Source organism: Bidens hawaiensis, unplaced genomic scaffold (assembly GCF_021521415.1).
Source record: "Bidens hawaiensis isolate Kalapana, Puna unplaced genomic scaffold, B.hawaiensis_p1.1 tig00002343_1, whole genome shotgun sequence".
In the NCBI taxonomy this organism is placed as follows: domain Eukaryota; kingdom Viridiplantae; phylum Streptophyta; class Magnoliopsida; order Asterales; family Asteraceae; genus Bidens; species Bidens hawaiensis.
This window is the reverse complement of record NW_027491127.1, coordinates 1,586,996-1,731,174: the sequence shown is the minus strand read 5'-3', so window position 1 is coordinate 1,731,174 and position 144,179 is coordinate 1,586,996. Positions and strand designations below refer to the sequence as shown.

Below are 144,179 nucleotides of genomic sequence, written 5' to 3'. Positions count from 1 at the left end.
TTCTCCCGACTATCAAAATCATACGGATAAAACTCACATAGTCTCATTACCTTCGACCCATCAAACTTAGAAAATGAGTCATATGGGATGAAAGCCGTCATGTTTTGAAGTAATTCCGTGTTGATCTCATTAAAACGATCACCAGCCTCTTCAATTAGCATATCAACAACGGTGTTAAAACAATTAAAGTTATAGTAATGTTGATTAGTGAAATCATACCTTTGCCTTTTAGATATGTGACCTTTTTCATTAATATACTCTTCTTCCATGTTCAATATTTGAATATTGTTTTTTCCACAAAATGAATGAATTTTCCTTAACAATGGATTAAAACCATTTTCTCTAAAGTCTTGCATCTTTCTTTTAGTTGTTTCAACCAATAAAACAGCTTCCATAATGTCTTGATCATTTCTTTGAAGAGCTCGTGATAATATATCTGAGAGCCCTAGAATGTGTAACATCAAGTGCAAATAACCATAACATAAAAGAAAAAAACAAAGGAATTTTTCTGTTCTTTTTAATTAAATAGCGAAGATCCAAAAGAAATAAAAAAAATCAAATTTAAAACGGCCCGGAATTTAAATCCAAAATTGACGAATGTTACAATATTCACAACTTTTTGGAAATTTCGTCCCGAAATTAAGGAAAAATCATAACATAAAAGAAGAAAACAAAGGAATTTTTTTAAATAAAAATAACACAGATCTTTGAATGACCCGAATTACGCTACAACAGAAAACTATGATAAGGACACTTATATATAGGATGTACCAATGGCGTATCCACCATGCCCTTATCACATTGATATTTGTAGCGTTACCCAAAATCACCCTATGTTCCGAGTTATGTCACACAACCGTATTCACTATGAGTTCCATGTGAGGACTTTGATAATTATGCGTGCACTCATAATTATTTAGATCGTCGCATGATGCACATAACTCATCCCGTTGTGCGACCGTGAAAATAAGGTAAAAGAAAGTTTTTTTTAATCAATATTTAAATGAGATTGTTTGAAAAAAGAGCAATGAAAATATATAAATACGAGAAATTTAATGACCATAAATAACTAGTAAATAATCTTTGAATGAAAATAAAAATAAATAATAACAAAATAGTTGAAGTTAACCATCAAAATTAATAACAAAAAAATGAAATAAATAGATAGGGGAAAATTTTAAAATTATATAAGTAACTTACACATACAATGTAGAGGAAATACTTGAAATGACGACCAAATTCACGCAATAATAATTAGGTTCACACAATAAACAATCTTATGACAAAAATATAATTGTAGGTGAGGCGTTAAATCAAGCTTGTATATCGGATAAGATGAGGAAGAAGTACTATCAGCTAGAGGTGAGCTTTGGAGAACTTGGGTAGTCATGTATTAAAATATCGAAATAAAATTTGTACACGTGAATCATATTAGATAACTATATACAACACATGTTCATAGTCCCAATTTCGACTTATTGGTCGGGATTAATTACAACTGAATAAACGTTTTGTGATAGTTCCAACTTTCAACATATATCTTTCCCCAACAACCTCAACATTGCAAGATATGGCCAGATTGAGGTCTGCAAGTCCTTATCTTCACTAACCAGCCACAGATCAGAGCTCCTAACCCATGTCGTCAGTTGTTCATTGCCTTATAACCACCACCATGCACTAGGTATGTTTACCGAAAATGCGAGCGAGGTTGTCTCCAACTACCCAAGCACCTTCATCTCCGTTCGTCCAACTACCTAAGGTCACCAACCACATACCGTTGCTAACCTAGTCACACGGCTGCCACCGCGTGTTGCAAAAGGTACACTGGTTCGAGTCTCATCTCACTCTCTTTCTCAAGGAGGTTGTGGTGGCCGGCTGCCAGTGGGGGTCCACGTCATCATTTTTGTCCCATTAGCATGCCACTTCATTAAAAAACTTATATGTTAGCTTTTAATTAGTGTGATTCTGCTAGAAGAAACTAAGTTGAAAATTTAGACCGTCATAAAGATTTTTTCAATTTAAATTTAACTATGTCAATAGTTCAAAGTTAGGATATTTGAAATCTAATAACCCATATTCCTTATCCTAAGAAAATGAGATTATATGTTTTTATCTTATATTATTATGTTTTATATATGAGAGCATCCATAATAACATATTTTAATGTGTTATCAATAGTGTAACATGCCATCTTCCCATCAATTAAATTTTTTTTATCTTAAGTAGTTGGTCTAGTGGTAAAAGGCTGCCCTTCTTTAGTGGAGACGTATGTTCGATTCTCACTTAAGTCAATTCAAAGGATATCTGGGTGAAGGGACAAATCAGGGCTTTAACCCCAGGTTTGAACCCGACAAAGGGCGAGGATTTACGGATTTCATCCGATTCCCGCGCCTCAGGGGGGTACGGTCTCACGGCGGTCGAAGAGGCAACCTTGGACATAGTCCCAAAAAGCTAGATTTACACGTAAGATTCTTTGCATTTAAAAAAAATAAAATTTTTCTCTCACTTGTCCAACCTCACGTCATTCTCTCTTTCCTCCACCTCATCCTCTCCCTCCTCTAAAAATAACAAAGAAAAACATCCTATTATGAATGCCCTATGATACTTCTATTTTAGTACATTTTTACATTATATATTTTGTTGATGTTTGAAACACCTATGATATCCCATTTATGAAGTTATATATTCTTACTTTGTTGTCCCCATTTGTAAACCAATAATAATACGTAGTCTACTTAGGACATTAATGATTGATCAAATAATTGAGGAGTGATTGCTTCATGCATGAAAGCTTAAAAGCGGCGTGATTTTTGGGTCATACTATCATTTCCTTGACTTATACTTCTTGACCAAAATACTTTATATAAAATTTTAAAAATATGTGAACCTTTTTTTCCTTTTGTTACACGAAAATGTTTATAAAATTTATAAAACTACAATGCAACATCGTGGATATTCCATTATCATACTAACCAAACAAACATATACATTTATATCCAAATTAATTGTTTTGTTAGTGATGCTTTTCTACATCCATATAATATTTAATAAAACATTCGGCCTAAAGAACCTCACTTTTTATATCTAAATCGAAGTGCCAGATGCCTAAAAATATATACACTTACAATCGGCAAGGTTGGCGAACTTTGTGAGTTGAAAATTTATACACCTAAGTACAATTTGCAAGGTTGGTCAGCTTCATGAATTATACAACAATTAAGCAAGGTTGGCGAACTTTTTGTATGTTTCCTTCCCTTTTCTTCTTCATTTTCAATTTCAAACCGATGAAAATCATGAAATGCACCCGTCTTTACCACTGGCGTCAGACGGCGCCACGATTGTCTTGAAGACATAGGCAGAGTGAATATTATTTAGAAAATTGGGAATTTTTCATTTCAACAAAATAATGAATTTGATTAATAGAGTGTAAATGGCACTTATATTTGACAATGTCTTGTTCCATAATTTTGTAAATAACTTTTCCTAAACGTACATAAGTATTTTATAACAAAAAATAATACTATAAAATCAAGAAATTTTTTATATTTAATATGAATATAATACTACAATATATTAAAATATTGAAATATATTATTAAAATAAAAAAACATTAAATAAAGAATAATTAATAATTGGTTGGAAACCTAAGAAGGTGATTTAGTATGAGAAGGGTTAGTGTGCCAGGCTTGCACTCCAAACCTGGAAAAGGAATCCTCCAACTCCTCCATTAGGTTAGATTAGGTTGGGTTTGCTTCAAAGCCAACCTGATTCCCTCCCTTCACTTCTTACTTGCATCCATGCACATGGAATAATATCATATACATATATAATATTATTTATCAATCATCATAAAACATTTATATATACACATATATTCCTAAACCATCCAATTAACAATAGTTATATAAAACACCTTCATAGACTTTTTCTTGAAACATGGTTAATAATTCATTTATATAAGTTTCCAACATATTTTATAACTCATTTACATGAAATCTTATGCTATATACATACATGTCTAGTTGGTTGATTTTTAATATAGTAACTTCCAAGGTTGGAAAGGCAAAGCTCAAACGGTGGACATACTCACGGGGGCGGCTTCTCTTTCTTACTCTTAACACCTTCACACAACTAGACATATATACATATATATAATGCAACATATGCATACACACATATATATATAACTATAACCCTAAACTCTAACTTGACAACCCACCCTCCCCTAAAATATGGACACTCATGATGGTGGTGATATTATGATCATAAAGGGAAAGCGTACCAAACGCCGGAGACCATCATCGGCGCTTACACTAAACCTTGCTTCCACCTCATCCTCCACCACCACCACAAGCGACACGAGTGCTCCGGTGAACCATAATGGGTTCTTTCAACTACCACCCACAACCTCCATTGAGTTCACCAACATTCTTGATCAAGATAACCATGCCAACAATGACCAAGACATAGCCAACTGCCTCATGCTTTTGGCTCATGGGCATCATGATCTACCTCCACCGTATCCATTAACTGCGGTGGCGCCACCTCGATCATATGTTTACGAATGTAAAACATGTGATCGCGGTTTTGCCTCGTTTCAAGCCCTTGGTGGCCATAGAGCTAGCCATAACAAGCCTCACAAGGATGTGCATGAAGATTCTAAAAATAGAACATTTAGTTTGGTTAGTCCAAACAAGAGTAATGTGTCATGTAATACTAGTGGTTCCACCAAAAGGCCTAAGGTTCATGAATGTTCGATATGTGGTTCGGAGTTTACATCTGGCCAAGCACTAGGTGGTCACATGAGGCGGCATAGGTCCATGACCATGGCTGCAACAAGTTCTAATACATCAAATGGCCATCATGAGTCCAAGAGGCACAAAACTGTGCTAACGTTGGATCTAAATCTTCCGGCTCCTACCGAGGATGATTACAAGGAAACCAATAATTCTTTTGGATCAAATAACCAAATCATCGTCTTTTCTGCACCTAACTTGGTTGGTTGTCATTTCTAATCACACGAGTTATTCTTTTTAACCATGTGAACCTGTTATCAGAAATTTCATGTGTCTGACAACAACCTGCTAACCAATGGGATCTGGTAGATCAAAGCAATCACATGATCTATTAGGGTATGCTAACACCGTACGTTATTCATTGTAATTTGATTCTTTGAAATTTTTTTAATTTGTTCATATGAATATACGATTCATGATGATTGTAACATTAGATTGTTTGACAAGGTGGTATATTAGAGTTATGAATTGAAATTTGTTTATTGTATTCTTATGTAGTGATTCTCTTATAATCAACTTAACAACCATAAGTAATTTTCAAAACAATGCTCATTAGTTGTTTGTTTTATCTGCCTTTGTGTCGTTTTTTCTTTCGTTGTGTTTTTATGGGTCAGTTTGTATTGATATGAACTTTTCTATCCATTTTCTTATAGTTTTTTATAATATAGTTGTTGCTCTAAAATAACAAAATTTCACCGATTTGATTCATTGAAACCGTGAAAGAACCTTGATGAATGATGGTTCATTATTTACAACAAATAAGTAAATGCTTACTGATTAGGTACGGCATACCTTGTGGGCATTACTTAGGCAGCCTACCGGATTCTCTACGTTCGTTAGAAGTCAAGTTCAACACCAAATGGGTTGTAATGATTTAATTTTAAATTATTTAAATCAAAATCGTTAAGTGTTGAAAATTTGAAATTGAACCACACCAAAACATGAGTTTTAGCACCAGAGGGTTTGACGTAATACTTTTAGAAATATATAATGTTTCAACATATGATAGAAAATTAGGCTTTTGGTTTCTTATGATTTGGTATGTTTTCAGTTCAAACATGAATCTTTTGACATACCATGGTCTAATGTTTGAATATTATAATCCTTGTTAAATAAATAGACAATTAAGTCATTTCTCACCTAAAGACTATTTAGGTAATTTATAAAGATCATTTAATAGTGAAAGGACTAAGTTTGGTATCATGAATTGGGAGGCATCACGATTAACTTTACTTTGGGATTTTTAATGTGTTTTTTGTTGCACCCTGAAAATTTGTGTGCCCTAAATGCCAACTTCAAAAGTTTAGGGGCCTAAGTGTTATAATGCCAAAGTAAAGTTTAGGGTTTACATGTAAATATGAAAAAAAAAATGTAACAGTGCGTCCGTAACCACGATATTAGAACATACGATGCAAAGTGACCATTCAGATGGGGAAGATCCAAACTTTGATAGGCATATCTCTGGCTAGGAAATGAATTACGGAATTCATAATATATGAAACAAATGAATCTTTTCGAGTAGAATATGAAAAAGAGGTTTAGCAGACCGCTACCTATATATACCCCAAGCTTTAACAGTCCACTACATTGCGAAAAAGACAAGCACGTTGCTGACACGTGTAGCATGACTCATTTGACATTAGCGATTCGCTACCAAATCCTTAGTGTTCTGCTAAGCTGCAAAAAACTACACGTGCCCGGGATTCAGCACTTGTCCTGTGACTAATCCCTATCGGCGGTAGTGATCCGCTATTGGTCCTTTAAAAGTCTTCTAAGGATTCTCAAACGACCTATAAATAGAGGTCTCATAGTGTTCATTTGAGACATTACTCAACATCGATTCTCTCTATACTCACGTACATCCTCAATCTATTGAGTGTTTCTTCACTAGCTAAAACTTTTGTCCTTGTGATAAGTAGCTAAGGCAAAAGTGTGAACGCTTTGTTCGAAAGTTAAAAGCCACAATCACAATCATAGGGCTCATAGCTGGTCACTACTCACTAGGCTTGCCAAGATTTGGATTATCATTTATTGTGGTTTCTTTAAAGCCTAAGCTTTAATCTTAAACTAGCATAATGAGACATTGTAACATGATTTTCAAACTACCTAAAATAGTTTTACAAAAGTTCTAATAATATTACAAACAAACGTTTCTTAGTGTATACAAAATGTCGTCAATCAAAATAGGTATATCTACAGAGTTAGATGGATTCTCCAACTATCCTAATGACCCGTCTAATGTACAGGATGGTCAAAAGACAAGAATGAATATTTTAGTAAAGGGAAAATTCCCAAAATAAGCGTTTTTGAAAACGTTTTTCAGGTTTTAGGTGTCATTTGCAGAAATTCTCAAAATAGGTATTATAAACTAGTCGTGACGAGTAGTTTATGATTACACACGAGTAGTTTGTATAACCAGTTAAAATTTGCCACGTGTCCTTAAACTAACCGTAACGAGTAGATTACTAACCATTTACTCGTCCCGACTAAATAAGTTTTATGCCTCGTAATCAACGCCCGCGATTAATTAATAAGTCATTTAGTCGCGACGACTAGTTTACCTAGTTTTCATTCCTTACACGAGTAGTTTATCTGTTTAATTTGTACTAAGGAAACGATTATGTAGTTGAAATCTTACGTATTTGTGTCTTGAAAGACAAACTTGTAAGACACATTTTTTCATATGTTCAAAATTTGTAGGGGTGAGATAGGAATCATTAATAACCCGTCTGACAAGACAACTTTTAATAATAAGATTTAGTGAAGAATATGGACGTGTCCCTCAATATTTTCAAAATTATGATCCCCTTAGTACAAATTTACCAAATAAGTGTCTTGAAAGACAAAATTAAATGACACATCTTTTCATGTGTTTAAAATTTGTAGGGGTCAGATAGGAAACCTAAATAAACTGTCTGGCAAGAAAGCTTCTGATAACAAGTTTTAGTGAAAAAACATGGACGGGTCCCTCAATATTTACAACATTATGATCTTCTTGGTACAAATTCACCCGAAATGCGTTTTGAAAAACTGAGTTTGAAAGCATAATTTCCCAAGTTTTTGGAAGTTGAGGGGATCCTGTAGGAAACATTATTAAACCATCGAAAAATATTGTTTTTTTAGAAGAACATTTAGTGGAAAATATGGACAGCCCCCCCCCCCCCCCTCAACATTTATAAATAAACAGTCGGATTTTCAAAAAATGTTACACTTGTCAAACTTCTATTGGTCTAAAGATTTCGCTAGATCTCGTCGCCTCATTCCAAATTTAGCGGGCTATTTTGTGAATGTGTAGGGATTTTGGGCTATTTATCATTCTCACTCTCCTCAAAATGGACATTTAGAGAATTTTCCCCAAATACTTATACTCAAACGTATAATACAACTAACAAAATCATTTATACCTAAACTCATTACATTAGCCATCTTTCATTTCCGTCTAAAATTTTCAAGGTCAAATCGTAAATACCAAAACCCAAATAGGGATGGCAACGGGCCGGGTTCGGGTAATCCCATACCCGTACCCGTTTGTAAAACCGTGTCCCATACCCGGCCCATTACCCGTCGGGTATTTGTCGGGTAATTACCCGTCGGGTATCGGGCATACCCGCAGGTATCGGGTATACCCGTTGGGACTTTCAAGTACATTTTTTTAATCATTATAATTATTTTATATCATTTATTCATACAACAATTCTTACAAATTTAAATATAATGCACTACATATATAAAAGAATGACAATAAATAAATAATATCATTATAATTTTTATATAATTTTCTATATATATGCTTCACAACTTAGAAATACAAAGAATTTTTCGGGTATATGGTTCGGGTAAATGGGTATGTGTATTCGGGTAATCGGGCCGGGTATCATCTAATCCCATACCCGGCCCGTACCCGCGAAAATTTTTAAATCCTAATCCCATACCCGTTCCATTTATTTCGAGTTTCGGGTATACTCGTCCCATTTATTTCGGGTTTCGGGCATACCCGTCAGGCTCGGGCTTTTTTGCCATCCCTAAACCCAAATAACCAAATCCCAACGGTTTTAAAAATCCAAAATCCCAAAGTTTTGATTTCCAATTCGGTTTTAGCCCAAAACCACATCGAACCCATGTGTAACATCCTAAAAATTTTAATGATGAATAAAGGAAGTTATGTTTAGTGATTTCGCGTAATTAATTAATATCGGGTAGGGAGCGGGTCTTGGACGTGGATTAATTGAGATGGGTTAAATGAGAATGGGATTTCAGGGATATAAATACCCCCAAAATCCCAAAATATCTTCATTTTCACCAAACTCCCTAACACCCCAAAACACACACACACACCACACGCATACCGCCGCCGGCCGGCCGAGCCAAGGGAAGAGTCGGGCAGGTCCGGGAGAGAGCGATTAGTGTACTAGCAATAAACGAGATCCAAACAAGCCAAAAAAGGTATGATTCTTGATCTTTGAAGTTTAAAGATCCAAGCTTTTTTAGTGTATAAGCGACCGAAAATGGTCGGGAAGCGTAGTGGGTGATATTGAACCATAGCAAGGGTGTTAAAATCGCTCAAAATGCTGGAAAGAAACCGAACAGCGGCTGTCTGGGCAACTTCGCCTGCATCTTGGTAACTTCGCCTTCAAAGCGATGAACTTCGCCTGCAAGCTAAGTTCGCCTGATGAACTTCGCCTGCAAGCTAAGTTCGCCTGATGACAACTTCGCCTGAGGCCAAGTTCGCCTGATGACAACTTCGCCTAAAGCCAAGTTCGCCTGATGACAACTTCTCCTAAAGCCAAGTTCGCCTAAGGTTTAACTTCGCCTAAAGCTAAGTTCGCCTAAGGATTAACTTCGCCTAAAGCCAAGTTCGATTAGGAAGTAAACTAAAAATCTAATGAAAAATGTGTTAAGACAGTTAATGGAAATAAAATTTTTCCAAGCTGACCTGGCAGCTCGACCCCAGCCAGGGGCTCTGCCCCTTGGACCCTGCTAGGGGCTGCCGCCCCTAGACCCCGCTGCCAGGGGCGCTGCCCCCGGACCCCCATTCGTTGTGGGTCATATAAAGATAGAAATACATTATGAGAAGTGATAGTTAATTGATACGTATACTTGTTATACAGTCAGCCGTGCACAACTGAAGAAAGGAATTACGATTAACGGTGAACGTAACCGTGTTCAGGTGAGTTTCTAGCCCCATTCCTTATTATGTTTTCGGGGCTGTGTGCATACTTGATGTGTTGTTAATACATTTATCCTAAGTGATAAGTGTATGCCCTATGTGATATATGTGTTATGTAAGAATGATTGCTTGATGGTACGTGAACGATCTTCGGATATTGCACGTACTGTCAGGTTGTAATGCTATGTATAAGGTAAGTATAATATGAATGCTTATGCGTATGAACGTGATAGAGATAATAAAAGAAGGAAATAATGATGTATGGTCGTATGGTTACGAAAAGGGGTACCGAGCCCTAATAATACTCGAGGTATGATGTATGGTTGTATGGTTACGAAAAGGGTACCGAGCCCTAATAATACTCGAGGTATGATGTATGGTTGTATGGTTACGAAAAGGGTACCGAGCCCTAAAAATACTCGGGGTATAATGTATGGAACGAAGAGGGAATCGAACCCTACTAATATTCGAAAACTAGGGACCAGACCCTTATAATATCTGTGATGTTAGGGACCAGACCCTTATAATATCTGTGATGTTAGGGAATCGAACCCTTCTAATATTCGAAACTAGGGACCAGACCCTTATAATATCTGTGATGGAAGGGACCAGACCCTTATAATATCTGTGATGTTAGGGAATCGAACCCTTCTAATATTCGAAAACTAGGGACCAGACCCTTATAATATCTGTGAGGTTATAGGGCGAAAGGCTCTTTAAAACATATGATTATGTATGTAAAGAAAGTATGAAGGTAAAAATGAAAGTAAAAGCACTTAAGTGTGTATGAAAGAAAGTTAAGAGGTTAAGTATGAAGTGTAAAGAATGTATTGTATGATTATGTGATTAACTAGAACTCACTCAGCGTAGCTGACTTTTAGTATGCACGCAGGTGAGTAGGATGAGACAGCTGGCTTGAGCGGGGATACATGGCAGAAGAATAAGAGCCTGGCATCTGAAGACTTACGATGTTTTAATTTTAATGTTTTAATGTGAAAGACAAAGGACGTTTTGAGACAAGTTATGAAATATTGTAATGTTTTATGAAAGTTTTATATTCCGCGTAAATGTTTTAATTAACTCTGATATTTAGAACTGTGTTTATGAGTAAATCCAACACGAAAGTAGGGTTACCGGTAACGGGGCCTTACAAGTTGGTATCAGAGCAAAGTTCGAGAGATTTAAGCATCCTACATGCTTAGACTCGGATAGAGTATGGGATATAAGTAAGAAATGAAAGAAGATGCCAGTCCAAGAATGCCATGTGTCGCTCAAGCAAGATCAGTAAAGGTAAATTGTATGATTAAATGATATATGTTAATGAGAAAGAAAATATATGTGAACAAAAGGGATAGGAATAATTGATTGTTGATTTGACTAATTGCTTAAGTAGAACCAGCACAAATAGACTCATAAAGGGAAGTGTATAGGACACGGAAAGCAATGTGATCAGCTAGTCACAGCTGGCCACTGTTATTACCTGTTAGCCTTGCTATCCTTGTACTAAATAGTTCCTTGAATGATGATGTTTGTGTTTTCCCTTTTAGAATACGATGGCTGGAGCCGGAGACATTGTTGGAGCTGGAGGTCGCACTGGACGACGCGGCAGGCCTCGTCGTGTCCAGCAGCCTTCGGTTGAGACCGCTTCCAACACTGAAGCTGAAGGAAGCGCAGCGGGAAGGAACCCGGAAAACAATGAAGGAGTTCAACTGGATCCTGCAATTCAAGCAGCTATTGTTCAAGCTGTAGCCACTGCTGTGAAAAATATTACCCCGGGAAGGTCTGCTGGAAGCCGTGAAAGAACTATTGAAGGGGCAGGGGGTAATGGTAGGAAGGATGACGAGAGGGAAAGGGGTGACTCAAGTGAGGTAAGGTCTGTGAAAGATGATGATAGGAAGAAGGGCCGAGGCGGTTGCAACTATAAGTCCTTCAAAGGTTGTGACTCGCCTAAGCTGACTGGTTTAGGAGACGCAATCGCTACTCTTCAGTGGATAACCGCCATGGATAAGGTTATCCGCATTAGCGAGTGCCGTCCCGATCAAGCGGTAGGTTATGCTACTCAATCATTCGAGGATGAGGCTATGTATTGGTGGGAGAGTGTGGAGCAGAGGAAGACCCGAGAAGAGATCAAAGAGATGAAGTGGGACGATCTGAAGGAGTTAGTAATGAAGAAGTTCTGTGCTGACGCCGAGGTTGAAAGGGCGGAGATGAAGTTCCTAAACTTGAAAGCTGGGACGATGACACATCGTGAGTACACTACAGAGTTCAATCGAATGTCGAGGTTGGTACCCGATATGGTCAGCACTGAGGCTAAGAGAATCAAGTGTTATGTGAGAGGATTACCACAGAGAGTCCGCATGTTAGTCAGGACAAGTAAACCTGCTACTTTCGATTCTGCTGTCGAACTCGCAGAGATGGTCTATGCAGACCTGGCTGCGGATGATGTGGTGGTGGGAGACGAGAAGAAAGAGAAGAAATGGGCCGATCCTGCTAAACGACCCGGTACTCAGTTATGGAACCCCAAAGATAAGAAGCAGAGAGTGTGGGAGAAGAGATCGTGTAAGACCTGCGGAAAGATGCATGGTGGTGAGTGCAAGTGGGTAAAAGTTCTGGTGTTTGTCTCAAATGTGGAAAGGCTCACGGTGGGGAATGCCGGATGGGGTCTAATGTGTGTTATAAGTGTGGGAAGGTAGGGCATTATGCCAATGAGTGCAGTGCAAAGCCAGCATGTTACAAATGTGGCAAGACAAGCCACATGGCGAGAGAGTGCGCAGATGGTGAAGCTGGAGGTAGTGGAAGGAAGGATGCCGATCAAGCTAGGCCAAGAACTAGAGCCTACATGCTGACCCAAGAACAAGCCAAGCAGATTCCGGATGTCATCACAGGTACGTTTCTAGTGAGGTGTTTCCGCTTCTGTATTATTTGATTCGGGCGCAAACAAAAGTTTCGTAGCCACACCATTTAGTAAACTAGCTAAAATGAAATGTTGCCGAGTGTCTGAAACTTTTGTAGTAGAAACCGCCAGTGACACTTCGGTTAAAATAACAAAAATGGTTAAGAACTGTAAGATAGAATTGGAAGGACATGAGTTCCCGGTTACCTTGTACGTTATGACCTTGGGAGGGTTCGATGTGGTTTTGGGTATGGATTGGTTGTCTGAGTTTGAGGCTCAGATAGTATGTAAGAGTAGGATGATAAGGTTAAAGTCATTGGATGGTAGTGCGGTAACGGTTTATGGTGATAAGGAAAGTTCTGGGCTCAATGTCATTTCGATGATAAAAGCCGAGGGTTTGCTAAGGCGAGGGTGTCGTGCCTACCTGGCGTATGTCGTCAACGCTGCGGCCGAGACGAAAGAAATGAAAGATGTTCCTATTGTACGCGACTACCCAGAAGTATTCCCTGAGGATCTTCCGGGGTTGCCGCCGGAGCGAGAGATAGAATTTCAGATAGATTTAATACCAGGAGCCCAACCTGTCGCGAAAGCGCCTTACCGTCTAGCACCGTCGGAGATGAGAGAATTGATGTCCCAACTGCAAGAACTCCTCGACAAAGGTTTCATAAGACCAAGTGTTTCCCCGTGGGGCGCACCAGTGTTGTTCGTGAAAAAGAAGGATGGAAGTATGAGAATGTGCATAGACTATCGTGAGTTGAATAAGCTTACGGTAAAGAATAGATATCCGTTGCCAAGGATTGATGATCTGTTTGACCAACTTCAAGGTTCAAGTTGGTTGTCACGAATAGATCTCAAATCAGGCTACCATCAGCTGAAGGTGAAGGAGGCAGACATCCCTAAGAAAGCGTTCCGAACGCGGTATGGACACTACGAGTTCCTCGTAATGTCATTCGGTCTAACAAATGCTCCTGCAGCATTTATGGACATGATGAATAGGGTGTGTCGGCCGATGTTGGATAAGTCGGTTATCGTCTTCATTGACGATATATTGATTTATTCAAAGAACGAGTCTGACCATGCTGAGCATCTGAGAGAGGTATTGGAGACTCTGAAGAAAGAGAAGTTGTATGCCAAGTTTTCGAAGTGCGCGTTCTGGTTAAGAGAAATGCAATTTTTAGGTCACGTGATTAATCCGGAAGGGATTACCGTGGACCCAGCTAAGATTGAAGCGATAACGAATTGGAAGACTCCGCAGAACCCGACTGATATACGAAGCTTCCTAGGGTTAGCTGGCTACTATAGGAGATTCATCGAAGGTTTCTCCAAGATAGCCGCACCGCTGACCGGTATGACTCGAAAGTCGATAGTATTCAGTTGGGGAAAGTTTCAGGAAGAAGCCTTTGAAAAATTGAAGAAGAGACTCACGCAAGCTCCAATCCTTACTCTACCCGATGGTGACGAGGATTTCGTTGTTTGTGCTGATGCTTCGCATCAAGGATTAGGTTGCGTGTTGATGCAACGAGGGAAGGTGATAGCTTACGCGTCTAGACAGCTGAAGGTCCATGAAAGTACTTATCCGACGCACGATTTGGAGTTAGCAGCTGTAGTGCATGCTCTTAAGATATGGAGGCATTATCTGTACGGTACTAAGTGCACTATCTATACAGATCATAAGAGTTTAAAGTACTTCTTCGAGCAGAAAGAATTGAACATGAGGCAGAGAAGATGATTAGAATTGATAAAGGATTACGACTGTGAGATTAAGTATTACCCCGGTAAAGCTAACGTGGTCGCTGATGCGCTAAGTCGTAAGAATGAGGAAGTCCTTGCAGCAGTGAAGTCATACAAGTTGATCATGAACTCAAGTCTTTTTGAAGAAATCATCAAAGTGAAGTCAGAAGTGTTAGTAGACGAAGGGTTAGTAAAGAAAGAAAGGATTTATGGCCAGCAAGATGGGTTGATGGAAAACACTCATGGAGTTAAAACTAGGTTCGACCGTATGTGGATCCCACGCCATGGTGATCTTAGAAGTCGAATCTTAAATGAAGCTCATAAGTCAAGGTACTCAATCCATCCTGGAGCTACAAAGATGTACCAAGACTTGAAAGAGATTACTGGTGGCCAGGAATGAAGAACGATGTAGTGGATTATGTTGGTAAGTGCTTAACTTGCTTACAAGTCAAAGCCGAACACCAAAAGCCTTATGGGAAAATGCAACCGCTAGAGATACCTGAGTGGAAATGGGAACACATCACCATGGACTTCATAACTAAGCTACCTCGTACAGCTAAGCAACATGATACCATCTGGGTGATTGTGGACCGTTTGACCAAGAGTGCTCACTTTCTGCCCATACGAGAGGCCATCTCGTCAGAAACGTTAGCAAGCTTGTTCATCAAGGAAGTTGTAACCAAGCATGGAGTACCGTTATCAATCGTGTCTGATAGGGATACACGGTTTACTTCGAGGTTCTGGAAGAAATTCCATGAAGCTATGGGGACGAGGTTGAACATCGGTACGGCGTATCATCCTCAAACCGATGGACAGTCTGAAAGGACGATCCAAACCCTTGAGGATATGCTACGTGCTTGTGTCTTAGATTTTGTTGGAAGTTGGGATGATCATCTGCATCTGGCAGAGTTCTCCTATAACAACAGTTACCATTCAAGTATTGGTATGCCACCGTTTGAGATGCTTTATGGTAGACGATGTAGAACCCCGGTGTGTTGGGGTGAGATTGGTCAGAAAGAAATGGGAAGTCTAGAAGTGGTTCAAGAAACGTCTTCAAAGTTCGATCAGATCAAAGCAAGAATGAAAGCCGCGCAAGACAGACAAAAGTCTTATGCAGATAAGCGGCGACGACCAATTGAGTTTAACGATGGTGACAATGTGATGCTCAAGGTCTCGCCTTGGAAGGGGATTATCCGTTTTAGGAAAAGAGGAAAGTTGAGTCCGAGGTACATTGGACCGTTCAGGATTGTAAATCGTGTGGGTGAAGTAGCTTATAAACTGGATTTACCCGATGAGTTAGAAGGAATTCATTCAACCTTCCATGTTTCTCATCTGAGGAAGTGTCTAGCTGATGACACGTCTCACGTGCCATTAATGGACATCGAGGTTGATGAACAATTGAACTACATCGAGCAACCGATAGAGATCGTTGATCGTAAGGAGAAGCAGCTTCGTCACAAGACTATACCTTTGGTAAAAGTGATATTGAAACACCGCAAAGGATCAGATGCTACTTGGGAAGCCGAGGATGAGATGCGCAAGTTTTACCCTAGTTTGTTTATGTAATAGTTAGGTTTCGGGGACGAAACCTCTTTAAGGGGGGAAGACTTGTAACATCCTAAAAATTTTAATGATGAATAAAGGAAGTTATGTTTAGTGATTTCGCGTAACTAATTAATATCGGGTAGGTAGCGGGTCTTGGACGTGGATTAATTGAGATGGGTTAAATGAGAATGGGATTTCAGGGATATAAATACCCCCAAAATCCCAAAATATCTTCATTTTCACCAAACTCCCTAACACCCCAAAACACACACACACACCACACGCATACCGCCGCCGGCCGGCCGAGCCAAGGGAAGAGTCGGGCAGGTCCGGGAAAGAGCGATTAGTGTACTAGCAAATAAACGAGATCCAAACAAGCCAAAAAAGGTATGATTCTTGATCTTTGAAGTTTAAAGATCCAAGCTTTTTTAGTGTATAAGCGACCGAAAATGGTCGGGAAGCGTAGTGGGTGATATTGAACCATAGCAAGGGTGTTAAAATCGCTCAAAATGCTGGAAAGAAACCGAACAGCGGCTGTCTGGGCAACTTCGCCTGCATCTTGGTAACTTCGCCTTCAAAGCGATGAACTTCGCCTGCAAGCTAAGTTCGCCTGATGAACTTCGCCTGCAAGCTAAGTTCGCCTGATGACAACTTCGCCTGAGGCCAAGTTCGCCTGATGACAACTTCGCCTAAAGCCAAGTTCGCCTGATGACAACTTCGCCTAAAGCCAAGTTCGCCTGATGACAACTTCTCCTAAAGCCAAGTTCGCCTAAGGTTTAACTTCGCCTAAAGCTAAGTTCGCCTAAGGATTAACTTCGCCTAAAGCCAAGTTCGATTAGGAAGTAAACTAAAAATCTAATGAAAAATGTGTTAAGACAGTTAATGGAAATAAAATTTTTCCAAGCTGACCTGGCAGCTCGACCCCAGCCAGGGGCTCTGCCCCTTGGACCCTGCTAGGGGCTGCCGCCCCTAGACCCCGCTGCCAGGGGCGCTGCCCCCGGACCCCCGTTCGTTGTGGGTCATATAAAGATAGAAATACATTATGAGAAGTGATAGTTAATTGATACGTATACTTGTTATACAGTCAGCCGTGCACAACTGAAGAAAGGAATTACGATTAACGGTGAACGTAACCGTGTTCAGGTGAGTTTCTAGCCCCATTCCTTATTATGTTTTCGGGGCTGTGTGCATACTTGATGTGTTGTTAATACATTTATCCTAAGTGATAAGTGTATGCCCTATGTGATATATGTGTTATGTAAGAATGATTGCTTGATGGTACGTGAACGATCTTCGGATATTGCACGTACTGTCAGGTTGTAATGCTATGTATAAGGTAAGTATAATATGAATGCTTATGCGTATGAACGTGATAGAGATAATAAAAGAAGGAAATAATGATGTATGGTCGTATGGTTACGAAAAGGGGTACCGAGCCCTAATAATACTCGAGGTATGATGTATGGTTGTATGGTTACGAAAAGGGTACCGAGCCCTAATAATACTCGAGGTATGATGTATGGTTGTATGGTTACGAAAAGGGTACCGAGCCCTAAAAATACTCGGGGTATAATGTATGGAACGAAGAGGGAATCGAACCCTACTAATATTCGAAAACTAGGGACCAGACCCTTATAATATCTGTGATGTTAGGGACCAGACCCTTATAATATCTGTGATGTTAGGGAATCGAACCCTTCTAATATTCGAAACTAGGGACCAGACCCTTATAATATCTGTGATGGAAGGGACCAGACCCTTATAATATCTGTGATGTTAGGGAATCGAACCCTTCTAATATTCGAAAACTAGGGACCAGACCCTTATAATATCTGTGAGGTTATAGGGCGAAAGGCTCTTTAAAACATATGATTATGTATGTAAAGAAAGTATGAAGGTAAAAATGAAAGTAAAAGCACTTAAGTGTGTATGAAAGAAAGTTAAGAGGTTAAGTATGAAGTGTAAAGAATGTATTGTATGATTATGTGATTAACTAGAACTCACTCAGCGTAGCTGACTTTTAGTATGCACGCAGGTGAGTAGGATGAGACAGCTGGCTTGAGCGGGGATACATGGCAGAAGAATAAGAGCCTGGCATCTGAAGACTTACGATGTTTTAATTTTAATGTTTTAATGTGAAAGACAAAGGACGTTTTGAGACAAGTTATGAAATATTGTAATGTTTTATGAAAGTTTTATATTCCGCGTAAATGTTTTAATTAACTCTGATATTTAGAACTGTGTTTATGAGTAAATCCAACACGAAAGTAGGGTTACCGGTAACGGGGCCTTACACCATGACACACAACCCTGACGGAATAAACATATTCCTTTTAACCCTTACATAAACTTCATAATAATCTTGTTCTTCATAATAAAGTTAATAAAGTTTGTTCACACGTTACAGTGGCTCGATTTTAATAAACTTATATCGAAACGTATGTAGAAATAAGGTTGTCTCTATAAAAACCAAGTTGTCATGGAGAAAACAAAATATATTATATCTCACATACGTGTTTTGATCGTGCTTTGCATGAGCTCGGTATTGAATCGAAGTTAGACCAAAGCGTACGTAGAAACATTGTCGTTTACATTCAAATTTAGAGTAATATTAACTTTCGAACAAAAAGTTTGAAAGTATATAACATTTGACCTAGATTGGTTTTGAACGAAACTTATGTGGAAACGTAAATAAAAATAAGAGCCAACAATGATTTGGAATTTAAGAAAAGAAAGTATAAAAAATTGTTAGAAAAATAAAATATGTCAACATCAAAAGTTTTATAAGTGATAACTTTCTTGTGCACATGGTTAAAAACAATTGGTTATGCAGTGTTTGTAAGTAAACTAACACTTGGGAATTATTAATTTATTATATACTCCTTCCGTCCTATTATAAGTGTCATAATTTGACTTTTCAAGTCTTTTTTTTGCAACCTTGACCGTAAATATTTTTGTTCGTGTCATATAATACTTGATGAAAATTATATCAATGTAAAATACATTTAAAACCCAATCCATTCATATATTTTACATCAAGTATTATATAACACAAGCAAAAATATTATCAGTCAAAGTTAAACAAGAAAGACTTAAAAAATCAAACTAGGACACTTATAATGGGACAGAGGGAATATATATAATATGTTATAATGTTTAAAAAGAGGAGAAATACGTGGCGAGCATGAGTAGAAGTGGGAAAATAAACCTATTAACCGAACTGAAAATCGAACCAAAACCGAGCCGTTTTGAAATCGATTGAAACGCAGGTTCGGAACCGTTTGTAATTTTCTCCATCAAAACCGATTCCAAACCGAAACCAATCGTAATCTGCTTAAGAAACCGGTTTCAACCGAACTAAAACCGATCATAAACCAGTTTTGACTGCTGTTAACCAACCGATCTGTTTCAACCCAAACTAATTTTAAAGTTTAAACCGATTTGTATACCTCTAAGCATGAGCATGGGTAGGATATAATAGGGAGTGACAAACCCCACAAGTCAGGCGGAAAGAGAGTTATGATGTGAAGCTATTATTATTTGTTATTATTATGGCATGTAGGCCTTACCATATTTAATGTCGTTTACTCAAAATGGGGCTCCATTTATACTTTCTTTTTAGGCGAGTGAGTGGGTGGGTCAACTTGTTCGGGTTACCTTTGCTCCTTTGCTTTTTCTAATTATAGATAACATATATATAATGAATTTAATGACATAAAATGATTGTAAGAAGCTCATAACCAATTGTAGGTAGCTAGTGCATGAAAAATAATCATATGAAGCTCAACACTCTTCAAAATAATACATTTAAAGTAATATGTATTTCATCTGATCTCATTGGTTAGCAGAGTATTGATGGGGTGTCGTTGGTTTGTCGTACACTAACTCAATAAGCATTTGAAATAGAAAGAACCATGTGTATGCAATAAAAAGGTTTAAGAATCAAATCTCAAACAAAACATGTTTTACAAAATTCATAGTATTCACTTTATGTTCCTTGCAATGCATTTAACTCTACTAACCTGTTGTGTCCATCTGAATGAACATTATAGAACGGTCTTAGTTCGCTGCACCATTTTGAGGGAATACTTTTTGAATAAACTTAAGAAACCGTTGCGAGTAAAATGTGGGGTCCACGGCTGATATCGATAGAGAATCAAATTGAAAAGATTTATATCTATGTTCAATCCTCTTTGTTATATTGTATTCTTGTAATATATCGATGATGCCCAGGTATAATACGACGTCATATACCTCATGAAACATTTGTTTTTGTTCTTCACCTGGAAGAAGCTCCGCTCTTGCTGGCATGTTCACTCCTAACTGTATTTGTAGCCTGCCAAAATAAAATTTGACAAAAAAAAAGTTGAATGTATCGATCCATTTGACCCGTTAGAGATAATATATATATATATATATATATATATATATATATATATATATATATATATATATATATATATATATAGGGTAAGGATCCTAAGAGAACCATTTTGGACCACTAAAAAAACCTCTAAAAAAATATTTAAAAATATTATAAAACAAAAATTTTTTAAAGTAAAAAAACCAAAATTCTTATACTTCATTCCGGTTTCATTAAAAAAAAACTTCGTATTATACACATGTGTATAATTTCATTTAATCTCTAGTTACGTAATGTACACATATGTACATTAATATTTACCTTAAATTGTACATATGTGTATAAAAAAACATGTATGTACATATATGTACATATTATACATATATGTGTTATTTAGCTAAACCAAATATTTTTTATAGGAAACCGAGATGATAAATAAGAATTTTAATTTTTTTACTTTTTGCATTTTTGCGTTTTTTTTATGTTTAATGTTTTTTTTTAAATTTTGGGTTTTTTGTGGTCTAAAATGGTTCTCAAAGTTCTCAATTTCAAAATAGTTCTCGCTATAATATACCTTGCGGTGCCAGGTAGAAGGAGATCCACTTCTGCATCACCGGTAGCTGATGATCTCAAGCGACTTCCTCGTATATGCGGGCCCACAACAACACTACCATCTTCAGATCCACATGGCACCAAAACAAGTCCTTCTGGTGATATCTCATCCTCCATAGTTTCTGTAATTGAGCCAGCAAAAGAATGTTATTAAATGATATAAACTGGATTAACATGACGTTTTATTATTAATTATTATTAAAAAAATAGAAATCTAAATGATATCAAACTGAAAGACGCGTCACCTTCTTCTGCAACGATTCCTAGTCCGTCTGCTGTAACACTTTGGTCGTAAGACATTAATGATTTCAAGTGTTGAGGGGCTCGATAATGTACACCGAGCAAAAGACTGTAATCCATAATGTTCTGAGCTTCTAGAAATTTGCTATCGATTTCAATTTGACTGCATACAGAAAGTCAAAGATGATCATGTGGTCCTAAGTGGAAACAGTTTACATTAGGGTGGCAAATGTGACCCATGGGTTGAATGGGTTATATTAAAATGTATATAATGGGTCAGAATGGGTCAAACTAAAAAAATAAAATGATTGAAACGGGTCAAAACGGGTTGACATTTCTCAAGAATTTTTTTTATGGAACGAGAAAAACGGAGAAAACTTTTTAGTATTTTTATTTTTTTAGTTTTTGATTTATATTTCAAGTTATAATTTTTTAATTATTGTTTTGGAATTTTTTAATGAGGGGTTTTTGAAATGGGTTAAAATGGGTTGAGATTTCAAAAACCCATTTTTACTCATTTCAAAAACCCCTCATTAAAAAATGTAAAAAAAAATAATTAAAAAATCATAACTCGAAACATAAATCAAAAACTAAAAAAGTAAAAAATACTAAAAAAATTTCTCCGTTTTTCTCGTTCCAATTAAAAAAAAAATTAAAAAATAAAAAAAAACCTTCAAGAAAGTCAACCCGTTTTGACCCGTTTCAATTATTTTATTTATTTAGTTTGACCCATTCTGACCCATTATATACATTTTAACACAACTCATTCAACCCATGGTCACATTTGCCACCCCAACACGAACGTATGCGGTGTTGTATTAGTATACAATGTAGCCCAGAAGTAGAAACTACTTACTGAAGATTTGTATATTTTTGTGTCACTAAAAACAATATACATATCAATATATGGCCTTAATCCTTATTACAATATTTATTACTTACTTTAGCAGTGCACCGCGCCAAGAAGGTTCAAGATAAAAGCAATAATTAAGATCAAGATCTTTGAGTATTGTGTTTTCATCTATTTCAACTTTGTCTGCAGACCGCCCAAGAGAGGAACCTTTTAGATCGAATCTTCTATGGATTCTTAGTTCTGTGCAGAACATATTTCCCATCACTACAAACCGAAACTGAAATAATCATATAAAATATATTAGGCAAAAATTAAACACAAAAAGGTTCCTCATTAATTAAAATAAATAACATGTTACCTTTTGACCACTTGATGGTTTTATCCTGTGAAGACCAAAAAATTTAGTTATCAGTGTGTTGTCATATGTCTGCACGTGACGGTGATAGTCTGGAAGCATCCGTAGAAGAACCTACGCGCTAACACAAGTCAGTCGAGCCGTACACACAACTGCTTAAAAGGGTAATAACAGAATTCAGGTATTATACGTATTAGAAATGCAATATATTTGCAAATACATTTCGAATGTATATGGTACAGTCATGAGTATTGAGTCGGCTAATGGGGGCAAAAATGGCTGGGATGGTACTTGTAACGGGTCAAAACGGGTAATTTTTATGCAGCCAAAGTGATTCGGCTTATACGAGACGCATCAGGATCATGTGAGAACTATATTATCAGATCTTATATATATAGAGGATCAGGATCATGTGAGAACTATTTGAAAATTGAGAACCATTTTGGACCACAAAAAACCCAAAAATAAAAAAAATCATTAAAAAAAAACGCAAAAATGAAAAAAGTAAAAAAACCCAAAAAAAAAATTTTTTATCATCCCGGTTTCATATAAAAAAAACGTCTTGGTTTAGCTAAATTATACATATATGTATAATATGTACATATTTGTACATACATGTTTTTTTATACACATATGTACAATTCAAGGTAAATGATAATGTACATATGTGTACATTACGTAACTAGAGATTAAATGAAATTATACACGTGTATAATACGAATATTTTTTTTATTTTTTTTTTATTTTTTTATGAAACCGGAATGAAATATAAGAATATTGGTTTTTTTACTTTTTAAAAATTTTTGTTTTTTTTTTGTTTTATAATTTTTTTAAATAATTTTTTAGAGGTTTTTTTAGTGGTCCAAAATGGTTCTCAAAGTTCTCAATTTTCAAATGGTTCTCTTAGGATCCTTACCCTATATATAATGATTTAGACGGTTTTATGCATTGAAAACTTGAAATGATACTCTGTGTGGATTTTGGCATGCTCAACTCATATGGCCCGTTTCTGTTTTAGCTAATTTTTTTCTGTTTTGCGCATTTGACCCGTTAGAGATCATATAAACCCGAATCAACCCGTCCATAAGTAATGGGTATAAATTGTCACCTGTACTTCAGATTTCCTCAAAGTCTTGATCATGAAACGATCATCTTGAGACAGAAAAAACACGCTGCCACTTTTCCCGGGAGACGAAAGTTCTCGAAGTGCATCATTGCCACATATAGACATCATGTAGTCAGCAGCATCAATCTTAAACATTTCTCTCAAGTTCCTAATGTAATAACAAACAGAAAACATTTCAGAAGCTAAAATATTAACTTACACAACAACATTCATATGATCGTAATAATGAACAACTAACCTGAAAACCATCGGGCAGTAATCCTTCCACTTAAAATCGTCTGACTGATGAGTAGGTGTTAGTTGAGATCCTTCTTTAGGGAAATGCATCCAGAAGCTAGCTCTCGGGCCAAAATCTGATCTGCGTACTTCTCGCTTTTGAACCGGTGTTATTTTCCCAACAGTATACCTACTCATATTTTAAAGCTCCAATGTTCATCGGGTCGGTATAACAAATGTAAAATATCATATATTTCGGGTGACCAGTCTTCATGGTCACATCATACGGGTCATATGAGTAGGGATATAAACGAGCCAGTCCAGTTCTTGGCTGCTTGAGTTTGACTCGCTAAAAGCTTGAATTCAGCCGACCTTAAATGAGCTCGAGCCTTAAAATAAGCTTGTTTAATAAACGGGCCCGAGCTTCACTTATCGAGCTCAAGTTGGCTCGTGAAACTAAACGAGCGTATTATTGATTTAAAATATTAAATATAAATTTACATAACAATTATTATTATTATATAAAATTATGACAAAAATTACTAAAATATATATATTATATATAAAAAAATTAAATAAAAAATGTAAAAATAATTAGAAATTATAAAAATTTATTAATAAACAATAAAAGAGCCGAGCTTGAGCTTAAAAAACTAATCATGAGCCGAGCTCGAGCTTGAAAAAACTACTCATAAGTCATAACCCGAGCTCGAGCTTGAAAAAAACTACTCATGAGCCGAGCTCGAGCTTAAGAAAAAGAGCTTGAAAAGAGTCGAGCTCAAGCTCTCGTAAGTCAACCAAGCCGCGCTCGAGGCTTGTTGAGGCTTGGCTCATTTACACCCCTACGTATGGGTCATAGGGTGAAAAAAGGCTTTATCAGTGGTCTAATCAGTCATTTTATTTGTCAGCCAAAACATCATACGGACACTGTATGGTTTTGCCCTCATACAACCTATTTGATCATTTTCCGCTCTATAATACAGTCATATTGCCATTTTCTCCCTAGCATACGGGTCCGTAAAACACATCAATGGTGTCCGGATAACACATCAGTGGTGTTTGTTTTAATGTTTATTTGTCCCCTACAATTTCTAAGCTAATATGTACCTGATCCCAAGTTGTAAACTAAGCATTAAGTCATAACTCCTGTGACCCTTGATAATGGCTTCTCCGGGCCTCTTAACTTCCTTCACAAGTTTCTTCTGTCGTCTCATTTCTCGTTTCGAACCCGACGAAAACCGACTATCAACCACAAGCTCACTAATCAATATCCCTTGCATATATTCCCTTTCAAGAATCGGAGTCTGCGTCTCACTCTCCCCACCAGGATCAGACCGAAACGAACCTAAATTATCATGTCCCATAAACTTATCAATAGCAACCTCTAAACTCCACCTTCTTTCTAACGAAACATTATTATTATTATTATCATTGTTGGTATTACGCGTTTCATCCATCTTATCAGACGTGTTACGATGAGACGACCGACTACCACCACCGAGTTTAAACGAGCCCATATCAATCGAAGAAGCATGTTGAATACGCGATACTTGTTTGACTTTTTGCAAGTCAGACAACAAACCGCGTTTTCTCAAAGATTTAAGGTATAACTCTTGTCTAGCAGGCAACCGACACCCGTTCGGGTAAAAAGCGCCTTTCCCATCTTTTAACCCTAAAGTCCACAACCCGACATACCGACCGCCGTCACTCCATGTATAAGCACCAAAACCATGCATAACACCATTAGACCAACTACCTTCATAACAATCACCATTACTCCATTTGAAAACGCCTTTACCCGACATCTTCCCGCATTTCATATTCCCGACATACTCATTCCCGTTAGCCCATGTATACTTACCCGGCCCGTCCGGTGAACCCTGAATCCAAGACCCTTCAAACACATCTCCATTAGGAAAAGTTTGGTACCCCAACCCATGCTTCCGGTTCATCCGCCAACGACCTTTATAAACTAACTTATCGGCCCGAATATAAGTCCCGGTCCCTTGCATATACCCACCCGAAAACTCGCCTTCATAATAAGCCCCCGATGGCCAATGAAGCTTTCCATTACCATCCCATATACCTCTACTCCAATCTCCTTCGTAGGTACAACCGTTTGTCCAAACATACTTTCCATACCCCTCGGGTACATTCCCGAGCAGTGAACCGGAGTAATACTCCCCGTTTGGGAGTGTGAACTCTTCATGTCTTAACGGGATTGGTTCGGTTGATGACCTAGATATTTCTCCATTTAGTATGTGAAATGATAATGAACCGAAGGATGTCGTTCTGTTAGATAGTGATAGTGTGTTTTCCGGTATGGCCACAGGGCCAGACATGCATACTGTCTTAAATGTTCTTCAATAACTGTATGTGCGCTGAAACGGCCGTTAAAAGTTTGTTATAACCGAAATGAAAAGCAATTAAAGAGCTATGAAATCTGGAAAATCACCAAAATATCTTTAAAACAGACAGAAAAAAAAGTTAACTAAAACAAGCATAACAAATATAATTTCAACGCATAACCGAGTTGGATACCCCTAGACACCAAGGTAGCTCGGACAAAATTCCATGCAAAAGTGAGTTGGCACCTCTATTGTCATGACATGTGTCTTAACTGGGATACATAGGTGTCTAAATGTGAATAAACAGGCTACACAGGTGTCTTATATTTGTCATGGCTACATATGTGCCTGACAGGCCCTGCCACGGCAGCCGTGGCAGGGACTATCCGACACCTCTAGAGCCTTGGCAGGCAAAGCACATATATAGCCCGTTTATTCTTGTTTAGGCACCTATGTAGCTCAGTTAAGACACGTGCCATGACAATGGAGGTGCCAACTCACTTTCGCATGGAATTTCGTCCGAGCTACCTTAGTGTCTAGAGGTATCCAACTCGGTTATGTGTTGAAGTTATATTTGTTATTGTTGTTTTAGTTAAGTTTTTTTTTTTAGATATTTTAATCAAACATTCCTAATTTCGATAATTTCCCCGGCGAAACTCGATAAACCGAAGCCAGGGGTTTCAGATCTTCAAATCTTCAAGTAAAAGTTTGTTATAACAGAAATGAATGAACAAACATTTTGGATTGACATTTCTCCAGTTACAGAGAAAATTATAAAATCTAGTGACGTACAAGTTTTAAAGTGTAGAGTACAACCAGAAGGTGAGCAAATTCAAACAAAAGCAGCAGCAGCAGCACCGATTCCAATTGAAGCCTTGAAATCTACGTTCTCCTTCCGTTGTAGAAGGTACCAGATAATAATAATCCAAATAATATATATCTCCACAATTGCATCCAAATTATGAACACCAGGTCTTATCAGCAAGATAATAATATTGCAGGTGAAATCAATCATAATTAATAAATCATACATATAAACGGTATATATTAATATATATATATATTAAGTTGTAGAGAGAGAAGTTGTACCTGCAAAATAAGTAGAGAGAGAGAGAGATAGATTTGTTTGATAAAAGCTAGAAGTAGAAGTGTAATGTAGAAATATAGATATATAGATAGATATACTGCAGTTGACTTCTATTCTATATATTTATATGGAGTGAAATCAACACAGTTTTGTCGCCTGATATGTATACTTTGTATTGCCTTTTAAAGCTACCTTTTTATTCTCCGTCAATCTCGGCTAAAGTTATGTACGTATTTATTTATTTATTTTTTAAGAAAAAAGTTAATACTTGTGAAGGTATATTTAGTTATTCATTTACTTATAATATATAACCAACACTTGTGGCGTATGATAGAAAGGTTTGAGTTTTTTCTCCAGTTTGATCTTTACTTATGTTATTTTTAGTAGATTATGGTAATAAAGGATTTAAGTAGGTCTTGTACAAGATTGTCAGTTTGAATCCTGAGTTTACTAGGGTTTTCGTCTCACAATGCATTACGCCAGAAAGTTTATCTCCTGTGACGGCACAACTATTGTCAAGTGACGGTCGGTTGTATGGTTTCATTGGGGAATGCCCAAGGCAAACTTTGAAGTCAGTATGGTTCCGATTAAACAATATAGTCTTGTTAGAGTGGGGGGCTCTCCAATTTGGGGAGGAGGATGGCCTAAACACAAAAGAAAAGTCGTCGTTTTAAAATAAATTATTCTTTTACTTTTTTTAACAATGTGTGAAACTACCCCCGATTCCTGAGTGAGTATTTTTGAAACATGATGTCACTCATCCATATTGTTTTTGACGTTCCAGGCCTAACTCACTCAGGATCATCATCAAGAAGGAAATTAATCATTGTGAAAAATCTCCATTGACTCAGATTTCAAACATGAAACCATAAATATCCCAAGCATCAACCGTCATATGCATGACGTTTGACCAAAGGGCCAAATGCTAATTTTTTTGTTACAAATATATGAGTACGTGTTTATTTACGACAAACTATTATACTCTTAAATAGATGCTCTTATAAATCGCCTATACTTCAACTTATACGATTTAAACGCTCTACTTTTAATACAGAGAGAATGTACCTTACCACCACATCATGTCCTCTGAAAACAAGACCGTGTATGAAAATATAAGAGGCATGTGCGTGAGATATATATATAAGTTTTTGAATAGCACATACACAAAAATAGATTACGACACGGTAAATAGCTTGCGCTTAGGGCTTTTTTTTGTATTTTTCTTTGAAGTAACTAGTAAGGGTAAAGTTATCCCATAAAACTTAACATGATTTTCTTACTTTTAATGATAGACTTGTAGAAGCATGAAATGAATCTGACCTGATCCATGACGATGTTCCCCGGTCTTCGAGATGAACGAACCACGACTCGATCTTCTTCTCCGGTAGCTTAAGATTTGCAATGGTTTTTGGGGGTGTGGAGGTGACTGCTAAGAAATCTCAAGGATCTCTTGTTTACAGACACAAAAATGGTTATGGTGGTGGCTCTTATTGAGAACCTCCAACCCTTAATAAGGAGGTGGAGACCTCCTTATATAGGGAGCCTCATGGCCACCATCATGGTACCCTAATGTGCCTAGCCCAGTTAGGGTTACCTCCACAAAACCCCCTCAGCCCAATAACATTGTATTAGTCCATATAATAAAATAAGCCAAACATAATAAATTTAGGGTCGTAAAACCGGGTTTAGTACCATACCCCTACAAGCCCCCCAAGTCCAGTGTTGCTCCTAGGCGTGCGAGCGTTTAGGTGGAGCGCTGGACTTCGTGAGGTGTGTTAGGATATGAGGCGGCTTTTTCCCTTTTCTTCGGCATTGTCTTTATTGTCTTTGAGTTTTGAGAGGTTTTCTCCATGATGGTGACATGTTGTGATCCTTAAGATAATAATGGTGCACTGGCATGAATAAGATATAGCACGCATCATAACAATAGTGGCGTGGGGCCTGATAAAAGATAGAGCGCGCATCTCGATAATAATGTAATGCAATTTGCGCGCGAGGTAGCTTACGAGCTATAAAAATACTGAAGCTTGCGCGCGAGGCGACTTACGAGCTATAAAAATAATGAAGCTTGCGCGTGAGGCGACTTACGAGCTATAAAATAATGAAGCATGCGCGAGTTGCGGCTTACGAGCTATAATATGATGAAGCTTGCGCGCGAGGCGACTTACGAGCTATAAAATAATGAAGCATGCGCGAGTTACGGCTTATGAGCTATAATATGATGATAATGACTGGCCCACAAGGGCCTCTTCTACGCAGGATGACTATCCCAATTTCAAAATAATAATGGAGGCACAAACGGCCAGATAATAATAATAATGTCATAAGTGCTTGTGCGATTCGTAGCCGAACCTGCAAAAACATATAAACTAAAAGTGGATGTATTACAAGGTTCCCATCCTCGGGCAAATTATGAGGTGTGCCCAACCTACGTTGGCGCGTGGCCGTTTGGGATATTATTAGGCTCCCGACCTTTATGTTTGGCGCGTGGCCATGTGGGATATTACTAGGCTCCCGACCTTTAAGTTTGGCGCGTGGCCATGTGGGATATTACTAGGCTCCCGACCTTTAAGTTTGGCGCGTGGCCATGTGGGATATTACTAGGCTCCCGACCTTTAAGTTTGGCGCGTGGCCATGTGGGATATTACTAGGCTCCCGACCTTTAAGTTTGGCGCGTGGCCATGTGGGATATTATTAGGCTCCCGACCTTTAAGTTTGGCGCGTGGCCATGTGGGATATTATTAGGCTCCCGACCTTTAAGTTTGGCGCGTGGGATATTATGTGGGTTTATAGGTGACCCGCGGCGTTCGTGGTGATCCGTTATGATCGGTGTTCGTCTAACGGAGCGTTGATCTGCGGTGCGCGCATGCTGGAGGCGGAGTGGTGATCCAAGGTCACGTATGCATGGCGGCTGAAAGTTGAGCGCGCATGCATGGCGGGGTTGAGCGCGCATGCATGGCGGGGAGTTGAGCGCGCATGCATGGCGGGGAGTTGAGCGCGCATGCATGGCGGGAGTTGAGCGCGCATGCATGGCGGGAGTTGAGCGCGCATGCATGGCGGGGAGTTGAGCGCGCATGCATGGCGGGAGTTGAGCGCGCATGCATGGCGGGAGTTGAGATGCATGGGGTTGAGCGCGCATGCATGGCGAAGGGTTGAGCGCGCATGCATGGCGGGGTTGCGCGCGCATGCATGGCGGGGTTGCGCGCATGCATGGCAGGGTTGAGCGCGCATGCATGGCGGGGGTTGAGCGCGCATGCATGGCGGGGTTGAGCGCGCATGCATGGCGGAGTGTTGAGCGCGCATGCATGGCGGGAGTTGAGCGCGCATGCATGGCGGAGAGTTGAGCGCGCATGCATGGCGGGGTTGAGCGCGCATGCATGGCGGGGAGTTGAGCGCGCAAGCAAGGCGTATATGTAATCGCCGGGAGCGAGCATGCAACCCGCTGTGGCGGAGAGTAATCGCCGGGAGCGCGCATGCAACCCGCTGTGGCGGAGAGTAATCGCCGGGAGCGCGCATGCAGAATCTGAAGCTGACCCCCAAGGCTTTAATTGCGCCTCGCGGGAACTTTGCTCATGGCTCGCGGAAGCTTATCTTTGTGGAAGCTGAAGTTGACCCTCAAGGCTTTGATAACGCCTTGCGGGGAGCTTTGCTTGCTGAAGCTGTTTATGAAGATGCTCCAAAGATATATTCATAGATTTAGAGATTTTGAATATCCACATCAGGTAGGTTTTATGTAAAAACCAACAGATCTGAGAGGATTTATAGGTCTATGAATATGAAAATGTGACTATTGCTCAAACGAACCCAGATCTGAAAAAACCATAACTAGATCTGGTATATTTCACTTAGAAAAGCACAGATCTAAGGGTTTTCCCCAAAGTTTGGTGGTATTTCTCCTTGTATATTTCTAGATCCGGAAATATTTTTAGATCTGCGGATTTTTGGACTTCCCTTGAACAGATCTGAAAGAAGAAATCGTAGATCTAGAGTATTTGATGAACAGATCGGAGGACCGAGACGAAAATCGAAGGGTAGCTCGTTGCCGTCCCACGGATGGCGCCAATGTAGAAACATGAAATGAATCTGACCTGATCCATGACGATGTTCCCCGGTCTTCGAGATGAACGAACCACGACTCGATCTTCTTCTCCGGTAGCTTAAGATCTGCATTGGTTTTTGGGGGTGTGGAGGTGACTGCTAAGAAGTCTCAAGGATCTCTTGTTTACAGACACAAAAATGGTTATGGTGGTGGCTCTTATTGAGAACCTCCAACCCTTAATAAGGAGGTGGAGACCTCCTTATATAGGGAGCCTCATGGCCACCATCATGGTACCCTAATGGGCCTAGCCCAGTTAGGGTTACCTCCACAAAACCCCCTCAGCCCAATAACATTGTATTAGTCCATATAATAAAATAAGCCAAACATAATAAATTTAGGGTCGTAAAACCGGGTTTAGTACCATACCCCTACAAGACTGATAGAGACCAAAAGTGAGTAAACAATGGGATGTGAGTGTAGTTTTAAAAGCATATATTAAACCAAAACCTTAAAACCGTAATATGACCTTATCACTTGTACCATAAACTTTGAAACAAAATGAAACATTAATTAAAAAAATACAAATCAACTTCAACCCTATAGCCCTACCCTATATCAAGGCAGGAAAGTATAGCAGGTTACAACTTACAACCACTTGGTGCTTTGATAAAGAGACTCATTAAACTACAAATGAAAACAACATCAAATCTTGATAATGTCATGATATCACCAAAAGTAAGCCTTGGTCCACCATGATTTAAAAATCTAGAAACACCTAGTAAAAGATCCTGGTTGCAATTTTGGGATGATCCCCTCGACACTTACAATTGTTTTTCTCTTATTCGACTACACAATGGTGATTCGTTAATGCCATATATCAACAATATAACTAAGGAGTTTGATGAAAAGTTGTACAATATAATAAACTAGTTGGAGTTGTCCCGCTCGATGCAGCGAGAAGTTCGTACATTTATTTTTACAATCTGATCTACCAAAGCATGCACGAATGTTTTTTAAGATACCATAAAATATTTTTGTTTGAATACAACTTTGTTTTCAATAAAGTTTATATCAGAATGCTGATAAGAACAATTAAACATCTTGACTGGCCTAATTAAGACATAATAAATTAATAATAATAACCGGACTTAATTGATACACCAATGGAACCTGGTTACGTACCATTCTAAAAAGTGAACTCTCTTAACTAAACATGCACTTAGTCGATCTTAAAAGTAACGCTAACTGATTCAAACTAAACTTAAACTCGGCTTTCATATTATGTTTGTGCTTGATTTATGTAAAGCTGGAAAGTAACATCCCTGCGGGCCTGCCTAAGGTTGAGTGTCGACACAATAATGGGTGTTGTGCTAAATTGATTTATTTTCAAAATTATTTCTTATTTCCTTTTAAATTTTATTCTATGAAATTTTTTTTTATCTTAGAAATTAACTTTTGATCATTTGAGATTTTTTTTTTGATTCAGTGTATAGGCATGTCAATCATAGATAACCGTACCAAACGTTTAAAAAGCTTTGATTTAAGACCACATAAATTACGCGTACATGTTAAGCAGTTATGTTTCACCTATTATAAAAGGTTTTGATTGTGTTTGTGTGTAATACGTGTTTTAATTCTAACACACGTAGTGTCTTCTACGTCGTACGTGTGTGGACAAGAAGGAGATAGAGTTTATGTTTATGTTTTATGTGTTTGAATAATGTTTGTCTTAGGGTTTGTTGATGGTGGTGACTGGTGAGTGGTGGTCAATAATGTTAATAAGGTAGAAAGTAGGTGGTGAATGGTGATAGTGGTTGGTGGTATATATGGGTGATTGTGAGTTGTGTTTGTTTGAAAACGTTATGAATTTTTAAATGTTCTTTTGAGTATACAAGAACATATGTATATTTTGAAAAAATAAACTAAGAATAAATCTTAAAAATTAATGCCATCATGAACTAGCTTGGGCGGTCACAAGTTTTCCATAAGGTTTGATCTTTCTGATAGGTCCTGGTTTCGATTCTCACAAGTCAGATTCATACAAAAAAATAAATTTATCTTATAAATTAATAACATGTAAATAAAGTTAATTGAGTTACTTAACAATCATTAGTAGTAGTTTAGATCTTCATTGACAATTAAATATTACTAGATTTTAACGTTAACATGTAATTAAAATAAAAATCTTGGACTAATGAAACCCGGTCTCAAACTCAAAGTAACATTATTTAAAATAATACATTATTCATTTGGTTAAAAAGGTTATTATATATTTGACTGTTATTAGTACTTTTCAATATAATAATAAAATGATTATATTCGTTGAAGTTTTCCAATTATGTTCGATATTAATAATTAACTATTTGTAAATATAGTCGTTGGCATTATATATTAACGAATCTTTGTACTCTATTATGTACAACAAACAAAAGTATTTAAATATTTGGATGCATGGTCATTATCGATCACTCTAAAATGATGTTAGACAATGGCTTTTTTCTATAAAAAAAATGTAAAAATTATATTTTATTTCTTGATAAGGTGAATCCAATAATTAAAATATTGATTTAGAGACTTACTATTAGGTAAATGAAGGTTAGATTATGTGTTGTGGGCTAATTAGCTAGCTTTAACTAAATCACTTTTTTTAAAATGAACTAGTCTGCCTTTTAATTTAAGCATTGTGTGTTAACTAGCATTAACTTTAAACTAATTATATTTATTTATTTAAAAGTAATTAATACCAAAACACTACAACAAGTCATCAAGAATTAAAAAAAAAATTGTCACCAAAGGCAAATGGTCATGAGCACTTTCACGATTTCGTCAAAGCAGATTGAGTTCGTCTTGTACGTGGAATTGAGCTTTTTACATTCGTCAACTAAGAGTTGGCTCGACACTCGAACCGCAACAAATATCACATCATCTTCCAAATCTTAATCAAATAAAGTATCGAGGTACAAATAGTTTGATCGCAAAGGGTCGGAGAGTGAGTTCATATTTTGTAAAAAAGTACTGGAAGGAAATATTAAAATTATGATGAGTGAGGTGTATTGTAGTTTGTAAAATACAAGGTGTTAATGGGGTGTTGCTTTTCCTTGGCGCTAATGTCATTGATCCCAGTTCCTTCTAGAACAACTGAAGAGCTATTGTGAGCTGTCAGGTTTTTCTTGATATAAATTTAATTCAAAATCGAGTTGTGGGTAGTAGTATACAACGTATTTGAATTATAAACGTACATATTATCATCACTATTCCCGCTTTAATTTTTTTTCTTGTAAAAGAATGTCGTTTACCATTTTCATTATTCTTATAATATAATATAATATAATATAATATAAATTTGAATATGTCGTTATAACATCTTTATTTTTATTTGCATTTCAATATAAGAAAAATTGTATCCTAGGCTACGCGAGTGTCGTTATCGTGAAGAACCAAATTGATGGTATTATCATAATCGGTACCGATATCCATTTTAGGGATTTAATCGGCGTAAAACATGTGTCTATACTTCTTTTGAACGTATCACGACTTTATCTTTTGGATTCTCTCTTATAGCTATTATACCAAATGTTGTCATCAAACTCATACCATAGAAATCCGAATCGCTAACCGAACTCTCGCCATGTAGCGCAAGGGAGTACTCTAGTAGTGTATATTAAGCGCTAAATACTATATTTATTACACAAAACAATTACTATGTTAATTTATAACTATAAAATAAAAATATAGAAATAGAAAATTGGTGTCACCGCTATTTGATAATTACGGGGAACTTGTTATTTGACTTTTATGAAGAAAAAGTGGAAGTCAACTTGAGGCCTCTTGTTCACATACCAACAGTCCAACACCAATGAGGGTTTTTCTTTCTATCCTATATTTTTAAGCTTTCATTTACTAATTATGATATGGTTCTAAAATGTGTTTTGGAATTATAGTGGTGGTTTGTTTCACTTGACATTAAAGGATTTAGGCGGTATCAAAAGTGAGACGGTGTTTCAGTAAATAGTGTCATAACATATCTGATTTTCACATCATTTTGGTTTTCTGACTTTATCCTCACCCCCTTCCTATCTATTGTTTCTCCCAAATCGCACATCTATCCTCACCACACCGCTTTCCCCACAGACTGTAACCTCACTTTCTCCACCTTTCATCTTTGCCGCTACATCACGTCACGTACATCTTTCTACCACTCTGGGTCTCTCACCAGCTTGTAGTACATAAAAGAGTTTATTGATGACATTTTTTTTTGTATTTTTTATTGTATGGTAGGATGAAAGAATATAGCATTGTAATATCAATTGCACAAGTTATTTTGCTTTTTACAAACATGTGTTGTTTTTTTTGTTGATATTTGTTTTTTTTTTCTAAGTTATAAAACAATATTGATGCACATCAATAATTGTTTATCACAAACATGGGCAGTGGGTGCAAATCGTATAAAAAAAATAGTGGGGCCTCCTTTCGTTTTTAATCAATTTAATGAAACTTAAATAAGCCATTTAATGCAACAAGACAATACAAAAAGTTAAAAAATATCATGATTAATGTGATGGGCAATTTGTAACATCTAATTTAATCACACTTGCACCAAATGGTGTGTTAAGGACTTCGGGCAACTAGGTGTGGTTGCAGGTTTTCACCCGTGGGCAGATGTGGCGTGGTAGCATGTTACCCGATAAATACGTGACGAGTTTGGGACGAGCTTTAGTAGTCGAGTATGGGAATACCAAAACACGTCCCAAACCTGACAAATTGCCATCCCTATGAGCGACATCCACAACTTGTATTTTTGTATCATATACGTGTGTGTGAGAAGCGTGTTAAATAAAAATTTGTGTCCATAAATTTTAGGTCATGTGCGGTCACCACCTGGCCCACTCTCTGGCTCGACCCTCGTGATGCTAGAAGATTGCATTTCATTTCTCATAAACCTATGCAATTACCGCGTAGCTAAAAAGGTTTAGGCTCAAAGTTATTAAAAAATCCATACCCAAGTTAAACCGAAAACTGATCGTAAGCATGTAAGCCTATACGAAAAATCGAAAACCGGATACCAAGATGATCATTGGTTGTCATTCACCAATAAACCGAAATTTTTGGTTCTTTTGAACTTAAAAACCGACACAAACTTTTCGCCAACTTATGGATAGAAGAATTGGTGGTCTTGAAATGGGCGTTGCACTACAAAACGATAAATAGACCAAAAACTAATATTAAGAAAATGAATACAACATAGAGCAACAAACATGGATGCAAATGGCAAACAAAATACGTCAAATCAGTATATAAACAATCAATTGAGATAACATGACATTATTATTATTATTATTATTATTATTATTATTATTATTATTATTATTATTATTATTTTTGTTACAATTGCAACTAGTTATTTTTTTTATATAGAGATAAATTTTATATGATACTAAATGCCATATTGTTGTTAAATAGGTTGTCTTTCGACGCCGGTGTGAGGTCTTCGGTTTTTTGGGGGATTAACTAATCCGTCTTCTTTATAATAAAGGTTTCTGGTTTCGTCATGCCATGAATCAATCTAGAGAGCGGCTAAAACTCTTGACCAATGGTGCGGTAGACTGATTTAGGCACATGCACTTTACAGTTCACTAAGGTTGTACATGATAAGATCCGGTCTGGTTAGTAAACCCAAACGTTCAAACATAAAATAAACGACTTTGATTATTAGACGTTACACATCACAAAATTGATAGAAAATATAAATATTGATGTAAATTGTAAAGGATTAAAATATCTCACGTGAATGTTATTTTAAAATATTGTACTAACTATATATTATAGGGGAAAATTGCTACAAATGTCTAGATTCTAAAATACGGTACGAGTATGTTTCAATTGACATATATAGGCGATATATAAAAACCATTTCAAACTAAAACATTTGTTTTTTTCCTTTTCATGTATTTAACCGATTTTAATGTAATTTATTAATACTTTATAGATTAACAGATTCTTCATATTACATGCTTTTAAATAACATGTTTTAACTTTATAGTATATTAGTAGGCTAAAATTGATTTTTGCCATAGTTGTATAGTTCCACTTGTTTTTTTAAAAAAATATAATAAAAAAATCTTGAGTAGCCGTAAATTGTAAATGATGAAATATAATTTTGACAACTAAAGGTAGACGCATTCATGGAGAAACATGTGAAGTGACTTATCATCACCATTTTTTTAACAGTATTTGGATACACGGTAAGCTTTTGGCTCACCGATCACCATTGTCCATGTTCGAATTTTGTGATTAACTGTCCCAATTTTTGACGCTCCATCAAGTTATCTAACTCGAGATCTTGAAAAAACCCCTTAAGAGAAAATTCCTGACCACCAGAATAAAAAAAGCCTAATGGCTGTCAACATCATTTGGTTATTTAAAAATTCAAACTTCAAATTTAGTATTCATCTTCTTTTGTTGATGCATTTTGATAGTTACCCTCCACCACTATGTAGCTATGGATAACAATAACAACATACAGTTCCAATATCCTTTTTGCAGTTAGGTTATGTGGCATGTGCCTAACATGTATTCTGTGGATGTTTAATTTCATTAGTTGTCTTTTTAGGAACAAGTCATGCTCGTCTTTTAGAAAGGATAAAATGTGTGTTTCATGTGCAATGAACACTTTTATAATGGAAGTGTTTAGGAAGACCAATCATGTAGAAAACATTATTTTTGTTGAACTTTGTTTATAGATAACACGTGTTTTCAATTTTGCAAGCCTAGCCGGTGAAAATCTTATTGTATTTAACCACGTTACGAATTATTTTGTCCTTTCAAACCATTTTGAACAGTTACGTTAATAATGTGGGACAAACATCTAATGCTTCATATTTACCATTACCGATCAAATATGATAACTTAGCGTGATAAACAGTATAGATAAACTCTCATGAGATACATACAAAAGTTGGAGTGCATGGATCATATAAATACAAATGTTAGAGTTCCCGTATCTGCAAAGATGGAATATGAATGTAAGAAAAGAAAAACCAAGAAAAGTTCAAGTTTCCATAAAAGGTTCAAGTTTCCATGAGGAATCTTAACATCAAATTTAACGATCTGACAATGAAAAATTTCAAGAAAAAGAACAGCACATGGAAAGAATCTCTAATTGTAGCATCGTTGGATCATCCGTTCTATCCCTTGTTCCTCAATACAGTTCTCGAGGGCTCCGTTATATCATCACCCTTATGGCTAAGAATCAACTTAAAATTTGTTTTTCGTTTATGATATTCTCAATTATCATCAATGAAATGAGATGTCAACACACATGTAATTGATATGATGGTTTAATGTCCATGCATTCATTGTAAAAGAAATTCGTTGCTTATTTTTAACGAAAGAATTCCCTTAGCTTCTTTTTTCTCATCAAAATAAAAAAATCAAACACATCACAAGTAACTAAACTATGAAACATCACATAATGCTAAAACTATAACGCAAAACTTCAATACATAGGTGGGCAAAAAAACTGGCTCCCGACCCAACCCAGCGGTTCCTACACAAAACCAGACCCGACCTTACTAGATCCACAAGTACGGACTGGGTTTTGGGTTCCTCCTCAGAACCAACCCGAACCAACTGCAATTGGTTCCACCGATACTCGGTCAATACCCGACCATACCCGGAACCGGTTCCTACCTGACCCCGTTCTCGACTTTTGTTGACTAAACCCGGTTCCAGTTCCTGAAAATACCCGGTTTATGCACCTCTACTTCCATAAATTCCTTAAACCCTTGTCGTTCTATATAAAACAAATCCAAATTAGCCCAAAACTATGTCTTACAGTTGGGCCCAACCCTCTTTTCCAGTTCATCAATTCAATCCGGGTTAAGAAAAAGCCCAAATTTTGGAATCTAATTAGTCAAAATAAGTCAAACTAATTCACAAAACCTAAAACCCCATACTAAACCCTAGCACCCAAACCACTCAACCACCAACCGATTCGCAATGGTGAAGTCGTATCTCCGGTACGAGTCCGCGGCGGTGTTCGGAGTAATCACGTCCGTGGATTCAAACATCAGTTACGACACCTCCGGTAAACATTTACTAGCTCCGGCACTCGAGAAGGTCGGCGTTTGGCACGTCCGGCAAGGAGTCTGTGCGAAGACGCTTGCTCCGTCCACTCAGTCTCGCGGACCGTCGATTGCCGTTACGGCAATTGCATCTGTTCCGTCTTCTTCGTCTCTGGTAATTGATTGATTGATTATTACTCGTTCGCTCTATATAGTCATATTATTATTATCATTATTATTATTAGTGATTGGATCAAATACAAATTATGTTAAGACTAGTGTAGTTATTATTGCTCTATAGCTTTTCAATTAGAGTAATTATTATTATTACACTATATTTAATATTCTATAACATAATTACTAATTACTCTAGTTATTTGTATGTTTAGTAGGTTACGTTTATTCGTACCGGTTCCCATCCCATATTTTATTATTATTATTAGTGATTGGATCAAATACAAATGACTTTTATCATGAGAAGTGTACAAATAACTAGAGTAATTATTATTACACTGTTTTATTTTTTATAAAATTATTACTCTTGTTCAAAACTGTAATTACTCTAGTTATTTGTATGTTTAGTAGTTTAGATCCCACCCCTTATTATTATTAGTGATTGGATCAAATACAAATGACTTTTATCATGAGAAGTGTACAAATAACTAGAGTAATTATGTTAACTCTAGTGTAATTTTTATTATTATTACTCTATAGGCTATAGCTTTTCAACTAGAGTAATTGTTATGACACTATTTTATTTTTTGTAACATAATTACTCTAGTTCAAAAATCAAAACTGTAATTACTCTAGTTATTTGTATGTTTAGTAGGTTAAGTTTATTTGTACCGAATCCCATCCCCTATTGTTGTTATTATTGTTATTTATTGTATTTGGATGAAGAATTTGAAATGTTAGGGGCAAGGGAGACTGCTAGATTGTGTTTTGAAATCAAAGATGCATATTAAAGTGATATGTTAGGGATATTAATCGTTTTCCGTTACCTCAACTGCACCTGTTCTGTTTTCTTCATCTCTGGTGATTGATTATACATTCGGTCTGTAACTTATGTGCTTGTGTTACATTTTGTTAATGAGGATATAAGCCATATCATTATTATTATTTATTGTTATTATTATTGTTATTGTTATTGTTATTATTGTTTGAAAATTTTGAAATGTTAGGGGTTGTGGAGACTGCTAGATTGTGTTTTTAAGTTATTGATGCATATTAAAGTGATCTTTTGGGGATAGTAATTGATTTTTGTTTGCTGTTTAACCTGCAAACTGTTAGTTTTACCGAAGGTATTAGGATATCATTTGTGTATTTATGATAGCAATGGATAGAAATTGAATAGAATTTGAAGCCTGCAAAAGGATTTAATGCATAGTTTTGAGCTGAGAAATCAAAATGAGTGTAAATTGATTGGAGAATAGCACTACAAGAGTTGAGAATGCACATGTTTGCTAGTTGAACTGTTACTTAAATGAAAACAATCAACTGAGAGTATTTGCTTAATTTTATTTATTTATTTATTTTTTGTGTTGTTAACGAGTGTATAGGTTATTAGGTTATATTATTTGGTTTATAATATATTATCTGGTGCAGGAATGTGTTACTATTGAGAATTTGAAATGTTGGAGGTTGTGTAGACTGCTAGATTGTGTTTTGAAGTTAATGATACATATCAAAGTGATATCTTGTTTGCTGTTTAACCTTCAAATTGTTAGTTCTACTGAAGATGTTAGGTTATATTATGTGTTCTTATTTTTTATGATAGCATTGGGAAGAATTTGAGTCCTGCAAAAATTATGTGATGCATAGTTCAAAGCTGTGAAGTCAAGATGAGTGTAAACTGATTGGGAGAATGCTAGATTGTGTTTTGAAGTTAATGATAATATCAGAGTATTATGCAATAGGTGTAATGCATTGCATAGTGCTATGCTGTGAAATCAAAATGGGTGTAGATGGATTGAACATACTAGGATTATAAAGGATGAGATGCTTTTTGCTTGTTTTGCTGGCAGAACCATTTGTCTTTTAATGGAAAAAGTAATGAACTGAGAGTACATGTCATTTTTTTTGTTACAGATAGCTAGTGGGCATGCCGATGGAAGTATAAGAATCTGGGATTGTGAGAGAGGAACCTGTGAAACAACTTTGAATGGGCATAAAGGGGCTACAACAATCCTTCGGTTCAACAAGACAGGATCATTACTTGCATCTGGAAGCAAGGGCAATGACATTGTTTTATGGGATGTTATTGGTGAAGTTGGACTTTTTCGTCTGCGTGGTCACCGTGATCAGGTCTATATTTTTGAGGGCAGCTTGTATAAATTAACAACCTTCTATTTTATAATTCCTATTTTAGGTGATTTACCTTTTTTTGCTAGAAAACAGCTACTTGCTTCCATTTTATTATTCATTTCAGGAAAATTTACTTTCAGTTATTTAACAAAATAGAGACATGCTCAGGATTTTTTTTGCTTAAAAATGTAAAACAACTAGAGGTGGTAAGTTGGCCTTAAACGGGAATTGAACAGAAGTAGGTTGTCATTTATGCAATTTGTCTATTTTTGAGGGGCTTGTAAAGGTTTTTCCTAGTTATTTTTTTATGTCGTTTATACGATCTGTATGCTAAAGTAAGAATTTTTGCTTGAATATGATTTTGGATCTTAGGTTACCGATCTTGCCTTCTTGGATTCTGGAAAAAAACTCGTTAGTGCCTCAAAGGACAAATTTTTAAGGGTTTGGGATCTTGACACACAACATTGTACACAAATAGTTGGTGGCCATCACAGTGAAATTTGGTCTATAGATGTTGACCCTGAACAGAGATATTTGGTCACTGGATCAGCAGATTCAGAGCTCCGGTTTTATACCATAAAACACGAAGTTACAGATGGTCAATCTGAATCAAAACCTGATCAAACTGTCACAGACGGTAAAGAGTCATCTGTTGGAAACAAATGGGAAAGTTTGAAACTTTTTGGTGAAATTAACCGACAGAGTAAAGACCGAGTTGCAACTTTGAAATTTAACAAATCTGGTAACCTTTTGGCTTGTCAAGCTGCAGGGAAGACAGTTGAGATATACCGTGTATTAGATGAAGCTGAATCTAAACGTAAAGCAAAACGAAGACTTAATCGGAAGAAAGAAAAGAAAAGTTCTAAGGTTGTTGATGCCACTGAAAGTGAAAAGACAGATCACGAACTTAAAGATGATGGAAAACAAACCATGGTTACCGTCCCTGATGTTTTCAAGCTTTTGCAAACTGTAAGAGCCAACAAAAAAATATGTTCTTTCTCATTCTCTCCCATTACTTCCAAGAACTCATTAGCTACTTTAGCATTATCATTAAACAACAATTTGCTTGAAGTTTATTCAATTGATAGCAATTCAACCACAAAAACAAGTGCTATTGAGCTTCAAGGGCATCGATCTGATGTAAGAAGTGTTACACTTAGTTCAGACAGCACACTTTTAATGTCAACGAGTCATAATGCTGTTAAGATTTGGAACCCTAGTACTGGTTCTTGTCTTAGAACCATTGATTCTGGATATGGGTTGTGCAGTTTGTTTGTTCCTGGTAATAAGTATGCTGTCATAGGTACAAAAAGCGGCAATCTTGAAATTATTGATGTTAGAAGTGGTATTTCTGTTGAAGTAGTGAAGGCTCATACGGGTTCGATTCAATCAATTGTTCACACACCAGATGGTGGTGGTTTTGTAACCGGGAGTACAGATCATGATGTTAAGTTTTGGGAATATCAAACCACCCAAGTTTCTGGTCAGGTGTGCTTATACTTTGAAACCACAACATCAGCATTTTTTTTTTACTTTAGATGGATTATATTAATTTGTTTGAGTATTTAATCATCTGTCTCTATTTTTTGGGCTTTCAGGATTCGGCGCAATTAACTGTTTCAAATGTGAGGACTTTACCTATGAATGATGATGTCATAGTGCTGGCTGTAAGCCCTGATGGGAAGCATATTGCGGCTGCTCTATTGGATTGCACTGTGAAGGTCAGATTTGTTTATTCATTGCTTTAATTGTTATATAATCACTTTTATTTGGTATATTGTGATGCACAAATGATTTTGTCCAATTCCACACCTGAGCCGTCGAGAAATATTTTAGAGATAAATTTGATGGTGTTTTTAGTAGGCTGATTGTTCGTGTTTGCTTATGTTTGTTTGTTAACAATATAAACAAATGGCTCACGAACGAACGTAAGTGAACATATATGAACAGTTATAATTGAGCTATAAAACCAGTTAATAGTAATGTGAAGAACAATGTTTTGGGCCAAAAAAGTTATTAAAACAAGACTAAGTTGTAATGGGGCAAACATTTTTTAATGAATATATTAATGAACATAAAATGAAGGAACTTAAACAAGCGTAAAGGAACTGACATAAACGAGTCGAAATGTACATTCACAAACAGAAATGAACGAAAACATGTGTTCATATTAGTTCGTTAACTTAATGAACCAAAAAGTTTTGTTTGTCTTTTCTGGCATTTGTTCATATTATTTTTGTATTAGTCACTAATTATCTCGTTAAAAACTCTCAGGTCTACTACATGGACACTTTAAAATTCTTTCTTACATTATATGGTCACAAGCTGCCAGTATTATGTATGGATATCTCATCTGATGGAGATCTTATTGTCACTGGTTCTGCTGACAAAAACTTGAAAATTTGGGGTTTGGATTTTGGTGACTGTCACAAGTCCTTATTTGCTCATGCTGACAGGTACAATTTATTATTATAAAATACTTACATAATCCAACAAGTTCGTTTCTGGTTCAATTTTAGTAAAAGTTAATTTTTATGGCAGTGTAACGGCAGTGAAATTTGTTCGCAACACACATTACATGTTTAGTGTTGGCAAAGACCGCATGGTAAAATACTGGGATGCTGATAAATTTGAGCTACTTTTAACTCTAGAAGGCCATCATGCTGAAGTTTGGTGTGTCTCTATAAGCCATCGTGGTGATTTTCTTGTTACTGGGTCCCATGATCGATCCATACGGCGGTGGGACCGCACTGAAGAACCATTTTTTCTTGAGGTATATATTTCTACATTTTGCTTATTAATGGTTAGGCCTGTAAATGATTTGTAGGAACACATTTTGCTTAATAATGGGTTCGTTTACAAGCCTATCAATGGGTTGAATCGGCTGTGCATTATCTCAAACAGGTTAAATTAAAAAAAATCTAGATAAAAGGAGACTGAGTCAAACCGGTAACTTTTAAAATGCAGTGGAAAATTAGTTACTTGTATTAATATTGTTATATTAGACTATTAGTTACTTATAAAAGTCTTCAAAAAATGTAGAAATGATATTTATTTCGACATAAATTCAGGAAGAGAAAGAGAAAAGATTAGAAGAGATGTTTGAAGCTGACCTGGACAACTCACTAGAAAACAGATATTTACCTCAACAAGAGCTTCCGGAAGAAGGAGCTGTAGCTATAGCTGGAAAGAAGACTCAAGAAACTTTAACAGCAACCGACTCGATTCTTGAAGCACTCGACATTGCAGCCGAAGAATTGAAACGATTGGCTGAACATGAGGTCTGTCTGTTTATTGCTGTTTATATAATATATATTACATATTCATGTATAAAATACCATTTGTAAAATTTCAATATTTTGTAAATCTCAGGAGGAAAAAAAAGGGGGAAAGGGTGGAGAGTTTCGGTCTAATATTTTTTTGCTGGGGCTCTCTCCGTCTGATTTTATCCTTCGTGCAGTTTCAAAAGTTCACACTAATGATCTGGAGCAGACATTATTGGTAATAAAGATAGTGTTTTATAGTTAATATTGTTATGTGATTTTATTCTTTGTTTAGTCTCAATTAGTCCCATCATTAATCATATGTTGACTTTGCAGGCTCTACCGTTTGCGGATGCATTAAAGCTCTTATCATTTTTGAAAGAATGGTCCTCGAATCCTGATAAGGTATTCCATTGACTATGTTTGTTCTAGAAGATTCTAGAACACACGTGTTACGTCTTTACTTTTGTATTATTTTTAAGCCCGATTTTCTAGAGATGAAAAAAGTCAATAGTAAGATTTCAGTATTGACAGTTTTGGCAAGTGTAATTTACTTCAGAAGTCTCTTTTAAGTAAAAATAGTTGTTTTACAGAGAGTTATTAATTTATTATTGCTATTTAACATAACTTTTGGTTAGTATTTTTTTACACTACATGATTTTATAATATTCTTTTGGCAGGTTGAGTTGGTTTGTAGGATCGGCACAGTGTTATTGCAGCTGCATCATAATCAGCTAGTTGCTACCGCAAGTACCAGACCTCTTTTGGCTCTTCTTAGAGACATACTTCACACTAGAGTCAAGGTAATTTTAACACAATTAACGCATATAAAGGTTCTCTCGTTTTACCGCTTTTAAAAGCATGAAGTAACATTATTTTGGCTTTCACTTGACATAATAATATTTGGTATAGCTTTAAACATGGACATATGAATGAATTTATAATTTGTTTCTCAGGAATGCAAGGATACTCTTGGATTCAATCTGGCAGCCATGGATCATCTCAAGGTTTGTTTTTTTCTCGAAGGATGTTTCATTATGTTCTTATCAAGTAATCGGATTTTGATGAACTTCTTGTAATTAACTTATTACAGCAATTGATGGCTTCAAAATCCGATGCACCATTCCGAGATGCAAAATCCAAGCTACTAGAAATACGGGAACAGCAATCGAAACGTGCTGCGGCGAGGACAGAACCGAAAGGTGAAAGGAAAAAGAAGAAGAAACAAAAGAAGGATGATGGGCACGTGTGGTCTTGATTTGTGGAGCATAGAATGTGTGACACAAATGTGTAAATGTTTGATTAAGTTGTATTCTTAAATTTGGTTATCTTATGTTATACATTATGTTGGTCCAAATTTTGTAGCTGGACAATAGGGTTTTGGTGAAATTATGAGAGTTGTTTTGAGGACTATTTCATGGTATGCTTTCTGTTTTCCTGCTTAGAAACTTGCATTTGTGTTTAAAGTCACCTGGTATAAGCAATATGATTAAACTGGCAATTCGTGTCTTAACAGGTAAGAGGCGACGTGCGCAACACAAATATCAAACTTGAATACGACTCGTATAACTACTTTATATGTCATGACTATAAGACAGTTTTATGTTTGTGTACCAATAAAGGATGATGAGGGAGTCTAGCCTACTAATTTCAATTATTTAAGAAAATAAAAAATTCACATACCACACTTTTTTGATTAACAGGTCTTATCGTGTCTTTAGCAGGTACCCAATTGCCAGCCCTTAAACCTTTCTTTGCTCATATCTTACAAAGCATTATGTGACTGTTAAAGATGAGCTTATGAATCCAAGCTATCACTTAAATTTCTATCCCGAAATCGGTTCCTACTTGTACCCGACTTGCGGGTACGATCCGGTAATGTATTTCTTCCTGTACCCATACTCGGAACCTGAACTGACCCGCGCCCGCCAAAACCGAAACCGGAATATCCGGTCAAAACCTGATCTGACCCTACCTAAAACTAGAAAAAAATAACAGAAAACCCACTCAAAAACCCTACTCCCGGATATGGTTTCTACTATACCTGGTTTTGACTTTTTGTTGAACATATCCGGAAGTTGGTTTATACATGGTTTCTATTATACCTGGTTTTGACTTTTGTTGAACATATCCGGAAGTTGGTTTATACATGGTTTCCGTTCCTAAAATACTCGTTTTATGCACCTCTAATTTACATTTTACAGAGCAATCTTTTTTAATTTTCTGATATGTTTCTCGGTTTTTAGTACGTGTGGTCTTGTTTATTCACCATAACAAATACAAACCTTTAAGTTTACCCAAACTGTCTCGCAAATTTAAACTTGCAATAAACAAGATTAATAATATGGAGTTATATGGTGAAATTCTCTTTGATGTAAAAGTTAGAGCTATTAGTCATTAGGTCATCGGTAGTGATTAGTGATTACATACAAAAAGTGAAAAATGCTTTGTCGCATTACTACGTTTGAAAACATCCTATAAAAAAGACGTGTAATGGTTTCACTCACACAGTATAATTAAAGTGATATTTAATTTTAATAAATTAATTATTCATTTCAAGAAAAAAGATGATGGGGACATGTGATTAGGAATAAGCTCGGTATCAGTACCGAAAGGCGAAAGTAGTGGTACCCAGTATCCCAAAATTGGCACGGGCACCGAAAATATTCAGTATGGTATTGATACCAAAGATAAAAATTAAGTAAAATAATGACACTGTACCTATCCCGAAACTTTCAAAAAGTTAATACTGACTGTACAATCGGTTCAATACCCTGTCCCTATCGGCGGTACACATGAGTAGTAATTGTCTAACCGAGTCAACATTTCCTTTAGTTACCATTTTTTTTTTGTTTTTAATGATTTCTATAATTATATGCAGAGGAATAATAACAATTATTTTTAATTTTTTATTTATTGTTATCTTTTTATAATAAAAAAAATACTCAAGTTCAAAGTTTTTTCCATAATTACGAATATGAGTATGCAAGGCTCGGTTATTATTCAAAACCGAAACCATAATCAAAGTCATCGGTTAATTCAATTAGTTTTAGTATAAATAGAAGAAATAAATGCACAATAGCTACAAAATATATGACAATGTGGAATTGTGGATTTTGGTTAACAGAGCTACAAAAAGATAAAACAATTGATAGTTAATTCCACTTCCACTTTCGGTTAATTTAGATTTAGTTTTATTAGTTTTTGGTTCGGTTTCGGTTAGTGATAATAATAAGTAAAAAAAATATGAGCAATTTTGGGCTCTATGAAGATTACAAATTCGGCAAATAGAAATACAAATTGGTGCAGAATCTTTGCGGGAGAAAGAATAAGACTACTCGTATGAACGATCCATCCATCCAATGTGACCCGACCCACCCATTAAACACAATCAATCAATAATAATAATATTCATTCATAGGTTTGGTTTCATTCATTATATTGCAAATGACAGTTGAGGTGAAGCAGGTGTATTACAGAAAGAAGAAGAAGAAGAAGAAGAAGACCATAATAAAACCTAATCATATTATTGATCATATACCCAACTGCTTTCAGCTTCCTAGAACACCTTCTGTATCCAAACCACGTACTGTCTTCTATCTTCCTATTTGCTCATTCAAAGGTATTATTATTATTATTATTGTTTAGATCGTTTAATTTGAATGTGTTTGATGGAATTGGTGACTTATGGTTTGATTTGTGATGCATTTGTGTGTGATTTGGATTGAATGGTTGGTTAATTTGTGCTAATTTGTGTATTTTACATGTTTGTTTGACTTAGGGTTTGTTTATTTCTCTGTTGATGATTATACTTCTTTTATATAAAGCATAATTTTTTAGCTAAATTGTGATAAACAATGTACCATAATATATTATACAGATAAATAATCCAATACAATAATCCCTTATCATACATTATGTATGCGACTACCTAGATTGTTGATTTCAAAAAAACATGCTAACGATTCCATCCATCGTCACCGTCACCGTCCACCATTGAAACCACCATCCACCGTCACGAGACACCATCGCTTTTTGTTGTTCACTAATTTGTTTTAGCTTTTGATAAGAATTGAAATAGAAATTGAAGCCAATTGATCAGTTAATCTTTGAAATGGATTCAATTAATCATCAATTTGAAGCTTCAGTCGATCAATTTTTGACTTCGAGTGATGGGTTTTAACCTTGAATGTATCAGGTTTTAAGCCTGAACGTTTTAGGTTTTAACCTAGAACGTTTTAGGTTTTGGAATTTGGCTTGAACGTATATGTTTTTTAACCTTGAACGCATTAAGCGATTATTTTTCGTTAACTCACCCCTATATATATGTGGTTTGGTTTATGAAACATTTGTGTTGATTAATGTGTGATTTGGATTGAATGATTGCTTAAATTGTGTACATGTTTGTTTGATTAGGGTTTTATTTCTGTGATTTAAAAAAATGTGTTGATGTTTTAAGCTTTTATGTGTGATTGAACATGTTGCTGTTTATATTATCAAATTGAATTGCCATCTCTTGTGTACAATAAAGGCCTATAGCAAAATTTAGGGTTGTGACCTGTTAGATTATTAGCCTCAACCGTAACCGAAGTTATCGGGTAATCTATTTTATTGACCAGTCGGTTTTCGGTTAAGCACTTTGGTTAGTTTGTCGGTTTTCGGTTCGGTTTGGTTGATTTTAGCTAATAACCAAAGCCAAGCTTGGGCTAAAATTTTTGCTTAGAAATAAATGATATGGAGGAATAAATACATGATATAGATTATCGAGGCATAAACGTGAAATACATGAAATAGAGGTATAATAAAAGCTATGTATATATGAAAATATGAATGGTTCGGTTAACCAGGGCACAGAAAAAAATCATGTGGTTTGATATGTTAAGCATTTGTGTTAATTTATGTATGATTTGGATTGAATGGTTGATTATCTAGTTACAAATATTAACCAAACTTGATCTTGGTGACCACATAAATTGCTGAAATCTATATGTGATGTTATTTCTCTATGAATGTTAATATCTTGAAAAGTTATAATTGTCCCATTTCTAGATACAAACATACATTTTACGTACACATACACGCAACAATTTGTGTGTGTGGAGAGAAACTTTTGCTTGTGATATTGATGATAACTGAGGTGTTTCTTGTCTCCAGATTTTGGGAGAGGTATCAAATCCAGGCCCGTCTGTTTTAGTGCGGCACTTTGGTAAGCAAGGCAGGTAATGAATACTTAATATTCTATTATTTGTTTATTTTGGATGTATAAAGATTGTTTTATGATTCCATGTCCTGTTTAATCATATGACCTGAATTTTTCTTCTCATTTTTCAGTGTCTGGGTTGATCCTGCTGTAGACCTTTCACCATTTGAGGAAGTGAGTATAAATTCCATTACATAAATGTTTTCCTGTAACTATTTCATTCTTTATATACAAATATGCAATCCTTTTAATTAGTTCATCATGCGGTTAAAAATTTCTTTATGTACGTGTAGCTTTTTGAAGACAGGAGGTGTAACCAGGCTAAAGAGTTTCAAAATGCTTTAGAACAGGTAATAAGATATATATTTACATCGGAATAAATATTTTAATTTAGTTTCATCTCTTCTCAATTCTCTGAATTTTTTTATATTTTATTTTTTATAAATTTATTCAGTTTTGTTGGAATTTGTTGTAAATGCAGGCATTGCTATATAAGGAACAAGATACACCATGTAAGGATTTGTTTGGTTCTTCTGAAGGAGCTGATGTTTTAACTCACCATGACCAATCACACGGTATGTTCTCGTTTATTTAATCACAAAAATGTAGAGGTTAAAAATTTAAAATTTTAAATCATTAAAGCAAAACTTATGTCGCATGCTTTTGAGAGAAAGGAGGTAATATGATGGAGCATATTAGTTTTCCTCAAAAAGAAATTTATTAGGATTAGTATATAAATATATAGAGTAAATTACATGGATGGTCCCTATGGATTGGCTCTAATGAGCATTGTTTAACAAACAAGAGGTGTTAATTTGTTAACTGTGATTTGAAAAAAAAAGTAAAATAGTCAAGGGTTTTCTTTTTAGTTTTTGAAAGTTAAAATAACAATCTCATCCGACAAGGGACCATTAAAAGCAATCAGTGCTTGTAGATACTAAATCTGTAAAATTTAACGCGTAGAGACCAAACACGTAATTTGCTCCAAACCATAGGGACCAGATTATTTTACTCTATGATATAGTATTCGTTGATGTTTTTCTTTATTTATGTATCAATCCCCCTTCTTTCCCTTGAAAAACTATATAGTTTCAACATGCTTTAAATTTTATGAATTTGTCCGCCGATGATGATACAACAAAGGATCTTGCTCTCAGAGCGTCAACAGTTTCAACATGCTTCTAGTAATCTAGTTAATAAGTGATTGTCGTTGACGTGACAATGGGAAAATGCGTAACGCTAAGTCGCAAACCAAAAACATTGCTAAGAGAAGAGATGATATTATTACTTTCATTAATTTGATAAAGTTTTATTATTGTTTTTCAGACATCTTACACTTATTTTGTCCTTATTCAGAAAGGGATAACTCATCAGGTTCAAGCAGAGCGAGGAGCAAACGCGAACGGAAACCCAAAGTTCATTTTGATGTGAGTTATTGCAATGCACCAATATATATACTTTTTTTCTTCTCATTTCTTTAATAATATATATATAGAGGTGGCAATTTCGGCCTATTTACTTTAGTACTTAACGGGTCAACTCATGTTATATTTTATCTCTAAAAGGTCAAACGAGTCAAACAGGTTAAAGTCACCTAGAAGTGTATTTTAAACGCATTAAACCTCCTAAATGATTTTGTATAAAGAACCACATTACTATTGAAATGGTATAACTATTTTTAAGTTTTAATCACAATTGATGATTAACAAACTTATTATTTATAAAGTTTAAAACTTTGTACAAAAAGTGTTTCGTGTCAATCCAACCGGACCCGCACAATAAATTTACATTTTTTTAAAATCTTTTACCCAACCCAACCATGTTATCTTTAATTATAAATCAAGACCCTTTTTTTTAACAATTAACATAAATACAGGAGGTGAGCCGCCCGTTACATACTTCAAGGAAAGTTTGCAGGTTTAAAATAATGCGTTCTCTTGGACTTGCTGCGCCAGTCGGATCTCCTTTTAACTCGTTATCCTCATTTTGAAAAGCTGCCATCATTCCTTTTTGATGCATTTTTAGTGTTGGATTTCTGTTTATCGTTGAGTTGAGAATAGGAATAAACGCTTCTTATCTGACTTACCATGAACATATACAGGATTATATGTAGTATGTAAAGTTCTGCACATGTTACACGCGTTTGAGCACCTAGGTTTTAACAATCTGTATTGAGTATTTGCAAGTTGAATACACACATAATCTTTGGTTACCTTATTTGTTTATGTTAATCTGTAAATTTTATTGCGTTGACCAAGATTTGTTTTGGATGTACACTATCTTCTAAAATGGTTTTTTTTATTTTTTTTTTATTTACAAATTTTTAATTTTTTTTAAAAGATTTATTATTATTATTATTATTATTATTATTATTATTATTATTATTATTATTACTTTTGTTAAAATGTAAATACACCCTTATAATAAAAGCCATTCATCAAACTAAAATGGGGTTAAGCTTCCCAGCTTGAGGTTAAACTCATCATCATCAAGTCTGAATTTGAACTTTAAATGCAACACTTGAAGAGATTGATTAGATGTGAAATTGTTTATCACAAAATTAAAACTCCGAGAATCTGCTACTAAAAATACGTACAAATGTTAGGAACACAAAATACTAACGACAATTAGTGCTACACGCATATTTGTTTTTGTTATTTTTTTTAAAGGCCGAATATATTAAAACGATAACACAGGATTCCTAGCAAGTAACTAGGAACCCAACCGAACAAACATGAGAAGAACCAATAAACACGAGATTACACCCAAATTTGTTACAAAATAATAACTACATAACCCAAACGTGTAACTTTTAAAACTTATAATTCTAAAGTATGACACTGTTTGTTTTTAATTAACTCAAAATGTTTTCAAGAATAAATTTTGTATTTCAATGTTAATAAACAAAATTTTATGAATACAACACGTGGAGCAAAACCAGCCACCAAATTCATGAATTCTGTTATAATCTTAAGGCTCTTTTCAAGAAAAAAAAAACAAGAGTTTAACCCTTTAGTAGTTGATGACCAAAATGTGACTTTTCTTTGCATTTGGTTTTAAAGCATGTTCACTGCGTATTTTTCCCAAATTCGAGATTTATGTTAGTTAGGGTAGAGGAAGTGGAAGGAAAGAAGGGATTGGGATATGTAGATTTGATGAGGTGGCATGTGTGGTTTCGGGATAGCGGGTCAGACTAGAGGTGCACAAAATGGGGTTTTCAAATACCCGGGCCGAGTTCGGGTTCGGGTATTGTATCCAAAAACTATACCCTATGCATCGAGTTCGGATCGGATATAGAACCGGGTATTTGAATACCTTATTTTCGGGTATTGAAAAAAACATAATTTCGGGTTTTTTGAAGTTTTTTTCCGAGTATTTTTCGAGTATAGATTGGATTTTTTAAAGAATTGTTTAAGGAATTGCATTTTTTCGAAGTATTTTTCAGGTTTTTTTTGGGAAATTTCGGGTACTTGAAAAACACGGTTTCAAGTATTGGAAAAACCATTCCTTGTATGGTATTGGTTCCGGTTTTCGGGTATTACCGAGTATAGATCGGGTCTGGTTCCGGTTACATGTTTTGGTACTGAAATGCATACCCTGTCTGTACCATACGGGTAGGTTCGGGTATTAAAAACCCGGGTATAAAAAACAGTTACGGGTATATTTTTCAGGTACGGTTCCGGGTTCGGGTTTTTTGTGCACCTCTAGGTTAGACAACCTGATAAGAAGAAATGGTTGCGAAGAAAAACAAGGGAATCATGGTCTAATCGATATAGCAGGTTGGACAACCATCAATATTGACTTGAAATTCCTTTCTGAATGAATCTTTCTACACGACCGCAAACCAATCGTCCACCCTTATTTTAACTCGTCAATAGAATGTATATATAAAGATGGTATATTGGTTTTATTAAATCCCAACTATCATATTTTGGCCGATGTCGGTCACAGCTAACGAATTAGCTGCTGACGGTCCCATCTTTAACTTATTTGTTCCCAACGGATGCAGCTAATAAAATCCTAACACTGTTACTTGCGAGTCACCAAAAAAACGTTTCTGGCCAGAAAACTCAAATTTTTGCCGGAAGAGTCGACTCACCACCATCATCACTTGAGCCCCATCAACAGCCTTCGACGATTGTTCAAGGGTCACGACGACCTCAATAATTGATGGTTTTACTAGAAAAAGATTCCTAAATGTTCGATCTAATGTTACAAGGATGTTTGGGACGAAAATGTTGATTATTTCAGAAAAATATGTGAGTTTTCTGGCGACCGGCAATTAACGAGTAACGATGTTTTAATTATTAATCACGGACGGTTGTGAACAAATATGATAAAATGTGGAATCGTTATCAACCAGTTTGTTAGTTGTAACCGACATCGACAAAAAATGATAGTTAAAATTAATAAAAACCAACACTTCTTATCCATTACTAGCTTTGTATTACTTATACATCGTATTATTTATACATCATCAATATAAACATAACTATTTATATGATTCTATTCAATACTTATTTTTTATGTTTTTCATAATGATCTATCTATCTATTCTAATAAAATACTATATATTTTTGTCACTTTTCATCCTCATAGCTATCCTCACATATTTTTCTCTTATTTTAATATATGGTCATTATTTTAAGTCATGTCAATATATGAATTCAAGTTTGTTTTTATTATATGTAAATCCTAATCAATTCATTAATTAACATTAATTGTGAGATAAGGAAATATTAAAATTTACGTTACAAGTTTCTTAGAATATAATTTTAAAGTCACAGGTAATTGCAAATTAAAGCAAATAAAGGTTCATTATTGTCGAAGAATTTGGATTTGTATGGTAAATTACAAATTGTTTTTTAAAATGGGATTCGAGCAACAGTGCATAATTTTTTTATATAAGATTGGTTTCGAATTTGGATTTAAAATCTTCTCATATGCATTTAAACTCAGGAAAATGTGTATTTTCTTAATTTTCTCCAAACATTTTATATAAATATTGCAAACATAGAGAATACATATTATATATCTTGGTGTTTAGCATTAAATTATTGAAGTTGAATTATATATTTATAATCTATATGTATACCGATTTACTATGAGAAATATATGTCATTTATTTATATGATTTTTTTGTGTAGTATAAAGTGTTTTAGCAGTAAAAAAACAATATATAATTTTCAATATTTTCTTTATAATTCAGACCAAAATGCTTCAGAACATATTTTTTCACATTAATTTACAAAAAATAGTTAATCCGGTTAAAAGTTATTTACCATGCTTCCAACAAATCCGAAATCTTTGCTTTTTTTTTTTCTATAAGTTTTTAATATATATATATATATATATATCGATTAATTAAATATTCCAACAACTCCCATAATATTAACAAATAATAGAGGATTAGTATTCAAAATTTAAACATTTCTTATCAAATACTTTCACCTCTCATAAATAAGAATCACTATCTTCACTTTATGCAACTTTAATCTTCTATTATTATACTAACTAAGAATAATCACTTTTATTCGAACATGACTTTAAGGTTAGTATGTCTTTGTCATTTTCTCATTAATATGAAATGAAAAAAAAACATTTTATTATATTTTAATTTTCAGTTTTATATGTTGCTTGATTATACAATTGTTAATTGTAAAATATAAAATCAAGTAAATATTTGTCATACATAGAATATTAATGACACCAAATTTATCATGATCAATCAATTTCAAATTATAAAAATTATAAGGATGACTATATCATCAAAGTTCAGGTAATCTGGTTTTTAGATAATCATGTTTTGGGATAAACATGAGCACATGATCTCAAATGACATTATATATATTAATTGATTAACATGCATGATATTTTATGTGTAAGAATTTTTTTTTTGTTAGTTTCATTGATATATTATCATTTATCGAGGGTTGGTATGTACTGGAAGAATCTTATTTATCACACGGACAATTATACGTGGCTATATCAAGAGTTATAAACATACCTATATGTTACCTTATCAAGAGTTACAATCAGACACATGGGCGGATCCAGTGTTTGGTCATAAGGAGCGTTTGCACCCACTCAAGTTCATAGTTTATTTTATAAATTTGTAATTTATTAGGTTTAAAGACTCAAGTGACACATCAAAAAAATTAGTGACCCATCCAAAAACAATTTAATGACCCATCCAAAAGATGTTTTGAATGCTTATATAATTTGTAGTGTTGAAAAAGAAACACTTTTAATTGTTACAAATGAAACTGTAATTGACCGTTTTTAAAAGATGAAATCACGTAGAGATCAGTTGTAATATGTATTTTGTTTATTTTTAATGAAATTTATTGTTTGCATTTCTATATATACGTAGTTTGTTTAATGTAAATTTTTTACTCGACCCGTTTCGAATTGACCAGACCCATTTTTGTTTGACTTGTTTTAGTTTGAATTGACGAGTTCTATGTTGAACCTTTTTTTGCACCCACTGACTAAATTTTCTGAATCCACCACTGAGCAGACATGAATTAAAGATTTTATTTGTGATAAACATTATATACCAACCAATAAATCACCGTAAAAGTAGAACTCTAAGGTGTAACGCACGATAACCCGTAAGAGAACCATGTTATAATTTTTTCAATTTATTGAACAAGAAAACTGAAGAAGGCACCGCCCAGCTGTCAAAAACGCACCACGGCATCATCACACGCTGTCATCACATCACAACCCACCCCTGCACTTTTACGATCCATTTCTTCTCCTCCTTCTTTCTTCTTCGTCGGTTTTTTTTTTACCTAATAATATTAATAATAATAATTAGATGCAGTAATAATAATAATAATAATAATAATAATAATAATAATAATAATAATAATAATAATAACAATGGCAGCAAGTTCCGGTAACTCCATTCCTGCTCCCGGTACACTTCCTCCTTCAATTCAATTCATATTAATAATTCTCTTAATTCTAATTATTATTATTATTATTATTATTATTATTATTATTATTGATTATTGATTATTGTTATCCTTCAGAGGCGATCCAGGTTTTGGTATCCTCGCTTGCCGATGAATCGCCAATGGTTAAACAAGCCTCCATGACCTCTCTTAAATCCCTAGCCCCACTGTAAGCCTTCATATTTCAAACTTAATTAAAATTGAAATTGAATTTGTTGAAATTGTGATGGACATTATTGCAGGAATCCACTTCTGGTGCTTGACTGTTGCTTAACCGTGTCTCGTGGTGGCCGTCGGGTTAGTTATTTTTCGGTTATTGTGTGTTATACTAGGTTATATTAGTTGTTGAGTGATGATAGGTTTAGTTTTGGAATTTGGAAGTGGATGCATACATACACTAGGTTAATTGTGGAATCACACTATCACGCACACGAAAGCAAATGAACAGGAAACGAGAATTTTATGTGGTTTACGTCCACATGCTGCAACTAGGGTTTAGTTATTATTGTTCAGTGCAAAGATTATAATACATTATTTGAATGTATATAGAGATACAATTAGCCCTGCTTGCGGTGCGCACATATGATGTATATATGTGTGAACCCTCGGGTGGGCAAAAGTGAAATTGCACTAATTTTGACGTTATTTTACTAATCTCGTGAAAATAACGTTAAAAGTGACGGACGGTTAATCAGGCATCATGTAGTGGCGTTGATAGCCGAAAGACAAGGGTACATGCACCGATCAGCCGGTGTCCCGATGATTGAGTGCTATGTGCCTTATGTCCAAGGCTTGATGCAAAACTACTATCGAGCCGGGGGTCTCACCGGAAGCAGCCTCTCTATCCTTATGGGGTAGAGGTAAGGCTGTCTACATCTTACCCTCCTCAGACCCTACTATAGCTTTGCTATTGGTGGGATATACTGAGTACGATGATGATGATGATGAAATTTGAAAGTGGATGTATACTTATTAGGTTAATTGTTAGGTATCGATCCACGCGCACACACAAAAGCAAATAAACATGGCACGGGAATTTTACGTGGTTACGTAGGGTTTATTTATTATTGTTCAGTGCAAAGATTACAATACATGACATTACTTGGATATATATGGAGATACGATTAGGTTAGTGAAATTTGAAAGTGGATGTATACACTAGGTTAATTGTTAGGTATCGATCAGAGCAACAACACAGCGGAATCACACTATCACGCACACACACAAAAGCAAAGGTTTCTTTATTATTGCTTAGCACAAAGAATACAATACATGACTTGGATATATAGAGGTACAATTAGGTACACGGTTTCTTGTGGAAGCCGCTGGGTAGTTATATGTCGTTTATTATGTGTTACACTATTGTAGTTGAGTAATGATATGTTTAAGTTAAACTTTGGAAGTGGATGTATACACTAGGCCAGATGTTAGGTATCAAGCAACAATGAAGCAGAATCACATTATCGCACACACTGTCGTTATATTTCCTTTATTATGTGCCGCACTGTAGCTGTTTAAGTGGTTTACGTCCACAGGCTGCAACTAGGGTTTATTTATTGCTCAGTACAAAGATTACAATACGTGAGTTGGATATATAGATACAATTAGGTTAACAGTATCTCGTGGTGACCGTCGGGTAGTTATATTTCCATTATTATGTACCACACTATAGTTGTTAAGTAATGATAGTTTAATTTGTAAAATTTGGAAGTGGATGTATTTACTAGGTTAATTGTTAGGTATTGATGTAGCAACAACTCAGTGGAATCATACTATCACACACACGGAGGCAAATAAACAGGACACAGAAATGTTACGTGGTTGCAACTACGATTCTTTAATATTGCAACACTGCTCAGTACAAATATTACAATACATGACATGTATATATATATAAAGATACAATTAGGTTAAGTAACATAGGGACCAACAAAACAAAACCGGGCCTTCCTTAAATAAATGGTCCGCCCCTATTTGCCTTGTAAATTTAGACCAAAATAGACTCAAAAGGCCTTCATGAACCTAGCATAAATAAAATTTTGTGAATGAGGTTTTGATTGTGGAAAGGAAGGAGTAGGCTAAGTGTTACACACTTACACTTGTAATAATAAAACAGACAGTTTGAACTTCTTTTATTGTTATTGGCAGAGGTTTGGGAATATTGCTGGTGTATTTCAAGTAATGTCTATTGCGGTTAGTGCCCTAGAGGACTCGGAAGTGGACACTGTTTATATGGACAAACTTGCCAAACTTGCTACTGCTGAGATCATTTCATCGAAGGTTATATAGAAACATAATGCTTATTATCTACAAAGTTCATATGTAGATTTGAATTATAGATATACAAGGCTTAGTTTCTAGTGGTTTATGTGGGTTTGAGTAGGGTTGCAAACGAACCGAACGAACACGAACAAGGCATTGTTCATGTTCGTTTGATAAGGAAATAATGTGTTCATGAACACTTACTGAACGAGATTTTATGTTCGTGTTCGTTCATAAAGGAAACGAACGTGTTTACAAACACAAACGAACACAAATAAAGTCGGCGGAGCCTAGAGATTGAGGTCGATGTATTCATCAATGTGAATAATAAGTAAGAAAATGGGAGCAATGCAAAAACAATGTGAGAATATGGTTTACTTTTTATGTTAGATTAGAGGTAATAAATTAAAGAATACAAAATGTTTAGATAAATAAGTGAATATACAAAAAACTTTTATGAACAACATGTACCAACAAACATGAATGAATGTTCATGAACACATTACAGAACGTTCACGAACACAATCGAATGAACAGAGGCTCTGTTCATGTTCGTTTGTTTAACTAATCGAACGAAATTTCTTGTTCATGTTCGTTCATTAATTAAGCATACAAACATAAACAAAGTTCCTGTTCCTGCCGAACGGTTTACGAACTGTTCGCTCCCAGCTTGGATCTTTTGAATGAGTTAGGAAGTTGTCTCAGTTGGATTGAGCCAAGTTTTGATCTGTTATGTTATCATCTAGTTTTTGATCTAATAGATTTGGGTATATAGGTTTATCTTTTAATATGTTTTGTAGGAAATAAAAGCTGATTGGCAAAGAGCTGCTTCTTCTCTACTTGTTGCAATTGGTTCTCATTTGCCTGATCTGGTAAGTGCTTATAGTCTTGTAGTTCGGTGATAAGGTTGAACCTTAATAAGTGGTGGGTGACATTAGAGGTGCACAAAAATACCTGGTCCGGACCCGACCCGGAACCGGTTCCTACCCATACCTGACCCGCGGGTAGGACCAGGTATAGGATTTCTCCCCGAAACCATACCCGGAACCGGAAATACCTGGTCAAAACCCGAAAAAAACCGGATTAACCGGTCAAAACACGGTCAAATACCCGACTATACCCGGAACCGGTTTCTACCCGAACCTGGTTTGACTTTTGTTGACCATACCCGTAACCGGTTCCTACTCGGTTCCGGGTTTAAATAATACCCGATTTTGTGTACGTCTAGGTGACATATATGAGATGAACAATGTAGAGTTTGTAAGTAAACACACTTTTTTGGGTAGAGCTGAGTTGAAATGGCTCTGATTTTGGGGAAATGAATGCCTTTATGACTTATGAGTTCAATTTGTGTCTTTATCTGGTTGTGTTTCTTGCAAAAAAATACTATGGAAATTATTTGCCCAGTTAAACATTTTTCATAGGTTGTTGTAGTGTGCTTTTGCTTAGAGTCCTTGGGCAAGTTTAAACAGGGTTCAACGTACCGATGCCTTTTAAGTACCCTAAGTTTTATAATAGACAAATGCATGACTAGTGGATAATAATATGGATTTAATCTAACAATACAACCTTAAACTGTAAACTTCAGATGTGCAAATCAAACATGCAGCTGAAAATCTTATTTTAAAATCAAATGACTGATAGAGTAGATAACAATATTATCTCCAACATCAAACCTCTTTTAATGAAAGAACAAATGAAAATTGGAACTGAAACCTGTTCTGCTTGCTAAACAGGCTACAGACAAACAAAACGAATTTCATTATCTGTTCATATGTTTAACTTTTCAGCCTTTTAACTCACTCTCATTACAGATGATGGAAGAATTGTTTCTTCACATATCTGCACAGAATTCAGCTCTACCAGCAATGGTCCAAATACTTGCAGACTTTGCCATTTCTGATGGTTAGTTCTCTAACTCTCTGATTCACTCGCATTGGAGACGATAGAAGATTTTTTATTTTGTTTTTGGTTGATAAAAACATAACGGCTGAAACTGAATATCTTTTGGTGAAATGAACATTTGATTGAAGCTCTTCAGTTTACCCCAAGACTTAAAGGTGTGCTTTCCCGAGTTCTTCCCATTCTTGGGAATGTTAGAGATCAACATCGACCAATATTTGCAAATGGTATGTTGGAAGAACCTCATTTTAAATGTTTTGCCATGTGCATACATATTCTTCTAATCTATCAAATGGGTTTGTTTTTCTTTCATTTTTCTAGCATTTAAGTGTTGGTGTCAAGCCTGTTGGCAATACAGTGTGGAGTTCCCTCTTTCATCTATTCTTGATAGTGATGTCACGTGAGAAATCAATTTGCTTGTCAGAAGATTCTTATTCTATGATATCTACACATGCTTTTTTTTCTTCCTGAAACTGACATGCTTAAGTGCAGGTCATTTCTAAACTCTGCCTTTGAGCTATTATTGCAAAATTGGGCAACTTCACGTGATCTCAAGGTTTGCTGCCATGAAACTATACTTTTATTGCAAAGTTACTGTTTGAACTACAATGGAAACTGATATACAAATCCATAATTTGTAACTCAACACTGATGACTATGGTTTTCTGATATCATCAGCGCTAAACTGGAATTAGTTTACATACTTCGGTATTTTTCTACTTTTTAAGCTAATATAACTTATACATCAGGTTCGGACATCTGCTGTTGAGGCGTTGGGTCAATTGGTTGGTCTTGTCACAAGAACCTTGTTGAAGGCTGTTTTACCGAAATTTGTTCCAACCATATTGGAACTGTAAGATACAAAGATCATTTGTTTTGCTTCACAATTATATGTTTTCTTGCATGGTTTAAGTGCTGAACATTGGGATATCGATGATAATTACATATTTTCTTCTATGTTATGCAGGTATAAAAGAGACCATAATACTGCTTTTTTGGCTACATGTAGTCTTCACAATCTACTGAACGCATCTTTACTCTCTGAAAAGGGTTCTACTCTGCTTTATTTTGAGGTCTGTTAGACTACATCTTTCTGATGTTTTTATATTAAGCATTTAATTTATTTTTTGGCTTTTGTGATTGTAGAGATATTCCTGATGGTAATTTGTTGAATTTTCAGGATCTCACAGTTGTTTTGTCGACGCTTCTTCCAGTTGTTTGTAGTTATACTGACATCAAGCAGGGTACATATTTCTCAGTAGGCCTCAAGGTTGTTTTTTCTCTCAAATATTATACAAGTTTCATATCAAACTATGACTGATTGGTGTGTGTTCCTATGTTTGTTTGTAACTGTCTTGATACTTCTGTTGCAGACATATAATAGATAGACTTGGTAGTCAGAAGGGTAAACGATTGTATTGTATTGTATATTGAATAGGAAGGTTACAAAGACTATAAATAGGAAAAACAAATACACTTTACACCCTCTAATATTTAGTAATACATAGAATATCTAATATGCCCCCGCAAGCTAAGGCCGGGAAGTGACCTGTAGCTTGGATCGTAAGAAGATAAACCGTTGTGAGGGTAGTGGCTTTGTGAAGACATCGGCAATCTGATCATTCGTAGAAATAAACTGAACCGAGAGTTTTCTTTGGGCAACCTTCTCTCGAACAAAGTGAAAATCCACCTCTACATGTTTTGTGCGTGCATGAAAGACTGGATTTGCTGATAAATATGTAGCACCTAGATTATCACACCATAAAGTAGGTACCGTCTTAGAAGAAACACGTAGCTCATGCAAGAGTGTTTGGAGCCAAGTAAGTTCAGCAACCGTGTCAGCTAGGGCCTTGTACTCGGACTCCGTGGATGACCGAGAGACAGTTCTTTGCTTTCGGGCAGACCAAGAAACAAGGTTGGATCCGAGATATATAGCATACCCCCCGGTGGATCGACGGTCATCCGGGCAACCAGCCCAGTCAGCGTCGGAAAACGCACTTAGAGAGTTAAAGGCCGAGTCTGTATAAGCGTGTAAGAGTGTCCCAGAGTTATGTTTGATTAGTAGACCATAAGCGACCGTACCTTGCAGGTATCGAAGTATCCGTTTAACTGCCGACCGGTGATTTTCGGTGGGAGAATGCATGAATTGGCACACTTTATTGACAGCGAATGAAAGATCCGGACGAGACAATGTGACATATTGTAGGGCACCAACTATCTGACTATATTTTATCGGATTAGCAAACGGCGAACTGTCACCAAGAGCAAGGTTGGCAGTCGTGGTGATCGGCGAAGGCACTGGTTTAGCTTTTGAGAGGCCAGCGCGATCAATCAACTCAAGTATGTACTTCTTCTGTGAAAGAAGGATATCAAAGCCTTGGTTACAATTTCAATACCCAGAAAATAAGACAAGGATTGGCTAAGACTTTTTACCACCCGTTCGATCTCCTGTGAATTGTGTTAGGAACAAAAGGCACACACGAACAAGAAATCAAAGCGATAAAGAACACGAGAATTTTACGTGGTTCGGTTGCGGTGTACAACCTACGTCCACGGGGTAATTAGGTTGTATTATTTTGGTGATATATAATAACAAGTACAAGAGACTATTTATAGACCGCATATTAGGGCTACTCCCTTGCTAAACAAGCTAGAACCCAATTGGGCCCAATAGGGTTAGGGCCGGCTAAAAAAATAACCTCCCTAACTCCTTTAATATGCAGTTGTCTAAATGTGGGTCCGGGGATACCACATCGCCCAACAATCTCCCACTTGGTGTCTTCGGACCTAGAAATGCACCATCTCTTCTGTACTTTTGTAAATGAAAATCCCTCCTGATCTTCAAACCATCCTAATTACCCTTGTCTCCTCAACATTATTCCTGGAGACCAGCTGAAGCTATGCATAGCTTCAGCTTATCCAGCACCACACACTTGGTAAACATATCAGCTGGATTTTTAGCACCTGGGATGTTCTTCAGACTGATTGTTCCTTCACTGATCAACCCCCTCACGAAGTGATATCTCATCCCTATATGCTTTGTCTTTCCGTGATACACTGGATTCTTTGCAAGTTTAACTGCACTCTCATTGTCACAGTACAATGAGTAGTCGGGTTGTTGTTTTCCTAATTCTTCAAGAAAAGTCTTCAACCAAACTAGTTCTTTGCTGGCCTCTGCAACAGCCATGTATTCTGCTTCTGTAGTTGACAGAGCCACACTTTTCTGAAGTCTAGACATCCAGCTAACTGCTGTCCCTCCCACTGTGAAAACATACCCGGTAGTGCTCTTGAACGTCCCTTTACAACCACCCAGATCAGCATCTGTGTAACCTCTGAGTATGGCATCCTTTTTTCTGAAACATAACCCCATCTTCTGAGTACCCTTCAAGTATCTAAGTATCCATTTGACAGCCTCCCAATGTTTTTCTCCTGGATCTGACATAAACCGACTAACAACCCCAACGGCATGAGCAACATCTGGTCGAGTGCAAACCATTGCATACATTAGACTCCCGACTGCTGATGCATATGGGACTTTGGTCATCTTCGATCTTTCTTCTTCAGTTTTAGGAGACTGATCTTTGGTGAGCTTCAAATGACTTCCCAATGGAGTATTCCTAGGCTTGGTTCTTTCATCATTCATCTTGAACCTTTCTAACACTTTCCCTATGTATTTTTCCTGGGATAGTGTTAGAGTACCTGCCTTCTTGTTTCTAGTGATGTTCATTCCCAGTATCTGTTTTGCTGCACCCAAGTCTTTCATTTCAAACTCTTGGGACATCTGTTTCTTCAACTTGCTTATTTCCTTCATATCAGATCCTGCAATCAACATATCATCAACATACAACAGTAATATGATATAAGAGTTGTTGAATTTCTTCAGATAACAACAATGATCCATCTGGCATCTTTTAAACCCCGACCTCTCCATGAAATTATCAAACTTCATGTACCACTGTCTAGGCGCCTGTTTCAGACCATACAAGCTCTTCTTTAGTTTGCAGACCCAATTTTCTTTCCCCACAACCCGAAACCCTTCAGGTTGCATCATATAAATGTCTTCTTCAAGATCACCGTGTAGAAATGCCGTTTTTACATCTAGTTGCTCTAGATGTAAATCTTCTGCTGCTACAAGACTTAAAACAAGTCTGATGGTAGTCATTTTCACCACGGGAGAGAAGATTTCATCATAATCAACTCCTCTCTTTTGTTGAAAACCCTTGACCACTAAACGGGCTTTATATCGTTTAGACCCATCATGTTCTTCTTTGACCCTGAAGACCCATTTATTTTGCAACGCTCTCTTATCCTGCGGAAGCTTGACTAAGTCCCATGTCTTGTTCTTTTCTAGAGAGCTCATTTCATCCTTCATAGCATTCTCCCACTGGCGAGAATCCTTCATCTTGACTGCTTCAGAGTAGCTTTCGGGTTCACCGTTTTCTGTCAAAAGAATATAGTTAACTGAAGGATTGGAATGACCGGGACTATACCTTTCTGGCTGTTTAGTAACTCTGGTGGATCTCCTGACCCAATTTTCAGTCTGGTCAGGCTGTTGTGGGATCTCCTCGTCTTCAGACTCTGAACTCCCACTGTCAGAAGTTTCTTCTGACTCATTATTTCCACCAGCTTCAAACTCAGGAACTGTGTCGACTTCAGTTTCTGTAGCGGGTTCCTGAACCGGTTCGGGGATCGGTTCAGATCTCTGGTTTTCAATTTTGAATTCAACCTGTTGCTTCTGAACCCTAGAGTTTGGATTTATCACATCTTTGTACAACTCAGCCTCATTAAATGTAGCATGTTTGCTGCGGACTACTTTTCTGCTTTTCGAGTCCCAAAGCTTGTAGCCCATCTTGTCTGACCCGTAACCAATGAAAACATACTTCTTGGCTTTTGAATCTATCTTGTCAGCATTCGGATCTAGGTCATATGCACTGCACCCAAAAACCTTTAAGTGCTCATAATTAACCGCTTTCCCCTTCCATTCTTCTTGAGGTGTTTTGTAACCCAACGGAACTGATAGACCTCGGTTGATAAGATAGGCAGCAGTTTTAACAGCGTCTGCCCAGAACATTTTAGGGAGCCTTGCATTTATCCTCATACATCTTGCTCTTTCATTTAACGTTCTATTCATCCTTTCTGCGACTCCATTTTGCTGAGGAGTACCTGGAACTGTATTTATCATCCGAATGCCATGCTCAGCACAAAAGCTAGTGAACTCTGAGCTAATGTACTCCCCTCCATTGTCTGACTTCAAGCACTTTACCTTCAGATCAGATTCAAGTTCAACAGCAGTTTTCCATTTCTTAAAAACATCAAATACTTCAAATTTATTTTTAAGAAAGTAAACCCATACCTTGCGTGTGGCGTCGTCTATGAAAGTCACATAGAATCTCGAGCCTCCCAAGGATTCAACACGTGTTGGTCCGAAAACATCTGAATGGATAAGCTCTAATTTCTGAGCTTTAGGTGCTTTCCCTGTCTTCACAAAAGATACCCTCTTCTTTTTTCTAAAAACACATGGTTCACAGAATTCAGATTCAACCCTTTTAAGATCTGGAAGCTTTCCTCTGGCGACAAGCATCTTCATGCCCTTCTCACTCATGTGGCCGAGTCGTTGATGCCACAACTTTGATAGACTCGGTCCACTCGTTACTGCATTAGCACTACCTGCAGAAACCTCAACCATATACAAAGTACCCCGTTTCTTTCCCTTGGCAATTACCATGCTACCCTTGACGACCTTCCATTGTCCTCCCCCGAATGTTACATCATAACCCTGGTCGTCTAATTGCCCAATGGAAATTAACATTTTTTTTCAATTTTGGAATTACCCTGACATCTTTCAATGTCCAAATTGTTCCAAAACTTGTTTTCAAGTCAATATCTCCCAACCCAGTAATTTCCAAGATTTGGTTATTAGCAAGACTTACAGTACCAAAATTGCCCCGTCTGAAATTCTTCATCTTTCTCGAGCTTGAGATAGCATGAAACGACGCACCTGAGTCCATAATCCAGGACTCGACTATATCCTCAATACAGCAGATCAATGCATCATCAGAATCTGATGCTGTTGAGGAGGCAACATTCACTTCTTTCTTGTCTCTGGGTGGTTCTGTACATTGACTTCTGAAATGACCATTCTCATTACAGTTCCAACACTTTATGTCGTTTCTTGTTTTTGAACTCCCCTTTCTGTCTCTTGATTTTGATCTTCCCCTGTTACTTACCCTCTTATCTTTCTTTCTACCTCTTCCCTCAGTACTTAGCAAAGTACTGGATGATTCACCTGCATTCTTTCTCCTGATATCCTTTCCTAGGATCAAGTCACGAATACCCTCGAACGTGAGTTTGGTGGTTCCGGCTGAACCACTAACGGCAGTGACTGTTCCTGACCAACTTTCAGGTAACGAGGACAATAATAGCAAAGCTTGCACTTCATCATCAAATTTAATATCAACAGATAATAACCGGGATATGAGAATTGAACTCATTTATATGAGAGGTAACAGACGCACCTTCCCGCATACGCGTATTCACCAATTGTCTAATTAAGAATACCTTATTAGACGCGGAAGGTTTCTCGTACATGTTTGACAACGCGGTCATCAAACCCTTAGCAGTGGTCTCATTCACTATATTGAAAGCAACGTTCTTAGCCAACGTGCATCTGATGACTGCTAGGGCTTTCCTGTCTAGATCGGCCCATTCTTCATCCTTCATATTCTCGGGTTTTTGACCTCTCAAACATGGAAGCAAATCTTTCTGGCATAACAAGTCCTCGACTTGCATCTTCCACCATCCAAAATCCTGCCCATCAAACTTCTCGATTCTGATCTTACCGTCCTCAGTCATTATCTTTACCGAGTTTCTAACGGAAGCAACCTGCAATACTGATCAGAACTGTTTGACCTCTTCTGGTCAAAAGACAGATTGTACTGTAGCGCGCACTGTTCACACGCCGGAAACACTGTAGCGGCGGCGGTACTGTAGCGGCGGCTAGGGTTTCTGATTAGGGTTTGGTGGCGACTGGCGGCTGGGGTTTATAGTGTGATCCTTGCTCTGATACCAGTTGTTAGGAACAAAAGGCACACACGAACAAGAAATCAAAGCGATAAAGAACACGAGAATTTTACGTGGTTCGGTTGCGGTGTACAACCTACGTCCACGGGGTAATTAGGTTGTATTATTTTGGTGATATATAATAACAAGTACAAGAGACTATTTATAGACCGCATATTAGGGCTACTCCCTTGCTAAACAAGCTAGAACCCAATTGGGCCCAATAGGGTTAGGGCCGGCTAAAAAAATAACCTCCCTAACTCCTTTAATATGCAGTTGTCTAAATGTGGGTCCGGGGATACCACATCGCCCAACAAATTGTTACCCGTCAAGATAATATCATCAACATATACAAGCATGTACAAAATGGTGCACCGAGATGAGTATATAACTAACGAGGGGTCTGTTTTGGAACCCCGAAATCCGAGAGCACAAAGAGCCGTTGACAGGCGTTGAAACCATGCGCGGGGTGCCTGTTTCAATCCGTATAAGGATTTGTGAAGAAGGCACACATGATCCGGTTTGTGCGGGTCTACAAAACCCGGAGGTTGTTGCAAGTACACGGTCTCTTTTAAATCACCATGTAAAAAGGCATTTTGTACATCAAGTTGCCTTAAAGGCCATTTTTGTGCAACTGCTAAAGAGAGAACAACACGAATAGTTGTCGGCTTTACCACCGGGCTAAAAGTTTCCTGAAAATCAACGCCCGGTTGTTGACAAAACCCCTTAGCGACAAGGTGCGCTTTATAACGTGTAACGGTCCCTGTTTGATCTCTTTTTAATTTGTATACCCACTTGCAACCAACAATATTAGAATTCGGAACACGCGGAACTAAAGACCATGTGCCATTTCTCATAAGTGCCGAGTACTCTTCAGCCATGGCGCGACGCCATTGAGGGTGTTTGTTAGCAACGGTGAAGGTACCCGGTTCGGTATTAAGCGGGGCTATATGTGTATGAAAAGAGGTTAGATTGTGTGGTTTGGTTTGTTTAGGATTGGGGCGAAGATTAGGTGGTCGGGAACGCGGTAGATTCTGGGTGGGAATGGCAGGTTGTTGTTGGGCTGATGGTGTTCGGGTTTGGTGTTGGGCTGATGATGTTTGGGCTGATGATGTTTGGGTCTGCTGTTCGGCTGTGGATGGTTGGGCCTGCTGTTGGGCCGAGGGCGTTTGGGGCTGCTGTTGGGCAGGGGGTGTTTGGGGTTGTTGTTGAGCTAAGTGTTCTGTAGGTGAATAGGTGGTGGGATAAAATGAAGTATAAGGATTTTGGGATGATGAAGAGTGTTCAGTAGGCTGTGCGTAAAAGGGGAAGGATTGTTCATTAAACCGGACATGGCGGGCGATATAAATGCGTTTAGATTTGGGGTCAAAACACCGATAACCGTGATGGGAGGTGCTATACCCAAGAAAAACACAAGGAATGGATCGAAAATCCAATTTATGTTTGTTATATGGCCGGAGATGTGGATAACATCGACACCCGAAAACTCGAAGGAATGAGAAGTCGGGTTGATGTTGGAAAAGTTGTTCAAAAGGTGAGATGCTGGAATTTGTTCTAGATGGCATACGGTTAATAAGATAAACTGCCGTGTCGAAGGCAAAATGCCAAAACCGTTGTGGAACATTAGATTGGGCTAGCAAAGTGAGCCCGGTTTCGACAACGTGTCGATGACGGCGCTCAACAACACCGTTTTGTTCACTCGTATGAGGGCACGAGAGCCGATGAATTATGCCAAGGAAGGACAGAAATGGAAAGAGGCTTCTGAATTCACCTCCCTAGTCGGTTTGGATGGATTTTAATTTGGTTTTGAATTGGCGTTCAACCATGACTAAAAATTGCTTAAAAATGTCATGAACATCAGATTTCAATTTTAACGGAAATATCCACATAAACTTGGAGTAATGATCAACACCCAAAAGAAAATAACGATGGCCATTGAAAGAAGTAACGGGAGCGGGGCCCCATACATCACAAAATACTAAATCCAAAATGTGTGAACTTTTATAAGTAGATGGTAATAAGTGAAGTTTTGATGACTTTCCAATGGAACATGAGTCACAAAATGAAGTGGTACATTTATTTAGTAACGGTAAACGATATTTAGAAAACATAGAGTTTAAAAGTTGTGGGTGAGGATGTCCCAATCTTTGATGCCATGTGGTGGAAGAAGCTCGGGTAGCAGTGAAAGCAACTCTAGAAACCGGTTGTATCCGCGGAAGTTGGAAAGAGTGAAGACCACCATTACTTGGACCCATGAGGAGGATATTGTGTGTATACTTGTCCTTCACACAAAAACAAGTAGAGTGAAATTCAAAAAATTTAGAAGAGCCAATATGGAGGATGGGTAAACCATTACCGTTGCCAACGTGGAGACTATCCTCACCATTGTAGGCCTCGGAGTTATCAAAGCTAGAGAGATCCGGGGCAACATGTTGATTAGAACCGGTGTCCGGTAGCCAAGAAGTTGAAGCTTGAGAGCGATAATCTGCCATGTTGGCAGATGGTTGGCGTCGCGTCCTTAAGGTAGCGGGATCACGATTGGGGCACTCGGATGGGATATGACCAATACCGCACCTGTTGCATATACCAAAAACAGTATTCTGGTTAGAAGCCCAATTAAATTGATTGCGTTGACCTCCTCCTTGGCTGCGGTTGTTGTAATTTCTTCGTCCACGTGTGTTGCCTCGCCCACTGTTGCGATTGTTTCCCGACCGATTTGTATAGTAAGCCTGTGCTGGTTGTGAATATGCAGGTTGAAGTTGTAAACCCAACTGAGTGGCAAGTTGTTGAACTGCTTGAATTGTTTCTGTCTGAGACAGAGTTGGGCCGGTAGCAGAAGTGGTAGGGTTACGGTTGTGTGAAACAGCCGTGAAAGCCTGTGTTAGTGGTACATCAAACGGCTTTTTAATAATGAAATCATAATCTGACAGAAGAGTGTGAAGTTCAACAAAAGCAGTCGGGAATTGTCGAGCAAGAATAGTAGACTTCAACCCATTGTATTCATCTCTCAGTCCAGAAATCACAAGCATAACTAAGTCTTTTTCTTTTGTCGTCTCTCCAATGTTGGCAAGAGCATCTGCATATTCTTGTGCTCGGGTCAGGTATGCCGAAGAGGACTCGTCTCCTTTCATTGCAATCTTTAAGAGTTGAGTTTTTAGGGTGTATTCTCTTGAGGATGTATGAGGAGCGTAGGCCCGCTCAAGAGACAACCATAGGTCACGGGAAGTAGTTCCCTGTACATGTTGAAAAGAGGCTTCAGAAACTGTGGATAGGATTAACATGCGAACATGCGCGTCATTGGAAACCCATATAGCATAATTAGGGTTTGGTTGAGATGATGCTGGTGTGGTTTCTTTGTCTTTTGAAGATGAGGAATCTGATTGAACAGTTGTCGGTGGACACGGAATCGTGCCATCAACGTAGCCAAATAGGTTGTTTGTAATGAGGAACTGTTGGATCATTGCCTTCCAATAACCATAATTGGTGGGTGACAAGGTGAAACTAAATTTGTGAGAGTTGTGGGTTGTCTTTTCTGTTTGAGAGAGCAGCTAGGAGGGCCATTGTTAGGTTGTTATCAATTGTAGAAGAACAGATTGTGGTTGTACCAGATTAGGGTTACACCAGCTGGTACCCAAGGAAGATGAACAGATAGCCTGCTCTGATACCAAGATAGACTTGGTAGTCAGAAGGGTAAACGATTGTATTGTATTGTATATTGAATAGGAAGGTTACAAAGACTATAAATAGGAAAAACAAATACACTTTACACCCTCTAATATTTAGTAATACATAGAATGTCTAATATTATACTGACATCAAGCAGGGTACATATTTCTCAGTAGGCCTCAAGGTTGTTTTTTCTCTCAAATATTATACAAGTTTCATATCAAACTATGACTGATTGGTGTGTGTTCCTATGTTTGTTTGTAACTGTCTTGATACTTCTGTTGCAGACATATAATGAAGTTCAACATTGCTTTCTCACTGTTGGGTTGGTGTATCCTGAGCAATTGTTTAGTTTTCTTGTAAATGTAAGTCCCACAATTTGTTCTTGATATTATTTTTTATAATATTAGTTTCTTCATAAAATGACATGTATCTTCCTTCTACAGAAATCCAAGTTGAAAGAAGATCAAATGACTTTTGGTGCTCTGTGTGTTCTTAAGCATCTTCTACCCAGGTATATATGTAAAATAGATACACTTTCAAACGACACAGTGCAAATAAGAATACAAAAAGTAACACGTGACACTATTATCTCCTTTCTCACTCCAATTATCGGATATTTATTACAAGGTTATCTGAAGCTTGGCATAATAAAAGACCAGCACTCATTGAAGCCATCACATTATTGTTAGATGAGCAAAATTTAGGGGTTTGTAAAGCACTTGCAGAGGTACACTTTTAATCCATTTTTACTGTGCTTATGATGTTAGTTTATATTATGCCAATTGGAAGGATTAATATGTATTTGATTATGAATCTGTAAACTATAAGTTAATAAGGAATTACTAATTCAGTTTTTAATCAATCATATATTCCTACTATTAGGCAATTGGTATGGTGTTATAGTTTGAACATTAACTTCAGTTGTTTCTCTTTCCAGCTAATAGTCGTCATGGCTTCGCATTGTTACTTGGTTGGTCCTTCTGGTGAGCTGTTTGTTGAATATCTTGTACGGCATTGTGCCATGTCAGATCAAGAAATAGATGAGCTTGTGACCTCAAAAGACTCATTTAGCCCTACAAGTCTATATTATTCATTTCAGCAAAAGCGAGCAGAGGTTTGTATCTCATATATTGGAGTGCCATATATAATTATTTGTTAATTGTGAGTATGAAGTCCCCTAAGTGTGTGCCTGTGTTACATTGTTTCTTGCAGGCAAACATTGGGTCTGTTCGACCAACGGAGTTAAGGGCAATATGTGAAAAAGGTCTCCTTTTAGTAACCATAACTATTCCTGAAATGGAGGTAAATAAAGATGAGCTCTGACCAAATTCCAGACTTCTCTTCTTCATTCTGATGTATTGAAATTGTTTCCTTTACGATGAAATTGTGTTGCTTTTAATGGATTACCTTTTACATCCCCTATGAAATTGGTCCGTTAAAAAGAAAAATCTGAATCAAAAGTTGACGACAGATTATGTGTGATTGTGCAGCATGTTCTTTGGCCATTCATGTTGAAGATGATCATACCTCGTTTATACACTGGTGCAGTTGCCACGGTAATGTTTGATTGATCTTATTTCTGACTACACGAATAAGAATAAAGGTCTAAGTTTATATTAAGGATTTTCTCTATTAGATGAGTTATTAATTATTGTGACATTCTGGAGTAATCAAGACATTTTACAGGTTTGCAGATGTATATCAGATATGTGCAGGCATAGAGCTATTCATAGTGAGAGGATGATTCGTGAATGTAGAACTCGTGTTGATATTCCACGCCCTGAGGTACCATTAGATTGTACATACATACATGCAGGGTTATATGGTTTCTATGGTGCATAAAATCAACTGATAGTGTGTTGGGTTATGAAGGCCTTTGGGCCGGTTTTATTAGGAGGCCCAGTTTTGGTTCCTAATTATGTTTAACCCTAATATTGTTTATTATATATATCCCATCATGTAATTGTAATCTTTGTTCTGAGCTAATAAGAAAACCTAGTTGCAGCCCGTGGACGTAGGTCCCCTCGCGGGGACCGAACCACGTTAAATTCTTGTGTCGTTTATATTTTCGTTTATGCGTGTTTATCGTTGTGCATGTGTGTGCTGTTTCGCTTCCGCGCGCCGCTTTGTTCCTAACAAGTGGTATCAGAGCGGAAGGCAGTTTGAAGATTATCAAGCCTCCAAGTGGGAGATTGTTGGGTTTATGGAGGCTTAATTGGGCCCGAGTTAGAAGACATCTTTTGTGACAGATTAATTAATTAAAGACTTTTGGAAGATACGAGTTTTTTTTTGTATCGTCGGAAGAAGTGAACCAACTTCCGAGTTATAAGGTCTTGGCTCGCTGAATCGGGTAGAGCTAAGGGGTTTCAGTTTGCAGACATGAAGCCTGGAGCCACAGTGATGTTAGTTTGAGCGTATTCGGAGGAGGTCTGAACATGTTCGGGGTTTTGGTAACAGTGGGAGCACGCAGGTGTGTTCTAGGTTTGTTTCCAAAGGGACGTTGGGTTCGGAGGACCAGGAATCCGAATGTGAAAATCTCTCCTGGTATAGTCTGCTGATTTGGAGAGTGTTTATCCTCTGGAAGTCTTTGAAGCCGGTTGTGTGAGTAAGTGAGGGTCGGTTAAGATTGAGGATGAGTCATTGGCGAGTTTTGTCATGGCTGGGTCTGGGATGACCGGATTGGAGTTCTCGGGAGCTTCAATAGGCCTTTCAGGTAACTGATGAGAAGGGCGGATGCAACCAGGGTGTGGATTGGTAGAAATCTTAGTTTGTTCCTAGAGAACTGGAGGCTTGGAGAACTTCTTTTGACATCTTATAATAAACCGGGCCAACAAGGCCTACGAACCCAACAATCTCCCACTCGGAGGCCTTGAGTACTCTCGTCTGCACTCCTGATTGTACTTCTGTAATCTGAACATTAAACTTCTTCTAGTTGCCACCGCCTTCTCATCAATTAACCTGAAGGCCTGTTGAAGCTCCCCGGAGCTCCAACACGTCAGTCATGGCTGAAACTGCCCCTGACCCGTTCTCTGTCCCTACCGGCTCCCACTTACACGCACAACCTGGAATACCTTGAGAACAAACAACACTCTCCATATTAAGCAGGTAATCTTCTGGAGAGACTTTAACTGCTGAAAAACCGGTTCTCTTAACCCACTGTCTGGTAACTCTGGCTAAAGCTTTGACTGACTGACTGCCAGTGCTCCCACTGCCACGAAAACCCCTGACTAGTTTCTCTGAACCTCTTCTAGCAAGTTAAACCTGAATCTGACCTATGGCTCTGGGTTTATCTCCTGCAAAACAAACCTTCTTCTGCCCACCGACTCTGTGAACCGGACTTTGGTCTTCTTCTGAACTGGGCCGGCCACTCCCTCAGATGATAAACTGACCATATACAATGAACCCATTTTCTTGCCACGAGCAACCACGAGATTCCCTTTGACTAGTGGCAGGCCTGGCCCATTTATTTAATTAAAGAAAAAGTTGATGCTTGGGTGATGGATTCTGGTGCATCGTTTCATGCCACTCACTGTAGTGAAACGATGAAGAATCTTAAATTTGGGGATTTTGGAAAGGTTCGACTAGCGAATGATGATATTTTAGAGGTTACGGGTATGGGAGACGTTGATTTGATAACTTCAGCCGGTACTTCTTGGACTTTGAAAGACGTGAGGGTTATTCCAAGTTTGAAGAAACGTTTGATTTCAGTTGGGCAGTTGGATGACCAGGGGCACGATGTTAAGTTCGGGAATGGGCAGTGGAATATCTTCCAAAAGTCTTTAATTAATTAATCTGTCACAAAAGATGTCTTCTAACTCGGGCCCAATTAAGCCTCCATAAACCCAACAATCTCCCACTTGGAGGCTTGATAATCTTCAAACTGCCTTCCGCTATGATAACTTGTACCTCTTGTAATCTTCCTCGTCTTCCTGGTTTAATTGATGAGAAGGCGGTGGCAACTAGAAGAAGTTTAATGTTCAGATTACAGAAGTACAATCAGGAGTGCAGACGAGAGTACTCAAGGCCTCCGAGTTATTAGATTGTCGTTATCGAAGGATGTTGCGTTCAACATGTTGAAGGAAACCACAATGCGTGGGATAATGAATGCATTGTCTAACATGTACAAAAAGCCTTCGGCAGCTAATAAGGTTTTCCTGATTCGTGAACCGGTAAATACGAAGATGAAATAAGGAAGTTCAGCATCAACAACTTTAACTCGATTTTGTCATGGCTGGCTCTGGGATGACCGGATTGGAGTTCTCGGGAGCTTCAATAGGCCTTTCAGGTAACTGATGAGAAGGGCGGATGCAACCAGGTAGAAATCTTAGTTTGTTCCTAGAGAACTGGAGGCTTGGAGAACTTCTTTTGACATCTTATAATAAACCGGGCCAACAAGGCCTACGAACCCAACAATCTCCCACTCGGAGGCCTTGAGTACTCTCGTCTGCACTCCTGATTGTACTTCTGTAATCTGAACATTAAACTTCTTCTAGTTGCCACCGCCTTCTCATCAATTAAACCAGGAAGACGAGGAAGATTACAAGAGGTACAAGTTATCATAGCGGAAGGCAGTTTGAAGATTATCAAGCCTCCAAGTGGGAGATTGTTGGGTTTATGGAGGCTTAATTGGGCCCGAGTTAAAAGACATCTTTTGTGACAGATTAATTAATTAAAGACTTTTGGAAGATACGAGTTTTTTTTTGTATCGTCGGAAGAAGTGAACCAACTTCCGAGTTATAAGGTCTTGGCTCGCTGAATCGGGTAGAGCTAAGGGGTTTCAGTTTGCAGACATGAAGCCTGGAGCCACAGTGATGTTAGTTTGAGCGTATTCGGAGGAGGTCTGAACATGTTCGGGGTTTTGGTAACAGTGGGAGCACGCAGGTGTGTTCTAGGTTTGTTTCCAAAGGGACGTTGGGTTCGGAGGACCAGGAATCCGAATGTGAAAATCTCTCCTGGTATAGTCAGCTGATTTGGAGAGTGTTTATCCTCTGGAAGTCTTTGAAGCCGGTTGTGTGAGTAAGTGAGGGTCGGTTAAGATTGAGGATGAGTCATTGGCGAGTTTTGTCATGGCTGGGTCTGGGATGACCGGATTGGAGTTCTCGGGAGCTTCAATAGGCCTTTCAGGTAACTGATGAGAAGGGCGGATGCAACCAGGGTGTGGATTGGTAGAAGTTTTAGCTTGTTCTTGGAACTGGAGGCTTGGAGAACTTCTTTTGTTGAAGTTTTAGCTTGTTCTTGGAACTGGAGGCTTGGTAGATTTCTATTACTGAAGATTACTAGAGTTACTGGATGAATGAGATTGTTATATTTACTTGGATGGCAGGCTGGAATTTATCGCAAGGCCTTCAAGTGGGAGATTGTTGGGTTATGAAGGCCTTTGGGCCGGTTTTATTAGGAGGCCCAGTTTTGGTTCCTAATTATGTTTAACCCTAATATTGTTTATTATATATATCCCATCATGTAATTGTAATCTTTGTTCTGAGCTAATAAGAAAACCTAGTTGCAGCCCGTGGACGTAGGTCCCCTCGCGGGGACCGAACCACGTTAAATTCTTGTGTCGTTTATATTTTCGTTTATGCGTGTTTATCGTTGTGCATGTGTGTGCTGTTTCGCTTCCGCGCGCCGCTTTGTTCCTAACATAGTGATCTGCTTAAATGCACCTCAGGAGCTTTTTGCACGTTTGGTGGTGCTGCTTCACAATCCTCTTGCAAGGGAGCAACTGGCTACTCAAATTTTGACTGTAAGTCTATTATTACTATATATATATAGTAAGTCTTTGACAGGAGCATTAACCTTCTGCTTGGTACTTGCAGGTTCTGTGTTACTTGGCGTCTCTATTTCCAAAAAACATAAGCTTGTTTTGGCAAGATGAGGTAGTGAAGTTATATAGCCAACAATATGTAATGTGGTTATTCCATAGTTTAGGGTTCCCAAACAATAATAGAAATTTTCTTTAACCTTAGATATTAAAACTATATTACAGCTAACACATGTAATTCTTAAAATGGAGGCGGCTTATGATTTTATAGAGCTGACCTTTTGGAGATCATTTGGTTTAACATGCTTTTTATGTTTTAGATTTAGTTGCATTATTTGTTGTGTGGTTGATAATTATATACTTTTACCTAAATCTTAACTAATTTATTGTTTTGGTAAGCTCTAGATTCCAAAATTGAAAGCATATGTCAGCGACACAGAAGACCTTAAACAAGACCTTTCTTATCAAGAGACATGGGATGATATGATAATCAATGTACGTGATATGAATTCTCTACTAATTCATATGGATGCATGTTTACACATTTTTTTATCTGTATTTTCACTGCATTATTTGTCTTATAAGCATGTCAGTCTTGAAATATCATTTATTGTAAATGCATACTTTCCTATTACAGTTTCTGGCTGAAACATTGGACGTTGTCCAAGACACCGATTGGGTAATTTCTTTAGGAAATGCGTTTGCAAAACAGTATGAACTTTATACATCTGATGATGAGCATTCTGCACTACTTCACCGGTATGCACTTATTTGCATATATGTTCTTGCATTTTTTGTATCTTATTGAATTTTCTTAATTGTCCTCTCTTATTTATTGTAAGTCTTGAGAAGCATAATGAGATTTTTTTTTACTTCTATAGATGTCTTGGTATACTTCTTCAGAAAGTCGATAACAGGACTTATGTTCGTGATAAGATTGACTGGATGTACAAGCAATCAAATATTACCATTCCTGAAAATCGGCTTGGTTTGGCAAAAGCCATGGGGTTGGTATGTATAGTGCATATACTAGTGAAGTTTTTTGAATACGAACATCATATGAGTAAATGAATACCAAAAATCTGTGTCACATAATCTACCCATTGATGTTAGTAAGTTGCTGATGGCAATTCCTTGCAGGTTGCAGCATCTCACTTGGATACTGTTTTGGATAAACTTAAAGAGATTCTTGAAAACATTGGAGAAAGTGTTTTCCAGAGGTAATATATGCTAACTAGATTATAATCATTGTTAGATATATATTATCTTGTGTCTTAACATTGTGAGAATGTTTCAATTGCAGATTTCTAGCCTTCTTCTCAGATAAAAGTAAGATAATAGATTCTGATGATATTCATGCTGCATTGGCTCTAATGTATGGATATGCTGCAAGATACGCTCCATCAACTGTAATTGAAGCCAGAATAGATGCACTTGTGGTAAGCTTTCATTATTTTTTGGTTCAGTTCTATGCCCATATGCCTTGCTTGTGCAGTTTTCTTTTCTTTCACGTGTTCATGTTAGAGTAGATTATTACTTATGGTTTGGTTACTAATATGTTTTGTAGATTTTAATATATCATTGGCATGCAATTACTTTTTTTCAGGGAACTAACATGCTGTCCCATCTTCTAATTGTACGTCACCCTAGTGCAAAGCAAGCTGTTATCACTGCCATTGACTTATTAGGTTGGTCAAACTTCTACACCTATATTCTTTCATCTCGAACTAATAGTTTACTCCTAAATCCACATACCCGCCTACTGCGGGATTTGAACCCTTGACCTCCAAAGGGAGGGAGTACCTATTACACCACCAGGTACCATTGGGCCAAATGACCTTTAATCTTACAACTATGTTGTTCTGGGTGAAGTTTTAAAAACGTAACTAAGATGCTCTACTCATTGTGCTTACATTATTTTCTTGCATGCATATATTAAGCACAAGGCAGTATTTTATAGGAGTTCATAGCTTAAGCTATGGTTTCTAATGCTCTATTTTTTGTTTTATTTTCTTCTCTTTTTTATGTTTTAGGATATTTGTGTTAATCCCTTTTAATAGCAAAGTCTTGTTTTTTGACACCTGAAAATATTTCAAGCGGAAGTTGGCTGTTATGTAAGACAAATTATTGATGGTAATGCAGGACTTGCTGTCATTAATGCTGCCGAACGTGGTATATCGTTTCCATTGAAAAAACGAGACATATTGCTTGACTACATATTAACTCTAATGTGTCCACATGATGAAGAGGGTTTTTCTGATTTGAGTGTTGAGCTATTACGCACACAGGTTAATAAAGCCAATAAAGCCTTATATAGATTCATTTATTTTTAGTTAAAAAGACAAATTGTCACATGTTAATTCATTTACTTATTTTTCATGTATTTAGGCCCTTGCTTTAAGTGCTTGTACTACTTTAGTATCTGTGGATCCAAAGTTGACAAATGAAATGCGCAACATTGTCATGAAGGTGCCAGTTATAACTGTGTTTAGTCTATTATTCAGTCCTATTAGCTTCCCTCTTTTTTCTATTTAAAAATTATTTTATTTGACAGGCTACCTTGGGTTTTTTTGCTTTGCCAAATGAACCTGCTGATGCTGTCAATCCTCTTATTCACAACCTTATCACTCTTCTGTGTGCAATTCTTCTCACAAGGTACTCCTTAAACATAAGCATATGATGAACTTAAATATATTTACATATTACATTCGGAACTTTTATTTGTTTAGTGGGGAGGACGGAAGAAGCCGTGCCGAGCAACTGTTGCATATCTTGAAACAGATTGATCAATACGTTTCTTCACCTCTTGATTATCAGAGGAAAAGAGGCTGTCTTGCAGTTTATGAGATGCTGCTGAAATTCCGGACCCTTTGTGTCACTGGTTACTGCACTCTTGGTTGTCAGGGAAGTTGCACGCACATCAAACAAGTTGATCGCACCTCACGGTTTAATGTTGCTAATTTGCCATGTGAGTGCAACTTCAAACCATCTTATTCTTCCAATTTTTGCAATGTTTATTGTTTAGTAAATACACTTGTGCTTTTATGGCCAGCTGCATTTCTTTTACCAAGTCGAGACGCCTTATATTTGGGTGATAGAGTCATAGCGTATCTTCCACGTTGTGCAGATACCAATTCCGAAGTCAGAAAACTTGCTGCACAGGTGAATATTTTTTATATTAAGTTTGATAATTAAGCTGATCGGATCTTATGTTACACGTTTATGCATGTGATAATAATATTTTTGAGTCTGCTATTTTACCTTTCTTACCTCATGCAGCTTTTAGACCAGCTTTTTGATATATCTCTGTCTCTTCCGAGGCCTGTAGCTTCAAATTCTAGCACACCTATTGAATCTTCCTATGCTGCTTTGTCTTCCCTTGAGGATGTTATAGCTATATTAAGAAAAGTAAGTTAATCTAATCCTTAAAATAAGTGTTTTTTTTCCTTTCTGCGTATAACACAAACTTATGTTTTTGTACACGAGTCATTAAAAGATGGCTATGTCCCATTTGACTCATTTTATAGCCTGTAAATTCTACAGAATATATTAATCTACCATTATTATTTACATGTATAACATTTATTTTCCATAAAAGTGACCCAACTGGGACACAAAACAGAATTTGATGACCCAAATGTACCAAGAAGTACAAAGACCTCCTATATGTTCTTTTGTTTTCTAACTTATTTTGTATGATTAGGACACATCTATTGATCCTTCTGAAGTATTTAACCGCGTCATTTCATCTGTTTGTATATTGTTGACAAAAGAAGAGGTAAGGCTAAACACACACATCAACGTGTGTGATATCTGCTTTTAGATGTAAATATGAAAGTAATTATGATCACCAAGTATTATTGGTCTTGTTAACTTAATGCAGCTGGTGGCTACACTTCAAGGTTGTTCTGTAGCTATATGTGATAAGGTTAAGCCATCAGCGGAAGGTGGTATACAAGCAGTCATTGAGTTTGTTACTAGAAGGGGCAACGAGCTGAACGAGACTGATATATCAAGGTCACTAAAGCCATTATGTAGAGCTTCTAATTAATGTTCTTATTTGTGCATAGTTAGTTACATGGAAAATTTTGTGTTTTTCTACAGAATTGCCCGGTCTTTGCTTTCTGCTGCAGTTCACGTGACTGAGAAATCTCTACGCCATGAATCACTTGTTGCTGTATCCTTTTTCTCATGCAACACTTGTCACTGTTTCAAATAAGGGTGTTTGGATCTGTGTTTTGAAACCGATTCTGTGATATTGAATAACCATAATCAGATGGTTAACTTTAGTAAATGGGCGGTAAATGTGCTTCCATTGTATGGAATTGAAATAAAGTTGTTGCAGTTGGTTTGAAACTGATTATATCAATCAATCAATCAATCATACCCAGTGGAGTCCCACCAATAGCCAAGCTATAAGTAGGGTCTGGGGAGGGTGGATGTAGTAGGCACACCGTACCTCTATCCAACGGGATAGAGAGGTGGCTTCCTGAAGTAATCTGAAGTAAAATATGCGTATTCAAACAATAAAAACTGATTATTGCAACTTTAAGTCACAATGGTCATATAATCAAGTTCCAAAAAAACAATTTAAAGTGTCTTTTATTCATGTTTTTTTCTTGACTTTTTAAAGATTTCATCTCTAGCTGAACATACCAGCCCGGGAGTTGTTTTTAATGAAGTACTGACTGCTGCAGCTCGGGATATTGTCACTAAGGATATACTTAGAATGCCAGGTGGCTGGCCAATGCAGGATGCATTTTATGTGAGTGCCCCATGATATTACAATAGAATACCTATATATTCCTTCATCAAGGCTAAAGCTTGCTTGTTTTTTCTAGGTTTTTTCTCAGCACAATGAGCTTTCGTCATCGTTTCTAGAACACTTGATATCTACTCTGAGTCACACTTCTGTACATAAAGCTGACATAGGAAAAGGAGACCTTTTAGGGGATTCTGTTGGGGGCCGTGCGGAGAATGAGATCCTGCAAGCTGCTATTGTTGCTCTGACTTCATTCTTCAGGTCATTTTTTGATGCATTAACTTTTAATTATTTGTGACGTGACTTTTGTTTAAACTTTGCATTTTCTGCAGAGGAGGTGGTAAAATTGGGAAGAGAGCAGTTGAACACGACTATGCATCAGTTACTGCCATACTTACTCTTCATTTAGGAAGCTGTCACAGTCAGTCAAGTTCCTCTCAGCATGAGCAACTACGGTAATACAAATTTTTTGACAGCACAATTTGTTCTTTTAACTGTTTAAAGCAACAAACCTATCATTCATTACCAAACTATGCAAATTTCTAACCATTTGATGCAACATGTGTATCTGATTTTACCATTAAATGCAACAACTTGCATAGTTTGGTAAGAAAATGTTAATTTAAATAGTTAAAAAAGTACGTTGCATATTCTTGCAGTTTGCCAAAAGATAAAATCTTTTTAATGCTGAGAATGTTTTGAGGCTGAATTTTCTTATATGTATTCATCTTAAATTGCAGTCCGCGTCTAATAGCATTTCAGGCATTTTGTGAATGTGTTGGAGACCTTGAAATGGGAAAGGTATTTACTTTTGGACAAGTGTAGCCTAATTGCAGCATCAAAAGGTGTATTTACTATTTTCCGCCCTCTTTTTTTTCTTGCTGTTCAGATTTTGGCTAGAGATGGAGAACACAATGTGGATGAAAAGTGGATCAATCTTATTGGTGACTTGGCTGGTTCTATTTCCATAAAAAGACCTAAAGAGGTAAACTTTTTATGTTTTCTTCTTTTCCCCACAAAAGGTTAAATGAAAGCGATTGCTAATACAGTTACACGCTACTAGGCAAGTCCTTTTACTATCAACCGTATCTCTATTACTAGTTATAGTCTCAAGCCATCCTTAACAGTGTATAAGTATATTATTATAAATAGATAATCAACACATATAAATGCTTAGTTATGGTATGCATAAATTACCCACATTAAGGATTAATCATTATCAAACTAAAATGTAGGTTTATGCACAAGCCTAAATCATCCAACTGACCAGTAGCTCCATATAACATCAATCAGTCATCATCTAGGATTAACACCCTCTAAACAAATACCAAGAAATGATTAGCCCAGATTATGGGTCCAATGAACTCGAGCTTGATAAACACATGATGTGCTATATAAATTAGAGTTCTCCATCTTAATAAAATTGCCTTGCAATTCTTGTTTATTGTTCACAATGATACATTTAAAACTCTGTTGTGTAATGTTCATTTTATTGGACTTATATGCAAACTTTTTTTTCCTTTTCAGGTTTCAGCAATATCAGTTATATTAAGTAAATACTTGAATCAACCGGTGAGATTCCAAAGGGAAGCTGCAGCAGCAGCCTTGTCAGAGTTTATACGTCACATGTATGTCTCAAATAATTGCATTTCAGTCTCTGTTTCACACATTCACCTCATTTTTTCTATATCAAAGCTGCATTGTTCAGCTAGATAATAAATAATGGGCTTTCTATATTTTTTAATTGGTATTTCTTAATGCAGCAATGAAGGATCTGGTTCAGTATTGGAGCCAATAGTTGAAGCATTATGTCGACACGTGTCAGACGATTCTCCTATGGTCAGGCGTCTTTGTCTACGTGGACTCGTGCAGGTTTTACAACTTACACTTATATGATTTCTATCAATTTGGTTAAGTTTCTTTTTGAGGCCTTACTTTTCAACATGTTTTTGCAGATACCACCTGTCCATATTAATACATACACAAAAGAAATTCTTGGTGTAATATTGGCCTTGCTCGATGACTCAGACGATTCGGTTCAATTGACTGCAGTGCTATGCTTGCTTTCGGTATATTAGAATCAGTTTTTGTTTTCCTATATATAAAACAACTTTTTCTTGAATTTATAGTGAGTTTATATATAATATGTGTTAGATTCTTGAGCTAACACCAAACGGCGTGGAGCATGTTCTAATTAATTTGTCTGTCCGGCTTCGCAATCTTCAGGTGAATTTGTAAAAGTAACATTTTGAATATATAAAAACGATAAAGTAGTCTAACTATATAGTTTCTTTATGGACAAATTTGTGGTTTCTAAACAGCTCTCGATGGACACAAAGATGAGAGCAAATGCTTTTGCAGCATTTGGGGCGTTAAGTCAATATGGTCAACCACGTGACTCTTTTCTTGAGCAGGTTTTTTAATTGCTTTCAACTATTTCACTCAAGTGTTTTGGGTCAACCTAATATGTTCTGACCAATCCAAAAGTTGACCATTTTGGCCTGTTACCCAACCTGTGGTCATTTAAGGTACATGCTGTTTTGCCACGTTTGGTTCTTCATCTTCTTGACGATGAATATTCTGTCCGACAAGCTTGCCGGGTAAATATCATCAGGTGTTTCATATATTTGTTGTTTTAAGTTGTATTCACTTCTTGATAGTTGCTTTTGTTGGTTATCAACCAGAATACAATCAGGCAGGTGGCTCCCCTCATGGAAATCGAGGATTTGATCTCCCTACTTAATACAAATCGTTATGTATCTGATCACAGGTATATATTGATAAAATTGTAGTAATAACAATAATAATATTCTTCTCGTTCGTTACATGGTTTGATTTTCCACTCTTACCCTTTTCAGGAGTGACTATCAAGAATTTCTTAGAGATCTTGCGAGGCTATTCATTCAGCATCTGGCTTCCAGGATTGATACATACATGGCATCAATAATACAGGTCTTAAAAATATAATTAAAATGAAAATAGCTATGTATAATCTATCCTCCATGAATTAAAATAATCGTTATATGCTAATTGTGTAGGCTTTCGATGCTCCTTGGCCTGCAATCCAAGCAAATGCCATTTATTTGTCCAGCAGTATGCTTGCTTTAACAGATGATCAGCACATTTTGGCATCTTATTATCATCAGGTGGATACTCTCTCCTTATTAAAGAATAAAAATCACCTATTGCGCGCACACAAATACATATACATAGGGATCAATTCTTTTCAGAACCAAAGTATAATGTTGAGAACTACGAGAACCGCATAATACACCTGTACATTGTGCATAGAATATAATTAGAGATAATGGGAGAGAGAAATACGGGCGGTTACATAACTGTCAGGTGTACCGCATTTATTGCAATAGGTACAAATGCATTATGCAGATCTCACAGTTCTCACATATTTCTTGGTTTTTATTTGAACACTCCTATATACATATATATCTGACTCTTTTCTCTTTTTAATAGAGTTTTATATAGTTTTATCTAATAGATTGATAACCTTTTATAAGTAGTGTATATTGATTTTACTGTTATTTTGTTTATTTAACTATCATATTTGTGTTCATTTATGTTCCATATTGATCATCTGACATTTTCAAAGAAGTACAAATATTTCAAGTAACCCGTGAACTATATGGCCCATAAAGTCAAAATGTGGAGTTTGTGAAAACTTGCAGCTGGATATTTTTGAAATATATTTGTTGGTTTTTTAGGTTTTCGGGTTGTTGGTGAGCAAAGGAAGTCGTTCTACAGATGCAATAGTGAGAGCAACTTGTTCTTCAGCCTTGGGCATGTTATTGAAATCTACAAATTTGATTTCATGGAGAGTTGACCGGCTCGAGCATATAGACTCGGGCAGAAGCAGTATTGATTCAGAATCTAGTAGCAGGAGGTAACATAAGTTGGAATCAGTTTTGAAACGACTCGCGGATTGGTCCTTGATCTTTGTTTGTATTATGCATAGTGTGTAAAGTTGGCCTTTTGAGTATTGTAAAGTTTGGTTTATTTGTTCAAGAAAGTAGAAAGAGTGCCTAGGGTTTGAAGTTCTAGCTTTTGTGTAGTTTGTTTCAGAATTTGTGTTGAAATTTTGTAAAAACTATTGCATCATAAGATCAAAGTTGCTTGGTGTTTTTGAAACTTTAGTTAAGAGATTTCAAAGCATCAAACATCTTAGTTAAATTATTGTTTATAAGCTTTAAAGAAGCTGGCTCGGCATGGTTTGCAAACAAGTCAGAGCCCGAGACGGGTTGTTGAAGAGTATTTAGATTTTTCGATCATGTGTTTTCCAGCCAACATGTTCGAAGAACAAAATGATACAAAATTTAAATCAAGTTAAGTTTAACCTCAAACTTTTAGTCACATAAGATTTAGCCGAAGATTTTGGTTACAGTTTTGGCCAGGATTTAAACCTGAACCGTGATGATTCATGCACGCCCATAATCTGCAAATTCGTACTATAAAGTGTTTCACACTATTAACATTATTGTAGTTGCTTATGGATTTTGTATGTGTGGATATTTTTCTTAATCCTGGACAATTTGTTTCCATCGCATCTCACGAAATCAATAATCATTAAGACAAAGTTTCACTGAATGAGGGAGAACGAAATTCGAAGTGCGTATTTCAGTTATGAAATTAGACTGGGTGATGTTCTTATATAGTTGTCAAATTGGCACTTAACAGTTAGTTCTGGTACCAGAACCCATCCATTAGTCATAAATGAATTATAACTGAACCGACATAAACTGAACCGACATATGAACACTCCTAATATGCAATAAGGTGATTTGAATTCATACTATAAAGTGTTCGGTTATAGTTTTCAGATTAAAGTATATCACGTACACTAAATCAATAATTGGTAAGACAAACTTTCTCACTTATTGAGACTCCGTGAAATTTGAAGTGTGTAATTGATTACGGAATTAATGTTCTTGTATGGGTGTCAAATCGACACCAGGTGAACCTTCGCGATTGTTCCAAATGTGGTTATGACTTATGATAGTTAACAATTACTTCTAGTACCAGAAATTGTACTTAGGTAGAAGACCAATGGCAACCGAAGTTCATTAGAGCCACAACCGACCTTCAACTTAACTACCAAGTTCAAAGTTACTATAGAACTTTAGTTCAATAATGAAGTACAAAGTCATTACTGTCACCAGCAACGAGCGCTGCTCCTTGGATCCCACAACGGGTCATCCCCTTGACCCTACCAGGCAAGGGGCAACCTCTTGGAAGTTGGAACCTCCTCAGAAGAATACCTAAATGTTCCTCAGCACTGAACTCACAATAATCTTGAACAAGTGTACTCTATGCCTCCTAACTCATACCAACGTAGATACGGGTAGTATATTATTTATAAAAAAATAACTATAAATTGTGTATAAATAAAATAATTAAATAATTGTGAGTTATACAATACTAAGCGAGTCGATCTTGAATTGAAAACGCTCTTACAAGTTAAGCTCAAGATTAAGAAATATAGCTCAAAACAAATCAAACTTAATATTTTGTGAGCCCGTTCTCAATTTGATTCGCTTACACCCCACCTTCCGTTCTTCCCCCACCTTAGTCTTTTGATCTATTTATTTATTTTATTTTTTAAAAACTCAACTTGACTTCCTCTCTCTCACGAATAGCATTTAAATTTGGACCGCGACGTTTCTCTTCCACGTCTCCAATCCGGTCTCCAATCCGTGACTACCTATTGATTGCGTACATTCCACCAATTTCCTTTAGGTAATTTTATTGATGCAGTTTGCCTTCTAGTCCAATGATATGGGGGTGATGTTCTTGAGATATTTTTGGCTGAGTCAGGTTTAAAGCGTAAAAATCAACATGAACAGTTGACATCCCGTTTAAAAAAGACTTAGAATAGTTGGTTCGTTACAAAGTTGTTGAAAAAAAAGGAAAACTTTATTGATGACGTAAGCTCTTATGTAAGAACGAGTTAAGAGTATCTATCCACACTCCTCACAATCACGTGATTTTCCATTTGGATTGATTTGGAATTTGGACCATACCAAAATACTATGGGAGCGAATCTATAATAGTATAAAAATAAGGATTTGTGTCCTTCAGATGGTTGATATTAAAATAATGAATATCAAGTTGATGGACAGGTATTTTTGCCAAAAAAAAAAAAAAAAATTAAAAATGAAACCCTAAAAACCCAAACACCCCCCCCCCCCCTCAATAAATATATAAATAAACTAGTTTGAGGCCCGTATACTACACGAGTAGTTCTTGAAAATACAATATTTAATAAATAATCAGTATACAATAAACAATAAACCTCTTAAACACTTTCAATACATTCGTTGTACAATAGTCTGTAAAACAACTTTTAAAGTAAAAGATAATTATAAATATCAAATGTTTGAAAAAAAAATATGATGTAAATATTAAATTAATAAATTTTGAGAATTATAACTATTATTTTACTATTATAAATAAATTTGTTAAAAAGGGTGAGGTTTAATGTAGAAGTAACAAGTGGCAAAATTTGTAGTCTTTTATTAAAGAGTATCAGATAAAACTAGATAATATAGAGATAAAAATTTAATAATGAAAGCGAGATGATGGTGTCGATTTAAAGGAGCAAGAAAGATATGAGATGAAGAAGTCAAAATAAGATGAATAGTATACAGCAGGCCTGGTCACTATCAGCCGCTGATACAGTATGGCGAGCAGCATGCTCCTGTACTGTATCACTATTAGCCGCTGCCTACTCACCAACTACTGTCATACCACGTGCGTAGCCGGCAGTTGGTGGAAAGGGAATAGTATACAGCAGGCCTGGTCACTATCAGCCGCTGCCTACCCATCAACTACCAGCAGGGCACGTGCGTAGGCTACTGTTGATGAACAGGAACACTGTTGCAGCCGGCCATACCTCCTTGGAAACCTACCTTCGGCTATAAATACCCCAAATGGTATGATCATCTAAACATGACATTATCACATTATCATCATAATATACCTGATATCTGCTCTAGCAATCTCTTAATATATTTTAATATTTAAAGAGCAATCTAGTCTGATTCTCACGCCGGAGGGTGGTCACAAGGAGGAACCCCCCCTTCTCAGTGACGAGCTCACGGTGTCTGTTTTGCAGGTTATCAGAAGAACCATCTTCCAAGGGTCTAACCCCTCGTGGGAAACAGCTATCCAACCCCCAGGTTACCAGTAATCTGTCCGGGGTCCGGTTAGTGTTTCTTCATTGGCGCCATCCGTGCATAAAGCTAGAACTACAATTTTCTCCAGTTTTTTCAAACTTTTACAAAGATGGTTAGAGAAATTCCGGTAACCACAACCCCAGCTACTGGGGGGAATACCGGCAACACAGTTTTTACAAACACTACCCCGGCTACCGAAGCCGGGGCAAGTGAAGTAAATTTTACGAACACTACCCCACTTACCAAAGCTGGGGCAAGTGCAGTAAATGATCAACTACTGGGATCCACCGATACCCAGTTTGAGAAACGAAGACTCCCCCGCCAGACTCTCGATGAAGTTAAGGCATGGGCGGAGGCACGACAAAAGGAATTCCAGGCTGAGTTGGACGAACGCTTGCGTTCCGTGCAACAGGCCGACGAATTCGAATACTGGGAGGATGACTCGGAGGAATCCGACTCCGACGCGAACCCTCGCCATAGGGCAAAAGGGAAGCGTAAGGAAACGGAATCCCAACCGAAAAGGCATTTTGGACAAGCCTTCAAACCAAAAAGCACAGGTGGAAGTCCACGAGACTTCTCCAAAACATTCAGACCAAACGTTGCAAATGCGGGAACGTCCAAATTTGCTAAGGACATTGCGGAGGCAATCGCCCCAAAGAGTGCCAAACAAATGCCTAACATAGGCACATATGACGGTTTATCTGATCCAGCCGATCATTTGAACAGGTTCATAGCGGGGGCAACCGTCAGCAATTGGACGGAACCCACGTGGTGCTACATGTTCCAAATGACGCTTGTTGGGGCTGCTAGAGCTTGGTTTGATCGTCTACCGGTCAACCACATCTACGACTGGGCAGACTTCCAACAGAAGTTTAGCCAACACTTCAGCCAGCAACGGAAGTATACCGAGGAGCAATGGACAATCCTCAAATGCTTACGAGAGGAAGATGAATCTCTGCCAAACTTCATCACTCGCTTCAACTCAAAGAAGCTAAGTTTGGGCAATATCAGCGAAGATCTTGTTCGCGCTGCCTTCATCCAGGGCGCACATGACCCAGAGCTCATCCGCACCCTAACGGGTAAAGATGGCATGCCATCCACATGGGATGGCATCATGACAGCAGCAAAACGCTATGCGGAAACAGAGAAGCAACTGGGTAGGGATCTCCCACAGAGCACAAACCTCTACACTCAGAAGACGAGAGAAGACAACGTCCTCACCGCCAGACTAAATAAAAAGCGAAAGCTAGGCATTTGGCAGTCAAGGGTAAACTTTGACACCTCATCCGACTTGCAACATCGAGTGGGCGGAAGGGATAATGTACAGTCGCACCGGAACTCCAGATGGACGCCACTCACCAAAAGCGTCACTGAGATATTCGCCACTGAAGAGCTCCCATGGCCAAAGCCTCCAATAATCCGACATCGTCACGATGCTGATCGGAGCAAATACTGTGACTTCCACAAGACAAAAGGCCACAACACTGAAGAATGCATAGACGTAAAGGACATGGTCGAAGCATTTGTCAGAGATGGGACGCTCGCGCACCTCGTGGCACAATAAAGGCTGAGCAGGCGGGTGCGTATAGAACCTCAGCTGGGGAAGACACGAATCAATTCCAGCTTCAAAATCGAGACTACATGCTGCGTAAAGAACGAGATCCCGAACCAGGTGCGTATCGGCTCGATGGCACTCCCATCCCAACATGGAAGGGAGCTCATTTACACAGTCTGCATGTAAATCAATTCCAATTTGAAAAGAAAAGGCCAAGAGCCACTTCTAATGGAAATGATTCTCTTTAAGAACATCGAAGCTGATGATTTTACATTCATACTTTTCTGAACACTAATATGCCGGTTTTCACCGCATAATTACGTGAAGTCATTGCATGGGAAGGCGGTCCTACCCGCATGAACCCAATAACGTGACAAACCTTCACGCAGGTCAGTTTGGGAAAAAGTTCAGCACCCAAAAATGAAAGTGCCGGTCTATCCGCATGAATCATTAAAGGAAACTGAATAATAACCTATCAACAACCGCGCGTCGAACGGTTAAACTATGCAACACTGGTGACGGCGTTCACATTACGTGAAGTCGTTGCGTGGGAAGGCGGTCCTACCCGCACGAACCCAATAACTTGACAAACCTTCACGCAGGTCAGTTGAAGGGGAAGAGTTCAATTATCCTATTAAATGAAAGTGCCAGTCTATCCGCATGAATCATGAAAGGAAACCGAACACTAACCTATCGACAACCGCGCGTCGAACGGTTCAAAACAAAATTCTTAAAAAGGATAAGGAAAACCTACACGCAGGTCGGATAAGGGTAAAGTTTTGCCATCCTACTAAGTGCAAGTGACGGTTCTACCCGCACAATCACGAAAGAGGAAGCAAGACTTCCTGTTATCAACCACGTTCAAAGGTTAACTTATCCTCAAAGGATGAGGAAAACCTACACGCAGGTCAGATAAGGGTAAAGTTTTGCCATCCTACTAAGTGCAAGTGACGGTTCTACCCGCACAATCACGAAAGAGGAAGCAAAACTTCACACCTATTATCAACCACGTTCAAAGGTTAACTTATCCTCAAAAGGATGAGGAAAACCTACACGCAGGTCAGATAAGGGTAAAGTTTTGCCATCCTACTAAGTGCAAGTGACGGTTTTACCCGCACAATCACGAAAGAGGAAGCAAAAACTCTAATCCATTATCAACCACGTTCAAAGGTTAACTTATCTTAATGCCTTAGAAATTTCGAAAAGGAAAACCTACACGCAGGTCAGATGAAGGTTAAAGTTTAGCCATCCTACCAAGTGCAAGTGACGGTTCTACCCGCACAATCACGAAGGAGGAAGCGAAACTTTAACCCATTATCAACCACGTTCAAAGGTTCTTATTCTAAACACTTGGAAAATTGCTAATTTAAACTAAGTATGCAAGTCATAAGTTTATAAAGCAAGGAACCCAAAGAAGGAAATAACAATCTTATACGCAAAAAGATTAATATTTCAAGAATATATTACAAGAATGGCCGGGTAACTACCCGCCTAAGAGAATAAAACTATACAAGTCTTAGCAATGGGAAGGGATCTTCAGGATCAAGCTTCAGGGACGCTTCCACTTGGACCCGCTCCGTCAGAAGAACGGGGTGGTTCGAGGAACGCTTTGAGGACAGCTAACCCATCATCAGCAGCAGCTACTTCGTCCACCTTTTCCACCACTGGATGCGGGAAGGCGGCGTATTGGTTCAATGCTTGGTCATAAATGGCTTCGGTATCCACATCGAACAAAGGGAAGTTGGAAGGCGGGACGCCTTTCTCAACAAACCCTAGACCAAGCAGGAAGCCGGCCTTTTCCCCATCCTCATGAGAAGCGTTGAGGGCTGCGGTCATAGCATCATCGTAAGAGGTCTCTGAAAAGACCCGACGCACAACCTACAATGAAAAAATACAAGTATTAGAACCTTTTCTTACAAAAGAAAAGCGAGAAGATAAAGCTAAACATACCTGAGGCAACGCTTCTCGAAGAAGCCATTGGAGGGCAGCTTGAGCTTCGTTATGGGCGCGTTCGGCTTCGCTCTTGTTAAGGTTGGCAAGTAAAACTTCCTTTGCGGCAGCCTCTTCGACGCCCTTAAGCTTCCGCTCGGTGTGGTCAAGCACCCCTCTTTGGTCCAAGATTTCCTGGAGTTTCTTGGCATCTTCCATTGCCAAGGCATCATGAGCGCGTTGGAGAGCCTCTAATTTGGCCTTGAGCTCCTCATTCTCCACACGCAAAGGCTCAGCAACGGCTTCAGCCTTGGCAGCCCTCTCGGTTGCGTTTCGCGCAGTCTCCCTGGCCAGCCGAAGCTGTTCATTCACAGCTTGGGCAGCCTTGGAGCGGGCCTCGAGTCGCGCCTGAACTTCAACCTAGAGGGCCTTGAAGGCCTTCTCCTTGTCGGCGGCAGCTGCCGCCAGCTGTTGGTTCTCTTCCCGGAGAGCACGCGCCTCAGATACGTCCTTGGCGCGAGCTGCTTTCAACTTGTCGTTTTCACGACAAAGCAGCTCGACGCGCGGCTGCATCCGGGCTTGGAGAACCCGAAGCTCATTGGTTAGCCTACCCTCCTGGTAGCTAGCCATGGCTTCCCCCAACGCACCATGAGGAGCAGCGTGGCGAGCCCAGTCCACGCACTCCACAGGGGTACGAAGGGTTGTTCCTCGGCGTATGTTCCATCGCGGAACATACACTTCATTGGAATCCGACACTGCAAAAGAAACAAAGGCAGTAAGGAAAAGATGATAAAAAACATAAGGGAAAAAGAAAGGAACCCTACGCACCTGTATGGTCAATGACAGGCCGATAGCCGCCAAACCCATCACCTGAACCTAAAGGAAATCCATCCAACAGGTCAGGCAGACGGGAAGGGGGCAAAGATCGGCGGGAAGCCCTGCGCGTACCTGATGGTCCGGCCGTAGGTGCCGGTGGCGCGGGCATGGTGGCAGCCGCCGTGGTCGCCGTTGTGGTCGCTGCCGCGGTCGCCGCCTCCTCAGCAGCAGCAGTAACCGCCGGCTCCGTGAAGGATGCTGTAAAAATCGCACTCACGGCCGGCGGTGACGTCATCTCGGCCGGAACAGTTGGCTCAAAGGAACCGAGCAACTGGACCAGCGGATGCAGGCGCAGGCGCCTGGGTCGACGCCTCAGGAAGGCTGAACGAGCCTACCGTCATTGGCGGGGAGGTACTCCCCTACGCTTCACCCCGGAATGCGTCAACATCCACGCCTGCACAAAGAAGAAAGTGTTAAATTTAAGAAGTAATAAATCTGCAAAGACATTATGATTGTACTTACGGGTTTTCTTGACCCTGAACGTACGGACGGGCGGGGAGGAACCCGATGGAGCCGGCCTCTTGGTACCGGTCACCGTCGTCTTCGTTGGTTCTCCGGAGGTAACGGTCGTAGCCTCCGGAACAGTGGTCTTCTCACCACCAGGCTTCCTCGCCACCTCTTCACTATCTGACTCCGAGTCAGATAGAACCACCGGACCAGCCGTGGAGGCCTTCTCCTTCCCTTTCCTGCCGGCAGCAGCTTTCTTCTTCCGCACCAATGGAGGAGCATCTGAGGATTCCTCAGAAGAAGACAGGTCAAGAATTCCAACAGCGGGTACAGCATTGAGAGATTGAGGAAAGAATATCGCCTTACCTGGCCGCCGGTGGCTCAGGATCTCGTGGCCCAGCGGATAGACCTCCACAAAACGATCCGCCGTTTGCTCCAGGATGGGCAACTCGCCCTCGTCCAGAGCACGAGTACCCATCCGCGCGGGACCGTCGGTTTCCCGCGGGAACAGAAGCGACTCCAAATTATTTCCCTCTGAAAGAAAAGAAACAGTTAGAAGACAAACTTGTATCAAAAAGAAAGACAAGACATAACATAGGGAATAGAGTTCAAACCGTATTCGAGAAGGATGGGAACCTGAGACGCATCCTTCCACACCCGGCTCATCCCTAACATGACCATCCCGGACTCCGCAAACCGGTAAACCGGAGATTGGATCCGGGATATCTTCGAAAACCATTCCGCCTCCTGGTAGTTGGGGGCGTGAAGGCTCGGTATCGCTTGGCCATTTTTAAACTTCATGGCAAGGGGGATGGCGCGGGCAGAAATGTAGAAGAATTCCTGCTTCCACGCGCGAAGACTGCGCTCGGTGTCGCAAATCTTCAGACCCTTAATACGGGTCGTCAAGGTGTACCACCCCTGGATGCACCTCCAGGTATAGAAGGTCATCAGGCGGTCCACATGGGGCTCGATGCCCAAAATCCGGCACACCCACTCAAAATGGCGAATCTTGGCGATCGCCATGGGGTGCAGCTCGGTCAAATGAACACCGTGCCTCTCAAGGACACGGTAAACAAATTTTGTCAACGGGAATCTAAGATTCCCATAGACAAAAAATGCAGCATAAACCCCGATCTTGCCTCTGGGGGCATCATACACGGTCTGGTGGGATTCAGGAAACTCAGGCTCGAGATGATCGAGCATGAACTTCCTGACAACATACCGGTACTGATCGCCGGGCAGAGCACACTGGCACTCGCCAGCAGTACCCCTGTCGTCAGATATAGCTTCAGCATCACGAGAAGACATCTTGCAGAGAAAGAAGAGAACGATTTCGAGAAAATGCTCGATTGAATAAAGGAGTATTCGCCGGAAATCGCCTTAAAAATGAAGAGAAGAGTGAAAAGTGTGAATTGCAAATAACCCTCTACCCCTTTATATAGTAATCGCAATTAATGCGGTGAATTTAATGCGGAGGAGAGAGAAATCGAATGTGCAATGAAACTATGACACGTGGCAAAAAGCAAGCTGGCAACAGCTGTTGAAAGGACGTGTGCCAGTAATTTCGCGGCCACGCGCCCGAAAAATCGCGCCCACGCGCCTGAAAAAGCGACTGGAATGACCATGTTCTGTCACGTCACCATAACTTCCTGCACGTCCTGACACAGTCAGAAGAAACCGTCGCACGACGTTTCAGAGGTTTGGACTGTTCTGATCTTTTCACCAACTCTTCGAATTTCAAAATTCAAAATTCGAAAATATTAAAAAGTAAGCGGGAAAATACCCCTTTACCCCTTGGCAAACAAGTAACCGTAAGACGGATGCGGGTACAGTGTAAAGGCAAAACCCTTCACATACCTAGCACCCGCAGGGAATTGAAGCCAAATAAACCTTGGCAAACAAGTAACCGTAAGACGGATGCGGGTACAGTGTAAAGGCAAAACCCTTCACATACCTAGCACCCGCAGGGAATTGAAGCCAAATAAACCTTGGCAAACAAGTAACCGTAAGACGGATGCGGGTACAGTGTAAAGGCAAAACCCTTCACATACCTAGCACCCGCAGGGAATTGAAGCCAAATAAACCTTGGCAAACAAGTAACCGTAAGACGGATGCGGGTACAGTGTAAAGGCAAAACCCTTCACATACCGAGCACCCGCAGAGAATTGAAGCCAAGTACCTCGGCAACCAAGTAACTATAAGACGGCTGCGGGTACAGTGTTCAGGCAAAACCCTTCACATACCTAGCACCCGCAGGGAATTGACGCCAGGAATACCTTGGAAGTAAAGTAACCGTAAGACGAGCGCAGGTACAGTGTTAAGGCAAAACCCTTCACATACCTAGCGCTCCGCTGGGAATTGAAACCAAGAAGGATCTTCTGGGCAATGCTTGCGGAAACGGAAATAACATCCCCGCATAGCGGGAACGTCGAGAACTACGTTGTTTGAAGCTCCAGGATGGAATTGGTGGTCTTAACATAATTGATCACTATGTTCAAAACTACCAAAACCTCATGGAAAATCCATACAACTGGGACTCAATGCTCCTGACTTGCGAGGAGGTTACAGACCTACCCGCATCATACCCAAAGACCAAGCAGGAAACTCGGGCATTTCTGCAAGTGACAAGGACTTCCGCGGAAAGAATCCCCATGGAAAACCTTACAAAACCCTTTGCTCAAGTCCAAAAGTTCACCTCACTTTATTAAACACTCATGAGAAGAACATTGGACTGGGGGGACTTGAAGAGGTAGGTCTCAGCAGAGCCCAGTTGGACCCGCAAGACTCACCTTAAACAGGGAAGTCTGCGCAGAGACCAACTGGATCCGCAGAACCAACCATGCTCAGAGACGTGACGTCCTTACGCGCAGTACGCAAGCTGGTCCCGCAGGAAATGCCTCCCAATGGTGAAGGACTCCGCCTGTCCCCGCAGCCTCGGATACAAGCCATTAGGGAAGGCCACCCGCGCAGCATGGCTACACGCACAAGGCACTTAGCTCTCGATCATTCAGTGTCACCTGAAGGAATGAGCCAAGCCGGGAGCAATCCCGCACAGAGGCGGGAGGGGGAATACTCCCGCCCAAATAAGCCAGTCCGTATACTGAAGGATCTTTTACTGTACCTGACGAGGTATGGGCGAAAGATCTGATCAGAGATACGACAGCTCACTGATACAGTATGGCGAGCAGCATGCTCCTGTACTGTATCACTATTAGCCGCTGCCTACTCACCAACTACTGTCATACCACGTGCGTAGCCGGCAGTTGGTGGAAAGGGAATAGTATACAGCAGGCCTGGTCACTATCAGCCGCTGCCTACCCATCAACTACCAGCAGGGCACGTGCGTAGGCTACTGTTGATGAACAGGAACACTGTTGCAGCCGGCCATACCTCCTTGGAAACCTACCTTCGGCTATAAATACCCCAAATGGTATGATCATCTAAACATGACATTATCACATTATCATCATAATATACCTGATATCTGCTCTAGCAATCTCTTAATATATTTTTATATTTAAAGAGCAATCTAGTCTGATTTTCACGCCGGAGGGTGGTCACAAGGAGGAACCCCCCCTTCTCAGTGACGAGCTCACGGTGTCTGTTTTGCAGGTTATCAGAAGAACCATCTTCCAAGGGTCTAACCCCTCGTGGGAAATAGCTATCCAACCCCCAGGTTACCAGTAATCTGTCCGGGGTCCGGTTAGTGTTTCTTCACATGATGTGACTCAAGTGATAATGACGAAAGCATCGGCCCACCTTCATTGCCAACCAAAATCACCGTATGTCCTAACCAACCAATATGTCCTAATGAGTAGTCTACATTTTCTTTTTTTTGGAACGACCAACAAAATTTTATTGAACTAGCAAGACGCTAGAAACAACAATACAAGTCATCAAATCGTTTTCACCTTTTTAAGATCTACATTTTCGACTTACAATTTTTAAAAATCGTTTTCACTTTTTCTATTTACTTTAAATAAATTATATATATCTTATATTATAATTGAGTAATTTGCATATTTTCTGATGTATGTGCTTTCTAACAAGAGCACTATTTGTAGTGTCAAATCACATATTATACAACTGAAATGAATCAATATTAAACTTAAGTTATTGAATTTACAATATGCATCTCAAGTTTAATTACACTTACCATTTAAACCCTATTCTTTTTCGTTTGTTTTTTTCTTGATTATTTTTTTTAACCAACCGCATTATGTCATATAACTTTTAATATGTGTTACTCTATAAGATTTTGAATGTCCCGGTATGATGTGCTCACTTTTATGCGTGTCTTGATATAAATTTAGTGTAAAATTTGAGTTGTGCATGATAATGTATAAGACTACAAGTTCTCGAAGCACAAATGTACAAAGCCGTCAAGGTTTCTTCTAGGTTTTCGGACGCGGATTGACCATGTTGAGAATGGACTTCTCCATAATGTAATAGAAGAATCGCAGTCCAGTTCCACGGGCTTTCTGTTTTCATAGTTGTTTTTCGTTTTGCTAGTACAACATGACATTTTTAAAGCTTTGTCTCCGGGTTCTTTCCGTTCTGTTTTTAAAATGTTTGTTTCCCTTACTGCGTTGTCACACCCCAACTTAGGGTCTAGGAGTGTGATCAATAGTTAGTACTTGTTTTGTAAATATATCAGAGTTTAAGGTTGTAAAGCGGAAGTTATGATTAAAATATTAATATATTCCAAAAGACGGGAATTATACACCCGTTAGTTTGTTACAAAAGAGTTGAAGTTATAAACCATCATTTACAATAATTTAATAATAAAACTTCATGAGCCATCAGATCGTCTAACGGCTAGACTCCAACTCCAAACATCTATTCTTGGTTACCTGTAAACCAGTTTATAAAATATGTCAGCAACGCATGTTGGTGAATATATTGACACAAAATATTTTAATACTTAATTATTTCCTCGAGACATCGTAGGCCTCGGCCCAACGTGGCTTAGGAAACATTAATCAATTTCTAAAAGTCTGAATAACTATTACAAACTCCATAATATTTTATGGTTTTTTAACATTAATCTTATTTTTTTGTTATTACTTATTTACACATTCAGTGATACTCCTTTTATCTACGGTTTGATGTTTAAAACTGAACCGTCACAACTCACAACATGTGGTATAATTGACTATGAACATTTCAACGTGTAAGCGTGTAAATTTCACAAACCCCACTGCAGTATGCATGTTTACCTCCTAGTTAAGAAAAATGAAATGCCTTGAACCAAGGGTGTTTCAGAGGTTGAGTTTATACATGCATTATAGTTCTTAAACATTCAAAACTTCATTAAACAATCAACAGAACCCTTAGATATCTTCGTACACATGGGTAGTGACACATAACTAAAAAACTAAATTGTCTGAATAAGCATAAATAGAAACTTCAAACTTCATGGATGTCATTCTTCGGCCAAATAACCGTCTCAATGCATGTCGATCCTTATTTTACAATCAAACTTATCAACCTGATGTGCATACCAGAAGTAAGCATTGCTTAGTGAGTTCTAAGTTCATAACATTTGATCATACAATTTATTAATAATAATAACAGACACGTACTCGAAGGCAAAAAAACATAATACTTGTCATAGTATACCCTTCATTTCTTCGGAAGATAGGAACTTCCTTTACGTTTACATCATTTGTAAGTCTAAGTTTAGTTTTATAAATCTACCCATACTTCCTTTTACAGGTCGTGACACACCTTACTTCTAAGTCACTAAACTTCAAAATGATCGTACAAAGGCATTGCTAACTTCTATAGATATATCTAGCCACGGTTAAACTTCCACCCTTCTTGCTAAGTCCGTATGAGGGACTATTAGTATATTAGACCGTGCGCTTACTTATAAAAGTATACACGTTAAAACTTGATATTTCTACACTTCATGGCTAATACGTGTTACTTTTACATAGTATGAACACCACCCCAAAACACGTAAAAAGTGGACCTAGAACTCACCTGATCCGAGTTCTTCTACTTTTAACAAAAGCTTCTCAACTTGAACCCTTGAACGTCTATACGAGGTTCACATAAAATCTATCACTTAAACTATTCAAGAACTTCCTAGCAATCACTTCTTTTTAGTTGTAACTAAACAAAATTGTCACCTAACATACGTTGCTGCTAAACTATGTAGCCATCTAGGATAAGTTATCGCTAAAACTAAGTTGTCACCAAGATAAGTTATCGCATAAATAGTTGTTGCTTAACTAAGTTATGCGATAACTATGTGACGCGATAACTACGTATGCGATAACCATGCTATGTGGCGGATACATTATGCAATTACTATACTAGGGAGATAACTACGTTATGCAATAAGCAATAACAACATTATACGTGTTTACATATTTATGTGATAACTTCAGTAACACGATAAAACACCTCAGTTCTTTGTGAAAATCCTAAAGCCAATGGATCTTTTGTTTGCTTCATGATCTTGAAAACGAATCGAATTTGTAAGTTTTTTTGGATCATTGGGACTCGAGTTACAAGTTTTGTGTAGAAAACTAGAACTTTGGGGTGGGGTGAATAGGGCTTCTTAATTAATTTAATTTTAATGAGCTAATGACGTTGTAAAATTCCTTTTCAAACTTATAATGATAAATGCATTAAGTAAAGAGTTTAAGGGATAGAAATGAGACAACTAATTTATAGAGATGTAAGTAGATGTTAACTAATCCACCCTACGTCCTCTCCCTAATCCACCAATAAGAAGTTTTCTTCACTATCGTCTCTCTAAACGGTAGGGTTCACCGATACAATCGTCTCGCACTTAAACGGAAGTGATCATCAGTATAATCATCTCACTCTTCAAAGGAAGTTATCACCTTAATTGTTCAACCCACTATGTCAAGTAGTGGTCTTTACATTTCTACACTAGTCAAAGGAAATGAACATATTCTTCACTAGTTACACTAAGTAATTGGCTTTTCACTTCTTCAATATCTCATTATATCAAGACGTAAGTCTTCACTCAATTAATAATAAACTCTATATATAGATAGAGTTTTCCAATTGAATAGAATAACAATACTATATTAAGATAGTGTGTTCCCATCTCAAATCTTCAACAAAATGATGATAACTTACTTGCCAAATAATTAGAACAACCACTAGTGTGATGACCTCTGAAAACATAGGTAAGAATACCAAGGTGGGTAGTTGTAGAGTTAGGGTACTAAAGCTACCTCAAATTAATATAACACCCAATAAATGGATAAACCAAGCGCCATGCGGGCTTCATGGCGCCACAAGCATAGTCTAATTTAAGCGGATAGACTAAGCGCCAGTAGGAGGTGCATGGCGCTATGCATAAAGGCTAATATAATAAACATTCCCTGACACCTCAGGATGGTAGCGCTAAGATTTCCACAAGCATGGAACAAAAATGAAGATATCCATCGGGAATATCGCCCAACCAATAGAGATGGGACAACACATAAAAGACGGTACAAATAGTATACCACGTCAATATCAAAAGGCCATGATGTCCACTAACCTCCATGACCACACGAATGGAGAGTATAATTGGTGGAAAGCCTGACAAGGCAGTTAGCTATACCCTCTCTCCTCCAACTATAAATGCAGAAATACCTCCAAACGGTAAAGGATCCATGATTCAGCATTCTAACTCTCTCTCTCAATATATTTCCAATGTACTACAAGTACTGATTCTCACGCCGGAGGATGGTTACGAGAGAATCCCACCATTCCTCGTAACGAGCTCACGGTGTTCTGTTTTGCAGGAATACTCATCTGCGCCAAGAAAGATTATAACCCATCTTGGGGAATACTTAACTATTACCCTTGGACTAACTCGTTAGACCTAAGGGGTGGATTTGTGTTTCTTCAGTAGCTTTGAAGCTATTCTTTTGCTCTTTAGATTTTGATCTCTTCTCTTTGAATTGAACTTTGAATTATTTTTTGAATATGGAAGAGATCATCTATGTATGTATATGTGAATATTGTAGAGAAAAGGGGTGGAAACTAAGATTGCGTAAGTTATTCTATTTATAGCTAAACATGTGAGAAAGATAAGTTAGGTGTTGGTGACCCGATGGTCGCCCTCCACGTTGGCTTCTAGCAATCGTGGACACTATGTCCATTTCACTTTGAACTTTGTGAGGGTGAAAATTGTGTGAGGCCCCTTTATTCATTTTTTTTCCCTTATAAACAAGATTCCTCATATGTTGTAATGAGTTCCTTTCATTTTGGTTTGACTCTTGCAATTAAACCAAAGTATTTAACATAATGATTTAATAACATTTAGGTTTATCCAACCAAAACCTTTACAAGTATTTAATATAACCATTTAGGCAATGCTAAATTTTCAAGACAAATTTAATGAAAGACATTCAGTAAGTGGAAACATTATTTCAATATCATTTGAATTACAAATAATATATGGGTTAGGCTAAATGTATCATTCTTCCTTGTTACCCATACACTCTCCTGAACTTTTATTTTTCCTTAACATTTGTAATTGACATGCTAGTCTCTCTTATTGTATTTTATATATTTCTTTAGAATCTTATTAAAAGTTTGTGTATTTTTTCACATGTATTAAAAAGTTTTGTATGTTTTCTCTAGATAGTTATTGTTTTCTTTTTATAAATTGTATTCAAAACAATTTGAATTTTTTTGTTAGGTTTGATATATGAGATTAATGTTACCTGAGAAATAAAGTTAATTTTTTTTATCAAGTTGTATGTTATTTAACTTTTATATTTATAAAAAATAATACGATTTTTTATAAAAGAATGTAAACTATCTCTTATTTAAAAAAAAACGCTCTCTAAAAAGATTAAAACAAGTATAAAAAAAGAAACACTTTTTATTAAACAAGAAAAACAACGTTTTTTAGATAAGAAAAAAACATTTTCCTAAGTAAGAAAAAAATGTTTTTATTAAAGGCTTTTAAATATACATAAAAAGATAAATAGAAAAAAATTGTTAAGTAAAATAGAAAAAAAAAACTTTTATAAATATTATAATGATAACAAAAGATAACAAAACGACAAAAAAAACAACAAAAGGTCTAAATTGTATTAATATAAAACTTGAGGGAGGGGGTATGTTTAGTAAAAATGGTATCTTTAGTAAAAATTTTATTCAAACAATTTTGCTTAAAATATTTTTATAAACTTTTTCAAAGTTAATAAAACTAAATTTTAAATTTTATTAAGATTTTTCCAATGAGTTGGAGTTGTAGTTCTGTCATCTTCAATTTTTGGTTTAGAATTTATTAAACACTTTGATGATTTAATCATACTTGTTTAGTGCCATGATGATTAATCAAGAGTTAAGGATATGCATGTAATTAATATATAATATCATTGATGAACTAGTAATACCTTATGTCAAATTAAGTTAATTTGATCATTATCAAAACAATTAAGGTTGATTAAAAAATCATTGTTTTCCCAACACTTTGAGAGTCCCATAATATAGATCCAACCGAAACCTGATCTTTGTGCTAGAACTCTAACCTAATCGAATTGGATCTTTAATATGAGTTGTTTGAGCTGTACGGAGTTAATTTTAAGTGGATCCTACCGGTGAATCAACTTGAAATCGCTAGTCAAATGTTCTCCTACCAAATCCAATCTTGAAAGTTGGATTCTTGTGTAGGACATGGGTCACGATTTTATAAAAAAATATTAATAAAACAAATAAAAACTTATTTATACAATTTGAGAAATTGTAGTACATATACCGTATAGAAATCTAAATGTGAATAACGACAAATATAACATATATATGCATAACTTGATTCGTACCAAGGATTTTCACTTGTGCTCCTATAGTGAATTCTTAAACTAGTTGATACCAGCAGACCGGAGCCAAGTTGATCATCATGTTGAAACCGCACCAGAACTGCCTGATATCGTCTAGCTCGTGTTTACCGAGACCCGAGCATCATCTTCGAGCATGTCTTCTTGTACACCCCTTCGCTTGGTGAACCTGTCTTGATCACCCGAAAACATCTACATCTTTCTAGCTGCAAAACTGAACAAAATGTGGTTCCCGGTTGTGGTTGAGGATTTCTGTTAAACAGAGGTATCATAAAATAGATTTCGGGCTACTTCCGCGAGCCCGTCTGTTTCCCAAGGGTACAACAGCCGAAGCAGTATGTACTAACGAGATTACACTAGCACCCGAACTATATTTGTAACGAGAGTTCGGAATCATCGAAGTTGGAAACGAGAGAACGTATCATTGGCATGAACTTGTCTGGTTTCATGTGTGTGGTGAGCGAACTGTTTAGACTATGTGCAAACGTGTATGCGGTCGTGACTGATCTGGTTGGGTTTTGGTTGCGTTGGTGTGTCGAAACTACTCACCCGACCTTTCTATATGTAGTTGGTTAGGTGATGAGTCACCATGACACGTGTCATCTGGTGGAACACACTTCACTAGGAAATGACACCTAGCAGATGATTCATCGCATGTACACGACACATGGCAACATACTAGCTTAGATCATGACACTTGGCAACCCATATGACACGTCTCATGACCCGGTCCGACCATCCCAAAATACTGAGACGGCTCTCAAGCGTTTAGATAGATAGATAGATATTGAAAATAAACAATAACCAACATGGACTTGAACCCGGGCAAAACAAAGAGAGAGAGTTTGCAAACCCTAGTTACCACATATGAGTATAGGTCAGTCTAGACCAAACTATATTAAATTCTCGTATTCTTTATTTGTTTCCGTATTCGAGTTTGTGTTCAGTTCGTTACTTCATGTGAGCGTCTTAATCGCTAAGTTCTAGCAATCTCTATATGTTATTAGAAACAAATTCTCATACTGAAGAAACACTAACCGGACCCCCGGACAGATTACTGGTAACCTGGGGGTTAGATAGATGTTTCCCACGAGGGGTTAGACCCTGAGAAGATGGTTCTTCTGATAACCTGCAAAACAGACACCGTGAGCTTGTCACTGAGAAGGGGGGGGGGGTTCCTCCTTGTGACCACCCTCCGGCGTGAGAATCAGACTAGATTGCTCTTTAAATATAAAAGTATATTAAGAGATTGCTAGAGCAGATATCAGGTATAATATGATGATATAAGATAAGATATGATGGTCATACCATTTGTGGTATTTATAGCCGAAGGTAGGTTTCCAAGGAGGTGTGGCCGGCTGCAACAGTATTCCTGTTCCACCAACAGTAGCCTACGCACATGCCCTGCTGGTAGTTGGTGGGTAGGCAGCGGCTGATAGCGACCAGGCCTGCTGTATACTATTCCTTTTCCACCAACTGCCGGCTACGCACGTGGTATGACAAGAGTTGGTGAGTAGGCAGCGGCTAATAGTGACATACAGTGTAGGAGCATGCTGCTCGCCATACTGTTGTCCATAAGCTGTCGTATCTTTAGTCAGATCTTTTTCCCATACCTCGTCAGGTACAGTACAGAAGATCCTCCCGTATCGTACGGACTGGCTTATTTGGGCGGGAGTATTCCCCCTCCCGCCCTTGTGCGGGATTGTTCCCGGCTTCGCTCATTCCTTCAGGTGACACTGAATGATCGAGAGCTAAGTGCCTTGTGCGTGTAGCCTTGCTGCGCGGGTGGCCTTCCCTGATGGCTTGTATCCGAGGCTGCGGGGACAGGCGGAGTCCTTCACCATTGGGAGGCATTTCCTGCGGGAACAGCTTGCGTACTGCGCGTAAGGACGTCACGTCTCTGAGCGTGGTTGGTCCTGCGGATCCAGTTGGTTTCTGCGCAGACGTCCCTGTTCAAGGTGAGTCTTGCGGGTCCAACTGGGCTCTGCTGGGACCTACCTCTTCACATACGAATTCTCAACATTGGATGTGGTACCACCACACATGTGCTTGTCGACAATTACCTGCCATATTAGCCACATCGTTTTAATATATATATTCCTATAGGACAAACTTATCTTTAACGACACTAGTACAATATAACCACATACTCATATCCTCACTCTTCACATATATATAAAGCATGTGCCTTAGATTTCACAACTCATAAAAATAATAATGGGTGCACCATCAACTGACCTTCATTTTGTTTTATTTCCTTTAATGGCTCAAGGTCATTTGGTACCCATGGTTGACATAGCTAAAATACAAGCACAACGTGGTGCTACAATCACCATAGTCACCACACCTCTTGATGCTAACCGAATTCGACCAATCATAACCCGCGCCAACGAGGTGAACCTCAAGATTCGGTTACTCGAACTCCAACTCGCGTTAGCCGAAGTTGGTTTACCCGAAGGGTGCGAAAGCTTTGACAAGCTTCCGACATTCGACTATTGGAAAAAACTCTCGGCTGCCTTAGATTTGTTAGAACAACCCGCAGAAGATTTGCTCCGCGAGCTTTGCCCGCCTCCGGATTGTATCATATCCGACTTCTTGTTCCCGTGGACTACTTATGTGGCGCGTAGGCTTAACATCCCGCGGCTCGTGTTTAACGGTCCGGGATGTTTTTATTTGTTGTGCATGCATGTTGCCGTCACTTCCAAATTTTTGGGATCGGTTGAATCGGATAACGAGCGGGTTGTGATACCCGGTTTGCCCGACCGGGTTGAAGTAACTAAAGTTCAAATAACGGGTTCGTCGAAAGGGGTCTCCGAAGAGGATATGGGGACTTGGGTCCGGGCTGCCGCAGCAGAGAGTGCCGCATTCGGGATTATAGTTCACACTTTCGAGGAACTCGAACCCGAATATGTTAAGGAATACAAAAAAGTAAAAGATAAGAAAATATGGTGTGTCGGCCCGGTTTCGTTATGCAACAAAACCGGGTCGGACCTAGCCGAGAGAGGGAAAAAGGCTGCGATCAAGGAACACGATTGCTTGAAGTGGCTATATGAAAGGGACCCGGGGTCGGTATTATTCGTTTGTTTAGGAAGTCTTTCGCGTGTTTCTACGGCACAAGCGATTGAGCTCGGGCTAGGACTTGAGTCGTTAAACCGACCATTTATATGGTGTGTAAGAAACAAATCCGAGGAACTTGAGAAATGGTTTTCGGAACAAGGGTTTGAAGATAGAGTAAGGGACCGCGGGTTGGTGGTCCATGGGTGGGCCCCACAAGTCTTGATATTGTCACATTGTGCCATTGGGGGTTTTGTAAGTCATTGTGGATGGAACTCGACACTGGAAGCGATCAGTGCGGGGGTTCCAATGGTCACATGGCCATTTTTCGCGGACCAGTTTTTAAACGAAACTTTCATAGTAGAGATTTTGAAGATTGGAGTTCGGATTGGTGTTGAGGTTCCGGTTATGTTTGGGGAGGAAGAGAAGGTTGGAGTGTTGGTGAAGAAGGAGGATATCAAGTTGGCAGTTGAATGTTTGACGGGAGATGATGAAGATGGAAAACAAAGAAGAGCAATGGCTAGTGAGCTTGCAATAATGGCTAAGAAAGCAATGTTGGAAGGTGGATCTTCTTATGAAAATGTGACTTCATTGATTCGAGATGTGACAGATGCAATACAACAACAAAAACCATTGAAAGATTGATAATCATTTAGTCTTTCTATTATTGTCATTTATGAAAGATACCTATAACAACACAACATAAAAAATCATTGAAAGATCAGTAATCATTTGGTTTAGTTTTACAATTTCATTTGTGAAGGATACATGTCGTTTGAAAGAAAGTGAAAGTTGAAAGCTGTTTCGTAAAAGAGTTTAGAATTATTTGGTAAAGTTCATTTTGTGTGTTTCTTTAGTATGATAAGCATATTAAGTTTATTTATAATGTTTTAGAAACCAACTTTTTACTCGTATCAGATTTGGTTTAAAAATGATATAACCGGTTGAATCGGGATATACCAAGAAGTTCAGCCAGGTTAATAGTTGTAATTTCGTATATCTACAACTTCAACTCAAGAAATAATTCAAAAGTACATAAATAAACATCACAAATGAACCAAACATGAACAATGATCGAGTCAATTAAGAAGTTTGTACTTTCTGTACAAAATTAATTAGCTAGGTTAAAAGTTATTTTAAACAAACATGGACGGTAAAAAATATCAAAAAATCTTTTGGGTTTAAAACCGGTTTGCCGATTTAAACTTGTATTTAAAAAAGCCGGCGATACGATGTTTTAGCAAACTGCTCAAAAATACCGGTCTCTAAATACCAGTTGTCTTACCAAAATCCGGTATAACCGGTTCAACTAGCCGGTACGTACCGTTTTTAAAACATTGATTATTTAGTTTCCTAGAATATGTTCTAGTTTTGTAAGTTGTTTGTTTAGTATAAATAGAGAATTAGGGTTATTGTTTATGTGTGCAAGTTTTATTAAATAATAAGATAGAGTCATGATCGGTGTTTGATCATAAACTCCCGGTTCTGTTATTCTATTACGTTTATAGATCTTTGGTGTTTGTGTGTGTCATTGACTCAACAATATCGATAAAAAAGGCTATGAATTTCTACCAAAGATCACTTTCATTTTATTTAGCCTTAACCAACGGTCTTTGATATTTTGTAATTACTAACTAATATAATAGAGTGCGACAAGTGTCTTTTGACGCATAACGAATTTCAACCTAACGTGGAAAATTAGATCACTTGGCAAAACAAATTCAAATACGCATAGCACATTCGATTATTTTGGCACAGTAGATACATGCATGACGGAACATATTGAATTTGTTGCGCCAGAGGTCACACGAAATAAAAATATAATTTCTTTTGTTGAAAATTAAAATGTCTTACAGAAGATTTAAAAGACGCGAGAGACTTAACGTTCTTTAGTTTTGGACAAACTCTTGCAATGGACCCTACCAGACCTTGGAGACACGACACTCTCTCGTTCTTTCTTATCATCCAAACTTCTATAGAGAAATCAAGAAGGTCAAGATGTTGGGAATTTTTGGAAAAATAATATTTATTAGTATTTGTTATTAATAAATAAATTATTAATATTTCCAAAGAATAAAGATGAATACGATATCGATACTTTAAAGTGTACTTGAACATTTATAAAAAAAGGAAATGGGTTTGTCTCATATTGGTTTAAAAATAAAAACCAAAGTAAACACTTGTAATGCGGGGAGTCAAACTAATGTCAGTATATTAGTTGAGAGGATACTGGAGGATTCTTGATCATCTCATTCCTTTGTTCGTAGCAGTGACATTTTCTTTTGTCCTTTTGACAAACCTTTTTTAAGCTAATTATATGTTTTAGAAGTTTTTAAATTGCTAAATTAAGTTTTAAATTTATTTTTTTATTATGCTAATTTTGGTATTTGGACGTTAACGAATTCATTTTTTAATTTAGTTTCGATATCATCACGAACCTAAACCGACTGTGTCAATTACCAACCGGATACACACCTTATTTTTTAGGTTTAGTGTTACTTGACCACTGATACGAGGATGCAAATGCATATATATCAAACACAATAATTATCATTTTACGTCTCTCTTCTAATTTACAATTTATATATCATAGATTCTCTTCTAGAAAAGTTGGCCAGCTTATTTGGTGCAAACGGCAAATCCGAATCAATCCAAATACAAAAGACCACGCATCACGTCACTGTATGGAGCATGGACTTACAAATTTCTTACGTAAGCTCTTACCTCATTAACATATATATATATATATATATATATATATATATATATATATATATATATATATATATATATAGGTAATAATTGATTATTCCAGTCGAGCCCGAGTTGATAGAAGAAATAAAGAGGTATTTTATGGGACTAGACTTACAGAGGTAGTGTACTAAAAGGACCCAAATATCCTTAAAAGACCACCTGCGGGTAAGAGGGGACTCCATTATACGTCACCCGCGGGGCATATGAATCACCCGCATAACTCATGATGGAGAAACATCAATAACTTATCTAGAGACTATACGCGGGAGAATCAAGACGCCCTCAGAAGTCATCGCAATGTATTATTCCCACCCACAAGGATGACCAGAAGGTGACGTCGGAGAACAGCTGAAGTTAACCAACTCCCTTCTAGAAGATTTACCAAGATCCTTTCTTGGAGAGCACGACACGTAACAGCCAATAGAAGAAGGACAGCTGGTGATGTTGTTACAACCATGCACATGCCCAAAATAGCTCGTCCTATCATGAGTCGACGCGTGTCCAGGTTGTTACAACCAGGCCGATATAGCTCGTCCTATCACGTGCGGACACGTGTCTAAGCAGTTAGGAAAACATCTTCTGGAAAGGGACAGCTGGACCAATCACATTCCCTTACCCTTCGGCTATAAATACCTTTACCATTTCCATAAGGTATACATTCACTCCTCACTATCTACTCTAAATACTTAAGTATTTTCTATTCATCGGAACTGTACTATTCTCATGCCAGAGGGGGGTTACGGGAAGGCCCCCCCTCTTGTCCTTCCCGTAACGAGCTCACGGTGGTTGTTTTGCAGGCTTCCGTCATTAGACTTGGGAGATCGGACTTGTATCACTAGTTCAGTAATTGTTTGACCCGTACCCCGTGGACTCATTGGATCTAGGCCCTTAGGGGATTAGATCCGTGTTTTTTCATTGGTGCCATACGTGCTTGTTAGGCCCATTTTTGTATTAGTCTTTTGTATTTTTATTTAAAATGTCGTTTATGTAATGTTAGCTAGTTGAACTTTGTTTGTATGTATGTTTGGGTCAAAGGTCCTTTGTAATAGAGCCCAATAGGCCGTGAATAATGAAAAGCTAGTGTATGAGCACACACACTATATATAGTGTGTAACTCATACACACAAAACCTTTGGTCATTTAGCTTATCTTATCCATCTACAAGCTCTCTCTACTCCCCTTTCATTCTACCCTCACGGTAATAAATATAATCAAACAAGATCCGAGATCTCGGTCCTCACTAGTGATTTTCGCTAGCTAGTGTATAAGTTGATCCAAGTAGACTGGTTGTTGTGTTGTTAGATCCGTCCAAGGGACCTACAAAAACAAGCACACGACAACAAGCACATACACATACTAAAAACCACAAACTAAACTTAAACTCCATCTCTACAAATATAAACATAATTTATTGATTCTCCTAACCTTTGATTTGAATCCAAAATCTGCACCTTAAAGTTTTTATATATAATGAAAGTATGAAACCTAAACACATTATAATTGAAAATTATATATTCATAATAATATAATAAAATCTAAATAAATCAGCATAACCCGCGGTATATATAGGGAGAGGATCATGAGAGAACTTCATTTTATGGAGAGAATTAGAGAACTAATAATGAAATATTTTTAATTTAATTAAAAAAAATATTTTTAAAATTTTTTTTCTTTCATCCTTTTTATATGCTGTTATTCTTCACCATAAAAAAATATAAAAAAATTAAAAAAATTAACGTTGTAATGCATATATGCAGTACATCGACTTTTTTTATAATGCATATGTGCAGTAGTGTGCATTTTGATATTTGAAATAGTTTTGAATGACATTATATAGTTGTTTGTAAGGTATATTTGCAATAGTGTTATATTATATACAAAAATTAAAAAAATCGATATAGTGTATATGTGCATTAGTGTTGTATTACATATATGCAATAATGTGTTTTGCATACAATTATTAGTGTCGTATTTGCATATATTCAATAGTGTGTATTGAATAATGCAATTATGTTGTATTATATGCAATAAAACACTATTGTATATATGCAATAGTGCACATATGCACTCCAGTACTACACCGACAAGGTTTTTTTTTTTTTTAGTACCAATATCATCTTATTAGAAGGAGGAAAGAAAAAAAATCACAAAATAGTTTTTTAAAAATAGTTAAATATAATTCTTTACTAATTCTCTAGTTCTCTCTTTAAGAGTAGTTCTCTCTAGACCCCACCCATATATATATGTATATGTATATATATATATATATATGTGTATATGTATATATATATATAGGGTTGAGTTATAATAAGAAGATTAGTTTTTTTAAGAAGGATAGGAAATAATCTTGTCCATTCATTTTAAAATTGCATGGTTGAGATTAGATTAGAGAGATCATAAAGTTTTAAACAAGGGTAAGGGCATAATAGGGATAACACATTTGTTGACTTTCTCTCTCCACATGCAAGCCACATCTCAAATACCCCCATCATTTTAAAACGCTCATAACTTTTTTATACGACATTTTTTTTTCAAAACAATTTCACCATAATAACGAGTGTTTTTTTATCTTTTATATGAGTACCATATTGTTATATAAAAATATAAAAAAAATTCATGGGATTTTTACAAAGTGTGTTTTATCAAAAGTGTGTTTTACAAAATTGTGTTATACAAGTGTGTTTTATTTTTTCATAGTGTTTTTTACATTGTCTAATTTAATTGTGTTTTTCATTGTGTTTTTGTCATTGTGTTTTTATTTTCATAGTGTTTATTCCATTGTGTTTTTTACATTGTGTTTTTCATTGTGTTTTTGTCATTGTGTTTTTATTTTTATAGTGTTTATTCCATTGTGGTTTTTACATTGTGTCTTTTTTCATTGTGTTTTATTTTCCGACGAAATTTCCGAAGACTTTTCCGGCAAGGTGGTGGCGGTGGGTGGCGGTGGGCGGTGGCGGTTGTAGGAGATAAGTGAAAATTTAAGTGGATTTTTAAATTAAATTAAGTGGGTTTTCAATATTAAGGTATTAGACAAAAATACCCTCCTTCCTAGCCTTCTTAGGATAATCAAACTTCTTATTTGATCTTTTCTCTCTCTCTCTCTCTCTCTCTATATATATATATATATATATATATATATATAGGGTGATGTTAGAATAAGAATTGGAGTGTGTCTAAGAAGTGTAAGAAGTAATATGGTGCATTAGATATGTTGATCTGATAGTGGATATGGAAAGTGTGTTTATTGTGCGGTGTGTTTTATTTTAGTTGCAGTGTGTTTTATTAGATCTAATGCTAAAAACACACTTTCTACAATTTTTAGGAAAAATCTACTTTTTATTACAATGATCTCCTTCCATGCGTTAACTTTGAAGTCAACCACACCCACACTAATTATGCAAGCTTAAGTATAAGTAGGGGGCAAACAAGTTGGGCCCGAGCTATGCACTGTTTGAGCTCGACTTGTTAAGATTTTCTAAAGCCCGAGCTTGTGTTTTTAGGATCGAGCTTGGCTTGTATGGATAACTAAGAGCTCGGGATCGGCTCGTAAAAAATCTTTAAACGAGCCAATGATCATATTGAGCTCGCAATAGCTCGGCTCGATAAGCTCGAAAAAAATATCTTTGCAACAATACTGTAATAAAAGAGAAGCATGTGATTTAAAAGTCTCTAGATAAAAGTTAATGTACAAAAATCCAACCATAAAATCCATCAAAAGAAGTCCAAATAACCATATCAACTTACAAAACCAACCAAAATAACCATAAAAAGTAGCAAGACCAAGTTAATGTTTTTCAACCAAAACGACCATACAAATTTTTCGTCTTCTCAAACTTTCATAGCCAATATTCCACAAAAATCCCGAGCCACTATAGTATTAAACCTAAAACAATAAATCAACAATGCTAAATGCCATTAAAAATGTGTGTCAAGAAAGGTGCCACTAAAAGCGTGTGCCAGGCAATTGTGTCATACGCAAAGTGCAATTAAAACCTAATTTTTAGTGGCACAAAAGCAAAATATCATTACGTATGTGTGCCAAGTAAATGTGACATGTACACGCAAAGTGCCATTAAAACCTAAAATAGTGGCGCAAAAGCTAATCGTCACTAAAAAACTGTGAACCTAAATGACTTTTTTTTGTTAGTAATTAGTAATAAAATTGTCTTCTAAAAACAATAAAATAGATAAGCACAAAAAACTGAAAATATGATTAACAAAAAAGCAAACAGAATCATAAAAAACAGGATTGTACATTATGACGCCTGACGAAATACGGCAGCCATCGAGTGAGTCATAGAATTGGGGTGATTAAGCAGAAGCAGTGATTCTGAGTAAGAGGTGATCCTGAAAAACGCAGCATATGATCTACCAATCCCAAGATCATTGATGTTTTTTGAGTAGGGATCATAAACTTTAAGTGTTGATGATAAGAAATAGCTATCGTCTTTGTACATATGTTCCGTTATTGGCTCTCCCTTTTTTCTAAATCCAATTACTTTAGAAGCCATTGAACCAGCATCTGACAGTCCAATACTAAAAGTGAATAGTTTTGTATACAGGGGATTTAGATCACCATCATCCAAACATCACACATCCGGGCATCATCTTCATAGCATCTAGCCACAACAAGCGACTCTTTAAGCTTAGAGACTGACACACGCGAAATACTTGCTAAACAATCTTCTGGAAGGTCTACTTGTCCAAATTCTTCACTTATCCAATCAAATGAAATAATCAGACCTTGACGTGTGGAATTCACAGCAAGCCAATAAACAACCCCATCTATGACTAATGGATTACACATAAAATGAGTTATTTTATAAGGCATTGGTACACTTCTCCAAGCCCAGGAACTTAATGTAAAAACCTCAGCATGCCAATCCATAGAAGAAGAAGAAGTTATACGCGTAATCTTGACAATCTTAGGGTCATTAGTTGTAGGACAAACCCCAAAACCAACAACACTATTCAAGGGCAATAGCATACCAACAGATTTCCTAATAGACGGATTCCAAAGAACAATCAGATATTTGCTCTGAAAATATCGATGAGAACCATACAAACACACCAATCCGTGAGAGGAATCAAGCATTAAGGCATGGTTAACTAGCTTAACGGTTGGAGGAACATAAGGGGAAAACTTGTGCTGCGGGAAACTATCATCATCAGCAATTGAAACAAATTGGTTCTCAGAATCTACTTTGTTCATTACCAGAAGATGACGTGGCTGAGTCTTGTTGACGCTGTGATCAGTGATAAATTCAGAGCTATCGATCAGCGACTTCCATTGCTTCGAAACTGATCTGAACCGAGTCAAAGATTTGACAGGGAAGAAGACGTTTGATGATTTCAACTTGGATTTCGTAAGCAAAGTAGTAGTCAGACATAATTTGGAGTTGTTTAGGGTTTACGAAAGACTACACAACTCCATAAGATTAAGATTGGTCGTTTTATTATGAGTGTATGTGGGGCCTCTGGGCTTCGTAATAACTATTCGTGGGAATAAATACTTAGCATTTAGAATAGAATGTTAACTTTTGACTATATAGGAAAAGGTGATTATTTTTTGTTTAAAAAATACCAATCAAAGGAGTCTCATCAATGAGAGTTTCTTGGTCTGAATATTGACATTACGGTTTAACGAGCGTACATGCATGTTAGGCCCATGTTAATGACGTTAAAGTTGAGTTGGCACAGTTAACGAGTGGCATACCGCTCTCTTCATGGGTTAAGGGGCACTAAACGCAACATGGGATAAAATGTTAATGGGATTTAAAATCCTCATAAAACAATATACATGAGATAAGGCTCATACATATGGACTAATCCTAACTAACCATTTTAAGAGTGATTAGACTCAAACCACACACTTAAAAACAAATTTACAACATACATAATAATTAATAACTTCTTCCATAAACTACGATTTGGGCTACTTCCATCTTGAGTATGGGTGTGAAGGATCATCTTCATATGGTCCTCGTTTGAGTCAAGACTCGACATTAGAGAACCAATACTGCAGGGTTCCAATTTTCATGTTCTTCATATTCTTCTATAGTAAAGTTGACAATATGGGTATTGATGTATTCTAAATGAGTCTTTTTCCATAATAACTTTATAAGAGGGTTTTACAACATTAATCATAAGTATGTTTCTTTGATGATTCGTTAGCTTTTTATGATGAAGGGTTGCTGGAAGAGGCACTTGTGGCTCTGGGTGGAGATCTTCTTTAAGGTATGCTTCTTTGTTGGACCATAGGCTTAGCGATGGTAAATATTGTGTAAATGGAGCTAAGGCCAAATGTTGTGGGTAAAAGATGGGTTTTGCAAATGGTGAAGTTGGTAATCTACATGGATCATCAGCCATAGTTGAAACCTTTGTTGGTTATGTGTCTTTTAAGGTCTACTAGTTGAGCCTTGAGAAACTTCATTTCTTACTCCTTTTGTGAGAGATTAATCGATTTTTGCTTTCCTGGAGTGTTTCTCACCATTTCAAGTAATGCATGGTGAAGGTTTAGAATCTTTGTTTTAACTTCATATGTAATGTTTTCTAGACCTTGAAGTCTATTGACCAACACTTCTTTGTTCTGCTAAAGTTGCCTTGTTGAGCTAGAATGGTTGTGAGAACTTTATCATGGGTAACAACATAGTAACGGGTTTTAAAATCCTCTACACACACAACAACAATAATTAAAGAATCAATTTTATGTTAAATAAAGAGAGATAAAGGGAAGTTAAACAATTTTCATATGGTGAGGTGGAGTAAATTGGGGTAAAGTAGGTGTTGTGGTGCCTGCATGGAGTTAAGAAGTTTGAATGTATACCCATGGGCTAATAGTTATTCACACTATAACGGTTGAATTTTGGCGCATTATATGTTAATCGGTTTTTATTTGTGCATAGTACTTTTACGGATTTCTACTCTTCTTGAAATGAGGATCTGCCACTTAGCAAATCCTTCCATCCATGAGCAATTGTACGGGTGAGCATAAAAGCAAACCGAAACCCAATTAACCGAACTAAATCATTAACCAGCATATATATATATATAGGGGAGAGTTATACTAAAAAGAAGTAGTTTCCTAAGAATACTAGGAATAAATCATAGCCATTGGATCATGTTAATCAACGGTTGAGATTTAAAATTACTAAAAACCGACATAGCTAGTTTCCTATAATTACTCTTTCACCACTATAACTGACATAGTTTCTTAGAATTGTTCTTTCACCATATGTTGTCATGCACTTGTCAAAAATATATTGGTTCTTACCATTTTTAGGAAACTCTTTTTTTTATTTGAACTTATTTCTATATATATGTGTGTGTGTGTGTGTGTGTAAAACATGGTTGTAGCTTATAACATCTTGAACGCAAAGGTAAAGAACACAATTCTGACTAAGTTAACTATTTAGTTTTATGGTTGTAGATAGAGGTTAAAAAGTCGAGCCTAGCCCGGGCTTGATTAGGCTCAAACTCGGCTCATTTTAACTTATGGGAACTCGAGCTCGACTCATTTCGAGCTTTTTTCTAAAGCCTGAGCTCGTCTCATAATATATATATTTTTAAAGCCCAGGCTTGGCTTGTAGGTCCCGAAACCGGATCAAATAACAAAACAAACTAAGATACTAGTTGTTCTTGGATCAACCTCACAACTAGTTGGCGGAAACAACTAGTTGGACCGAGATCTTGGATCTTGTATGTGTGTTAGAGAGAGCCGAAAATAGAGAGGAGGGTTAGAGAGGTTGAGAGAGTTTCTAAGTTACTTGGATGAAATAAAAGCAAGGGTTGGTTTGGTGTATTCCATACACACACTATATATAGTGTGAGTATGTTATACACCTTCTCATTAATAAAATCCCAATGGACTTCAAGTACAAGAGGCCTCGAGCCCAATACATATAGACGTAAACGAACAAAAACGTAAACTAATATGAGTTACAAATACGAAAGACTTAATCACAAAATCGGGCCTTTCAATATCCCTCTAGTCTTTTGTATTTGCCTTATTTCCTTCTCACCACTCGCATTCGGACTCGTAGTCAAATACACCATCTGGATCTTCTTCAAAAGGTTGCTTTTCAACAAATAATCTGATAAACTTGTTGAATTTTCTTCAAAACTTGTAAACTAATATGAGTTACAAATACGAAAGACTTAATCACAAAATCGGGCCTTTCAATATCCCTCTAGTCTTTTGTATTTGCCTTATTTCCTTCTCACCACTCGCATTCGGACTCGTAGTCAAATACACCATCTGGATCTTCTTCAAAAGGTTGCTTTTCAACAAATAATCTGATAAACTTGTTGAATTTTCCAAAGATGGCGTCCGTGTAGCCATGATGGACATCTTCGACTGTACATAGAAAACAAACCCATCTCACCTTGCAAGACATTGCAAGAACTAGCATAGAAAACAACGAGAAATGAGCAGTCAGTTTAATCAATTTCGTTTCAGAGCTACACCAAGCTTAAGAACAAGAAATGATCGATCTGATAATTCTGCCAGTGAAATGGATGTGAGATCCAGAAGTAAGAAAAACTATAAACCTCATTTCTAGATAACCAAACTGGAGAGAGAAAAAAGGAATTCCAAGACCGAAAAGTCAAGGAATTCACGAAAAGGAAACAACAAAAGGAATACAAAGATTGAAAAATCTGAGGATTTTGTTTTAAAACCTAGAAGAAGATAGTCTAGAAAATCTTCCAAAATCAAGAAACCTACACGTGCATGGATTTCTAAGGACTATTCTTCTGATTTTGACACGTCCCAAAACTTCATAATTGATGACATGACAAAGATGGTAATTGTGTGGTAAACCTTCCCGAGACAACTAAGTCTCAGGAACCCATATCTAATTAGTTTGCTAATGTGTGTCGAGTCAGTCAAGAAGGTCTGTCAAAAGTATTTGGTACCTAGACAGTGGCTGTACCCGACACATGACTGGAGATGAGTCCTTATGGTTCAATGTTAAACCGTTTAATGGTGGAAACGTTTCCTTTGATGGAGATGTGGGAGGTAACATCGCAAAACGTGGAAGAGTGTAAAATGGGATCCTGACGTCCGATGACGTCAATTTGGTGGAACTACTGAACCACAATCTACGAAGTGTCTCACAAATATGTGATCGACAGTACTACACACTATTCACTCAGAATGAATGCTTGATTCTCAAACCAGGTTCCAAAGTTCCAGAAGAATGGATATTGATGCGTACTCTGAGGCATAATGATGCTTATATATTGGATATGAATAGCTGTTACGCACGTAGGACTGCTTCATGTTCATACACACACAACCTTTTGTCATTTAGCTTATCTTATCCATCTAGCTACAAGCTCTCTGTACTCCCCTTTCACTCTACCATCACGGTAATAAACATAACCAAACAAGATCCGAGATCTCGGTCCTCACTAGTGATTTTCGCTAGCTAGTGTAGAGGTTGATCCAAGTAGACTAGTTGTTATGTTGTTAGATCCGTCCAAGGGACCTACAACAACAAGCACACAACAACAAGCACATACATATACTAAAACCCACAAACTAAACTAAAACTCCATCTATAAATAGAAACATAATTTATTGATTCTCGTAACATTTGATTTGAATCCAAAATCTGCACCTTAAAGTTTTTATTTATAATGAAACCTAAACACATTATAATTGAAAATGATATATTCACAATAATATAAAAAAAATCTAAATAAACCTGGATAACCCGCGGGCTAAAAGTTAGTGTGTGTGTATATATATTACATAGGAATAGAACATAATACTAACATCAGGAGTTATTAATTTGGATATTTACCTATGCATGTAGATCTTAAGTTCACTAATGATCTCCTTCCATGCGTTAACTTTGAAGTCAATCACACCACACCAATTATGCAAGCTTGAGTATAAGCAGGGTTGCAAACAAGCCGAGCCTGAGCTATGCACTGTTTGAGCTCGGCTTGTTAAGATTTTCTAAAAGCCCGAGCTTGTGTTTTTAAGATCGAGCTTGGCTTGTATGGACAACTTAGAGCTCGGGATTGGCTCGAAAAAAATCTTTAAACAAGCCTAGGATTAGATTGAGCTCGCAATAGTTCGGCTCGATAAGCTCAAAAAAAATCTTTATACTAGTACAGTGATAAAAGAGAAGCATGTGATTTAAAAGTCTCTAGATAAAAGTTAACGCACAAAAATCCAACAATAAAATCCAACAAAAGAAGTCCAAATAACCATATCAACTTACAAAACCAACCAAAATAACCATAAAAAGTAGCAAGACCAAGTTAATTTTTTCAACCAAAACGACGATACAAATTTCGCGTCTTCTCATTCCACAAAATTCCCAAGCCACTATAGTATTAAACTTGAAACAATAAATCAGCAATGCTAAATGTCAGTAAAAATGTGTGTTAAGAAAGGTGCCACTAAATACTTAAGTTTTAGTGAGACAACATGCCACTAAAAGCGTGTGCCAGGCAATTATGTCATACGCAATGTGCCATTAAAACTAATTTTTAGTGGCACAAAAGCAAAATGTCATTACGTATGTGTGCCAAGTAAATGTGTTATATACACGCAAAGTGCCATTAAACCTAAAATAATGGCACAAAAGTTAAACGTCACTAAAAAAGTGTGAAAGCAAACGACTTTTTTTTGTTAGTAATTATAAATATAGTATAATTTAGAAGTTTGGTGTCACAAAAGTATTTTTTTAATATTATAATAGTTGTGTTTTGTTAATTTTATATAAATCATTTTTATGATAAATCAATTGTAATATCTTGGTGTGTTGGTTGATGTTGAGTTTGTTAATGCTAATTGACAACTAGGAAACAACTCAAGTTCAAGACACATACAAAGCAACATTTAACATTTATTTATGTACATTTTTGTTACTCCTTTCAATGAATAGATATTTTTTTTGGGTATCTTCTTTTTATTATTTTTAAATATTTTATTTGTGTTTGTTTATTTAAATATGTTCATATAAATTAGAGTTTTGGTGGCATAGTACCCTATTGGGTTACTTGACGGAAGACATTTTTTTTGTTATGAATTTGTTTATGTTCGTAATGAATGTGACGGAAACCGATTAAATTCACGTAGAGTCACTGTGTTTTGTTTTAGCTCCGGTACCGTAACATTCGTAACCAAAATCGACCGAGTGCCTATTTTTTTAGTTCCAGTACTGCAACGAACATGGCGTAAATTGACCGAATTTGCGTAGACTCACTGCATCAACTCTCGGTTACGACAACGGTCGAGTTTTACCAACACTCGAGCTATACCAACCAACTTCATCTCATTGGTCCACCTTATTTTTTAGAATTTTTTTGTTTTATATTTAGTTTTAGTTATGGTATTATACCGCACGTAATCGAAACCGACCGAATTCGCGTCGACTTACCGTCTCAATGCTTAGGATTGACAACGCTTGGATTTACCACACCCAGGTTTTACCAACCTGCCCAGCGCCACGCGCACCGGGCAATAAAATTCTAGATATATATATATATATATATATTAAAAAAGAAATGGTAGTTAACACACAAAATGTTACTATTAATGACAACAACCAATTATATTTAAACACCTTAGCCTTAGTCACATGTGTTAGTTAAGACTTCATTTACATGTTGTATGATGTGCTTTCCCATTTGCAGATTTGTTTTGAGGGTATATAGTAACCACCAGTGTCTTTGCCTTTCTTCTCAGCTGACTATCACTATCGACGGTGTCTTCCTCTTCACATAAGATTATGTTTTATGATAATATTAGGACTTAGACATATGAATACTGCATTATTTGTAATCCATTTACATGTATATTCATGCTTAAAGGCCTCTGTTTGACTTCATTAATTGTTAGTGTTTATTGCATATATGGGTTTATTATTCTGTTTTTTGTGAATTTCAAGATGGAAATAAACATTTAAAAACATTCGATTGTGTTCTGTTTGTACAGGGCTGCCACATATGTGCTTTGAATTATACAATGTTGCAGTTCGCAACACACCGTAAACCGTAAAAGTTACAGTTTTAACTGTTGCTAACACTTTTTACGTGTTTACCTGCGGTGGGCAAATTACTAGTTAGTAATAAAATTGTCTTCTAAAAACAATATATAAGCACAAAAAACGGAAAATATGATAGAATAAGTGGTCTTTATTAATAAAACGGATCCAGTTACAATATAGAGGCAGGTAAGCGGGCAACAAGCTGCGCTGCCACCCCTTTTGAATGGCAAAACCGATCCTACTAAACAAAGTTATCGTTCTTCGGCGTCGTTGAGTTACTATACACGACCCGCTGAACTCTTTTTAAAAATGTAGCAACATCGGGGGCAAGGGACCCAAAAGTATCAAAAGCAAAAGGAATGAAGGCATGTTGATTCTCAACACATGCCTTCTCGTGCTTAGCAATTTTTCCCGCTTATGCCTTAAGCACAGCCTTCCTAGAAACAAACCCGGTGTCCCTGAGCCCGACGAGAGGGGACACCCCAGTAAGGTCCACACAAGCATGCTTCCCCTCGCCCATCTAAACACAAGAATGTCCGCCGGTCGAAGAGTAGACCTTCTTTCACACGGATCCGACAAGAAATTCACAGGAGCCTCTTTTCTTGCCGAGATTCCTGCCCGTTTTAACACATCACAAAGGACATCCCTAACCAAATCATGTCTATATTTAAACCCCGGGAGTTCTTGCAATGAACCGCGTGTTCACCAAATTTATCTAAACAAACTTTACGGCAGACCGGGCATGGCTCATCTACTGGGAAAAGGGGGATCATTAAACGATATTTAAGTATGGCTTGGTACTCCACTGCTGACATGTGCTGGCCTAACCCTTCGATGGGGGTGTCAAAAAGTCTTGAGCATGAGGAGCCTGAAGACATTCTAATACCGCTCTCTGACGAGAGGACATGCCAAACTTTTCTCCCAAACTTTTGACGGTTTTACTATAAAGGGCACTCGCCAAAATATTTTGGGCTTTAGGGGGGGGGGTGTCCTTATTAGTGAACCCGCCAAGATCAAGATCAGGAATAGAGTTGTGCAAATAATCCATCGCACACCCAAAATCGGAATCTAACCCATCAACACCACAATCATGCAAAATGTGGTCCTGTAACTTCCAAGATTGTGTTCTCGAGGCTACGAAAGCATAGGTGGAAACATCCTCAGCTGAATATAACCCTAAACCACCAAAATGGATAAGGTGAGAAGCTAGTCTCCATTGTAAATCAACTAAAAAAGGACCCCCACATACCACAATATCTTTAATCGCCGCTCGAAGCCCTTTGTCAAAAATAGAGACATCTTCTTTAACAAACATAGGCTGACATGTTCGGAGTCCGAACAACAACTTAGCCACCCCCATACATGAGCAAAGCAAGAGAAGCTCACATTGAGGGTCACGCGGGCGAGAAAGACATCTCATTAGTTCCATTGCACGTGAAGCTCTAGTAATAGCCAAACTACTGATAAAACCATCGTCCCGGCTAACCACTCCTCCAAGGAGTTTCATCCCTAACTCTGGTCTCCCAATCCCGATAAGAAATAAACCTACTTTTGCCTTTACCCCATTGCACGACGGCCAAAATACTTCGGTCTTCTTAATATTAAACTCAAGCCCCAAACTTGGCCCCTCAGATCTAATAATATCCAAGGCTTTAGCCACTTCAATGGTGTCTCCTATAACCGTGCCATCATCTAAGTATCATTCATGGAAAAGTAATTTACACCCATCTCGTACCCGATGAATGAGGGGATGTAAGGCTAATTCAAAGAGGAGGGGTCCTAAAGGATCGCCTTGTTGAACCCCGGTATTTGATTGGATACAATTATTCCCTACATATAGCCTAGTCGGCTGCCCGTAAAGAAAATTAACCCATAGGGAAATAGATGGGCATCTGGCACGAACCTCCTGCAAAAGTGTGGTCCTATTCACCAAGTTGAAGGCATTAGAAAAATCTACAGTAAGCAAAATCAACGACCCATCTGAATGGAACATGTTAAGAAATCTATTCTCGCTATGAAGCACCGCCTCCGCTCCACTCGGGATCCCCACCCCGAATTGAAAATCACCAAGGTATTTTGCCATCTCTTTCCCAACACTCCTCATAGCGACTTTGGATACAAGCCTTCTCCAAATTGCGCCAACGGCAATAGGCCTAATCCCATTGTCGGGCTTAAGTAGTGGCGTTATGGGGGCAGAAGCCACAAACTCCGCCAAAGCAACAGGGCATCTCCCCCCAACCACAAGTTAACCACCTCAGTGATAACTTTAAGCAACCCCACGGCAATTGCGGATCCTTCCCCACATAGGGCATCCAAAATATGTTGGGCCGTAAGTCCATCTCTCCCACAAGAAGTCCCTTTAGGAAAAGATTTAATACACCCTAAAACACTTTCAATGTCCACAACCAAAGGGGCATCCGAGAGTAAGGCCCCAGGCAAGGCAAGCGGGGGCAAGATGGGATGCTTATCAAGCAACGCTTTCATAGTAGCGTCACCAAGAGGAGCAACACCCGAAGAGCACAAAACTTTAACCGCAGCCGTGAAGTGCCCATCAGCAACCTTTCGAATACACTGCTTAGCATTGAGGCCCTCCCTCGAATGATCACCCCCGAAAGAGGCCTCATCGGCTCTTGAGCCCATATCCATTGGTTGGCTTAAGAGCGATTGGATAAGGTCAACACATCCGCTTCCATCACCCCAAGTTGCTAGTGCATGCCGAATAGAATTTCCGAGACGACCTCCTCTGTCAGAGAGGAGTTGAGAATCAGGATCGATGGCACGATGGTTGGCATCGACCCAATCAACATAGGCTGGATTGGCTTCTTCTTTCCCGTCTTTAGAGAGGGTGGCAGCAGGTGGTTCAATCGAACCATCAACATGGCTGGTGAGTTTTTGATAATTGAAAAGGGGTAAAATCTGGTTTTTCCAACAAAGATAATTTGTGAAATATAGTTTTAGAGTAATCATGTGGAGATTGGTGGCCATTGGAAGAAAGCCATTAGAGACAGAGGTGGATGATGCCATTAGTAGGAAAGGTTGCAAAAGGAATTAGGTTTATGAGGATTAGAAGTATGGTGATACCATATGAGAGTGTTTACAATGGTAAATCTCTATATAGTTAGAATTGTATTCTATAAATAATGAGAGTTACAAACAACAATAGGAAATACATTAATGAATAACAAACTAATGCAATACAATTTAAACAAATTGTTAAATTATTGGAATTGCTTAATCATTGGGATTTCCTTTATCTCTGTCAACTAGTAATACTTCGAGCATGTATGGCAAAACTAGCTTATAATTGTAGCTGGTGGCTGGAAGTTGTAGCTGGTGGCTGTAGCTTTTTATATATATATTTAGATGTTTGGCAGAGTAGCTAGAGCTTTTAATAATATATATATAATTACTAAAATGGGCAAACTAAAAACAATAATAGTAAATGCATTTATTTTGAAAGGTTATTTAAATAAATTAAAATACTAAAAGCTTGTAGCTCTTTTTAAACGCTACTAGTAGAAGCTTTAAGCTTTTTCTTTTGATCTAAAAGCTTCAAGCTCCTTGAACCAAATAAGACTTTTAATTGAGCAGAAGCTTTTTCTTAAAAGCTTGAAGTTTGAAGCTCTTAAAAGCATCCTGCCAAACATACCTTCATGTCAAATTAGATTAATTTGGTCATTATCAAAACAATTAAGGTTGATTAAAGTTCAAACCATTGCTTTCCCAACATTTTTGAGAGTCCCATAGTAGATCTATCTGAAACTTGGTCTTTGTGCTAGAACTCTAACCTTAATCGAATCGGATCTTTAATCAGAGTTGTTTGAGCTGCCCGGAGTTGATTTAAGTGGATCCTACCGGTGAATCAACTTGAAATCGCTAGTCAAATGTTCTCCTACCAAATCTGATCTTGAAAGTTGGATTCTTAGATCTTCTTGATTTCTCTATAGAAGTTTGGATGATAAGAAAGAATGAGGGAGTGTCGTGGCTCCAAGGCCTGGTAGGGTCCTTTGCAAGAGTTTGTCAAAAACTAAAGAACGTTAAGTCTCTCGCGTCTTTTAAATATTCTGTAAGACGTCTTAATTCTAAACAAAAGAAATTATATTTTTAGTTCGTGTTGCCTCTGGCGCAACAAATTCAATATGTTCCGTCATGCATGTATCTACTGCGACAAAATAATCGAATCATGTGCTATGCGTATTTGAATCTGTTTTGCCAAGTGATCTAATTTTCCAAGTTAGGTTGAAATCCATTACACGTCAAAAGACACTTGCACACTATATTAGTTAGTAATTACAAAATATGATCAACGACCGTTGGTTAAGGCTAAATAAAATGAAAGTGATCTATACACTTTGGTAGAAATTCATAGCCTTTTTATCGATATTGTTCACCCAGAGTCAATGACACACACAAACACCAAAGATCTATAAACATAATAGAATGACAGAACCAGGAGTTTATGATCAAACACCGATCATGACTCTTTCTTATTATTGAATAAAACTTGCGCACATAAACAATAACCCTAACCCTCTATTTGTACTAAACAAACAACTTGTTAAAAAGAAAAGAAAAAGAAAACCTATTCTATGAAACTAAATAACCTTAGTATTCTTACATACAAAAACTGTACAAAAATAAAGTTATTAAATAATTCTAAACCCTTTAGCAAACAACTTTTCAATTTTTACTTTCTTTCAATACATGTATAACTTTCAATGATTTGTGATGCTGTAATGTTTCAGGCAATCAATATAGGTATCTTTCATAAATGAAAAAGATAGAAAAATCAAACAAAATTGTTGAATTTTAACAAGATTATCAAAGTTCATATTACCCATTATATGTAAAAGCGCAGCGGATTAAAGTTTTAAATGTTGTTAGTTTATTCATGTTAAAACCGATTATAAGATAAAAGCCAAACCCGGATCCAAAAATGGACATGCATGCTATCAAAACTCAAAAACAAGAACATGCAAATTAGCACTTCTACCATAGAATGCTTATTATTATTACTACCTTTTAAAAGTAAGTAAGATAAAGGTAGATGATGCTCTTTGAATGGAAGCCTTCAAAACCGAATGCCTCAAGCTTGCATACCCTTCAAGCCACCAACCAACACCTTGTAGCTAGGATTTACTCTTGATTTTGACCTCCCTTCTTGGTCCTCTTTTGGCCGAAATTGAGAGAGAGAGGAAGAAGGACTTCTTGCAAAGATGAAAGCTTAGAGAGAGTTAAGTGAGAGAAAGGAGTTGTGTGCTTAAATAGATGTAATAACCAAGACAAAATTGTATGTGTTTTGGTTGGGTGAGGCCTAAAGTGGCCGGCCTCATGTGGGTCCCATCATGGGTTTTGAATTTCAAATTTTTTTAAAATATCACATGCATCTTGTGCTTGTTACATTTAACATAATATACATGTTATAAAGTTAATCCAACATGCTTAACCAAATAAATAACATTAAAATTAATCTTTCTAAAATAAATTATCCATATAATTTGTTATCCTTTCAAGTGCAATTGCTTAGGAAACTAATTCCCAAAATCAAGTGTTGATACTTATTTACTATGATCACATCATTTAAACAAATATCTATGGTGTTCGTCCAGCTTGTTATTGGGTATGACCCAACTTGTATCATAACGCACTAGTCACATCAATACTGTATGTGTCTTGGGCAGACCGAGTTCTACAAAATTAACAATCAATCTTTCAATAGTTTTTGTTGCTGTATTGTTTCTGTAACATCACGAATCAATGAAGTCACATTTTCATAAGAAGATCCACCTTCCAACATTGCTTTCTTAGCCATTATTGCTAGTTCACTAGCCCTTGTTCTTCTTTGTTTTCCATCTTCATCATCTCCCATCAAACATTCAACTGCCAACTTGATATCCTCCTTCTTCACCAACACTCCAACCTTCTCTTCTTCCCCGAACAGAACCTTAACACCGATCCTAACTCCAATCTTCAAAATCTCGACTATGAAAGTTTCGTTTAAAAACTGGTCCATAAAAAATGGCCACGTGATCATTGGAACGCCCGCACTGATTGCTTCCAGTGTCGAGTTCCATCCACAATGACTTATAAAACCCCCAATAGCACAATGTGACAATATCAAGACTTGTGGGGCCCACCCATGGATGACTAACCCGCGGTCCCTTACTCTATCTTCAAACCCTTGTTCCGAAAACCATTTCTCGAGTTCCTCGGGTTTGTTTCTTACACACCATATAAATGGTCGGTTTAACGACTCAAGTCCTAGCCCGAGCTCAATCACTTGTGCCGTAGAAACACGCGAAAGACTTCCTAAACAAACGAATAATACCGACCCCGGGTCCCTTTCATCGAGCCACTTCAAGCAATCGTGCTCGTTGATCGCAGCCTTTTTCCCTCTCTCGGCTAGGTCCGACCCGGTTTTGTTGCATAGCGAAACCGGGCCGATACACCATATTTTCTTATCTTTTACTTTTTTGTATTCCTTAACATATTCGGGTTCGAGTTCCTCGAAAGTGTGAACTATAATCCCGAATGCGGCATTCTCCGCTTCGGCAACCCGGACCCAGGTCCCCATGTCCTCTTCGGAGACCCCTTTCGACGAACCCGTTATTTGAACTTTAGTAACTTCAACCCGATCGGGTAAACCGGGTATCACAGCCCGCTTGGTATCCGATTCAACCGATCCCAAAAGTTTGGAAGTGACGGCAGCATGAATGCACAACAAATAAAAACATCCCGGACCGTTAAACAAGATGCCGCGGGATGTTAAGCCGACGCGCCACATATGTAGTCCACGGGAACCAGAAGTCGGATATGACACAATCCGGAGGGGGGGCAAAGCTCGCGGAGCAAATTCTCCGCGGGTTGTTCTAACAAATCCAAGGCAGCCGAGAGCTTTTTCCAATACTCGAATGACGGAAGCTTGTCTAAGCTTTCACATCCTTCGGGTAAACCCACTTCAGCTAACGCGAGTTGGAGCTCAAGTAGCCGAATCTTGAGGTTCACCTCGTTGGCGCGGGTTATAACCGGTCGAATTCGGTTGGCCTCAAGAGGTGTGGTGACTATAGTAATTGTAGCACCACGTTGTGCTAGTATTTTAGCTATGTCAACCATGGGTACCAAATGACCTTGAGCCATTAGAGGAAATAAAAACCCATTTTTTTTTGAGTTATGAAATCTAAGGCAAAAGGTTTATATATATGTAGTGTGAGGATGGTTTTATGAAATGCTATCTCATGAGTATGTGGTTATATTGTACCAGTCTCGTTAAAGATAGGAAAATATATTAAAACGATGTGGGTAATTGCCGACCACCATATGTGGTGTGGTGGTACCACATCCAATGTTGAAAATTCGTATGAGAATTTGTTTCTATCATAGAGAGATTGCTAGAACTTGTGGGTGGTGTTAACTAGAGTGATAAACTACAGTTTTGGTGTTAATACATAGCGAATAAATTAAAGCAAAATATTGATTAAGGTAGTGTTTTAAAACCTGGACCTGCCTGGTTGGTCGGATCGGACCCGGTACCTGTACTGGCGGGTTAAGGTGTTTGACCTGTTTCTAAAAACTCTGTCAGGTTTTTCGGGTGGCGGCCGGCCTGGACCCGATGACCCATTGAGTGATCGGGATAAAGGTCTTTTTAATTAAATAAAAATGATGTGGACATCGGGTATCGAACCCGGTGCATGAACCTAGATTAAGTATTTATGAATACTCCACTAGCCAACCAACCAACCAAACTACATTTATAGTAGTATAGAAGAAACATAAATCCTATATATTTAAAAAAAATATGTGTAAATGCACAAGTTGATTGTTATTATTATTTTTAATAATCTCAACTTAATGCAGTTGACCGATAATAATCCCAACTTAAACAATAGCTGTCACTGGTCCCAACTTTCATACTGTTTGTTTTCATTCCCCCCCTCCCCTTGTTTCAAAAAAAACTTAACGGCGTTAAGTTTTTTTCAAATTTCAAATTGATGTTTTAGAGCTTTCGTTCGAAATGAGGATACAAGTCGATTGATATAAAACTTACCTCAAAACAGTGGTTCAGGTTATGTTTGGCAAAACTAGCTGGTAGCTGATAGCTGTAAGCTGGAAGCTGAAGGCTGTAAGCTGGTAGCTTTTTAAATACTTAGGTGTTTGGCAGAGTAGCGAAAGCTTTTAATAAAACTAGTTGGGTTCCCGTGTGGTGCGGCGGAATGAGCGCACAACCTAACATCAACCGCATAATCAGTGTCGGTACATGATTCACCTGATGACAGTGCATACATAACCTGAATGTAGACGTTTAATTCATGGAAAAGAAGTAAGCTTGTAAATGATGTCGAAAATCAAGAAACAAAGCTGAAATATACAGTATTTTCAAAACAACATTTTTGTTATGAATCACTTTTTGAACATGCACTGTTCTAATCTGAAACATGTTCTGACCTGACCCTTTTCGACTCAAAAGCGTACCGACACAAATCGAACTGATTTAACCCTTTTTGTATCGACTCGTTCTGACCCTAATTTAATCTTACACATGACTCAAGTTCGTCTGACTCGACTCCTAATTTGGTCTTACACATGACTCAAGCTCACCTAACTCGACTTTTTACCGATCCTACCCGATAATCACGTAGTATGTTAATTTTTTAAAGTCAAAGAAGTATAACAATATCATACTCAAATTAAAGAGAATAAAATATTTGTTTTTATGATGTAATTTGTTTAAAAAATTATTAACGTCTGAAAAATTTATGGCTCATAAAAAAATCATGGGGGTAATTAGTTTTGAATAAGGGTTGAATGTGTAACTATTATATAAATTAATAAAAGTTGATATAAGTTCAAGTACTAAACTTGTAAATTCAAATGTAAAAGCTTGTAGCTAGCTTTTTCTCAAAAGCTACCAATACTAGCGTTTCATAAAGGAGCTTTTTCTACCAATCAAAAAGCTTGAAGCTACTTCAATCAAACACAGCTTTTTATTAAATAGGAGTTTTTTCATAAAAGCTTAAAGCTTGTAGCTCCTAAAAGCTTATAAAAGCTCCTTGCCAAACATACCCTCAAATGACTAAAGGATACTTCAATTTCGGTGTGTAAACTTTTAATCAACAAAAATCAAGTTATTTGGAGCACCATTTCGAGGTAAGTTTTACATCAATCGATTCGTATCCTCATTACGATCGAAAGCCCTAAAACATCAATTAGAAATTTGGAAAAAACTTAACGTCGTTAAGTTATTTTAACAAAGGTCCAATGAGACAAATTGTGTGAAAGTTGGTACTGGTGACAACTATTTTTTTATTATTGACCAACTGCATTAAGTTGAGATTATTAATATCCAATTCGCCTTATTTTTTATATTTATATAATGACGTCATCCGGGTAAACACCGGTTCGCTCTCCCGGGTCAGTCCGACCTTTGACCCGGTAAGGCATCCGGTTCAATGTTCGAGCTGAGTCTGAAAACATTATGCTAATGTATTTAGATTATTAGAGACAACAAGACATTATTTTATGCTCGATGGAAGTATAACACTCTTCCTTAGGCCCGTTCAAAGAAAAATACGAAACGGCGTATCACCGAAGACTTAACATACAAGCCAATGCTAATTCAAGGTTACACGTAAACAACATGGTAATTCATTGAGGCTACTCCACGGTTTTGTCCGCTGTTTTTCCTTCTCATTTATATGATACTGAATATATCGTTGTGACGTGTTTATTTTTATTTATGTATCAACATAAACTTTATTCATAGTAGAGCCTTATAATTTCCCACCCCATCAACAATCTCACCGTATTGTGCGGGTTTACATTTACCCGTTCATATGATGTTATAATGAGAAAACAGCCAAACAAGATTAAGTAAAATATCTTTGAGCTTAGAATCATAGGTCAAATTACAAAATTTAGATCCAAGTTGATCCGTTATTATTGGCATGATAGATTTTGTTATGATCAGCCAACGAGCCATGTCAGCACCACAATTATGCACACACCACATTCCTCTTCTACGAGGGACGCGATGATCGTGCATAATTCCTATATTAAAAGGTTTTAATTTAATAGTTTTATTTAGTTCGTTAAAATTTGAAGTTATTTTGTGCATGCTATGGAGTCTTGAGAAGATCGAGAAGGATATAAATTTGAAGTTATTTTCGCGCGTGCATCACACAACAATCACTTACACTTTTTTTTTCTTTATATAAATTTTTTTCAAGAGTACCACTACATATACCTTAAATATATATAAACACATAAAAGAAACTTCTCAGCATTCTTTCAAGCCACCAAACTACTTTATTTATAAATGTAGACTTCTAGAGTATTTCACTCGAATTCATGTGTATGGGTCTCTCCAAAGCTATTGCCCTTAAACGGGTTATAACATTCCATTAAATTTAAAATTAATCTCACCAAATATTTGATATAAAAGTCTTATAAAATAGAGATATACTAATAATTAATATCCAAATTAAAAAATATATTATTTATAATTAACAAACAATTTAATAGTAAAAAAATAAGCGGGTCATGGGTCTCACAAAACCCACAACTTTTAAACCGGGTTATAACATCTTATTTATTTGTGAAACCCTTTCATAAAAAATGCTAAGTATATTATTAACTTCCTTATAATAACTAAAATTAAAAATCCAAAAAAATATATAAATATTAGAAACGAATAATGTAAAACAATCTCCGTAATACGGGGTATAAAAACTAATATATATTATATATTATATATTATATATAGGGGTGCGTTAACGTACAATAGTTGCTTAACGTACATTAGGTACGCGAAATACGTTCAAGGTTAAAAAGCATAAAACATTCAAGCCAAATTCCCACCTTAAAATGTTGAAATGTTAAACCTTAAAACGTTCAAGCTTAAACCTAAAACGTTCAGGCTAAAAACTTAAAACATTCAGATTTAAATCTTGATACGTTCAAGGTTAAAACGCATCACTCAAAACTCAAAGTTGATCAATTGAAGCTTCAAATCGATGATTAATTGAATCGGTTCCAAAGATTAACCGATCAATTGGCTTCAATTTCAACTTCAGTTCTTATAAAAAATTAAACAAAACTTGTGAAACAACGGGAGCGGCGTTTGTGTTTTTCGGCGAGTTGCCGGACTCTCGTTGTCGACTCCGGTGATGGTGAAAGAGGTGTGCTGATGCCGGCAAGTGCTGGCGGAGACGGATTGAGGGAGAGGGACTGGAAGATGTGTGTAATTGTGATTTAGGGTTTATGAAAATCAACGCTATGCAATGTAGCGTAAGTAATGTACGATAAAAGATTATTATATTGGATCTCTTTGAATCAAATACAAATGAAATTAACGTGCTAATTGTGATAATAAAGTAGAGCAATTATGTAAGTACATCATAGAGTAATTATATAATCACTCTATAATATAATTACATAATTATTCATAATTATTCTAGTAAATTCTCACGATTAATACGTTAAATCATATATGTTAACTTTCCCCCTTATATATCAAAAAGTAAGAGTATAATTTTACGTATCTCTAGAAAAGTTGGTATATTATAGATTCCTTCTAGAAAAGGAGGCCCCCTTATTTGACGCGAACGGCAAATCCCAATCAATCCAAATACATAAGACAGTCAGCACGTTACTGTATGGACTATATGGAGCATGGACAAGTACTTATATACTTCTCACGTAACACGTAAGCTCATACCTCATTTATAATATATATAAATGAAACTATAAAAATCCTACGTGTCATAATGTAGTCGCTCCTTTTTTATTCGGAGTCACCAGATTTGCTTGTTTTAAAATGGAGGTTTCTCATGCATTTGACCCGAATTCACGGGTATAGGTCTCATCAAACCCAGATATTTCTTAAACGAGTTATAACATCTCATTAAATTAAAAACTAATCTCACCAAATATTTGATATAAAAATCATATAAAGTAGGGATATACTAAAATTAATATCTTATTTATTTAAAACTTATATATATATATATATATTATTTATTATTAAAAAACCAATTTTATAGTAAAAAAATAAATGGATCTTGGGTCTCATCAAACTCATATAGCTTTTAAACCGGGTTATAACATCTTATTTATTTTTGAAATAATTATCATCAAACCGTAAGTATATTATTAACTTTCCTACAATAAAAAAATAAAAATAAAAAAACAAATAAATATTAGAAAAAAATAATATAAAACAACTCCCGCAATAGAAGGGACAAAAACTAGTTATACCATATAGGTTAATAATTCTAGTTGATCCTGAGCTCTGATAGAAGAAATAATTAAGAGGTATTAGATCTGTGGGACTAGCATCACGGACCAAGTGTTGCCTGGTTTGCTAATAATTTTTCATGTACAAGTCACGCTCGGGCTTATCTTGTGCAATATCATATAATTATTTTGATATTTTGTTTAAACACATCAAAACTATTTATTTATTTATTTATTTATTATTATTATTATTATTATTATTATTATTATTATTATAAAACTTATATATCATATATTATTTAGTTATTTTTAATCTAACTTCATGTATTATGTAAATACATGTTGAATAAAACTTAGATTAATAACATATTTGTTTATGTTCACTAGACTAGTGATGCAGCGGTGAAACGATAACGAAAATCGATTCACGTTGATTCTAAGAATACCCGTGAAGAACTTCACAAAACTCTCAAATCCCACCCAAAGGTCTAGGGGAAAATGAAGAGAAAAAAGTAATTATTATCAAATTCAATTCTGACCATCCAGATTACTTCAACATAATATAAATAGAGTTTCAAATACGAAATGGGCCTAAAATTGGCCATGGTCCTAACACAAACCCAAAAACAAAAACATAAAAACTGTAAAAAAAAAAACATAAAATGGCCCATAACTTTATTTAGGAGTCGTTTCTGGGCTTCGGACAGGGGCCAAATGACAGAACCGAGCCCCGTTGCGGAAGCGTGAATAATCGGTATTAACGGTGGAGCTCGGATCCGGGTTAGGATCGTAACACGTATTCACTCTTGAACGATAATAATGGACGGATGTTGAGAGATCGTTCCGATTAACAATAATCAATAAAGTATGATGAACAGTTGTATGTAATCGAAACACAATAGATATATGTAGTAGTATGATTTCATTAACCGAATGATTGTCATGAAGAACACCCATACATACAAAGGAACGGCCACCCGGGGAGATCTCTTCCCCGGGGACAAACTCTCATAATACAATAATAAATCTTACAATGCACACATGACCTAAATAAATGATCTAAATCATCTATTTATACTAGTCTTGTGCCTTGGTCTTCACTCCACCGCCACTTGGATAAGACCAAAAGAATAAAATATAATATAATATTTCACCCGACAAATGCTTCAATTACTCGTTATAATATCTTGTTGTCTTTCTTTAATTTCTCGTTATAAACGAGTAACTATTCGATGCGTCGGTCTAAAGTATAATACCCAACAATCTCCCCCTTAGACCGATGCCATCGAATCACTTTCACGATCACCTCATAACCCAATGCCTTTCATAGAAATTCTCCCCCTCACATTTTTCATTACAAATCATCTTCTCTATATCTCTTTTGGATATAGTTGTATAGGCATAAGATTGAGGATTCAAACTTTAATGATCAACTACGAGTTAATCCGAAACCGCAAAAGGAAATAAACTCAAAATTTTCCTTAAAGTGAGTCTTTCACTTGATTCGACCAAAATTTGCAATGAAATTCCATGTAAATTTTCTCCCTCAATCTCGTTGCAATGCCATAAACGAATGTGTCTTTAAATCAAGTGCGGGTGAACATCTTCAATTCAAACAATCTTGACCATCCCTATCAAGAATTGTTGATAAATATTCAAAATAAACGCATTAAAAGATACCTTTTGTGGTTGAAAGTTGACATTTGACATGGTCAACTCTTGAAATGATCCGGGTAAATAAACCATCTTGTTCTTGTAAGCATCTTGTTGAAGTTGTTAAATTTTCGGTGACTATTGCCTAATTTTTGCTCAAAAATCTTCTAAAATGACCAAAATACCCCTCGTTGACCCGACACGGTCAACGGCTGAGTTGACCAAAAAAAGTCACTTCCAAACAGTCACTCATACTTGGGCAAACATTTATCATTAAGAATACATGGTCAAAAAGTCAACGGATAAGCGAGTATACATTCATTTCTTCATCTTGGCTCGTTTGACTTTGACAGTCAACTGCATCAATATCCAAAAATTTCTTCCAAAAACTTGAAATATTTCACAACCACAAACTTTCTTTTCACTAGCACACAGTATGCTTGAGAGTAAAAAGATGCAGTGATTTCATGGTTTTCATTACTAGCACAAAGCATGCTAGTGAGCAAAAAGTGTGCTGGAGCTTCCATACTTAAAAGATTTTCCATCAAAACTCATGATATGCTCATGCACACAAGATGTGCTCGAGATGAATATTTATATGCTCAATAAAACACGATGTGCTCGAGACTTAAAACATCACATGCTCGATCAAACACTTATGTACTCGAAACAAAAATTAAGTGCTTGTGGTCAAAGTTATGTGCTCGAAGCCTTAAGAACTTATCTTTTTGTGCTTGGGCTTGAATCACTTAACATTTCGAGCATATAATCCTCGTATCTTCGGTTTTAGAACATGCACCATCTATAAAAAGACTGAAATACCCTTGCAAATATTCAGCCCGTTAACAACACCTTTTAACAACATTTTCAGCAACATTAAACAACGAGTTCAGCACGTTTTACCGGCAATATTAGCACGTTAACAGCTCCTTAACAGCATGTATTAATCAGCAAACAATCAACTCGTTCACGGCACATTTTAGCAACAATAAATCAGCAAATTTCAGTGCATTTTTGTCCCGTTTCAGCAGCAAAAACAGCACGTTCAGCTCGTATATCAGCAAAAACAGCAACGGATCAGCAATATTCAGCACATTTTCGTTCGTTTAAGCACTTTTCAGCACTTAAACAGTGCGTTTCAGCACGTTTTCGTCCGTTTCAGCACTTAAATAGTGCGTTTTAGCACGTTTTCGTTCGTTTCAGCAATTTTCAGCACTTAAACAGTGCGTTTCAGCACGTTTTGACAGCAGTTCAGCACGTTAAACAGCTCGTTTAAGCACAAATCAGCGCGTTTTCAGCAACGAATCAGCAGTTTCAGCGCGTTTTTGCCCCGTTTCAGCATGTTTTAGCAGTTTTTCAGCTACTTCAGCTCGTTTATCAATAAAATCAGCAGAAACAACAGCAAAATCAGCAGCAAAATGTTTCATATGTTCGCGTAGAAGTTTGTATCAGGAGCTGATTTTGACAAAATTATCCCTTGCAACAGCAGTTGCGAAGTTAAGTACTCGTTTTTAGACTATAATATCAGCAAACACTACGAGACAACCCTTAAGCGAATGTGCAGCATCAACTGATCCGTTTAGCAGCAGCAAATGATTAACTGTTCATGTCTATATAAATCAGCAGCTAATAAACTTGTACAGCAACATTAACAGTATCAGCAAATATATATATTCAGACATCTCGGGACCAAAATCAGCAACATTATTCTCGTGATGAAAATTATGCAGCAGCATATGTAATATCTTTCAGCAGCTGTAACATCTTTTTATTAACAAAAAAAAAAAAAACCCAGCAGCCCCTAACTGATCGGGAGTCGAAAACACATCAGTAGCCAAATACGTAAACCAGCAGCAAATAGTTTATCAGATCATAAGTAGCTGCAACAAATTCATATCAGCATCTTCGCTGTTCAAACTCAGCAAGTGAGTTGCACAAGAACAGTTCCAATTAAGTGTTACATCTGTTCGTGAACTACTGTTTAATCTGCTCTAACCCCGTTCAGCACCAAACTTCTTGAGTAAATCATCACGAGAATAATCATCATATTAGCTTATGTGTTTGTGAGAGGCTGGTAACTGTTCGTGCACACAAATAAGCTACCCAATTACAAACCAGCAGCTCGGTTTTTTTCTTTTAACAATTAATTCAACAAAATTAATCAACAATGTGAACATTTAATCTTTGCTTCTCGAATTAGAACACATCATAACCAGCATACAGAGCTTAATCGGTCACCAATTTTCCCTAAACACGTGATTTTAGTTTTCCCCCAAATTTGACCTAAAACTTAAAATCTGAAATTAAACATTTGTAACTTGAATCTGAGCACTATAAATCATTCAAATCATCTCGAAATTATCATTCTATCACCAATCTAACCTCAATTTATCAAATACTCAGATCTGAAACATTTCATATGAACGAATTTAACCTTTAACGAGCCGAAAACAGTAGATCTGGACGAAACTGAACATATAAACGTGAAATTGATGTTGAATCTCCGAACTAATCATCAACCCAAACATCAATTCACATATATCATCCTTCAATCATCAAAGTTCAACCAAATCCATACAAAAACCCATAAAAACATCAACAAACTTCAAGTTTAACGCCCATAACGGATTCAAGAGCGAATTGAATCAAAATTTAGCGGTTAGTCTGAACGATTCGGTAACCCGCTCTGATACCAATTGACAGAACCGAGCCCCGTTGCAGAAGCGTGAATAATCGGTATTAACGGTGGAGCTCGGATCCGGGTTAGGATCGTAACACGTATTCACTCTTGAACGATAATAATGGACGGATGTGGAGAGATCGTTCCGATTAACAATAATCAATAAAGTATGATGAACAGTTGTATGTAATCGAAACACAATAGATATATGTAGTAGTATGATTTCATTAACCGAATGATTGTCATGAAGAACACTCATACATACATTCATACATACAAAGGAACGGCCACCCGGGGAGATCTCTTCCCCGGGGACAAACTCTCATAATACAATAATAAATCTCACAATGCACACATGACCTAAATAAATGATCTAAATCATCTATTTATACTAGTCTTGTGCCTTGGTCTTCACTCCACCGCCACTTGGATAAGACCAAAAGAATAAAATATAATATAATATTTCACCCGACAAATGCTTCAATTACTCGTTATAATATCTTGTTGTCTTTCTTTAATTTCTCGTTATAAACGAGTAACTATTCGATGCGTCGGTCTAAAGTATAATACCCAACACCAAACCTCCGTAGGCGTTTGCCACAATGTGCTCCACGTCTCAAGCTTCGATTTGACTGGTAATAGGCCTAAAACGGAGCTTCGTGGGCCAAGTTATGCCCGTTTTCGTGGGCCACCTTTTGTTGTGCGATCTTGGCCCTCCAAATACATAATATATCCGTCTTCAATACTTGGGCCCACATCAACTAGTAAGCTTGACTAGTGAAGTTTGGGCTTCACCTTGTTTCTTAATTGAGCTACAACAAAGGCTTGAGCTTGAGGTTGAGCTCAATTTCCTTTTTAAGATCTATCCGTTCTAACTGTTAGCGAGCCGATATAAGTGTCACAACGGGTTTATAGTTCTACGTGTGGCAATGATCTATCAAACCAATGAAAGAGATAGGTGCACATCGTCATGCTCATGCACTCAAGGGTGGACCCATGGCTTGACCACGGGTGTCCTGACGCCTGTAGATTTAAATAGTTAGTGTCAAATATACGATAAAATCAGGATCGACCCCTGTAAAATTTGAATACTGGCCTCTGTGAAACACTAGAAAAGGAAGAAGCAAATACGTTTATTAGAAAAAGTGAGACTGGATAATCAGGAACTTTTTGTTCTCAGAGTCGGTTGCAACCTTAAGGATTTAAGATGATGAAGAAGATGACATGACTTTTATGTTTATTGCGCCTTTTTTTAAAGTGTGGTCATAGCCTAAGTACCTAAACTTATTTATAAATGGTTAAATCCAATCCAAGTACTAGTTAACCTTATATTGATCTATTTTCATTAATTAGTTTAACTTATTAAAATAGGATATGTCACTTCCCGTTCGATTGATTTTTGTTTGAGTCTAAATAAGCATTTTTTTAAATTAAAACATCAAGTATCTATAATATATATAAACGAAAACATAAAAATCCTACGTGTCGTGATGTGGTCGCTCCCCTTTTTTTGGAGTCACCAGATTTGCTTGATTTTTAAATGGAGACTTCTCATGCATTTGACCCGAATTCACGGGTATGGGTCTTACCAAACCCATATATTTCTTAAATGGGTTATAATATCTCATTAAATTAAAAATTATTCTCACCAAATTATTGATGTGAAAATCCTATAAAATAGGATATACTAAAATATATTATATGATTTTTTTAAAAGATATTATATATAATTAAGAAACAATTTTATAGTAAAAAATAAGCGGGTCTTGGGTCTCACCAAATTCAAATAATTTTTAAACCGGGTTATAACATCTTAGTTATTTGTGAAACCATTTTATCATCAAACTTTAAGTATATTATAAATTTCTTTACAATAAATAAAATTAAACTCAAAAAAGTATATAAACATTAAAAATAAAAACGAGTAAGATAAAACAGCCCCCGTATTACGGGGGACAAAAACTAGTGTATATATATAAAAACAAACAAAGAAAAGCTCACACGATATAAAGTCTCAGAGTTAGTGTAAAAACAGTTTATTAAATTATATATAATGCTTAATTATTGATGTGTTGTAAAACACACTTACTTTCCTTATGATTTTATCATGGTTTTTATGCTTAATTGTTTATTTTATGAAAGTATTGGGGGTTAAATGCAATAGTTTACAAAGTTTAAATGTTAATTGTAGGTTTATGAAAGATGGTGAAAAAAGAGTTAAGTTGGAAGACTCTAGGGGCCTTTTTGGTTAAGTTTTAAAACTACAACTCAAGGCCCGACCCAAGCCCACAAGTTAGAAGCCTTACATGATATTATATTAAGTTAATTAACTTAATTTTCTGCCAAAATCCAGCCACAAAACCGAAATCAAAGAACCCTAACTCCTACTACCTAGTCCGATCGGCAGCAAGAGGCAAAAGAAAGAAAATTTTGTGGTGGCTAGGTGACGGCTAGGGAAGAAGGAAAGAAGGCTTGGGTAACTTGGGACAGCAGCTATACTCGTTTTTCATCATTTATATCAGCCATATATTCTAAGTAAAACTCTCATAAACTTTACTTTTTGTTCAAGAACCCTAACTAGTTGAATTGATCTTTTTCTTTGGATTGTTTTGCAAGTAATTGATTGTTTGACTTTGATTTAGTTATTCTTGGATTTTGAATGAGTTTGATTATGTTTATGTTGATGTTTATGATGTTTTACTTGAATGTTAATGGTTGTCCAAACTTAATGAGTAGCTAATCTAATTTGTTCTACCTAGGTTTGATGAATATTGTTAGGTTTTGACTAGTAATATGGATTGTTAATGATCATGGCTTAAATTGTTAATGTAAAGTTTGATTTAACAGTAAATTAGATTGTGTTTAGTGGCTGTGTTTTGTTTGATTATACCTAATAACCTCGTGCTTTAATTAATTGAATCGGTTTTGATTAGTTGTTGCATGTTTAAGGCTCTTTACTTTGTGTTTAGGGTTTATTTGCGGGAAGTACAACCGTAGGGATAAGTGGGTAAATTAATTAGATAAAATCAGTTATGAAACACCTTCTTAGAGACCGAGAGGTGATACGAAGTAAACTCGTCTCATTACTTTTACTTGTTAGAATTAAGATCGCGCGAGAGCGGGTTTTGTTCTTGTCGGGTTTGGGTGTTTGAGCGATTAGTTGGTCTAGTTTAAGTTAAATTGAATTGTTCCTCTATCCTTGGTTGCGTAGTATTCGTTTCCATTAGGATAGTGTGTCGGTGAGACCGAGAGGTAAGTCGGCATTAGAACACGTTAATAATTTGTTTTCCCGGTTTGTTCTTAAAATCAACTAAAATAAGTTAGAGTTTGTTAGTGAGACCGAGAGGTGATCTGACCTTCTTGAGCGAACCTTAGTTGTGTCATCCTTTAGGACCGGTGTCGTGAGAGTTTTCAATCCATTGTCTTGTCATCTCCTTCAATATGATTCTTACCTAGGTAGACGTTTTTATCACTGCAGTCAAAGTTTCCGAAGTTTTGTTAAAAGTTTTCATTTAGTTAAGTTAAGTAGTTAAATCAAATCTAAAAAAAAATCAATTAAATATTTTGGTGAGTCTTGGTTAGAGTTTAGTGATTATAAACGTTTTCACGTGTCTTCGAGTTCGATATCCGGACCTTCCTTATCTGTGCTATACGCGACTGGTACACTTGCCGTTTGTGTGAACTAGGATAGATTGTTTGGTTTTTAAAGCTTAGTTGTGACTTGTGTTTTATTCATATATATATATATATATATATATATATATATATATATATTTTTTTTTTTCGCACATCAAGTTTTTGGCGCCGTTGCCGGGGACACGGTTTGAGGCGTATTAAGAACGACTCGAGTTAGGACTTGCCTTGTTTACTACTTGTTTTTCTTATTTGTTTTGTTTTGTTTGTTAGTTTAAAATAGTTTAGCTAATTATAGTTTATTTTTTTTTAATTTTAATAGTTGTATGCGACGTACTCGATCTCTAGGACCACCAGAAATTGAAGGATTTCCTTAACCAGAGAGAGAGCTTTGTAATAGACGTCGTACAAACCCGTCTTCCAGTTCATCTACGTCCGTCGGTAATACGTTCTCTTCTCCTACTTTTTCTGAACCCGTCATTAGGATAGGATTATGGGCGACGCGAATCCACCACCGAGGAGGACAGTTGCAGACCGGGTCCGTCCGGTCGATGCTGGCGCGAGATCTAGCATTGCTCCACTAGCTATAGGAGTTCAAACGACTTGGCAGATTCCATCTAATGTTCTGAACACGATTGCTCATTCTGCTCAATTTCACGGGTTACTCCATGAGAACCCACATGCTCATATCACTCGCATCACACGGATTTGCGACACGTTTCATCTTGCCGGCGTATCCGAAGACGCCATCAAACTCCGAATCTTTCCATTCTCACTCGTTGATCATGCGAGTCTGTGGCTTGAGTCCCTCCCACAGGGATCCATTGCTACTTGGGCTGCCATGCAGACCCAATTTCTTGAAAAATACGATCCTCCGGCTAAGGCCGCTCGTTTGCGTAACCAAATTCATTCTTTCCAGATGGAGGACACCGAGAGCTTCTACGAGGCGTGGGAAAGGTTCAAAAATCTACTTGCGTTATGTCCAAACCACGGCCTACAAGACTGGGCGGTTGTTGAGAAGTTCTACAACGGAGTGACGTACGCAACTCAGAGTATGCTCGACACAGCTGCAGGAGGTAACCTACTGACAACGAAGGATGCAGATGAGTGAATTGCCTTATTTAACGGTTTAGCCATGAGTGGATACCAGCGACCACCAGTTAAGAGTGCCAAAACCGTCAATTCCCTATCACGCGACATGCATTCGGTTGACACGAGCACCACACTTGCGGCACAAGTTGAAGCGTTAGCAAAGATCGCGAAGGACTTGCAGGTGAAAAGAAAGTTATGCGAGATCTGTAGAGGGGGACATGATACTGTTCAGTGCCCCGTAGGTTTCCATGAGGAGGCAGTCGACTTCGTTAATAATCCAAACCGAAATCAACATTCTTTCAATTCTTATAATTCGGGGTGGAGAGGTAACCAACATTCCAACTGGAGGAACGGAAATCAGTCCGGCTTCCAGCAACGTCAGAGCCTATTCTAGGATTCCGGTGAGGGAACGAGTAGTGGGGAGAAGACGCCCACGTTAGAGGAGATGATGGCACAACAGACACAGATGCTGTCGCAACTCATGAATCGAGAGGACTCCCGTCACAAAGAAACTCAAGAGAAATTCCGGGAGCATGAGTCATTCATGAGAAATCAAGGAGCGTCAATTCAAAATCTTGAGCGTCAGATAGGAGAGATAGCAAGTCGTCTAAATGAGAGGTCGCCAGGTACACTTCCAAGTAACACTGAACAAAATCCGAAGGCGTTCGCGAAGGATGT

The 144,179-nt window shown here is 37.3% G+C and overlaps 5 protein-coding genes, 1 long non-coding RNA gene and 3 pseudogenes across 7 annotated transcripts in view; 5 read left to right on the top strand and 4 right to left on the bottom strand.

Annotated features, from left to right (window-relative positions):
- The window catches only part of LOC143619016 (uncharacterized), a 441-nt gene extending 46 nt beyond the window's left edge, over positions 1–395 (bottom strand). The window contains exon 1 of the mRNA XM_077091053.1: positions 1–395. This exon is cut by the window's left edge and continues 46 nt beyond it. Coding sequence (XP_076947168.1) covers positions 1–395 — 395 coding nt within the window.
- A 3,604-nt stretch (positions 396–3,999) lies between these two features.
- Positions 4,000–5,345, top strand: LOC143618869 (zinc finger protein ZAT5-like). The gene has a single exon (XM_077090937.1). It carries the CDS (start codon positions 4,233–4,235, stop codon positions 5,013–5,015), a length of 783 nt encoding a protein of 260 aa, XP_076947052.1. The 5' UTR covers positions 4,000–4,232; the 3' UTR covers positions 5,016–5,345.
- A 14,690-nt stretch (positions 5,346–20,035) lies between these two features.
- LOC143618943 (phosphatidylinositol 4-phosphate 5-kinase 9-like) lies at positions 20,036–26,263 on the bottom strand. Its single transcript, XM_077090994.1, has 8 exons — positions 25,005–26,263; positions 23,920–24,087; positions 23,664–23,829; positions 22,559–22,669; positions 22,290–22,477; positions 21,353–21,510; positions 21,070–21,229; positions 20,036–20,468 (listed from the first exon to the last, which is right to left on the bottom strand). The coding sequence occupies exons 1-8, from the start codon at positions 26,237–26,239 to the stop codon at positions 20,192–20,194; spliced, it is 2,463 nt and encodes an 820-aa protein (XP_076947109.1). The 5' UTR covers positions 26,240–26,263; the 3' UTR covers positions 20,036–20,191.
- A 12,778-nt stretch (positions 26,264–39,041) lies between these two features.
- Positions 39,042–46,414, top strand: LOC143618941 (uncharacterized). Its single transcript, XM_077090991.1, has 12 exons — positions 39,042–39,609; positions 41,523–41,738; positions 42,111–43,226; positions 43,337–43,459; positions 44,013–44,194; positions 44,280–44,511; positions 44,810–45,019; positions 45,111–45,239; positions 45,338–45,406; positions 45,682–45,804; positions 45,958–46,008; positions 46,095–46,414. Exons 1-12 carry the CDS (start codon positions 39,370–39,372, stop codon positions 46,257–46,259), a joined length of 2,856 nt encoding a protein of 951 aa, XP_076947106.1. The 5' UTR covers positions 39,042–39,369; the 3' UTR covers positions 46,260–46,414.
- A 3,691-nt stretch (positions 46,415–50,105) lies between these two features.
- LOC143618868 (uncharacterized) lies at positions 50,106–52,458 on the top strand. Its single transcript, XR_013151095.1, has 6 exons — positions 50,106–50,220; positions 50,333–50,375; positions 50,495–50,551; positions 50,683–50,776; positions 51,558–51,628; positions 52,078–52,458. It is a non-coding gene; the product is annotated as an uncharacterized LOC143618868 (long non-coding RNA).
- A 4,599-nt stretch (positions 52,459–57,057) lies between these two features.
- Positions 57,058–86,808, top strand: LOC143618942 (protein SHOOT GRAVITROPISM 6-like). Of its 2 annotated transcripts, XM_077090992.1 has the most exons (51): positions 57,058–57,126; positions 57,242–57,332; positions 57,406–57,460; positions 59,312–59,443; positions 60,226–60,297; positions 61,240–61,330; positions 61,459–61,554; positions 61,649–61,727; positions 61,820–61,883; positions 62,077–62,180; positions 62,295–62,400; positions 62,508–62,597; positions 72,340–72,417; positions 72,499–72,566; positions 72,683–72,782; positions 72,993–73,169; positions 73,268–73,357; positions 73,546–73,611; positions 73,742–73,840; positions 77,721–77,795; positions 77,869–77,928; positions 78,219–78,308; positions 78,451–78,572; positions 78,695–78,824; positions 78,954–79,033; positions 79,117–79,252; positions 79,420–79,501; positions 79,956–80,101; positions 80,202–80,282; positions 80,368–80,468; positions 80,543–80,781; positions 80,866–80,975; positions 81,093–81,221; positions 81,517–81,591; positions 81,697–81,830; positions 81,918–81,990; positions 82,447–82,578; positions 82,655–82,836; positions 82,908–83,030; positions 83,316–83,376; positions 83,465–83,560; positions 84,103–84,203; positions 84,339–84,447; positions 84,531–84,644; positions 84,730–84,801; positions 84,897–84,989; positions 85,104–85,175; positions 85,260–85,345; positions 85,434–85,527; positions 85,614–85,721; positions 86,295–86,808. In XM_077090992.1, the coding sequence occupies exons 1-51, from the start codon at positions 57,090–57,092 to the stop codon at positions 86,475–86,477; spliced, it is 5,184 nt and encodes a 1,727-aa protein (XP_076947107.1). In that variant the 5' UTR covers positions 57,058–57,089; the 3' UTR covers positions 86,478–86,808. The 2 variants fall into 2 exon arrangements, with proteins under 2 accessions (XP_076947107.1, XP_076947108.1); XM_077090993.1 differs by lacking the exons at positions 57,058–57,126; positions 57,242–57,332; positions 57,406–57,460; ... (1 more) ...; positions 60,226–60,297; positions 61,240–61,330 and having other exon boundaries at positions 61,460–61,554; positions 61,649–61,746.
- A 19,765-nt stretch (positions 86,809–106,573) lies between these two features.
- Positions 106,574–108,095, top strand: LOC143618939 (UDP-glycosyltransferase 73E1 pseudogene; annotated as a pseudogene).
- A 6,626-nt stretch (positions 108,096–114,721) lies between these two features.
- LOC143619015 (F-box protein At5g18160-like) lies at positions 114,722–115,594 on the bottom strand (annotated as a pseudogene).
- A 12,185-nt stretch (positions 115,595–127,779) lies between these two features.
- On the bottom strand, positions 127,780–137,523 carry LOC143619013 (UDP-glycosyltransferase 73E1 pseudogene; annotated as a pseudogene).
- Between the last annotated feature and the right edge of the window lie 6,656 nt (positions 137,524–144,179).

What these genes read in the sequence shown, in the direction of transcription:
- LOC143618941 (XM_077090991.1), top strand. Translation starts at nt 39,370, where the DNA reads ATGGTGAAGTCGTATCTCCGGTACGAGTCCGCGGCGGTGTTCGGAGTA. An exon ending in CCACCCAAGTTTCTGGTCAG is followed by an intron (nt 43,227 to 43,336) that starts GTGTGCTTATAC and finishes TTGGGCTTTCAG; the next exon opens with GATTCGGCGCAATTAACTGT. An exon ending in TATTGGATTGCACTGTGAAG is followed by an intron (nt 43,460 to 44,012) that starts GTCAGATTTGTT and finishes AAAAACTCTCAG; the next exon opens with GTCTACTACATGGACACTTT.
- LOC143618869 (XM_077090937.1), top strand. Translation starts at nt 4,233, where the DNA reads ATGGACACTCATGATGGTGGTGATATTATGATCATAAAGGGAAAGCGT.
- LOC143618943 (XM_077090994.1), bottom strand. Translation starts at nt 26,239, where the DNA reads ATGTCTGGCCCTGTGGCCATACCGGAAAACACACTATCACTATCTAAC. An exon ending in TACTGCCCGATGGTTTTCAG is followed by an intron (nt 23,830 to 23,919) that starts GTTAGTTGTTCA and finishes TTATTACATTAG; the next exon opens with GAACTTGAGAGAAATGTTTA. An exon ending in TGGCGCGGTGCACTGCTAAA is followed by an intron (nt 21,511 to 22,289) that starts GTAAGTAATAAA and finishes TTCTGTATGCAG; the next exon opens with TCAAATTGAAATCGATAGCA.
- LOC143618942 (XM_077090992.1), top strand. Translation starts at nt 57,090, where the DNA reads ATGGCAGCAAGTTCCGGTAACTCCATTCCTGCTCCCG. An exon ending in GGGATGATATGATAATCAAT is followed by an intron (nt 78,309 to 78,450) that starts GTACGTGATATG and finishes TTCCTATTACAG; the next exon opens with TTTCTGGCTGAAACATTGGA. An exon ending in GCTCTGACTTCATTCTTCAG is followed by an intron (nt 82,837 to 82,907) that starts GTCATTTTTTGA and finishes CATTTTCTGCAG; the next exon opens with AGGAGGTGGTAAAATTGGGA.